This window comes from Opisthocomus hoazin, chromosome 5, assembly GCF_030867145.1.
Source record: "Opisthocomus hoazin isolate bOpiHoa1 chromosome 5, bOpiHoa1.hap1, whole genome shotgun sequence".
NCBI lineage: Eukaryota > Metazoa > Chordata > Aves > Opisthocomiformes > Opisthocomidae > Opisthocomus > Opisthocomus hoazin.
In genome coordinates, this window is record NC_134418.1 from 38,530,252 (window position 1) to 38,674,430 (window position 144,179).

The window sequence follows — 144,179 nt, forward strand, 5'->3', positions numbered from 1 at the left end:
TTTTCAACCTGCTCAGACAACTGACAGCCTGAAATCAAAACCTGGTTGTGGAGATGCTACTTTAAATCTTAGAAAGAGTGAAGACATTAAAAATATCAAATTTATAATAGGTTTCTTTATAATATAAAGTCTTTAATACAAAGCCTCTTTCATCAGTCAAGCTATTTTCCTCGGAGTCCTTAGCTGACACTATTGGTACTGAATAAGTCTAGAAACAATACATAATGTCATAAAATCTGTTTTTAAGTGCCCAGGAATCATTAATTCTGGCTTATCCTGGGCATTTTCTTGATAGGTGTCTCTGAATCGTACCTTAAACATTAGCTTAACCAAAAGGGTTTTTGCTTAATATGTGTATACAAGGCACACTGTTCACTGCACTCTTAAAGTTCATCAGTTTACTGCCAAATAAACTTTATTGTAATATTCAGCTTACTGCACTTCGTATCTAGCTTTTGAATTAAGCAGTGGTTTTATGGCTGCAACCTTTTAAAGGGGTAAATGTGCACGCCTATTCCCTTCCTCACAATTTCTGTCATTTTTCTTTCTTGCATTAAGCAGAATTGCCTTCTATAAAGAGTTTTGTTAGCATAACTTCCTTAGTGTCTGCAGGATTGCATAGCATGATAAGACCTCATTTACATAGATGAAGTAAATTCCCCTTCTTTATTTGCTTTCAAAGCCAGTGGGAGCTATGTCCATATACCTGATGACATTATTTACTTATTAGACATTAAAGCAAAGAGTTATGGGTAAAGCAACAAACACTGTGAAATGATGAGGCTTCTCAGAGAATTCACAGCAGCCATCTTCAGCAATTGAAAGATATTGGAGAGATTATTATTCAGGGATCAGTGGTGATTTACAGCTGGAGAATAAAGGGAATAGCTGAAAACCATTCTGTTCATCTAAGCCTCTGCCTAGTCAGGAATTCCCGTGTTTTCTTCAAACACCTCTGTAGTTCATCCATACCCGTTTGCTGTTCACTCTGTGCCAAAACTCACCAGAAGGAGGCAGTTTAATGGCAGTACTAACCAGCAAGATCTTGGAGTAAATATTTGCTGGCTGTGAGCTGATGACAACACTGCACACAAAGTTATCAGGGAGTTTTGGTAAATGTATTTACCAAACACATTTTGTATTTACCAAATACCTTTTAGAACTTCCTGAGATCCATGGAAATATCACAGTAAGGGTAGATTCCTCAGGCAGGTGAGGACAAAAGTATAGGGATCCCTTTTCTAGAAAGCTTAATTAAAAGCCCCTTTGTGTTACTCCTAGAGTGAAACCTTGGAGCTAACACAGGCACCATAAATACTAGACAAGAGTCACAGCCACACAATCTACTATGTCACTTAAACCTCAGTCTGTTTTTCTGTCAAGTCTGGAGAAAACACCAAGAGATGAAAAGGAGTACAGAAAGCAGATCCCTGGCTTTCAGTTTCAGAACAGGATATGCAGGGCTGAATATGAAGGAAGTACGGTGGTGTTTGACCCGCTTGGTGGGGTCTGGGTGGGCTGTGTCTCAGTCACTCTCAGCCTGCTCTCTGCAGCATTAGTTTCTCTAGAACCCATTAGGTCTTCTCCTGATCCCTCCTTCCTGATCTGCTAAAACACATGTATGAGGAACACCTGAGTTCAAAGAAATAAAACAAAGGCACTTTGTGTGATTGGGAAGCATATATTTTACTGCAATTTCTTAGTACTTTTGGCTGTTGTGTGGTACTGTCTCATGTCTTCCCCTTAATAGTCAGAAAACACAAAATCAGTGAAAACAGGGCGTAAAATTTTTTATCTTGGGACCAGTGCTGTTCTTCCTCTGCGGTTGAAATTGATTTTTAAGTCATAGGGGATGTGAATTTATGCTTTAATTGTGCATGGATTGTCTCTTACTTAGATGCAGAATACAGTAGCTGTCTTCACCACGTGCTGCACTAAGCTTGACCAATGGTCAAAGCATTGGGTTGAAGCAAACCAAAATGAGACATTCTTCCGAGAAAAGCAGTGTGTGAGTTCCAGTTTCTCACTAGAGCTGAAGGGTAATTCAGTTTTCTGTTACTCTCATACAGCATCATCAATTTAGATAGGGCATCATGGACACCATCTAATGTTTCAATCAAGTCTTGAGTGAGTTTCTCCATTCCCAGCTCACTCTTTGAGCTACTCTGCCTCTCTTTATTTGTCTGATAAAGATTTCAATACAAAATGCTGACACAAGGCATGTCTTTGGAAGAGATTAATCAGGCATGAAAAGGAGTATAGCAGCAGTTATAGATGCATTCTTCTGTAGTTAATGCTATTACACTAATTTGTCCTGGTTTCTTCTGGGATAGATTTAATTTCCCTCCCAGTAGCTGCTGTGTTTGGGATTTAGTACAAAAAGAATGTTGATAGTACTGATGTTTTTAGTTGTTGCTAAGAAATCAGGGACTTTTTCCAACCTCTCATGTTCAGCTAATGAGCAGGTGTGCAGAAGCTGGGAGGGAGCACAGCCAGGCAGCTGCCGCAAGATGGCCAGTGGAAATATTCCATACAGTAGATGTCATGCTCAGTTTATAAAAGGGGTCAGCTAAGGAGCAGAAATCTCTCTTTCTCTTTTCTGTGATCTTGAATCCTCTTTTGTCCGAGAGTTTGAACCTTTGCAGGAGTTTGGTCTGTTTGGGAAATTTTGTGAAATCTGTGAGATCCGTGAGTTCCAGGTTCTGTGATTGCTGGTCTAAGACCGGCTGCAAACGGTCTTTGGGCAGTTAAAAAATTGTATTGCATATAGTTTGTTTTGCATATTCTTTATTAGTATTAATATTAATATTAGTAGCAGTATTCGTATTTCCTTTGTTGTCTTATTAAACTGTCTTTACCTCAACCCACAAGTTTTAGCTTTTGTCCATTTCTCCTCCCTATCTCACTGGAGGCGAAGGGGAGGGGTGAGCGAGTGGCTGTCTAGTGCTTAGTTGTCAGCTGCTGGGTTAAACCACAACAAATTCTAATAGTTGTTGAGTGCCTTCAAAGATCCCATCACTAGAAAGTCTAGATCTTCATTTGTTTTTTGCTGTTTTCCAAGCAAACTGTGAAGGAAGCCTGCTGGTGTAATGGAGACTTGCTGTTCTAGCAAGGGAAGTTCTTGTAAGTTGAATGAAAAGCAGAAAAGAATAAAAGCTAAAAGACAGGTCAAAACATTCAAAGACGGGACAGAAGCGGAACCACACATAGCACAACACTTCAGAACTACAGGTAGAGTCAATCTGAGGTACAGGGATCTCTACAAAGACAACAGACAGGCAAAGTGAGAAGGAGTATTTTCTGCATGTCGCTACTTACAGAAAATGATGCATTAGAAATATAACTTCTACCATTATCTATGGTTCATCTTTCTAATATTGGGAAAGATATGTTAAAACTAGATTACAAAGGCAAAGGCTTTAGTGGAAGAATAATCACGTAGTTCTGTGAGGAAGGACTATGGGTTTGTGCCTTTTTCTTTATAGGCTTTGGTGTCTCAAGCCTGGTGATCTTCAGCTGAAATTTTTCTGTATTTTTGACACTTATATGTGCTCTGCACTGTTTGGATATTGGGTGTTTAGTAAGGTGTAATTGAAAGCTCTAACCTGAGTTGGGATCTTACAAAACCTTTCTTTTGTAGGCTGGCTGTTTTCCTGGGTTTTGTAGAAGATTAATTATCTTTAGGACTTTAACATTTACATCAAATTCTGAGACCACAAACAGATTGACATGTGCATGCACAAAAATATATTGAGAGCCTAATAGAATATAAAGTTTATTTCTGGAGGAAACAAAGATAGAATCAATCTCCTATGCTACAAATATGTCAAATATGCTACAAATCCACTAACTCCAAAACACCCTTTTAATGGTCAATTAATTAGCATGTTTAATAAATTTATTACTATTCTTATTATGGAATCTTATTAATTATTTTTTAGTGGTCTGTGATTAATATGAGTTCTACATAACAGCTTATTCTTTCTCACATAGTTTGAATTGTTTTGTGCTTTCTTTTGTGCTGCTCTCTTACTTAAATTATTGACAGATGCTTTCTGATCTACCTTCTGGTCTTCCTTCACAGCCTGAAGGTTTTAGATTATTGAGCCATACTTGGTAGTTCTGGAAACTACAATTGCTTTCACTCATGTCATGGTGCTGCTTAAACAGTCTTGTTGCTGCAAGAGACCACTTCTATTGCCTGAGGAGTCCAGTGTTTAGGTCATCATGGCTATGAAACCACATCATATAATGACTCAATAAGCAGCTCATATTTGCTCTAACTGGACTGTAATATGCAGAATACCAAAGTACATTGTTCTCCTAATGAGACTATTTATTTTGCTTCATAAAATATTAAAGAGCAAAAAGGATTCTGCCAAAAGCAATTTTTCTCTTAAGGGGTTCCCCCTGAATTTCTTATAAAGGCTGTGATCAGACTTTGATTGAACTCAGTGGGTCAGGCCCCAGTAAACACCAATACAGTAGAGGAATGAACACTTATTTTTCCTCAAGGCATCTTGGAAGAAGTATTTTTCAAGAACAAAAGACACAACTTAAATGCATAATATTTAGTGCCTTGATTATCAAAGGCTTGTGATCAGAGGAAATATGATTAAGCACGAATCGAGGAAAACACCTGAGAAAAAGCCCACAGTAAAAAACATCTATCGAAACAACACTTCATAGACATTTTCTGTGTCCATTTATGGCACTATATCAATAAAATAGTAACCTAGAAGGAGCTGTCTCCCATTTGCAAGAAATATAGAGGCAGTGTTCTAAAGACACTTGTGTGTATAATAAAAGATAATGTGTGATGGCACAGAATATATTGAACAGAAAGGCTGAAAATAAATCTTGGTACCCTTATTTTACTTTTCAGCATTCGTCTGCACATTTGTGAATATTATTAAAATGAGGTATCAAATTGTATTTATTTCTCTAAAAGCCAGCTGGAAAAATTCATGTCCGCTTCTTTTCCCAACTGTTCTTACAAATGGTGCAAGAAGGAGATGTGGCTATGTCTGAGCTACTTTGCATTGAAGTAGACCGGGCTTCAGCACTCGGACTGGGCCTCCTGGGTCTCTGGAAGGACATACACCATAACAATAGAAAAGCCCATCAGATGCCCAGGAGTAGAGTTTCTTTTCTTCTGCCTGATGATGTGGCCTACCGGTCAAAGCACTGCTGATAGAGCTGGGACTCTTCTTTACATCTCTGTTTTCAGGGCAGGATTTGTGAAGGAGGATCTGCATGCAGCTATGTTTCTCTCTTGGTTTCATTATCTTGAGGTTAGAACTCATATCTGTCATTTCCATGTTGAGTAGGAACTACTGAAATCTCCTAGTCTGTGTCGTACATCAAGAGGGACAGGCTTCCACTCGGGGGAAATCTGGAAGGCAGAATCATCTACCGCATCCTGGGGGCTCTTCTAAGTTGTCAGTGAAGCTGGTATTTTTACATTACATGCACTGTCAGGATCTCCGAAAGACTGGTTGTTTTCTAAAGCGTGAGGTCTTTTTATCTTCTAAATATTTGTCTGTGTAAACCAATTGTGTGATATAAAATAACATTGGCTTTACTAAAGTGAATATAGACTTACAAAAGCATTAATGAGCCTGGACTCTATTCTTACTTCCCATGTTAAAAAGCTTCCAGGCATCTACCTGGTACTTTTCAAGGGATGTTTTTCTGACCCTCCACGTGGCAGCAGACCTAATAAACTAAAACCAAGTAGAAACCAGGTAATTAAGAGGTACTGTGATTTCAAAAAAAACCTGCATGCTGCAGATCAGGGAGAGCCAGTACCCACTGCCATCTGTCTTATCCAGTGAGAAATTCTGCCTTTCTTTGACTTGAGTTTGCACAGTTTACTGCTTCCGACATTGGGAATTCACTGCCTCACCTGCAAAAATCATCTGGTGATGAAACACAGTTTTAAAAAATCAGCCTGTGGTATTTTTCTGACTTTACTGCAGGCTCTTCAGTCATGGAGAGCTGATCGGCTTTTTTTTCATATTTCCATTTTTACTGGAAGATCAGTATGTGTGAACCTTCTTCCAGTGCAGGAAACCTAAAATGGGCTTCCAGCAAAGCATGATATTGTTCTTACTTGGCCGTGCAGGGAGTCACTGACGGAAAACAGAAAGCTGCCCAGCCCTCTGAAGTGTCACCACTATTTGTCACAACAGCTTGGTCTGTCAACAAACTAAAAGTTGTGATACAGCTATAGAAAAACTCCACCAGTTTCTGGAGGCATAAATCAAGTGCCTAGATATGCAGATACCACCATAGCTCTAATTTCGAAGTCTTGGCTACTCTGCATCTCCATCCTCTTGAATTTAAGGGGAATGGCACAAGAAAGAGAGAACTACATTCCTCATGTCAGGCTTCCAGCTGTCTATACAAAGGAGTCAAGAGCCCTTTCTCAAAAGGGGACCAAGAGAGGAAGAATCCCATAGAGGTGGGATGATGGCTGGTTGAATACTGCATGGTGAGTCTCCAAAAAAACTAAAAATATGTTAGCCCAACCCTAAATGTGCTTCTGGAAACATTATGCTGATCTGGTTGACCTGTTATTTCCCACCCTTAACTTCTAAAAATATTATATTCAGCCCAGTTCTAAAGCCTCAGAATTCAAGCTCTTTTTTGAAATCTGATTTGAAAATGTGATCAATATTTTCTTTTTTTTTTTCCCGAGACAAACAGTAATAATAATTAATAAAACATCTCTTCAGGCAGAAAGCATGCATAGAAAATCTTTATGATAAACATTTAGAAGGTTATTAGCAGGGGAAAACAGGGGAATATGACTGAAATATTTTCAGCCCTGACATAATTCGTGCTATTGAATACATCCTACTATTGTATCTGTCTTTGTATTTCTTCAGATCCAAAGACTTATAAGACATAGCAATTCTCTAGTCATGCATATGTATATATAATATACATATATTTTGCACATTCTACATTTTAAATATTACATACTCTTCCATGAGTTAATATACTTCATTGCATATCAAAATAACTTTCTTTTTATCATACTTCTTCACAGGTGCACGATTTTAAAGTGAAGTAGGTGAAACTACTAATGTTAAAGAACCTCTTAAGAAATCTTTATCTGTTTTTACCACTGACAAAGGAAGGGATTTAAGTGTCACCCTAAACTGACACATAAACACCATTATTTACAACAACATCAAAGAGAAGTAGCAGAGAAACCTCTGTAACACCTTTCAATGGTATGTGGTATAGTTTAACAACAGAATAATAATCTGGAACTGGGGACTTCATTAGTAGACATAAAACTGTTGATTCCCTACTAAGACTGCTGTTAATGTACGTAAAGCACAACAAAAAGAGCCCTCCTGAAAAAATAAAAATAGATTCTTCAGCAGGCATTGAGAAATTAATTATAGTTACCTATATCAGCAAATACTGCTATTTCAAAATGAGAGAATTATTCTTCTACCTCTAGTAAATAATTATTTAATTTTGCACTCACAAAATTTATTTGGTCTTTCAGTCTCTGCCTGGAAAGGTGGGTTTTTTCTGTTTCTTAATGATGAAACTTTAAATCCTTTTAAATAATAGAAGTGACAAAGAAACAAGCCTATGCTGATCTTTTCTATTTCAGAGCTACAAAGCTATACTTACCAGCATTGCCACTGAAATCACCAGAAAATCTGTAGAACAGAGAGATCACAATCGATCTCTACCAGAGAAGGAAACAAAACTAGGCTTAGCAAAGAAATTTTTGGCAGTGCAGGAACACCCATATCACTGCATGTTTTTCAGTTGTCTTTATTTTTTCCTAACATATTTTTCTTTATCATCATCCATTTAACCTCCAAAGTGTTGTCTGCTGATTCTGCTGTCACTTTTGACCCTATCTTACCCAGTTCAAGTATTTTTTTACTTTCCATTCCTACAAATGTTGGTTTAGGATTGTTCGTCATATCCTCAAACCCCACTAAATCTCTCACTGAAAGATGTGGATGTACTTAACTACAACCCTCAGTGGAATCAGAAATTAATCACAGCCAGATGTAGGGGCTAAACAGCCAGGCTTCAGTCTTTCCATTGTGCAAAGCAGATACTCCTATATAAAATTCAGACCACCATGCACCTTGCAGCCTAACGAGAGGTGCAAGTCTTCAGTCATTACTGAGAATTGTACATGCAATATCTTGATTGCAAGTTTAGAAATTGTTTTTGAAAGTTTATCTTATATACACAGAAACTGCAGTGAGACAAACAGTTTATTTTGCAGGCACCAGTGTGAAAGTACAGTATTGGTAGTTATAAAAATCTTCTTTTGACTTGTGAGAAACTTGCTATGGACTTCATTGAGAGAGAATAAATGTAGTAAACCAAGATGTCATTTATATACTGTCACTTCTCTGACCATAGCCACACATTAAAAATTAGACTTCCGGATAAAGAACATCCAAGATATTACATGGAGTGAAACACCTACAAAAGATTACAAGGAAAAATTGACTTTATTAGAAAGATACGTGCTTTAATCAGTGTTAATGAACTGTATGTGAAAGGTATGGATTTCAAAGAAATGATGGAAACCACAATGATGCAGGAATGTAATAACGTGTCAGGCTTTTTCTCACACGCACTCCTCAGTAGAAAATTAATTACTTCTATGGCTGGAAACTGTTACTTTATTATTTTTGAAGTGCTATTAATTATGCCTAATAAAGTTATTTTACTGTGGACACAAGCAAACAAACTGCTTCATTCTCTTCTTTGGTATGTGAATTGCTCTCTGAGCTCTGATGCCTGCAATACAGCTACAGTACAGCATCCCCAGAGTGCCAAGTCAAATGAGTCTTCCCATAAACCCGTACCAATTGATTAATCAGTTTTCCTAATAATCACTTGCTTTCACTATGAGCAGAATGTTAGAAAACAAGCAGTCTCAGAACACTGGATTAAATTTGCCTCTCTGAGAGCACAAAAGTGATGGTTCATATTGCTGAGAAAGCATTTGCTCTGGAAAAAACGTGGATGCTAGTATTGCTCTGTACTTCTTTCTGCGTTTTCCAATAAATGGCAAAATTTAAATATATCTGCAGCTCCTTGTCAAGAAATACTGCATGTGAAAAATATTACTGCATCTGAATAAAACTACCTTCATTTTCAGTTCATGTATCATACACACCAACTAATATTTACCCCATTTTTATTCAAAACCCTTGACCCATTTCCTTTTAATTTCTTGGCCTCTTCTCCACCACTTACATGCTCTTTCTTCAGCACACCTCTCCTTAAACTGCAAGGCCATCTACAGTGTTTGTACCATCACTGACGCAATTCTGCAGGGTGCGTGTGAATCTCAGGTCTTCACATCATTGCCCTGATGGCCACCAAGCAATTTACCCATGTGCTAACTCTGACTCTGTTTTTAGCCAGTACATGGTGTTACTGACCTCCAGACGTGCCTCCGCAGTTTTGCAGAGCAGAAGCAGGAACGCCTCCAGGGGCTGATGCCCTTATTCCAGAATTCACCACCACCAGTGTGAGCAAAATAAAAAGCCTTCAGCGAATTCACCGCTAAGACGTTTCTTAACTCCTGGCAATTATTATGGCAAAAGCAAAAAGGGTATTTAACACTGAAATGCAAAGCTTAAGAAAACAGCTGTTGTGTCTGAAGACAGAGGCTGACAAATGAATTTGTGAAATATTATAGTTCTCTTCCATTTGACTTTAAGGTGTGTTTTTCACGTCTTTCAGGTAATACATTTTCTTAATTTTCATCTGTCAGGAAAGCTGAACTGATCTAACAGCACTTCCAGTAAAAGGGAAAATCCTGTTGTCCCCCTTGCTTCACTCCCTTTTTCTTCCTCCCCTGCTTTCAGCTCTATCATTCTGCCTTTTTCCCTCAAATTGGCTGGATGGCACAGCTGAGCCCCTGAGTCAGCTCACCAAACGATTAGAAAACTAACCCAGCAGAAGTGAATCGCTTCCACGTGAAGCTGGTAAGGAAAGTAAAAGACTTGCCTATATCAGTGGTAGAGATTTACTTTCATTCTTCACACTTTTACTTATTTTCATGCACATATATGTAAATATGTTAAAGCAGTTCCTCTGTCATATTTACTTGTCATTGTGTCATATTTACTTGTCATTGATCAGCCATCTCATGTTATGATTTCTCCGTTTCTTCCAGGAATAGCGTAGAGCACAAACACTTCACATTTAACAAACCTTCAGGCTCCCCTACAGAAAGCTAACAGCTGCAGGATTCAGTCGAAAGCAGCAACCAGAGGCCTAGGCTTTGTGAGCAAGCTTGAAGGTGGATAGCTTAACCATTGCGGAAGAGCCTATTGCAACAAAAAAGTTCTCTTCACGTTGTTCTTGCCTTTTGCCTTATGGAAATCTCCATAGCTATCAGATGATCCAGCTGAATTTCAGTGTCCCTGATATTAAGCATATAATATAAAAGGCCTTTAATTCATCCCGCCATTTTCAGTGAAACAGTAAGTGAAACTAAGCTGTTTCGCTGCCCCACTAGCCTGGTTTTGCAGAAATGGGCATTTCATCGTGCAGTTTTTGAATAGTGGATGGTGATAACAAAAACTAATACTGACAGACAGATGAAATAGAGGAACAGCCTTTTATATGAATAAAAACAGAAGGATGAGATCCTGCTGATCATGTTTACTGCTTGTGTGCTACTTATTTGCATAAATGATTTTCATGGCAGGCATCGAAGAGCACTGGAAATTCAGGCTCAGATTGCCAACCATTTTTTTCTGTAACATGCAGTATAATTCATACGGCTGTCGCTTTTAATTGCTTGGTGCTGGCCAATCAGACACATGGTGAGCAGTAAGGAAGAAACCCTATCAACACAATTCATCTGGAATGTTACCATGATAGAAGAGTTTATTTGTTTGTTTAATTATTGCTGTTATCAGTTAATTACAATAAGAAATATTTAGACCCTGGAACAGGTTGCTCAGAGAAGATGCGGCTGCCCCCTCCCTGTCAGTGTTCAAGGCCAGGTTGGATGGGGCTTTGAGCAACCTGTTCTAGTGGAAGGTGTCTCTGCCCGTGGCAGGGGGGTTGGAACTGAATGATCTATAAAGTCCCTTCCAATCCAAATCATTCTATGATTCTCTGATAAAGGAGAAGCAAAATCTGTTCTCATATAATGGCTGATTACTGTTACTGTACAGAAAACTCTTAAAAGAACAAGTCTTTTATCTCTGTTTTTTCTCATAAACCCTTGTGTATCAGAAAGGGGAGAAAAATGAACCAGAACACTTCATAGGGCTCAGCTAACAGAAAGATATTTAAAATACCTTAGACCACTTTTGAGTGAGGATGCCAAAATGTAACCACACATATTCCAGGCTACTTCAAGAGAATCTGTTGTTTATCATTCTGTGGGCATCCAGTCCACACCACGTCATTTATTCTGTTTTTCAGGGCTTCCAGTGGAAGACATTTGACTATTTACTCTCCATTCCCTGTACAGAAAAGGAGTACCAGAAGTGGTCAGAGCAGAGAGCTAGAACTTGTGGGACAACAGGACATGAACTGGACCATGAATGGCGCTTCCAAGCAAGAGCACCTACAACTATTGGGTAAATTGTAGAGCTGCAAAAGAATTAAAAAAAAAAAAAAAAATAAATCACTTCTCATCTGCAAATCTTTTACTACTTTGTTGCAGAAAAAAAAAGGGGTGTACTAAGGTCTCAAAGTAATCAACAACAGGTAAGAACAAAATTAGAAGTGATCATTTTATTAATGACACCTATTTTTTTTGTTTTGTCTTTTAATCTTGGCTGACCAGATTGTTGAAAAATGGTACTTTCAGGTAGGATGTGAGTAGGTTGTAAATCACTGTTTCAGCTCACTTCATTGTTGAAGGAGCAAATCTGCACTGCAAAACAGTCTGAAACACTACTTAAAAGTCCTGTAATTTATCAAAGATGATCATATTGTTATTATTTTTTAAAGGGACAGGTTACAGAGGGAGAGATACTCCTCTTCCCTTGTCTCTATTAAATCATGCTAGCAGGCATGAGTGACATGCCCTCTATCTCCTCCTCTCTCATTGCAATATAATAAGTGGATAAACCACTATGACTGTAGCAGAATGGGAAGAATTGGGAAAACCCCAGATCCTGAGGAAAATCTGAGACAAAAGAACACTCTGAAGATTTGCACTGGGATAAACGAATGCCCTAAAAGTACCATTCACAGGAAGAAGTGCAAATTGATCATTGAATAATTTCAACAAGTTTCTACACCAAAATAATACGGGAAATCATATGTTACATATTCTGTATAGGAAGAAATTCCTTCTTTATCCCTCCACTCCTAGACAGATGCATACATTGCATCTGTTGATGTTCACATCACATTACGTTGATGTTCACAATTTAGGCAACTAATCTAAGATAGTCATCTAGATTTCCTCTGCAGGCAGTGAAAGGGGAGCAGAACCTTTAGCAGTGAAGAGGAAACAGAACCTTTACTGCACAATTTATCCGCTCATAAAATGTATATCTAGCGTGGGTCAGAGGAATAACAGAGGTAAACAACAGACACTTTGAGATCGCCACAGCTTGGAAAAAGATGCCCTTATGTGGTTCTCTTACCTGGATGACTAATTACAGGTTTCAGGCTTAAACTCAGCAGTATCTTGCAAACTTTTTTGGCTTTGGTGTTTCCACCTCCCTCAGATTTATTAAGTCTTTACTTAATCCTGAAGGCAGGAAGTGCAACCGGAGGGTAAATATTTCAGTTTGGTATTTTTACTTTTGATACGGGATGCAACTAGTTTTTGATGGACTGTCACAGCAGAAAAGAACGTCTTAGTACATAAAACGGGTGGAAAGTTCTGAATGCTATCATATGCACTCCCTTTAAACCTCAGGCAAATCACCAGAGACTGATTTGTCTGCTAAGAATTAGCCATAAACCATTCAGACATGAATAGTAATTTGAATGTAATTGTCCCTTGATTGCTGGCATTCCACCCATGTTTTGATGTGTTTTCCCAATGGTTCAGAATGAGGATATTTGCATTTTCTACTTTATTTGTTTTAAAATAAAACCTGTTTCTTAACTGCATTTAGAAAACTCAAACTTTAGAAAAAGCCAGATTTAAGATTGTCTTCGCCCAACATATTTTTATCTACATACAGTTTTTCATAACCTATTGCTTTATTTTTTTCACAGCTTAACTTTTATTAGTTGCAGTTGAAGCTGTGAATATGCTGCATTTTTGCAAATGGAAACTTTGCTGTGACAAAATAAGCACTCTGAAAATGAGGAACATCTTTCCTCTCAAAAGTCTGGTTTAAGCGACTTGCTTTGAATCATAAGGTAATCTTGTGACAGATGATGATACAAAATACATTTTCTAAGCTGGCATTACATTGCCTTAACTGTAGGAATAAAGCTCATTGAAAAACAGATTGCTGTTTCAGTCTTGGTATAAAACTGAAATTATAAACTTGCATGATGAATTGCTGAGCAGTTCAGAACAAAAGATTTCAACTACATCAGATGGAAAAAGTACTCTCTGAATTTATTATCCATCTTCCATAAAGTTAACTACCTTACAAGAAATATTTTTTGTCAAATAAACAATTTTTGTGCAAAGCAATTCTACACAATAATTTTAACTAGTTTGGCCTTTTGGTTCTCTTGAGTCCCACATTTATTAATTTTATAGCTTCCAATACCTGAAAAAGTAATATGAAGGTCTTGAAGGTAATATGACGAAGTTGACATCCAGAATTATTTTCTGGGCGTCAGCCATCTTGTTCACTGTCTGAACATAGAAATGCAGGTTAAGATCATATCATTAAAGACTTTGTTATAAAGCCTACAGAAAAGAACCCTCAGTTAAGATTAAACAGACAGTTTTATTTACAGCATTTCCCAATTTTGAGTTGTGCTTTTTCAACATTAATGTCTTCATGTAGTTTTTGTTTACCGTGAAAAAGTAAAATACATAACCAACTGTTCAAAGCTTCCTTTTCTACTTAAATGTAGTCATTAACAACTTGAAATTAAGGGCCTGCTTCCTCCCTTATCCCTGAAAGTAAAGAACTGATGAGGAATTAATGAGGAATTATTAGTAATATCGTAATATGTATAATTTTGTAATACAAAGAAATGAGAGACTTTTATAATGATGCTTTTAATTTTGTACCATTGATCACAAATAATAATCAACATGTGTTGAATGAGATACATTTGATAAGCTCACTGACATACAGTAACAGCTTAAAAATATGTTAGAAGTAATGTATGGTGATTGCATTGTTTGTTATTGATACATTAATATTACTGTATCGTCACAATTGTTCCCCCAGTTCTCATTTGGATTGATAATGAGCAATGTGGCAGACAGTAAGAAATTTTAATTAGCTACACTGTGTATAGAATAAGTGACTGACTTGGACTTAGTAGCTAACACTTACCTTCAGCCACTGCTATACTACTACAAACTAGAAAGTAAGAATTACTTGGAAGACTGAAAACACTTCTGGTGCCAGCAATATATAGAAGAGCCGCTCAAGGGAAAAATTAAGTTTAAACTTGAAATAAGAGTCATTACTTGGGCAATACTATTGATCTGAACAGGAGATTTGCTTGAGTAATTTGTTTCTCATTAATATAAATAGGTCATCTCCAGTTTTATCCACAGAACTCCGTGGATCATATACAGTAAAGGATTATGTGTATAATCTGGATCACCTATATTACCAGCCTTGTTTACAGCAGATACATATTCTACTCTTACAAGAAGTACAGAGATACAGAAATAGGATAATTAATTGAGCTACAAGGACAGGTGGCTAAAGCTAACTTATTGCACAAATTATTTATTAGTAATGAAAGAATAATTTATAGGAAATACAGGAAAGTGAGTGTTGCTGCTCTGGCTTGTTTCTCAAGACTTTGAGTTGGATAACCCTAAAAGGTTTATTAATTTTATCTATGTGCAAAGGCCAGCATGCTTATTTCTATTTGCAACTTCGGTCAAATTAAGTTCCTTAAAAAAAAATCTAAAAGGAAATGTCTTACAAAGCTTCTTCGGCCTCCTGACCTACAGGAAGTATTTTAAAAGTCTAGTTACCTGCATTTCTGTAATTTTTGAACGTATGTTACCAGTTTCAGGGAAAGACATACACAGGACAAAGCCCTTTCTTTGCTGCTTTAGATACAGGGCTGCTTCAGCTGTGTATTTCCTACTCCTATGGTTCCTGAATCTTACAGTTAAGGTTTTGGTTTAAACTTCAAAATGTTACAGCTTCCGAAAGAAAAGAACTACGGCTAACAACGGACTTTAATGGGGCTTAAGTGTGTTCAAAAAGCTTTCTTGAGTAAGCTCAGGGACTTAGACTTCTTGCTGCTTGAAAGCTCAGCAGGGCTTAATTCTCCTAGACTTTCATTGTCACCTTATTTCTATTAGAAATCCCAGCACTTCAGTGTAATTAATTGTGCAAATGAATACTATCAATGTAAAGATAGCGGTATTGGGCCAAAAGCAATGACTGTATTTCATGCACTGCCCAGAAGTGACTATCCACCACCACAAGAACAAAGAGAATGAGGTCAGTGAAAATCCCTCATTTCCACTTCAAATGAGAGCTAGCTATAAAGAACAACTGTAGCCTGCAGTTTCATTTCTACTTTTAAAATTGATGAAGGAGAGTTCTGTTAAAATACTGTACAATGATATTAGCAATATTAATAGGAAATAATTATGAAGAGAAATAATACCTTTTCTTAAACAGGTCCTGGTATAAAGTACCAACACTGCTAATGTAAAAGCTTAGCCGTCTTGGTGTTCAGTGCTACATTAAAAGAATTTTTATTAACTGATTCTAGAAAGAAATATGATGAATGTCTCCTTCCAAATTCTATCCCTATCTTTCGTTACAGTAGTATCTGGTAATAGAAAGTGCTTCTAGCAATACTTATCTGCATATAATGCATAAAATTTTTATGATATAAAAAGATCTGTATGGAGGACAGCTACTTGATCCATATCAAGAATATCATAACATTTGCTGCTTCAGTTTAAAACTAAAACTAATAGTTCTTCTTTTCATTTTATAATCAGGAACTTATGATATATGGGATAAATCCTCAGCAGAGGAAATTGTCATAGCCCCATCGACTTCAACAACAATTTATACCATCTGCCAGTCTGACCCTGTATCTTTAATCCTTAATTACAGTCTCAGAAATTTGCCTCTCAGAATTGTTTTTATCACCTTTGACTTTTTTTTACAATTAAATGTAAAATAAACAATTTCATTTACTTGGCCCTATTTATGTAACTGAAACCACGAAACTTGTCGAATTCCCAAGTGTTCTTATGACTGCTTGATGAATAGGTTGTTGACACATATGTCATAAAAGCATGCTAGTAGTACAAACGTCTTTTTTCCTATTACTATTTACTTTTCAGTCCATAGAAGTTTTCTCCAGCCCCAGGCAGGATCAAAGCTCTCTTGGCCTAGGTAACAATCATATATTCCTGATCTAAACAGCATACAGTTAAAGAAATGCAATGGGTGGAATGTTGATTGTATGGATTAGGAATTGCAGCATTAGCCATCTGCAGCCTGGTAACAAATAACTCCAGAAAACAAGTCTTGGCATAGACTTAAATTTCCTATGTTAAACTGAAAATTTTGGAGCTAGACTGGGTTGAGGCAGCATCAAAGAGATGCTCTCTGATAGTTGGCTATGGCTCTGATTCAGGAACATATTTAAATGCAGAGATATGCTTAAAGGCTTTGCTACACAGGGATGAATCTAAAGCTGTGCTTAGAGCTAGACATTGGCTGAAGTGTCCTGCTAAACTGTGTATCTAAGAGCAGGACCTCTTCTGTGGTCATGTTCTTTAGGACTGCTCCAATGACAGGTGCTGGGATATCTTCTGTTTTGATTATGTCCATTATCCATCATGATGGGAAGCTCCATCAGATGGGAAATCAAAATCTTTTGATTTTGTGATACTCTGATTGAGTTACTATATTTGTTTAAGGTAGATCTTCTCTGATTCTGTCAGTAAATTAAGATAGAAATCACCCTAGACATAAGATTAGCAAGGTGATTGCTTTCTTCTTTCAAACCACCCTTTACCAGAGAAACAACTCTGCCAACTGCACCAGCTCCAGAAAATTCAAAATTGAGCTGTACATCAGCACGTCTGAAACCAGCACATTAGTATAGTATTTTACGTTCTTTATTGTGTGCTGAGAGAAATTAGGTTGGAATTACGATTACTGGTCAATATTAACAAAAATTTGAAATGGTTTCGTGTGTAGTCATTCTCTTGAACACTGATCAGTAACGATCTCGCATACCTTTGCTAACTCTTTCAGACCACTGGTCTGAGGGTATGTGAAGGTGAATATCTGCTGTTGAGGAAGTTTTCACTGAAATTCACCCATGAATTTCAACTGCACATATCAGTCAGTCTTTTCTGGTTTTCTCATCAGTTCTCTTACTGACATGCAGAAGAATCATATTTTAGAAGATTCAATTACCAAATTGCCATGATATATTTCAGTAAAATTATATTTAATTGTAAATTACAAATTATTTGAGGTGCTTTTCTCATATACTTTTGGAGTAATAATCTCATATCACCCAGAAACAGCAAAATAGTAGAATACATACAAAACCACAGGAATGTTAAAAACTAGAAATCTTCTTCTAAGAAATTTTTTGTATCTGCTTAAGTGATGTTCTTATGAATCCCCTGTCATTCAAATTGTATTTTTATATGAATGAGAGAAAAGTTATTAGAGAAGCATTTGAGAGCATATATTTGAAGAGATGGCACTTCTATGCATGCCTGAAAATCCTAGGAGTCTACATTTCAGACTCTCCCCCTAATCATGACTTGGCTGATAAACGTAATTTCATGTAAACAGGTCACTTCCATGCTTGAGTATTGCTATTATCATCAACTCTAGCAACTGATTAAAAAGTCTAAACTCTCCTTCATGATGGAAAGCAAAACTTTTGTTTCCAAACTTAGAACCTTTGAACATTGGACTGGGGCAGCCTAAAGGCATTAAATTTAAAACCCCCTCCCCTTCCACGGGTCTTGGTAAATTTAAGATGCCTGGTAGAAAAGAGTTAATTGTCAGAGCCAGAAAGATAACTGAAGCTCATCAAGCAGTCAGATCCAGATGCTTCCTATACGAGGAAGAAAAAGGGGCTTGTGAGTAGCGAAGGGAAGAAGCTGTCTTTATCTCAGGAGATGCAGCTGTCATGTAAACACTGAGTGTTTAGAGCCATCTGCTTAGTGCCTGAAGTTGCATTTGCACCACACAACAGAAGAACCTTAACTTGAGGACTGTGTTTGCTCTCTAAAAAAAGTAAATAAGGGGGAGCAGCCCTCATTCTTGTAATCTGCGTTGTATGTTGCACTATATAATTTTCAAGCTCCAAAGGAAGGGAAAAGAAAGAAAAGACAGATACATGGATTCTGTATAAAACACAGAGATTCAGAAGAACAGAGTAGTAAAGATGAAAAATGACCCAGGGGAAAAAACAGTAGTGGCAATTCCCTGTGCTCAGCAGTGGTTTCCGAAGCTGCACAGAAAATCCAGAAATAATCAGGCTGCCCATGCAGTCTGACTGCCTGAGATGAACTGAAGTTAAAGTCTGAAAGTGAAAGGCAATGTTGTGGGCTCTTCCTAATGCAAGAGCTGGATTTGAATACAGACTACCTTTGCCCTCTTGCCAAAAGTTACTTCCAGCCAGGTTCCAACTCCCATACTGGAATATTCCTAGCTGCAACCCTTATTCTGCATGCTACAGAAGAGTTTTCCTTTGTGGGAAGAACTAATGTGTCATTTCTTGGGTAAGTTATTGCAGTCAGATGTGGTGCAAATTTACAATTCACCAGCTCTTCTAAACTAGCTCTGTGTGTTTTCACTTTGCCTTAACAATGTCCGTGCAGATAGTTACAAAGAGCACTCGGTGCTCTGCAAAGCCCTACTCTAGCTGACTGTGTGCCAACTTTCTAGAGCAGAAAAGCCTGGAGAAGTGATTGTTCTTGTCAAATGCCGGAGAATTCAATATCTTTTCAGGACACACTAGACAGAATGATAAATCATCTTTGAAAAAAAAAGATTAGAAGTGAAGATGTTTACTGCTATGTATTAAGGCATAGTAACGTTTTAATGTTGTGTTGGAACCCAATTCAGAAAAATGCAGTCTCCTCATTTTGCCTCTGATATGTGAGAAAACCCCAGTATATTTATTACCTTTATATGAAAGCAAGTTTAAGAAAGATACCAAATGCTGTGTTAAATCTTTATTGATAAAAATTGTATGGTTTTGCCTCTGAAACTCACTGGGAACAATTACTAATCCCTGCATTCAAGAAATTGCATATGACAGCCCTGAAATTTAAAGCTAGGCAGTAAGTTTTGAAAGGATAATACTCTATCTTGTGCCCTAGGAAAGAATTGAGCTGAGATGGAGGGGACGGTTTTAACAGAGTTATACGAATATAGCATCCAAAAGCTGGAATAGGAACTGCCAGGAGCTATAATGTGACATTAACACATTTCTTTATTGGAAGTGGTAGTTTAGGGAGCCTTCCTAGAGAGCCATTAGGCATTCCTGCAGTACGAAAGTGCTTTTTTTTTTCTAGGAGAATAAGTGGCAGGACAGAAGTAGGTATGTACTGAAAACACACATTTACTGTAAACGTGCTGTTAAAAAGCTGTAAACACACGTAAGAAAAGTAAAAACTACTCAAAAGACATTTTTCTGTTAAGAGCAGTTCTTTAAAATTTATAGCCTGTTAGCAAACTCATGATAAATGGTGGATGTAGTTTGATCTAAAAACAAACACAGCAGCACAGCTCCAGGCTATGTTCTATTATGTTCTCTCACGCATCTTATTGAAGGTCTTTTTAATGCCCTTTTTCTGTATTATGTACCTACTTATGATTTTCTTAAGATTTCAAGGATTAGCTCTAGCTTGCTTACCTTGGTTAAGATGGAAGTGTGAAGACTGCTATTAATTGTGTGTACTCTGGCCTACGACTAGTGACTAATCGAGAAAGTTACTCCAATTTGCCTTTGTGTCCTGTAGCCCCAAGTATCACCCTCAGAATCTGATTAAAAAGGAAAATGGCAACGCTTCATCCTCCCACCTTCCTTTGTCTCTGCCTCCCAAGATATGCAGAAGTACCATGGTAAAAGATCGTCACGGTCACACCTCATTGCAACACTGCTTAGGATTTCTGAGTTTGTGAATGTTTATGACAGTGCGTGACATCGCTGTGATTAGACTAACCATATTCTTCACCCTCATTTGGTAAACCTTACACAAAGTTAGCAATTATATGGTTGTTTCAGCACACATACATACCCAGACACTCTTAAATTAGTTGGTGTAGATGCTCATTGAATTTTATTGTTACAATTGAAAAGTCCCTTATACTCAACTGAAAGGGAAAAAATATTTCATACAGAATGATATAAAATTAGGGTCATGGGTCTCCATGTTAGTTGTCTTCTGTTGTAGGCAATGACACTACATCCCTCCACAAAGCAAATGAACAAACTCCATCTTAAAGTCAGCAATGTTTTCTGCTCCTACTACTTGCAATAGAAAGGCTAGCACAGAAACTCAATGCTCTCACATTTGGAAAGTATCTAATTTTCAGCCTAAATGTACTCACAGCTAGTATATAATTGTTTGTGCATCTGCTAATGTCTTCTTTCATGCAGTTTCATTCCCATTGTGACAGCTTTGCTCCTGATATACATATAGAAAGCAACAACATTCGTTTACCTTCCAGACTATGAGGCTATGTCAAGCTTTCTCAGTCTCCTCTCATGACTTAGGACACCTATCCTTATTATAGTAGTACTCCTTCAAACATTGCATTTTCTACTTTTAAAACTGATCCAGCACTTCTCAGGAAATATCTTCCTCTTCTTTTGTGGGGTGATATTCAGCCTTCCAGTGTATCGACAGTTTCAAATCTTCAAGTTCATTTCATTGCCATTCTCCTGCTTTTCGTGCTTGATTTTCCAAAGAAAATTTTACATCAGCTTGGTTCACAAGACTGAGCCTTGAGAAACTCCACTGTTGCTCTCCTTACTGCCCAATGCTTTGCCTTTCAATATAATCTGCCATCATCCCTCGTTCTTGTGGAACCTAACTAGGTTAACAGTTCTTTTACTTCTTCCATCTCACTACTTAGACTAAGACTTAGAAGAGTTAATCACCTCCCATGTGTCATATCACAAGATCTAATGAAGCACAGATATATCTAATGCACTGGAATAGTTCTTAAGCCTAACACAGCTCATGTTGTAGTGTAAAAATCTCTCTGTTGACAGAACATTGAGACCAGCCAGATAAACAGGTCTACACTTACAGGCTATATGTGAAGGTGACTTTAATAATCAGAGCAAGAGAAGAATTTGTTGCTTTCTCAGATCTGGGTTTTTTCGTGGTTTGTTGTTTTTTTTTTCCATCCTCCTAATATATTAAAACTATCTACTTTCACAGGTAGAGGTACTTGGCTAGAAACTCTACTGTGCCCTACCTACACTTTAATGCAGTTAGCTTTCCTGGGTGGGGCCTAATTAACAAGTACCCTGGTCTGCCAGTTTGTATCTAACCTCCTAGGAAACACAGCTACCTCTTCATAGAGCTGCAAAATTCAGGTAAGTTTAAACAACAAAATGAATATGGTTGTTATAGAGAGAAGGAAGTGTGAGTGTGAGAATGAATAATGTACAGACTGCTGTGTCATATCTGTTTTGTGGCTTCTTATCTGCCCCATGTGCATGTAAATATACTTTGAGAACACTTAGCTTTCTAAAGACAGTATAATGAGAGCCGTTTGCATTTTTTCTATAGTTTATATTCCCAATGTAATTGTGTTATTCCATAACTTATGTTTGAAAGTAACTGTTGTTGTAAAGAAACTTGTGATTTTTCTCAGTTGTGGTTGGAATTTTGGTATCACTGTTTGATTTTTCATAAGGCAACCTAATGATTTTCCTTTGAAGGCTTGTGATCCCTTATTTTAAAGTAACTAGATTTATATTTTATTACAGAACTTGGTTTGTTGGCAGATTTAGTAAAATGTTCTGAGCGTACCTTTGATGGGTTGAACAGGATAAAAGAGTTTCGTAGCTGTCTTTGTAAAGGATAAAGGGCAGAGGCTCAGCTTCATTTTTATTCATAAGGTTTCAGTGATGAGAAATGAGGTTTTAATCCTGCAACTGGAGTGAGCAGAGGGAACCATTTTGCTTGTGGAGTTTCTCACCAAAATCTGTGCCCAGCTCAGAGCAATGACAAAATATGAACGCTTTTTTTTTTTCCTAGCTTCCCTACTTTCATTTTTCAGATGTCATAGGCAAAACCCTAATGCTTCCCATAATATAGTAGCTGCTGACTTTGAGGTATGAATGGAGCATTATTAAAATATAGAATAAATATTATTGAACAATAAAACCTGAAAAATCTGGAGAATGTACACAGATGTGAATGAAAGTTTTGCCTGACTTCGGCTTGTGCAGTTAGAGTCTGTATCTCAATTTTTTTCCCTAATGAAGGTTAAGCAATTGTGCATAGTTTGTGTGCTGTGTGGCCGAATTACCTCTGGAGTAAGAATTGCTCCACACTGGAAGTCTGAAAAATGGCAGCATTTGGTAGAAACAGCTTTCACCTTGTATCCTCGTTCCAGGACTTCCCACCAGAAATGGGGAAGTGGGATGATTACCTGTGTGTTTCATAGGCAGGCAGAGTACAAGTGTTGTGCATTGGTTCTGAGCTGAAAAAAATATAGCGTCAGATATATTTCATCATCTAGGAATCAGTCACTGCATTATTTTATACTCTAACTGTGACCCAGGGAAAATATACTCACAGCTGTTGAGTATTTTCCAAGCTTTTTTGAGTCTGAAGCCCTATGGATTTCCTTTTTCCCTATTTGCTAAACTTACACTGGTCTGCAGGATTTGCACCAAACTTCCATTTTTCTAGAAAAATCCTGCTAAAAATTCTGTTTTAGTAATGAACATTGGTATCTGAATTGGGTTCATGTGGCAAAGTTGGGGGGGGAAGGGGAGAGAGAGGCTGCAGGGTTGGCCTCTGAGAGGTGGGAACTGCTCAGTGCTGAACACAGCTGGTTCAGCCAATTCTAAAGTGGATCCACCTGAGGACACAGCTGGGCTTATTAGCAAAGGTGGTGCTGCCTCTGAAAATGAATTTAAGAAAGCAGAGAAAACATCAGATGGGGAAGGGTTTCATGGTGGAGAAAGTAATCTCACTCAGCTGGAAGGACTGTGGTGGTGGATGAGCTCACCCCAAGGCAGGTGTTTCCTCAAAGGAACTGCAGCATGCAGATGAGCCCACACTGGAACAGGTACTATCCTGCTTTGGAGATAGCCTGGGAAAGGGGGTGGAAAGGTGTTTTTCCAAAGTGTATAAATGTTTGTTTCTTTTTTGTTTACCACTACCCATATTAGTAACTAAATTTTTATTGTAATCTGCAATAAATTAATTTCCCCAAGTTGAGTCTGTTTAGTCGTTGACCATAATTGGTGATTTCCCTGTCCTTGTCAAACTCATGAGCTTTTTTTGCTCCTGTTTTTCCTATTTTCTACTTCCATCCTATTGAAGAAAGAAACTGAGTGACCAAATATAGTTTTGAGCTTTGCTCTAGTTGTAATTGAGGCCAGTTCAATTCTAGGTCCGGCTGGGCAAAAGTGCTTTTCACCATCCATCTCTGCTGGAGAAACAACTGAGCAGCAGTCTCTTAATACCACAGTATGTTTCCTCTAACCTCATTTGGAACACTATTTTGAGTTTCCCTGAAGCCACGCAAAAAATATAACCTAGAAATGAAAAGCTATTTCCCGTCAGTGAGAGAATCAATATACATAAGGGAAAGCATCAAAAATACTGTAAGTTTTCAGTAGCTGAGAATAATTACTTACTTTCATTTAACTTGGAAATTATTTCAAAATGAAGCCACAAACCATGACTTCTGTGATAACCAATAAAGCTGCCGTTGTGATCAGGTGACACACAATTTATACGATGTTAACTACTTAATCCAGGTTTGCCCTTGTAACAGAGGTAATGATTTACTTTGTAACACTCAGCTTTTTTTCTTTGACTCCTGATGTAGTCCCTCCACCTATTGTTGTACTTTCCCAAGGCAGCTTTGTGGTCTGTGTTTTATTACTTGATAGAACATTAATTAGAAAAGGTTAATAAATGGCAGATGAATTCAGTAATAAGTTAATGATTGAATAAACTTTTATCAAAAGCAAACCTGAGCAAGAAAAATGTCAGTGCTCTGCTCTTAACCTGGGACAGGCTTAGTATATTGCCTCTTTATGCAGTTATGAAGCATGAATGTAAGGTGGGTAGGTAAGTCCCAGAATAGAACGAAACATGGGGTTATCCTGATGCTTCCTCATCCTATGAAAACTTCTCGTCAAAAATGTGCTATTTTTGCTGTGCTTTTAAGAAGTGGAAGTAGCTTAGATGCTGAATGTTTATGGTTTTCTAGCTGCAATTTTTTTCTTTGTAATTTATGTGGTGATCAGAGAATTTTATCTACCATGCAGAACTTTCAGGACAAGCTAAAGAAACTCCAGTTGCTTAGCAATTTCAACTACTTTGTCGGTGTTAACCATCTTACTATGATACATTTTGTCTGAGATGCCAAATTCAGTCTGAGCTTATCTGAAAAAATCCTTTTCTTCTTCTCCCCCACCTCACCCAAAAAACAACCGGCAGAGCCTTAGTTTATCCATTTCTGTGCTCCCTTTTTAATACTGGGCTTTTGTGAATATATTCACATTTCATTTTTGCACTGAGTGCTCTATTTTTTGTAGTAATTTCATACTTAGTTTCCTCTGCCTGAGTTAACTGAAAGCTATTAAGCATATCAAGCACTGCACAACCAGAAGATGTCCAAAGTAATGTTGCTGGCTGGCTGCATTCTGCCTTGCTGGTAACTGTTCTTTTCATGGAAAAAGAATCGAGGAATGCCTTTAGCTCTTTCTGTTTTCTAAAGAGATCATAATGACAGGGCTTTTAATATTGGGATGCATTTTCTACTTAAGGCTTTTTTTATTTACTATATTCATGACACTATATGCTGTTCAGAAAATCGCTCAGGGGCAAGTGCCTAATAGAGAATGTTTCATTTGTTGTCTAGTCTTGACAGATAAGTGTGGTGTTACCTGATCCCTTTGTGGAGACAACCACTGCCAACCTGTTTTGGATTTTCTAGGACACTGTGCATACTTATTTAGCGCCTCTTTAAGATAAAATACTTCAACGCTTCGAAGAGTAAGGAACCTTCTCCAAAGGTGAACACCTTTGCTGCCTGACTGAATTTCTTCACAGTGGCTGTAGCAAGACGGATAAGGTATTCTTGTTGACAGTGAAAGATTTAGATCTGACTCTCCTTACCTTGAGGGGCAAATTGTCTAACACATTAATTCAGTGTTTTGGAGGCTCAGGTTCAAAGAGCCTGCTCTGTCTCCTCATCTTTAGAGAATCTGTGAGACTGACTTAAGTGTTTTGTTTTTGAGATGGAGAGAGAAAGTGAGGTGTGAGTACAAGAAAATTAGTTTCAGCACAGCATGGAAACAGCTTGCTTTCTCCCCCCTATTTTATTTTTAGCTGGCATCATTCCCTAATTGACCATTTGTCCATACTTGTTGTGTGGGACCACTTGAAAGGACGATGTAAATACAGTTATAAGCTCTTCCCATGGAAGAAATGTTTGTGGAATGACAGTATCAATGGTATGACATATGAAAATATTGGAATCTGACACTTGTGCCACAGAGAACCTAAGCACTTGATATAGGGTTGCTGAGACTAAAAGCCAAGAATAGTAATGCATCTTTTGTTCCTAAAATCTTCCTGCAGAAGTATTTAGGACAGCAAGGAACTGGATTTTTCCCCATGGTAGTTAATCCTCTGAGATACTAGATTTTATTTTTTTGGTTATGTTTTGCTTTCCTTCCCCCCCCAACCCCCGCCCCCCGATCATTTGTACTCATTTTCTTCTTATTCGAAAAGCTAAAATTTCACTTTTGTCCTGTAAGGCACTAAGTGCTGCTTGAAGAACATGATAAATGCTTCACACCGTAAAGGGTGATGATGGCACGATGAGGTTGTTAAACATACATTTGGGCACATAGTTATTAAGAATTTACAGGAGAAGGTTAATCTCACTCTAAACCAATCCTGTAAATAGAGATTAGCTAAATTCTTACTGCTGTGGTCATATGGCAGTTGCATCTGAACTGGGCACCCAAGGGAAAAAGTTTAGTCTTGCTAACTTTTTATGTGAAAGATACATGAAAGACCCTCCAACTGTGAGTTCACCTTCCCAAAAATTTTTTAAATTCTTCTGAAGTGTTTTTTCTGCAGGTGGGCCATGTTGTCATAAGTCTCCTGTTGGTTAAATAAAACTAAGGCTTCTCCAACCATAGACTGTAGTGTGAAGTTACTATTTGGGCCAAAAGCACAGGATTCCTCCAAAATACCTATTTTAAAAAAGAAAACAAAAAGTCAAATACCATGACTTGGAGAAAAAATAATTGCCTGTGCAAAATTACACTTGGAAATCAGAGTTGTTGGGAACTTGTTAGTTCTTAAGAAGGATGTGCCAATTAATTTTAAAAAGAAGAAACTTGCCCCTTCTTGGAATTAAGCAAATCCTTCCTGCAGCTTTTCTTCATCCACTAAAACCTCTCTGATTTGACCTCCTATCTTACCATAAATAACAGAGAAGAGGGTTCAGTGAGTCAGAGAATGACTTTATGAATGTGCATTTCTGTTTGATCATCCCATTTTATCAGACTGCCATTAAAAAGAAAAAAATAAAAAAGCCTGTCAGCCTGGCTGTCGCCACAGCTGTCTATATCTCTTTCCCAGCAGTGCTGGCTGTCAAGCTCATTATTCTTCCTCCGAGTTGGTTTGACCCATTCTTGTGCACTTTTGCTAGGCTGATGAAGTTTGTGGGATCTTGTCTCCTGAGAAATACATTTAGAAGTAGTAGTTAATTCTGCTTCTCTCCAATAAGCAGTTCTGCCTGACTTCCTCAGGGCCTGTATGTCTGGGTAGTCTAAATTGCTTATCCTGTAAGCAATAAGGTTTGCAACACCACAGCTGAAACCCTCCCCTTTCCCTACTTATCCTGCTTTGTACTACTGTGTTTTGTTCTGAATGGTGAGTACTTCAGCGCCTAGGAACCACTGAGAACAGCTAAATCAAGAAAAGAAGGCTAGAAGACCTATTACTGTCCTTGGGTTAAAAAAAAATTTAAAAAAAATCTATTCATACAATATATTGGTTTGAAGAGAGGGATTTACAGTCTTGCTAACACAAGTCAGTGTGGGAGTGAGATTTTAATATGTATATAATTACTAAAAATTAATATAACAAATGGAGAAGGTTAGTGCTACCTTACATGCTGTGTGATTAGGGATCAATGCTTAACACCTACAATGAAGGAATGAAGGTCAGGTTTTCAGAGCTGCTCACAGTCCAGTGCTGTTTGTTGTGGCCAAACCTACATGAATTACTGTGTTTGGGGCTTTACTTCTGATTTGTTGGCTAAACTAAACTGAGGCAGGAAATCCTTTCTTCTAGTAAATGACAGAGCAATCCATTTATAGAGCATGAGTCTCTGGTAAAGAGCATTTGTACTTTCATGTTTTTAAGAATAAGCTGTTTAATAAAGACTGATATGCTGGAAGTATCTTCTGAAAGTATATGCCCAGGAAAAATGTCAGTAAGCAAGTTTTGTTTTTTTTTTTTTTTTTACTGATTTAGGCTTGTGTCTGTAAAGTATACTCCTTGCTCAATCATTCCCGATATTACTAGTAGAATACATGGTACCTTGTAATAAATATGAAAGGTAAAATAATTTGTAACGTAGAAATTAAAAATATTCAACTTTGGGTGGAGGGAAGTGTTTGCCCATTAGCTATAAAGTTATCACTGATTAAAGACAGATGTTTTTTCCCTGTATTGGAATATGAAGTGCTCACTGACTTCAACTGTCTGATAAATTCTGATTTAGTAAGTGCTACAGCTTCTGTTTTGTAGCTGTTCCTAGGGGTTTATGTTCAGGGATATGGTTTAGCTGTTTGAGAGAATGTCCTTATTACAAACACGGAATGTCTTGATTTGTGGTCTAGTCCTAAAGTGTGTATGGTCTGTGTTTGACTAGGAAAGGGAAATCCTTCTGTGGCAAGAAAACTGAAAACTAGATGTTGTATCAATAAAAGGCTCTTACTAGTTGTACATTTTTTAAAAAATTACAATCATTCAGCCCCCGAAATAAACAAAAATAAATGTCCAATTCATTGAGCTTCAATACTTCATTAGTTTTTCCATAAACTTTTTGAAAAATCTCAGTAATATAAATCTTAAAGACATCTCTAGAAAAAAATGTAGGTTCTGTTTTCATGAGAAGTGACATGTTAATTGCCTCCAGACATCTTGTTGGACTAATGAGTAGAATAACCTAATAACTAATTGAAACTCCATTGAAATAAAGTCATTAGGAAAGTAGTATCATATCTAAGTAAATTAACTCCATTTTCTATCCTGAATTATCTAGCTGTTGTGCTTTGATCACAGGCGAATTGGATCATTAACTAATTAAAAGTGAAGCCAATTAATAATTGCAAACTCTTGTATAAAGACATTTTTTTCCTCTTTCACAAGACATTTCAATAAGGAGTCTTGGCTCTTGGAAAAATATCTTCTGCAAATGTTTAAGAATGTCTACCTTTAGTCAGGAACAGATCCTTTAGACTGCAACTACTTATGCAATTGTCCAGCAAAACAAGATGTTTGTTGTGAAATACCTTTTTTATTTCTTTTAGTTCAAAGGCCTTGCAAAATCATAGAATCACTAGTGTTGGAAAAGACCTCTAAGATCATCAAGTTCAACTGTCAAACCGTAACTCTTTCTTTAAAAAAAAAAAAAAAAATCCTAATGGCTCGCTAACCATTCTCATGTTTTGCTGGAAAATCTAGGTTTTTAAAGCTTTAGGCAGTCTTTGCAGAAGGAGGTTGGGGTCACTCAGCTCTGGTGTGTCCTCTATGGCTTGAGTTCCCTACCATGGTAATGTTGAGCTGAGCCAAGAGCTGAGGCTCACTGAACCTCCCAGGTCTCTGTCAGAGGACTGGTGATCTTGGATATCTAATAATGGGTCAGGTTTTCCAGATCCCCTGGTGTGGAACTGGGAGGTCTCACTTTGATGCTTTAATTTCTGCCTTTTAAACATTAGGTATTCAGAAGGAGTGAAGGACCTGCAAATCTTGTGGGGCAAAAAGGCGGCTTATAGGTGAGTGAGAGATGCTGTGAATTTCAAAGCCATTACACTGAAAATTACATCTCTCTGCCTTCACACACCACCACCCCTCCCTCCCCCAAGATTTCATGTGAGAGAGACATGATAATTTTTTGTCCCACAAAGGGAAGGGGGGGACATTAGAATATGGGAAATTTCTGCAGGAAAACTCCCTCCTAGTTAGTTTTAATGCATGTCGGTGTCACTGTCTTGAAGCTGGAGCTTATTCTGACGCTGTGTGGTCAAAGGACAGCAGAAGGTTGTCTTGTCATGATGGTGGAAGCACCAGTTCACTTCCTGAGATGCTCTGGGAGGTATCTTTAGTTCTGTTTCACATTGCTGTGTCGAGTACCTGAATTAAAGAGAAAAAGAGCCAGTATATTTGGTTGTTAAACGAAAAAGTTAAACAGAAAAACTGGGAATTTGTGTTTTCTGGCACAGAACATAATGTTTGTGTAAACTTTAGTGACAGATCTGCCAACTCAGTATGTCAAACTGGATTACATCCTTTATTGTTCCTCTTTTTTTTTTTTTTTAAGAATATCAGGGGAAAGGTAGCCATTAAAGATTCCACTATCTTTGGTTTTTTTCTTTTATTTAGTACTTTCAGACTGGTAAAGGTTTTTAGGTATCTAAGTAATCTTTAAGTCAGCAAATCCAAACTTTCTAAATTCAGTCTGGCTTCTAAACACTTCAGTTCTTCATGGAATACATTGGTTTTGAGGGAGTTTCAGGTGGTGATATTGTGTTTGGAGTTAGCTGCTGAAGGCTGAAATGCCCAAAAGACTGCATGCTGAGGTGGGACCTACCTTGCTCAGGCATCACCTAGGTTCAACAAAAGAAAATTATGTGAAAAAAGATACATTAGACCCTGTATTTCTAGGCTGTAGGGAGGTATGTCCTTCTACTGAAGATTCACAGATCAGATTCCTGTCTGAAAACTGTATGCCTAAATCAGTTGTTTCTCTTGATAGACAAAATCCTTTCAGTGCTCTTAGGATGTAGGATGCAGGGCATTAAGAACCTGACTTGTATCTAACCCAACTTTGTCATTTTCCCCACAAAGAAGCTGATTATTGGGTTTGGAGTACTGGAGTCTTTCTGTTGTGTGTTAAAGCAGCTGCATTTTGCATGGGCTAAATACTGTTTGGTCAGAGTACATAACTCTGTATTTGAGGTTACAGAAATTTCCATTTCAACAAATATTTCAGTGAAAAAATTACATAAATAAGTAAACTGGCAGACCAGTTCAAGATACAAGACCACTAGCTGTGTCTCATGTCTTTGTCAAATGGTAAACTAGAAAGTTCAAGTCTTACAAGTTAAGCATTTTATCTAAACTAAGATGGAACAATGGAAGACGGATGCATAGCTAGACTATTGCAGCGGGGACAAATCCTTGTCTTGTGGCTTTCTACTTTTCCTTTAGTCTTTCTAAGGCCAAAAAAACCCCCCAAAAAGCAATGGTTAAACCCCCCTATGTTTATCTATCTTGGATTGATCAAGGCTCTGTTCCCTTAGAACCAAAGCCCCATATTTTAATCAACTGGCCTGTTCATACCTCCTAAGGTACAGGAAAGGAAACTCTTAAGGAAATGAGTTTATATGAATCCCTCATGCCGCTTCCGACAGCACTGTCTTCGTCTTTCTCTTCATGAAATAAATATCTTCAGGGTGCTTAAACCTGAAGCTACCCTTGCAAAGATTTAAGCATATCTTAGATGGTCTGCAAGATTGTGGAAGCTATAATTAAAAGCTGGTTTTGCTCAAAAGTTTTATGAATTTCCAACACTTCACCTTCTCCTCCCTGACAGCATAACTTCTGTGGTAAACCAAAGAATAATTCATCTTCTGTCTCTGTCAAATCTGCTCACTATCTGCTCTCATTCCAACCCTGAAGTAAGCACCTTTCCTATTTACAGTGAGTTGGTACTGTATACAGTGGTAGATCTCTTTCCATGTTTAGTGACGTGGATTGGCCAGATTTGGAAAAACAGGTTCTGACTCTGTAGCATTAAAACTAATGCCAAAATAGGGAGCTACATGGGAAAAAAATGCATGGTGCTGAAGGATAAAATATGAATCTTCAAGTAAAATGAAAACATCTACTAAGGGTTAATTTGTGCAGTGCAAAGCATATACATCATTTAGCTACCATCCACCCTCAAAATGGGTCATAAATGGCATGTAAGTGATAGGTAAGATTTGTGCTGGCCCTCAGCCCAGAGGTAGATTTTAATTTAATTGCCAACATTGCTTAATTGGTAGATCAACAAACATGTGTCTGATTCCATTATATGTGCTGTCAAAATGTCAAAAACAGATGACTTGACAATGAGATATGGGGAAAATTAAAGAAATCCCTCCAAACAAACATTAGGCCTGTGGAATTCCTTCCTTGCAAAAAAATCTCTCTGCATGTCTTCTCAATTCCTTTGAAGAGTTCCTTTAAAATAAATAAATAAAAAATTCTGACATTATCACCTCTCTGAAAAATGCTGGTTTTAAATAGAGCTGTTATGAAGTAGGTAGGCAGTTAGGATTTAACAGATGTGAGAAGTAACCCACACTTAGCAGAAAAAATATGTGATTTAATGAGAAAACACTCTTGTATGCCCAGTAAAACTTCTTTAGTATAAAATGCTTTACAAGAACAAACTATAACTTAAGCTGGCACATATTTCTTCCATAAATAATTCTTCTTCTCCAAAATAATTTCCCAAGGCAGCAATTTATATTGCTTGCTTAAAATGCAGCATGAATGATTATGAGGTGACAAAGACTAACGAGACTTCATTGTTACTCAATTGGGACTTATAAGATTGTGCATTATGTGAAAGACTATTTAAAGGAAATACTATTCAAGAAAATTGGAAAAAAAATCAACCAGTAAAGCTCATTAATTTTAAGTCTGAATTAGCTATTAATTCACATTGTTCTGCTTTCGAAGTTGTAAGAACAAAATACTGTTATCTTGTTAATAAAACTGTTGGAATGATAAAATGTAAAGTTGTATTTATTTTGGCAAGAAATAATTATTTTTACTTCCATTTACTGCTGAGTAGCATTGTTTCCACAGCAGAGAAACTTCTTACAATTGTATATACTTATTTTGTGCCTGTCATTTCTTTCTTAACAATACTCCATGACTCTGAAAGCCCCAAAATAATTTTTCCATCCACGAATACTCTATATGATTACATTTCTGCCTTTTTTTTCAAATTATGAATTACAATTTTACAAATGCTACATAAAAATTCAGATTGTTAGCATTTTAAAAGGCTTTTTTGTGTGTTTCCCCTGGATTTACTTATTTTTTTTAAGCTTCATTCTTTCTAACTACTTTCTTGGCAATCTGACATTGCAAGCCTTTTTCTTTTTTTTTTAAAAAAACAGGAAAAAAACAAACAAAACCCTACAGATTTCCTCTTAACCAGAAAATTTTGATGGATGAATGTTGGGCTGCTCATAAGTGTAAGGATGTTGACACAAATTAAAAAACTGAACTGAATGTGTCTCCAGATAATTGTTGCCAATTTTTACTTTGTATAATGTTCTAAAATATAGATACTTTCCTCTTACTCTGTCAACAACTTCTATGAAACCATTTTAATTTACATTTGGAATCAGATCTGAGTTGAAATTCTTCTGTTACATGATGTTTCATTAGAAAAACTCAATTAAAATAGTGTTTGGGGTTTTTTTGTCCTAGTAACTCTATTGGTGATTTTAGTACAGAATGTTACTCCTGATCAAAATTAGAAGATGCAAAATAATATTATCCCTTAATAGCTAATAACCTGGTCATTCGAAAGATAAACCTCACTTGAAGTACAAATAATTAAACATTGATCAAGCGAAAATGGGGGGTGTAAAAGGAACTGTTACACTGAAAATATTACCAGCAAAAGGGAGCTCACCTCATTTCTCTGGTATTTGTTGGGCTCACCATTGTGATGCCCTTTCCCAAGGGTGATACTGCTAATCTTTCAAAGAGCAGTATCAGGATGGTGGGGTTGGAGGTGCTGGGGGTCACTCCTCAGTCTCGGTTTGCTTGGGCTTATTGGAGCGTCCCCTCCTCCCAGCATATATCCTTCTCCTTGGTGCCCAGGGGAGGTCTGCAAGTTGCCCCAACACCTCCCTGGGCACCTATGGGGCTGCTGTTGGTTCCTCAGGGGTGGGCTGGAGGGGATGTGGCCTTTTACACTCCCAGCTCTGCAGGAGCAAGTGCCTGCAGAAGCGGTGATGGTCTCTTGCCTGCTTAACAGCTATTGTCACAGCTAAACCCATCTGGGACCATGGCAAGACCATCCCAGCACTAAGATCTAGCACTGTTCATTCTGTATAATGTCCATGGTCTTTTACTAGCAATGCCAAAAACTTTATTTACTGAGCTACAGCTGATTCTGAAGTCCAGCTTGGATGGTAGTTTCATGTGATGAGAGAGACCTTTGTTCAGACTCCAGCTTTGAATCTGAGTATCCAAGCTTTGCATTCTGTTTTCTCTCTTTGTGTTTGTGTGCGCTATTGGTTCTACTCCACTGTGGGATGAGTCATGGTTTTAGGGTTTTTGTTTTAAATATCAATGGTATTTTAAGAATGACAAAAGTACATTCTGGTGTTAGTGGCATTTCACATGAATTATCTCAGTAAAAAGGTCATGATTAAAACCTAATAAAAATCACAGCTCCAAACATCTTGGTGTTGACTGTATGACTACGGGAATTAGAAAAAAAAAAAGTGGCTTTTAATGAAACATTTTCTCCAAATACAATTTTGAACAGAAATTCTAGAGAGAGGAGAGGAAAAGGGAAACTTCAACACTACAGAATGTTTCATTTTTTACATTAAGTTTTCAGAACAAGACATTTTGGCCTTATTCTAACTGCTACTCATTTTAAACGATTCTTTTTTTCCTGTTTGTGTTATGAAATGACTACACTGAAAAGATCAATTTCAGTTGTCTTCAGTGGACTCTTTTTAGAGGATATTGTGAATCATGAAAATCCTTTTCGATGTGGAAAGGCCACTTTTCTGTTTCCCAGTCCTACAGAAAACAATTTTTGTCCTTATACAGTGCTAATTATGCCCTTAACTAGAAAATATGTGGTGTAAATTTCTCAGAGAAGAAACAATACTAGAATATCATTTGAAAAAATTGTGTACAAATACAGATCTTAGAAAAACAGTTTTCAAAGCTTGCAGTATGTCTGAACAGTTCTTGAAATGTACTTGGAATCTTCTGGCAATTTGCAATCACTTTCAGTATACTACACTTGTCACATTACGCAATTTTAAATCTGAAGAGCACTGAGTGAGAAAAAAAATGTTGCTTGTTCTGCATTTAGAAATAACTTGTGTTGGTCAGATCTGAACATTGTCCGGAAACAGAATTATTTAGCTCCAACGCAGACTGGCATTGCTAATAGTGCTCAGACATACTATGTTCTGGTTAGCTCATTTTTAGAATACTTCTGTCGCTAAAAGAAGTAGCACTTAAACCAAATGAAAGGACACAAAGTACAGTGCTGTAAACACACACACACTGGTAAACCATGTCCAATGTTTTCTTCATCATATTGGTTAGAGGATTTTTCACTGATTTCTGCAAGCAAGATGATAAAAGCTATTGGCAGCATCAGCTGCCGTAGCCAATTAAGTTCACCAATGATTACTGAATACAACGATTACAAAATAACTTCCACTCTACAGGAATCAACCTTTCTGAAAACCGTGCTATACTCTGTTGTGGATCTCTCTTTTTTTTTTTTTTTCATTGTTTTTTAGTCCTTTAATTAAAAGAGAACTGCTTGAAATATAGCTCCTAGAAGTTAGCTTGTTGCCATTGGATGTCTAATCTCTTTTGTAAGTACACAGTACTCACAATTATCTTCTTGGTTATTCTCATGACCTGTCTCTGACATCTTAAATGAATCATGACCAAAGGCAGGGAAACCTTCTTGTTTGACAGACACGTTCTCTTAGGGCTCTGCCTAGCAGGTAGGTTTGAAGCAGGGTAACCCAGCGCCTGACCCCCTTTCCTGGGATAACAAAGATTGGTGAGGGAGAGCCCCAGTTTCCTGACCAAGAGTTCCTGATCTATCAATTAATTTCACTCTCCTCCTGTCCTGGAAGTTGAATCATAGTAACTTTTCAAAGTGGAGGAGAAAGCAGTGATGAGATTACTGAATTTTGTATGGGTTTTCTTCCCCCCCTTCTTAAATATGTTATCCCAGAGATGCTACCACCATTGCTGGTGGGCTTGGCCTTGGCCAGTGGTGGGTCCATCTTGGCACCGGCTGGCATTGGCTCTATTGAACATAGGGGAAGCTTCTAGCAGCTTCTCACAGAACCCACCCCTGTAGCCCTGATGCTGCCCTGCTACTGCAGCCTTGCCAGGCAAACACAATACAATGCCAAAGGAGGTAGAAAGTAGCAATTCAATTAACTTCTCAGTCTGATGAAGCAGAGATTCATGTCTCTTGTTTATCAGTAGAGTATATCAGTTGGCAACTATAGATGGGCTTTAGTAGGAGAAATCTGTCTTTTCTGGTCAACCTGCCCACGTACAGCAAATAATTATTTTATGATACAAAAAGGAGCAGATGAGACAGTATGACCTGTTAAGACAGTTACCTGTACGCAGGGAGTCCTGAGTTTCAGATGCTGTTTCAAGAAGCTTGTATTCTATTCAGTTATTGTTTAATGTAAAATACATAATTTGACTAAAAGCCTTTAAAAACACAAATCTTAATGACTTGTGTTCGGTTTCCCTCAAAAAAATTTAATTTCACTATAAACCTGTCAGTGAATGTGGCTTGGCTTTAAAAATAAATCATAGGACATGGAACTAAGTAGTGTTTCTTTATCGCACACCTAGACAAACTATTTAATAATCTGCAGAGAATGGAAAATCTACAGATGTAATTTATGCTGCACAAAGTAGGTGAGATAAGTACGCAAATGGGAGAAGGGAAGGTAATAGATATGGAATTGACCTTTCACCGCTGGTGCCAATGCCAGCAGAAAGCAGGATCCCTGTTATCTCTGTTCCATTAACAAGCTGGAATAGTAGGAAGTCACCAAGTTGCTACTCTGTATTGTGGACACTGAAGTCGAAGTCATGCACCAGTAACAACTTCTATTGTTCTCACTCCTTAGTCATTTCCAGACTCCCTGAAGTGACTTTCTATGTTTGACTGTGGAATGAAAAAACAGACATGACTCTCCTGGCATACAAGGACTGTGGGAACCTTCTGATGCATTCTTTCATCTGCCATCCTCATGCAGTTCTTACGTGGGATGCTTGTCATGTTTTAAGTGAACACTTGATCCCTTCACGGAATGGGAAGTGAGTTTTGCTGAAAGAGTATTTGTCTAAAGTCACCTTTGTTTTTATGACTTTAGCAGACTCATATATGACATCTGTCCTTTCAGAGAACTTGTCTAGAAATGGTACAGTTTTGCTGTTAGTCACTTGTTCATCTGAGTTTCAGAGACTTCAGAACGACCTTCCATTCAGCAAAGGGGAAGAGGATCCATGCTTGTTTATGTGGTGTTTTTTTAAAGGCTGTTTTTGAAGAAACTATGGAAGAGTAAAAAACTCTTTAGGTCAAGAAGAAAAACAGTTACAGTACTTGTTAGAATAGTTGTGGAAGTAAAAGCTGCGAGAAAGTAATCTTGTAAACCACAGTTCAAATATCACAGCACAGAACTAGAAAACTTTGTTCCACAAGGGCTTGCCATAAAAGGTAATGCATCATCAGGTGGCTGGTGAAGGGTGGAAATATATATTTCTTTGTCAGAGCACTTGCAGTATTTATACTGAGTAAAGCTGAAATCAAGAAACAAAAAAGACAGTAAATTAAATAGTTATTATTATAACTAGCCAGTTAGATGCAACATAATGAATGATTTTATAAAAATGATTCTTTCTCAAGATGTCCACATAGATATTTAATGTATTTAATTCTGACTGGTGTACAGATATCACAGAATCACAGAATGGTAGGGGTTGGAAGGGACCTCTGTGGGTCATCTAGTCCAACCCTCCTGTCGAAGCAGGGTCACCTACAGTAGGCTGTAGAGGACCTTGTCCAGGTGGGTCTGGAGCTGAAAGCATCTCCACGGCAGGAGGTAATCCGTCCCCACCCCAGCAAACATTGCAGTGCTGCAGTGCGTGTCAGCCATGGTGTGTAGCAGCAGCTCTTGTGGTGCTGGTTGGCTTTGCCCATCCAGCTGTAGGTCGTGGGCCAGCTGTGGCCCATGGGAGGTGTCCGTCCAACCTCCTGCTACTTGGTAGGAGACATGCTTGATAGGGAGGTGAGGCTGAATGGAGGTAACCATGGCGCTTGGCATCATGACCTGTATCCATCTTGCTGAGGGAGGGAAGCTGGTGTCTGGTCCCTGCCAGGTAGAAGGCTGCAGCCGCTCAGCTCCGAGGGCAGTACGGCAAACTGCTGACTTTGTATTGGAGAAGAGCAGTGCTGCTGAAACGAAGGAAAAAGGGGGAAGAAGTTGGCTGGGAGGTTGGGGGACTTGCAGCATCCAAGGCAGAAACACAACTCGGAGAGCTCAGACTGGGGCAGCAGGCATTTACGTTCAGACCGTTCAGCTCGCAAGAGCCGAGTCGATCCAGTAATAAAGATTTGTAATAAACTTCACAAATTTGAGGTGGTCCAGTCTACCTGAGAGGGGCTTCCTTCTTCAAAAGCACTAGCAACTGGAGTTGCTACAGGCCTTTAAACAGGACTTTTGTACTCATGATGCTTTAGAAGAGTCACAGAAAGATATGTATATATATGTCCAAAATGCTTGCTGGTAACTTTCCACTCAAACAGCAAGGATGGTATTTAAATTTACACAGTTCCAGATTAAATAGGAAACTAAATGTTTAATACTATCTGGTTTCTTGAGAAACACAGATCTCAGAAAATACAGCGTGTATATCTTTCATGTATGTATTATCCTTCTCATTCTGCTTCAACTGTTAACTCCATAGATGTGCTATGTTTAAGATTTGTTGCTAAGTTTTGTGCGTGTGTAAGCAAAACCTTTTTCATTTGGAAAATTGCAGCATTGACCGTGGTGCCTACACAGCTGCTTCATAAATGCTTCGTAAATATATTTGCTAATAAAATTACAAATTCTGCTTTAACTAAAATGTGTACTTCCCCATTGGAAAAGGCTTTTTGAAATATTCAGACTGAACAGATTCACGTAATTCCATGTTTTTTGTCCCCTAAGATGTACTGTTATTTATTAATAATATATATTTGTTTATGTACTTCTTTTTTAAGCTGTCATTTAGGGATCTGAAAATGATGACTGAATTTAATGTTTTGAGTACCTTAATAACCAAAAATTTCTAAGCAAAAAATGTATGTTCATAAACACTTTTGATTTTGGAAAAAAAATTAAAATTAAAACAAGCAAATGATTCTGTGATGTAATGATTTTTATTTTCCTGATCTGCTGATATAACATGTCTACTTAGGAGTATTTTTGTGTTACTTAAGTAACCTTTAGGTATTCTAATGTATTTTACATACCGAACTATGTTAATTCATCTTAAGAGGCTAATTAACATTACCATCAATGTCATAATTTCAAATGATTTAGACACATCATTATGTTTAGTTATTACAGAAAAAATCTTTTATCTCTGATGGATATTAAACACTAGTTTTATGAAACTGCAATCACAGTTATTTGGCATATTAGTAACACTTTATTTTAATCATTTTAATAGCACTGATTGTAATAAACTCATTTGGGATTCATGTAGAACTAACATTTATTTCCATAAAGCGTTTCACAGTAATTGAACATTAGTTCGGTTATGAATGCTGGATTGCTGCCAGAATATTTCTTTCTTTTTTCTTCTGTTTCCTCACTGTTGATTTTGTAAACCCATCTTTCTGCCCCATTACCAATGAGATCATTAAATCTAAGGCCAGATTCTTAGCTAGCATAAATTGGACCTCAATGCAACTATTCTGATTAACAGTGATAGAAGATCTGGGTGGTAATTTTTGCTGTATTTTAGTATATCATAGACTTTTTAATCCCTGAGTCTTTTGTGACTAAGGTGACTTTTTTATTTCTTTGTAGACATGCAAATAGAGCATCTTTCAACTTACAAATCAGAAAAAGAAAATAATAATGTGTTTATGTAATGTCTAGTGTATCTGTTTCAAGTTACATTTGATTTTACTGAAAATATCCTAAGTGAGAGGATCTGAAGCCATTTGTAAGACTGCTTTCACACTCAAATCACCTTTCATGATGGGTATTATTTCAATAATAGCATTACTGTTCTGCAGTAATTTATTAAACAGTTTTTGAGACCTCCTTTGTCCTTTTCCTTAGAAGAAAAATGGGTTATTCACAAGACAAGTATCAGTACATTCTAACTTTGACTATTTAAATTTACATATTACTGTTGAATCAAAGTTTGAAGTGTAGGGAACATCTGCTTATATGTTGTCTGGTAGACAAACTATTCACATTCTGCACAAGATGTTCATGACACTGGCTGATATCTCTTGCAGATAGCTTTCAGGGGACATTTTCAAGAATGTCTTATGCAATTGTGATACATAGAGACGTGCAAGAACACACAGGTTGAAAAATGTGTTCCATTTTAACAATACTAGTTATTTTGCATGCAAATAATCTACTTGCACCTATTACATACAGTGAGTGGATAGGTGATTGTTACATAGAGGACGTTAAGAAGGATATTTTTCTTCTATCAAAGCAGTTATTCACAGATGTGTCTGGGTTTTTTTTTTTTTTTCCAAAGAGACTCCTCTTATGACTCAGATATAGAATGATATACAGCTTTTGCAAACAGATTTTTACAATAACAATTTCTTTAACAATTATGTTTCTATGTCACATTTCTAAACAAGAAAAAACAGGGAGAGGGAGATTAAAATATTGGTTATCTGCATAAACCACGTGATAAATTATGAAACTACTCCAGCAGTAAAACTGAAATAGGAAAACAGTGCAGCAGTTTCTGATGTGAGCAGAGACTTGGACTTTACCACATATTGTAGTAAATTCCAAAGCTTTTCATTTTTTTCAGAAATGCATTATTTAGCAAACGTTAAGTCATCACAACTAACAAGATTGGTTGAATTGCAGGTTCACACTAGCTGTCTGAATGCAACCCACATCCATGGTTCATCAGCCACTAAACACAAAAATGTTAGACACTGTTTTAAATAGTCTTGAAGTTCATCTTGAATATTTCACAGCATACTTGAACTAACCAGTTGTGATAGACTTTCCAGACAAACCAGGGGCAGCCTTGGTTTACAACTGGAAGTTCTGGAGTTTCCCAGTTACAAAGAGCAGAAAGCTTGGCTTGGTCTTGGATATCAGTTAAATACCTCTCACAAAAATAAATTTTTCATCTCGTATAATGTTTACTTACAAAATAGCAACATTAAACATTTTACATTGTTGTTGAACTTTTTTCTTAAGCTAAAAGTTACAGATTTGAATAGTTGGATGAATCAAATCTTGGATTAAAAAAAAGCTGCAGTCCTGTCATTTTGTCAATTTGTTTTTTTCATTAGATGGCTTTACCCTGTCCTTCAGTAAACGGAGAAAGAGAAAATAACAATTTCCTACTAAAAAGTGAAAAATATAGTTTCTTCTCAAAATGTTTGCAACACACACACACACACACACACACACACACATGCATGCAGACACACACACACACGGTTTCCCCAAAATAACTGACCTAGTAAAATAAGAGGTAAGTAAAAGTTTGGACAGGTCAATGGACTTGAATGAACACTGTGTTCAAAACTCATGTAATACAGCCATTACCAAAATCAGAAAATGGCCAGCAAGAAAGGGCATTTACTAGTACTGAAAACATTTTTTTACTAACTGAACTAAAAGGAAATCATACATTGAGATCAGAAAATAAGGGTGCATTGCCTTAAGTTAAACTTCCAAAACACAAGTCCACATCAAAAAACAACTTTGTTAGTTGCCCCCTCCCTGGAAGCATTCAAGGCCAGGTTGTATGGAGCTCTGAGCAACCTGGTCTAGTGGAAGATGTCCCTGCTCATGGCAGGGGGGTTGGAACCACGTGATCTTTAAGGTCCCTTCCAACCCTTACCATTCTATGATTCTATATTCTAGTTTTAGTGCATCTATCTCTTTGCTGTGATTGTGGTGTTTACAATCTGGGAGATGTGTTTTTTTCCTTTTATTGCTATTACGTGAGTATCTGCCTGCACATTTGTTAGGACTTCAGTGTGGTGAAACAGTGTGGTTTGAAGCATTATTGCCTGCCAAGTTTTGATTTATACAGAAAATATGAACTAGCTCTTTTCTGGAGAATGTCAGACTAGCAGCTCACCTAATGCTCTCTGATCCACAATGGTAATGTGAAGGTCCAAACACATTGCTCCTTCAGACAACCTTGAACCAAGCGTGTGTTTGGGATGCTCGGTCCAGAAGAAAAGTGACACTCAAACTTTCAAAGTGAGTATGGCGATGGAAGGAGCTCAGCACCATCTGCTTTGATCTACTGATCTCTTGATTTGCTGAACTGCTAATGGCAGCATGGCCTTTGTTTAATAAAAAGGCTGAAAGCAGAATGGCAAAAGTGATTAGTGCTACTGGAGCAAAAGGCTTGTGGAGCCTCTTATTAAGACTGAATAATATGACCCCACTGAGTACTAGCAGAGGGGAGAGCCCACATTGAGGCAAATGCTGCAAAGGGAAGAAAGAAATCTTGTCAGATGTATGCACAGGCAACTAATGAAAGCAAAGGTTATTTAATATGGATATGAAGAAAACAAACTGCTTGATAATTAATTTTGCTAGTATGAGTAATAAATTTCCTAGAGTGATCCCAGCTGATTATTGTTACAACTTGTCTTGTCTAGATAGTAACAAATATGAAGCAAATCTTTACTGTCAAAGGGCAAGATTTGGGTTGTCATATTTATACGTACTCACGAGTCTGATGGTCACAAAAAGGGTTAAAAACGTATGACTAAACTGATGCATTGGGAAGACCTCATGTGTCTTCAAATTAGTTGGACTTGTTTAATCTGACCACAGTTGTAAACCCTTTAATATCAAGTTCTAGGAAAAATGATAATGTTTTAGAAGTTTAAGATCATAAAGCTCCTTTGCCATAAAGATGACAACATAAAAAGCAATTAGAAAATTGTCAAATGAATATATGTCTTCTAAAGCTTTGATGCACTTAAAAGAACTAATTACAAAGAAAACTCCAGTGCTGAATGTAATGAATTGCAATATGCAAATCATGGATAAATTCAGGCAGACGAAGGTCCACAGAGACCAGAAGTTTGCCAAATGGCTTGTAAATGTAGACCATGATGGTTTAATACAATATGAGACTGTGTTTTCCTGGAGCTAATCTAAATAGTGGTCATTATGAAAAGGGCAATGGGAATGACTAACGCTCACTGCATCAGGATGAAGGCTACCCTCTTGCTTCAGCCATTTCGTGCTCAGTAGTGTATAAGAGCCTCTCACTGGTAAGATGCCATTTCTACCAACAGTTAAATGACTCGGCTTTACAAAAATATTACAAATATTTTTTTTTAAATTTATGAACTGCCTATGGCTACAATAAAAAAATAAAAGCTGCAAAGAAATTCTCTACATCAAAAAACATGGCAGAAGTTTTCAATCTTTCTGCTGCAACTGGGCACCATTAAATGTAACTTTGGACAGTGTTATACTACACTCAAACATCTCAGAGCCAAGGTGGAACCCAAATGTTGTTCTATTTCTTTTGATAAAAAGGTAAATGCAGAATAGGATGTATTTTGGGGATGGGTAGGAACTTCAAACACCGAATTTCTATGTGAAGAGCTCTGCTGAGAAGCACTAGCTTGAGTTATCTAGACAGGAGCCAGTGATGATTCTCCGTAAACCGATGTCTACTAAACTGTTTTATACAAGGAAATAAAAGTTTATTTGTGAGTCAGTTTATGCTTGTCTGCTCCCAAAATGGCCTGCCTGCCTCCCTTCAAGCTCAGCAAGCTCTACAACCATGGAGCTATATTACACTCAAGAAACTTTACTATCTGGAAATACAGCTGAAGCCACAATGCAGACACTGGAAAAATACCTGGTGCTTTGGTTCAGTGAGTAAAGCACACCTGGTACATTTTTGTTTTAATGTAGACATTGTGTAAAAATAAGAATACTTGTTATCAACGTAAGTCTTGCTTTTGATTCTTTAAGAAAAGTGCAAAGCTAAATTACTATGATTGCAAAAGGGATAATTTATTCCCCTTTCTTGTTCCTTGAGATAAATAAGCTCAGGTCAATGGCAAGTGAATAAAGCCTGTGTGCAGAAATAACTGGCAGGTACTTTTTAGGTGATAAGCAAGTGTTCATTTTTCTGTTTTTAATATTTGAATTAGAAGAGATGTAGGACTCTGCTTTCTAATGGAAACTTTAACCAGATAAATGTAGACACTCCATTTTAGTACAGATGCTCTTAGGCATACTAGTTCCTGCACACAGTGCAGAGCATTCCTGACTTTGCTAAGAGCAGTCTTTCCAATCACCTGTAACCAGCTGACAGTTCTTCTGTAAAATTGGTACATTGTCATCTACTTCCCAGCATGTGGAAGTAGACTTGATTTTTGCCTGTTTTTGAGGCACATGTTGAAATCAAAAGTGAGACTTAATTTTTTACTATTTAAATTAGGCATGTGTTATTCTCCTTCTCTATGTTTAACTCTGCATTCGTGAAGAAGTGGTATTAAAGTTCATAAATTCTCATCAGTCATTAAAGCAAAAGATGAGAAGTATGGGTCACTCGTCATCTTAATTAACACCTACCTGGTGTTTTCTAAATGAAGTGTCAAGAAGTAAAGGGCAAATTTGTGTTCAATTAATGCATTCGCAGTATTTGTCCCATAATGCCTCTTAATCCCCTTTAGAAATTCTGTGCTCATCTGGGGAAGAAATAATTTTCCCTGATAAATATGCAGTGTGATTTTTTGCATATTGTAGTGATTTAGGGTCCTATTCTGCATCCCCTGTGAAGTCTAAACATTCTCAATATAAAATAGGTCACACTACATATGAGAAAGGGAAGCACGTCTTATTTTCTGAATAATATTTAACCTGGTCAAATATATTCTGCAAGATGAATGCTATTATTTTCCAAATCAAAATCATCATTGTTAACCAAACTGTATAACACATCTTTCTGGAGAATATTTTATGTAATTAATAGACCAAGATCCATAATTTAATGAACAAACCACAGTTCAACATAATTACTGCTCAGTGCTATTCTTTGCAAAATAAAAACAAATCATTGACATTATTATTGTTTTAATACGCTTTAGTGATTAAATGGGAGCCATTGGGTTGCTTTTTTTTGTAATGAGAGTAAAAATTACATGCTTTGCTAGCTATATACTCCTGATACAAATACAAATAATTGAGCTTCTCTATTTAGATTCTTTGACGGACTATGATCAGCAACGTGATAAAGCAGAAACACTTTTGAGGGGTATTCTGAAGGATTTTTATAGCTGTGCTGGATATAAACAAAAAATTAGCAGATGTCCTCTGCTTTTGCTCTCACAAGAACTATAGCAGCCTACAACTGGCTGCTTGGACAGTAAATCACTATAGGTAAATCTTCACTGAAAACGGTGGTCTTATCTACAGGCACATGAGATGCGTGCATGGAAATCATAACATTTTTCATCCCTTTTGCTTTCATTAGATCACAAATTCCTATTCCTGTACTTGCAACACCAATGTATTTTTTTCACGTCTTGCTTCCTCCTGTTCCCTGTCCTCGCTGATATTCCTTCAGGCCTGTAATCATGTTCTTGGCATCAGCTGTTTGACACTTAGACTTTAGATTTGAAGTATGGGCCTTAAAGTATACTTTTCCCTAAAATCTGCTATGCCTTTCTTCCCCCCCCCCCCCCCCTCCTTGTTACTGGATTTACTAATAAATTGAGTAACTGTACCTAAGTCAAACTGATCAATTTGCATTTGACATGAGTGCAAAAACTGGCAATCACACTTCCAAAGAACGGCCTTCTACTTAATAATTTTCAAAGACACTTTTCCTTCATCCTCTCAAAGGTGTAAAACCTTTCTGCCTTAGGTAAAAAGTTACCAGGGACAGCAGTGGAAATCTGGAAGTAGAGACAGGCAGACCAAGTAGGTTAACAATACAGACAAGCAAATTGCCAACTCTGGTGCAATTGAAGCAAGGCTTCTTAAACAGTTCTCTCTACAATACTGTTCAAGGGTGATTTTTAACTACCTCTGGTTGAGGACACAGGTAATATGTACAGAGTTTCCATTCTTTTCAGTAGTGAAATTCTCTTTGTGTGTGTCACAAAGGAAGACTCAGAGATCACTCGGATCTGATCTAGTAGTTTACTGAGTTCTAATCAGTAAATTTAGGTATGTAAAATATTTAATAAGTACACATGGTTTGACAGTCAATATTCTTCACTTGAAGTTCGTATGGAATACAAAGATTATTGGTTAAGCTTACCGTATGTACCTTAATGTTCATATGCATGAAAAAATGTCACAAACCCATCTATGTCTGGTGTCAGCTAAAGGATCTCTCAGTGTCGAGGGGTAACCTTAAGAGGTTTCCCTACTCCAGGGGACATCACTGCTGTTGCAGGCAGCTGGTATGGAGGGAAAGCTCAATAGGCCCTGATGGCTGCAGGTATTTAACATGAAGTAGTTGATTTGTAGTCAGATTTTCTGCTGTGTTAATGCAGTTTTGGCTGCTTATCAGCCCTGTCTCCAGCCAAACTGTGTTTTTGGGGTTTGGTATCTCTCAGCTAGGTCTTTACCAGACTTCTACCCGTATGCATCTATAGTCACCGTTAAAAGGTGTCAACCACATACTTGAGCAGAGGGGGAGGAAAAAAGGCTATACATGATTTTTATGAAGCCTGTATTCCCCAGAAGGAAATATACTACCAATTAAAAAAGTTTACTTGGGTTAGTAACAAATCACTAAACGTACGCTATTTTCAGAATTAAAACCCCAGTCTAACTGTTGTGGACCCATGCATCAACATGACTGCTACTTTTGTTGCACAACACTCTGCAGTGGAACTGTCTGGCTTGCAGTTAGACGACGCAGGAACATGGCGGCACTCCGAAGCTACCGTCTGTGAGCCGGCGTAGCCACTGGAAGGGCACCGATTGTGGGCAACCCAGCTGCACCAACAGGCTCCAGTTACTGGCTGGTTCCTCTTAAACCGCTTTGTGCTGCTTGGTTATTTCAGAGCTGTGCGGGAGCTGAGAAGAAAAGGTGTTTGCAAACATGGTGCTATGAGGAATTACAGGGGAGACGGAGGGGGGATTGCTGTTGGGGCTGACCCTTGGCTCTGCTATGCGGCCGAAGGAAGGTGCGTAACAAAGCTTTGACGGAGGGCTGGGGGGGTGAAGGGGGTGTCTCTGAGGCGAGGAGGAGCTGACACCGGGTGGTGGTGACCCCTGTGACGGCCAGTAAAGCACAGCCGACAGGGAAAGAGGGCTCAGCGGGACCCTGAGCTGGCAGCAAGCACCGCAGGAGCACAGGCCCTCTGAATTACAGAATCATCCCAGAGATGGGTCTGAATCCACCGCCAGCAAAAGCTGCCCGGCTCTGAAAGCAGAGAAACCCGGCGCTGCGGTAGAGCAGCAACCGATCAGGGCCGCAGCAACAGACCGGGCCCGCAACAGCCGCCGCCCCGGCGCCGCTCCCCCAGCGAGGGCTGCCTGGGCGTGGGGGGAGCGGGCGGCTTCCCTCCCAACGGCCGCGCCATCGCGCTCCCCGCTGCTGGCGTGCGGCAGCGAGCGGGTCCGCGCCCCCCGCTTCTCCGGGCTGCGGGAGCTCCGGGCGGGCGGGGGGGGGCAACGCTACCCCCGCCCTTTCTGCCCGTGACGCGTACTGAGCCACGGGCGGGTGAGACGCCTGTGAGGCCAGAGGGTTAGGGGCAGCAGGTAAACCCGGACGATTTAAAGTCATCCAAAGGCTACCAAGGTGGAAAAACACAACGGTAGGTGGACCAGAATAACCCGCTCAGCGTGTGCGTGTGTGATGGAGGTGACGTCTGGTGGGAGGGGTCTCTCAGCATTGTAAGGGGATATTTCGACCTGATGAAGTTTCAGCGAAAAGGGAGCCCTTCAGCGGTCGCAGCTCCCTCCTGACAGAAACAGGGGGCTTCTGTGGTGGCAGAGCCGCGCTCGCGCCTTCCGCTCCTCGTGTGTTTCCCAAATTGCTCTGGTGTTGCGGAGCGACAGCGAAGAGGACGCGGCAATACCTGGTCTGAAGTGGCACCAGATACTGCCCCAGCACAGGCCGCCACCGCGTTGGTGGAGAGTGGCGTTGAGGGTGCGGAAGAGTTGTATGTTGGGGGTTAGGTGGATAAAGCTCCCCGGGGTTTATTATGAGGGCTTTGTTACTTAGCTTCAAATCGAGACCTGGAAATTAGTGTTGATAGAGAATAAAATACTATTCTGTATGTAGTAAATAAAACAGGGCGGACTTGGGCCCTCCGTAAAGTGTTCAAAGTTTTTTTGGGAGCAGTGTTTTTGTTACTTGGAGGCGTTGCTGCTTGGAAGAGGAGGAGAAGAAATGGTTCTCATGTTTTTGAATTGCAGTGAGGAGCTAATCCCACCTAGTAAGAAGCTGGGAATGTATTTATGTAGTGTGAATTGTGTGTCCGGAATTAATGTTGTAAAAAGCATCCTTTTTGTAATGCTGATGCAGTTACATTTCATTAAATGTAAACAAATGAGACTCAGAGGAGGTGTTGATCATTCTTGTTAGTTTATACATAATGAAAATAATTTATAGTAATTAGCTTAAAAAATAAATTAGATTTTTTAATTTAAATTTGCCTGGAATAAGTGATTAAACAGTGGTTGAGCAGACTTGAAGCTTTTTAGTGATACAGTTGTTCTTCGAAGATGGTAGCAAAACCAAGCTACTTTGGGTTTTGTGGAGTTTCACCAGAGATAAGCATTTCAAGTTGTTCATCCACTGCTGCCTATTACAACAGGCCCGGGTTAACTGTTCTGCAGGAGACTGCTGTTGTTAGGAGTACTCCCTATGGCCCTAGAATGCTGAACGACTGGACTATTGCAGATTAAGGAACCGATTGCTCTTGTTCTGAATTGACATGCTGAAATATGACGTCCACCACAATATTACAGCTGGAAAACTTCTGCTGTGCGAAAATGAGTAGTAGTTTTGCTTTTGATATACTTTTAATTCTGTAATATAGTTTCCGCTCTGTTTGAGCAATGTGTGCTCAAACATTCATTTTTATTAAGTGCTTACTTAACACAGGCTAATTAAGTAACTTGGCCTCAGCTTTTCTTGGGATGCGTAAGAACCAGCTGCAGTCTTAGTGTGCTCTTGGTAAATCTCAACCGTCCCTACATCAGAGGAAAAAAGCATAGAGGAAGAATGTGGTTACACCTAGGCGTATGCATTCACAATAGTCAAGAAAAGTGATGTCATTTCCCCACTCCCTTTTATTTTTAGATTCCAGTCTGTTCATTAGTGGTCAAAGGCCAATGGAAAATACTGAATTTATCAGGCTGTTTACACAGAGCACTGCTTTGCTTCTGGTTCAAACTGATCCTTTTCCCCTATGCAATCTGAATGCGAGCGAGAAAAGCTAAAAACTGAGTTTACAGGTCTAGTCTAAGTTACTTCTAATATCCATGTTCAGGGCTGCAGTGCTCTTGGTACAGAAATTATGGTGTTGAAGATGGGCGGTATGAGATGCTGAATCTTGACCTGTTGTATGGTCAAAATAAGCTGGTGTGGTGATAGCAAGGATTTATGTTTGACCTGGTTATGTTGCAGTGTTGGAAACTCTTTTGGTAAGACTGATTATTGTCATCTGTCATGAAAGTTGACATGAGGATTCAGGAGGAGAAAGTTGTACGATACCACTGTATTGTTTCATGTAACTAGGCTAGTTGTTACATTTTTGTATTTTAAAAAGATTGCTTTTGAGAGAAGTCTTTAAGTAAATCTGTGTTCCTCCACCAATCCAATTTGTAGTTAGTTGTCCCTGACTATACTACATGTTGAGAGGCTTTCTTGGGTAGTGCAGGGGACCCATTATCTGAACTAGTAATACAATGGAATTGACTGGCTTCAGTGTCTGTCTTTCTGTAGGCTTGAATTTGAGTGCATCTAAGTAATGCATCACTGTCACTCCCTTGATTTGTTTTGATTTGCATTTGATATGTTTTGGAATATATAAAAGAATAATGAGCTGCTTCGTGGTGTTAGAGCAGTTGGGCATTCAATCCTCTAATTAAACTGACCCTTTAATTGGAATTTAACTAATGTGTCTGCTTGTAACAAGGAAGTTGGGAAACTTACTTTCTTTTCCATTCATCCTTTGCCTGCATAGCTGTGTATTGGAGTTTGTAACTAAAATTAAGCAGATCGTGTGTAAATCTGCACATAGGAAATATTTTTCAATTGTCACTTGTCCAAATGGGGTACTGAAGCATAGAATAGCTTTGGGAGAAAAAAAGTGAAATGCAAAAGGAAGGGAAAGTGCCAAAATAATCTTTTAAAGCTTTAAGTCAAAATCGGCAAATGATTATAAACAATTAGTATTGATTTTAAAATTTTGTAATTTGCAAGATAAGCTTAAAGCGTAAGGGCTTGAGATCAGGAGTTTCCTGCACTGGATCTTGGTTTTCACGTGGGGCTTACTTCTGTTTTGTGTAGTAAGCATCACCTCAATGCCATGGTCGGTATATGCACACCGTTTGCTGACTTGGAATACGCTGGTGTGAAGTTACCTAGATTACAGTGGCGTTAGGAATATGTAAGAGAGTGTGGAAAATGTCATCTTAGTATTAACAGATCGGCTGCTTGCTTGGATTTTAACCAAGGTATATGGGAGATACAAGCTGAAGAAAGAGTCCATTGTGAATTTAAAGTTTCTATCCCTGAATCAAGGAGCTTGGAAAGATTAGTGAAGGCGTAACTGCTTTTTAGCACTTCATGAATGGGACTTAGAGTATTAATCTTGCTTCTTTTTTCCATTTATATTTCAAAACAGTATCAGTAAATGAGACTATATAGTCAAAGAGGGATAAAGAAATGAGGAAGTTACTTCCAAGCTACATATTTGTATGTATGGGAACTGCGAGAGATACTTTAGTCCAGTATGAACAGAATATGGAGAAGATCAGGAAAGTGACAAATGAGGTGATGACAGGTCTAACTTGGTTCATTTGATTTTAAATAAAACAGTTTTTAAAAAGTTCTGCAGCTGTTTATTTCACCTTTTTCGTTCTTACCAAGGTGTGTATCTTTTTAGGCCAAGTGTCAGTGGGGTTTCTTTAGTAATTGCTTCTTTTTGTCATTGAAGAATAGCTTAATTACCATAGTAAATCTCTATCCTAACTGCTCTGTAAACAAATTAGACCTCTCCTTAGGCATTTTTTTTGTCTTTTAGTTTTGTCCCTTTTGACCAGATTCCTCAATTTTTGAATAATATAATTTAGTGCTATGAACAGGTCAGTCACTTTTTAATTTGACATTACCCGTTTGTGTTCTGCCGCATTTCTCCTGTGCATAATGGAATGTTTGTCACTTCTGCACAGGGGAGAGGGCTTTAATGAGTTGCACAGGGTGTACCCTAATTGACAGTAATGCATTCTGTATATTTTTTAATTAAGTCTGTAGAACTCCCTCATCTAAGGTGGATAATTGTTTCCTGAATTATGCCCTTCTATTTTTATCAGTTTGCCTAATCTTAAATTTTAAAGTCATTGTCACTTGTGTGACAATGTAAGTGTATTCTTTAATCAGCATATAATATTCAATATCATCTACTACTTCAGAGATAACTGACTGATGTAAAAAAAAAAAAAAAAAAAACAACAAAACCCACACAGGGCATAATGTAGATCCAGAAAAGATTAAAAGATTTCAGAAAAATGTCCAAATGATTGATAAAAACACAGATGCCATTTTTCATTACATTTTCAAATTGAAAAATCCATTAAAAATATATCCTTGCCCTATTTAATTTGTAATTTCAAGATAGGTTAAATTCATCACTCTACAGAGGGTCAGTAAAAGTCCAGGAATAAATTAAATCCAATTTAAGCCTTTTGGGCCTGATTCAGAGCTCTTTGAAGTCACTGGGATATTTTTCTTTGAGTTCAGCACAAATAATAGTAATTAATAGTCTCACTCTGAGTAGTTCCTGACTGTAACAAATAAAGAAATATGACTTAAAAGCTTCAACTTGGCTTGAGTGTCTGAAAGATAGAACAATACTGGCAAAAAGCTGAGGTCAGTCATTTACATTCTGTTGTGGGGGAGACCAGAACAGGAGGTTTGGTGCAGCAGTTTTAGGAAGAGTGGAGGTCTGTAGTGCACACAGAAATGACATCAAAGGCTTGTTAGCATGGTTCTTGGGAGAAGGTGAGCTGTCGGCTCTGATTTTGGCTGTTTGAAAGCCTTCTGTCACCTGTAAAAACCCTCATGGGTGTTAAAGACAAGCTTCTAAGAGCCAGTTTTTCAGTGTATGTTTCTAATCCTTGTAGTAATTAGTTATTAAAGTAGAACTAGCTAAGATACTACTGAGTGCGATTCTGGGCTGAACGAGCTATAGCATCTTATGGAAGCCAATTAATTGTGAAGTTTTAGAATTCTGAAAGACAAGGGGTAATTTACAGACAGAATTCTGTCGTGTGTGTATGTATGTGTAGACACTACACTTGCTTGTATCTACACATCTCTGTAAAAAAAAAAAAAAAAAAGGAAAAACTGATGTATTAACCTGTGAAGGAATTGGTGAAAAAATCAATTGTAAAATCTCAACCTAATCTTGCTTTAATTTATATAAAGCACTGAAAGAAAATTTATATATCCTAATGTTGATAACTTAGACCCAATACATTTCTTTTTATCAATCCAAGACAATTTATTGTAGTAAATTGATCTGGTAGTTTTAATACAGATTACTGGAATGAGGACTTTTGCAGTGAAGTGAATCTTTACATTTATAATCCTCTCACTGGAAGAGCCGTTCAATGAAACACACAATTCACTGGCAACACTAGATGGGATTAAGCATGCTTAAAACATTGGTATTTGTTTCTTTAGTATCATCCTTTAACATTTTACTACTTGCACCTCGTATTGATTCTAGCCAACGCATAAATTTTAGCTAACACCTGAATTCTTACATTTGACTATTCCACAAATTATGCATTTCAAGCTACTCAATCAAACGATAATTTTTTTATTCTATGCTAGTGGATTCAGCTCAGGTTTGCATATACAGCTGTTTCTATAGAAACTGATGCACTTCAAAGGAGGAAACAGCAGTTTAAATAATTAAAAAGAACAGAATAGGTGGCATAACAAAGTTATGGGGTAGTGTGTAACGTTATAAAATTTTATTGACAACAATTTCAGAATGCAGGGCATTTGTAAGGAATGTGTGGATGACACATGTGACTCCAGAAAATACTTGTATTATGTGAAACAGTGATCAGTTTAGAGGGAAAAAAGAGATAAATGGAACCAAATGTAAATGTGGTAGTTAGAATAGAGCTTCTCAACTTTCCCTACAGAATTACAGTTCCATAAAATCCTGTGTTTGATAGAAACTTACTAGTTTTGTTGATTTTCATGGGGAATATTTATCAGATGAGGGATGGAGTTTTTGATGAGAGAATAGACAGTTACATGTATGTACCTGGTTGGTTTAGCCACGTTTCTCAGAATAGATGATGCCTTGAGGCTAAATTACTAAGGAAACTTAAGTCTAAAGGATTGATTTATAAATTTATTTTTTGGACGTATCCATTCTAATTTTCTATTCCCATGTTCTAACCACTGACTCATTGGGTTTCCAGGGGTGGGTCTTATATTTTTATATATATTTTTTTTAATGTAAGGATTTGAAAGCTCTAATTTTCATTCCGGTATAGAAAAAAATTTGTACAAACCCAGGGTGATTTGGTGAAGCAAGATAGTAGTTTCTTGCTGGCGAGGAGACATTAAAAAAATGATTAAATTTATGCTTATAAATGAAATCCCAGAGTAAACAGCAGGTTTTATTTTGTGATGCTTTATTGAGGCTGTCACAGTTTTTTAGTCTAGGGTGTTCATGTTCCTTTGTGTGGATGCTTCTTGTGTGTGATGATGTTTTTGTAGACAGATAGCTTCTAGAATTTTCTCACATTAAATTCTTGGGGAAAATTATCGTTGAATTTAGTTACAGACTTTATAGACTGCTTTAGGGCAGCTTCCCTGGTATATCTGAGTGCTAAGCACTTCCCCTCTGAAGAATTTTTAGGAAATTGCTTTCAGTGCCTTCAAACAGGTTTCAGAGAAATCTACACAGAGAGAGTATTGTCCACTAATGGTGGAAATGTTGAAGACTGGCCTTTGACAATGAAGTTACTGTTTGTTACATCAAATAACAAAATACACTCTAATACATTAAAAAATAACATTTCTATATAAAAGTTTGGTTTTAATAACCTTAATTTTATATATGAATCATGCTGACAGTACTGAGGAAATGCTATTTATGATACATGTTAAGGGCATAACACCCTGCCCTCCACATACCTGTATGGAAAACATTATTGTGATCTGATTTAATGAATATAGCCTAAGCAGAAAGAAGGCTAGATAAATAATTCTGTTAGCTTAAATAATATTTACTACTACAGAACAAAGTATTTCAAATGTGTTACAGATTGTCTATCTCTAATTGTGCAAAATTCTGTTTAACGTTGTCAATGTTTAAAATGTTAATTGATGTGTCCACATCAAGAAAAGACATTTTCTAACAGAAAATGTCTAACAGAACAGGTAGATACTCCACTGGTGTACCTATTAAAAGTGCTGAAAAGATACAGGATAAGACCTTGTAAGATAACTTTAGTCACAAACATTTAAAAAAAACCAAATGCATGAATGAGTGAACCTTGTATAATGATCCAAGTATCTTTTTAGATTGAAACACCCATATAAGCCAGCAGTCTGAGGTTTTTTGGAGTTCTTTTCTATCAGTGTTTGCATTTCCAGAAAAAAACCCCCACAAAGCACATACTAATTTTGAAAAATGCTGGGTTGTGTGTGGTTTTTTTTATTGTTTTGGGTTTTTTTTAAAGTAAACCTACTCGATTTTTAACAGGATGTTTAAATTTTCTGTTGGATTTAATTCTAACTTGCTAGAGTGTAGCTTCCTGTATAAAGCCTCCAATGACCTTACTCTGTTTTAGGCCAGTGTTTTTGGCTTTTTCCCACAAGGTGTAGCCCTTCATAAAGCCCTTTCTCCTAGAAGAAGTAAAGAAAACTTGGAATGCTACTTTCCCACAGTAATTAAATGTTTATTTTTCAAGCATAACGTATTTGGGGATTTTAAAATGACTTAATTTCATCGGGAAACTCTCACTTTTCCTGGCACTTCTTAAAAATTTATATCAGATGTTTAGTTAGAATAGCTCTTGAAATGTATGATTTTCAAAGTACAACCTCATTCAGAAGTTTTAATTTAGTGGTTTTCCGCTGGAAATTTGTTCTGTGTAAATTGGAGTTTTCTGCCCTAGCAGTTGTGAGACTCTTCAGTGACTATGTAGCAACCTGATTACCAGCTAGATTCTTCGTACTGGAAGAGCTTCTGTCAATTTATACTAAATAATTGAGTGAAGAGTTAATATTCAAGTAATACTTTAGTTTAGTTAGAGGGGAGCCAACTCTTAGATCCTGTTACATGGTTTGATGGAAAGTAGGTGCAATTGCAGAGGCCTTAGTCATAATATCAGCCGTGCATTTATGATCTGATGCTATTGGACAAGCAATTGAATTGTGGGAACTTCATTCTTTGACTTTGTCCCAAGAGCGTTGGCACTTAGTCAACCAAATGAGATTACTGTAAACTTTGTAACTTATCCATCATATTTTACTGCTCGTAAAGAACAGCATTGTCATGAAAATCTCATGAAATTCTGTGCTCTTCACAAGGACTTACCATGCTGTGTTTTCCCGTGTTGAAACTGCTCTGTGCTTCAGTGGCCATATGGTCAGTATATCCATATTCCTTGTTACTGTTGGATAACGTACCAAATTAAGAGATTGATCTTCCCTGTTGCAATCCTGCAGGAAAACCTTACAAAGAATTTTAGGACTATGGAATTTTCAAAACTGACAAAAGTTGAAGTGCCCCACGGGGAAGATTCAGGAGGTTCAGCTGTGTCCAAGAAAACACATGTTTACATATTCAAGTCTGTTTCTGTGCAAAAACTGTTCAAATCCCAATTGCTTTTCAAACTAAGGAGACAGCATCAAACTGTGTCCATAAAGAATAGTACTACTTTGACGTATGTCAACATAAAAAAAAATTAAATTGGATTTCTTTTCTGACCTTTTCCCAGGGATATTATTGCCCTCTTATACTTTGAAGTAACCATGGCTATAATTGCTGGAAGGGATGAGTAGCAGTTTAGTAGTGGTATTCTTTCTGCTCATAAGATCTAGTCAAGATAATTTTGAAAAATAACATTTAACTTGTTTTCTTTAGTTGTAATCATTCTATTATGCTCTCTAAGCAGAACACTTACCTGAAGACACTGATATACATTTATCAGGAAATAGAAGAGAATGAAAAAGACAATGAATACCACCTGCCAGGAATGTTTAATATCCCCTCACCTGTCCTGTTTACCTCATAAATACATTGTCCAAAATCTATAAGATGCGACTTGTCGTTTATTTCTTTGGATACTCTGTCAAATGCCCATAGACCCTTTTCTATTCATGGGGTGATCTGCTCATATTGAACAGGTCCTGTGGAGAAAAAAGAAAGATTGCCAGTAATGTAGACATCATTTCTCACACTCGTCTTTGTAAGATGTTATTTTGTGAGGATGAGTAAATTTTATGTCATGAAGCTGGTGGAAGTGCCATCTTTAAAATGCTTTGTGAAATTACCTTTTTTTGGATTGAATTGCTAGTAGCTCAGGTAAACTAAATGTGTTGGTAGTGAAACTAAAGAAGGTACAATTTTTTAAGTGAATGTGACTGCTTTTTTTCAGAGTATCCTTATAAGAATCTTAAATTAAAATATACAACTCTCCAACAGTGTTCTTGTCAGGCCTCTTAATCGCAGTGATTATACATTTCCTCAGGTTGTTTTTGAACCAAGTTTATCACAACTGTATTGTTACCTCAGTGTTTATTTTCTTGACTTTTTATTTCAGCAAGCTACAAAAATAATTTATAATAAATATCTTTCACTTTAAGCTATTTCAAACTTTACCCAATCTGTTTCCATTTCTGCCTCATTAATTTTTGGCATATGTTTTAAAATCCATTGTAAAAAATATATTGGACCCTAGAGGGCTATTACCCATTTACTCTCATAAAAATTTCAGTATGAGTTTTGAATAGCTGATTGAACAATGATGTTTAGAACCAGTAGATAAATAATAGACAAATTGATCATTAATAGCACACAACTTGCCATATTAATTTTCCGTTTTTTTTAATGTTGAAAGCAGAGCTTGCCATTTTAAATTTAGCATTCATAACTTGGATCGTTTGAGTATCTTGGTTATTTCATAATAGTTGACTAATTTTGACTTTAGGGAAGACAAGTTTATGTACATCAGTAACTTGTATGCTTGCTACTCGGGCCTCATTGGAATTATATAGGATTTTATTTGAATCGAGGAAAATGTGTGTTGATAAAGAGATAATTCTGACTTAAACAGTGATGACTTCTGCAAACACACGCAGATTTTCAACTTCTTTGTAATGCTTTTTATTTTTCTATATTTGAAAAATACAACAATTTAACTTTGTCATGATTTAAAATGCTGGAAAATCATTTAACATTGGCTAAAGTATAGTTAAAAATACCTTGAGAACAGAACTTCCTCTCTACATACTCTCAGTTAAGTTAGGTCTTTCTATTTTACTTTTAATATTGGAAGAAAAATCATAGGCCAAATATCCTTGAATGCCAGAAAAAAGAAAGATTGTGTTCTCCTACTTAAGTATCTAGAACTGCAGGGAGGCAATTTGAGAGGCTTGTACAACCTGGACTAGATTGCCATAATGATGCAAAGGCTATTACAACACTGATTCCTATAGGGTAGTGCGTGCCTACCATTTCTGCTTCTTTTCCCATTGCACCCTACTTTCTTCTTCTATATCCAACAAATTAAAGATATTGTAGAGCAGCTTGACTGCAGCTGCCTATGGTGTGCCACAGGAAGAATTCTGGGATGCTCATTCAAAACAGCTTTATGCTTTTACAATACCATGCAGTGCACATTCAGAATGTAGAGAAGATCCCTATTTACACGGTAGTCTTCTAAGGTGGTTGTCTAGTAGCAGAGATGTTTGTGTTGTGCTGGCATCCTGTGGGTTCTGGATGATCGTCAAGATGCTGTATGACTTCTGCTGGATTTCTGCTGGACCTTACTGACAGATTAAACCTTTTTGTTGTTCAATTCATTTTGAACAAGTATTAGTTTAGCCACATAATTGCATGTTTGGGTTTCCCGCCCCCCCCTTAATTTCTACAACAGCAGTCCAGCATTCTGTGTTCAGAATGGTTCTGAAAGTCTCTGCCCAGTGTTTTTTGGAGAGGAAAAGAATGTAGACTAGACGAATTTTAAAAAATACGTTTGTTGAAAGGAGATATGCTTTGTTCTGGGAATAGCTGAGCAGGGGAACATTTAAAGGAGGTGCTTCTCACAAATAGAATAAAGTAGTGTAAGGCATGTTGGAGAGCTTTACTGAAGTGTTTTCATTGTGTGAGGAAGAAACTTTCAGAATGAACCATCATCTGTGTATAGGTGTGTGCGTATGTATAAATAGCTTTTGTAATGAACTATTGACTAGTTCCAATGCATTCTAGTGTGAGGGCCTACTTTTGCCTATTTCAGGCAAAGGGTGTGTACTTAGTTGTTTCAAAGCCCTGGGTGTGGCTGGGATAGGTTTAATTTTCACAAGAAGCCAGGAGGGGACTCAGCTGGGCGGCTGACCCAAACTGGCCAAACAAATGGAATATTCAGTACCGTGGGATGTCATGCTGGGTGCTGAGTAGGGGAGCTGGCCAGGGGGAGGTGAATCGCGGCTTGGGAAGAAGCTGGGCATTGGGTGGTGGGAGTTGCTCTGTGTACTCCCTTGTTCTTATCAGTATTATTGTTACTGTTTTCTTCCTTTGCTGTTTTGTTAAACTGCCCTTATCCCGACCCTGCCCTTATCCTGAGTTTTGTCTTTTTCTTCCCATTCTGCTCCACACCCCAGCAGGGGGAGGGGTGATAGAGCAGCCACGTGGTTCTTTGTTGCCGGCCTGGGCTAAACCGCGACAACATCCTTTTTGGCACCCAATGTGGGGCGCAAAGGGTTGAGATAGTGGCAGGGCTGACCAGAATGTACTGAAACATCTTTGTTATAATTTGTTATATGCATTTATTGTATTAGTTAAATAGTCTCTGGTCAAAATGTTGCTTTGTTTGATCACACGGTTGTGGTATGTAAACCCTTACTTGGTGTGTGTGTGTTCCCTGCTGTGCTGTTCATCACCTCTGGGAAAAGGATCAGGATTACCATTGTGCTGTACTGTGTAATATTGACTTATGATATGATCACATCATATGCATGAGGCACGAGGTTGGTCTTGTATTTGTATGCAGTATTGCAGTCATCTCCATACCTCAGATGCTATTTCTCAGAATTTAGTAATAATCAAACCCCCTTTATGGGGAAGACTGGAGAGGATACTTCCCCCCACTCTTTCACCCCCTTTTTCCTTCAGGCTAGTCTTTACAGCTTTTTAGTATTTGAAGTGTCTGTGGGATACGGAAGCCAGCATGCTCCTATTGCTATGTCTCCTGAATGTGTTTCAGGTCTTGTTTAGGGTTAAACAACTAGTTAAAAATACTGCCCAGAGATCTGCCCCTAGGCTGGATAGCTATGAGTGGCAGGGTGTGTGGAATAGCATGTGCAAATTCCTAGGACAGTGGGTACCCCTGGTGTTTTGGAACTTCACCCCTGAAAAAGTGCAGAATCCTGACAAGCTGGTAGAATGTTTGGAAGAAGTGTGCTGCCACCCTGGGAATTCCAGGGAGACACAAATCACTGCGATGTGCTGGGGTCTGGCCCATGCCTGCTGAGCCCTCTTGAACACTATTCAGTGCTCTAAAGGGTAAGGAGGGGAAAACAAACCGACGGGCACTGCGGCTACCCCAGACCCCCGCAGCAGGCACTACAGATACTTCAACTCCCCCAGCTGGCACCGCAGCTGCTCCAACCCCCACAACTGGCCAGAAGGGAAAGGTTTTGGAGTATCACTAGAGGAGGAGGTGACACATGCTGAAGAGGCTCCACTGTAGAATAAACTGCCAGAAAATGAGAAGCAGTATGCCCTGTTCATAGGTGGGTCCTGTTGCTTTGTGGGGAAACATCAGAGGTGGAAGGCTGCTGTATGAAGCCCTACATGACAAATTGCAGAAACTGCTGAAGGAGGTGAATTGAGCCAGTTTGCAGAGGTGAAAGCCATCCAGCTGGCTTTAGACATTGCCAGTCAAGAAAAGTGGCCAGTGCTCTACCTTTACACCATCTCCTGGATGGTGGCAAATACCCTGTGGGGGTGGCTACAGCAATGGAAGAAGAACAACTGGCAGCGCAGAGGCAAACCCATCTGGGCTGCCCCATTGTGGCATGAAATTGCTGCCCGGCTAGGGAAGCTGGTTGTAAAAGTGCATCATGTGGATGCCCACGTCCCTAGGAGTCGAGCCACTAAGGAACATCAAAACAACCAGCAGGTGGATGAGGCTGCTAAGACTGAAGTGTCTCACGTGGATTTGGACTGGCAACATAAGGGTGAACTCTTTATAGCTCGGTGGGTCCATGACACCTCAGGGCATCAAGGAAGAGACGCGACATACAGATGGGCTTGAGACCGAGGGGTGGACTTGACCGTGGACACTATCGTACAGGTTATCCATGAATGTGAAACATGCGCTGCAATCAGGCAACCCTTAGTGGTATGGAGAATGATGGCTGGACTATAAATAGGAGGCGGCTTGGTGGATTGACTGTATCGCACTGCCACAAACCCGCCAAGGCAAGTGTTATGTGCTCACAATGGTGGAAGCAGCCACCGGATGGCTGGAAACCTATCCCGTGCCCCATGCTGGAATACCGTGCTGGGCCTTGAAAAACAAGTCCTGTGGAGACATGGCACCCAAGAAAGAATTGAGTCGGACAACGGCACTCATTTCCAAAACAGCCTCATAGACACCTGTGCCAAAGAACACGATATGGAGTGGGTGTATCACATCCGCTACCATGCACCAGCCTCTGGAAAAATCAAATGGTACAATGGACTGCTTAGAACTACTCTGAGACCAATGGAGGCTGGGGGCTGGGACCTTCAAACATTGGGATACTCTTTTAGCAAAGGCCACCTAGATGGTTAACACCAGAGGATCAACCAACCAGGTTGGTCCTGGCCAATCAAAACTTCTACACTCTGTAGAAGGGGATGAAGTCCCCGTAGTACATGTGCGGAACATGTTAGGGAAGACAGTCTGGGTTAGTCCTGCCTCGGGCAAAGGGAAACCCGTCCATGGGATTGCTTTTGCTCAAGGATCTGGATGCACCTGGTGGGTGATGCAGAAGGATGAGGAAATCCTATGTGTACCTCACGGGGATTTGATTTTGTGTGAGAACAGCCAATAAATTAAGTTGTATGATGTTATTTGCTAAATAACTCCGTCACTGTCTGTCATTACTACTATAGTTGTTATATCAATGGTATTACAGTAAGAATCACCCAAACTAACGATGGATGGACTTTAACAAAAGTGAGCAAAATGCAGTGGTGATGGGACTGGACCTGGCTTCAGCAACTGGCACCCAGCAACTTCATTAGGATCGACATCGTGCAGATTGTGGGCATGGCCTGCACCAGATACACCAGCTGTGAGCTCCAGATGCGGCATGCAACCACCCAACACCATACACTGTCTCTCCTGCCCTGAAAGACTGTTATGACAGATAGAGCCCAAAGCCATGAATTAAATGAACTTAATGGACATTTTAGAGGGATGGTCCATAGACTAAGGGAATGATATCTGTGTGTGTATATAGAGAAAAACGTGGTGGTGATTAATTGGATAATGGGGGACCTGGGCATGATGTAGATGGTATAGAATAAGGGGTGGATAGTGTCCTCGGTTTGGCTGGGATAGGGTTAATTTTCACAAGAAGCTAGGAGGGGAAACAGCAGGGCCAGCTGACTCAAACTGGCCAAACAAACGGGGTATTCTGTACTGTGGGACGTCATGCTGGGTTCCGAGTGGGTGAGCTGGCCATGGGGAGGTGAATCACGGCTCGGGAGCACGCTGGGCATCGGGCGGTGAGAGAGGGCTGCTCTGTACATTCTCTTCTTTTTTTTGTAGATTCTTATCAGTATTGTTGTTACTGTTGGCTTCCTTTGTTGTTCTGTTAAGCTGTCCTCATCCCGACCCATGAATTTTGCCTTTTTCTCCTCATTCTCACCCCAACCCTAGCAGGAGGAGGGGTGACAGAGCGGCCGCGTGGTTCGTTGTTGCCAGCCTGGGCTAAACCACGACGTGTAGTAACCTGGTATATAATGGTAGTTTGTTGCTGTTACATTGTGTTCATTATCCTTTTTAGTGAGAAGTTTGAGAAAGCCTTCCATCAAGCTCAGATTTTAGGATTTTGCAGTGTTTTTTCTTGCCTATATATAGCTGAAAATATAGTAACCTTTTCTTTGAAACAAATGATGGTGTTACTGCTGGTAAATAAGGCAGACTAGTTGTTACATTTTGTTAGCAGTTATTTCTGGGTTTAGTCGTGGTTTGCGAGAGTTGCAAGAACTATTCCTAGTGTGATATGAAACAAGGGCATTACTTGTGGTTTCTGCAGCATTACAGTGCTCTGATCTTCTGAAAGAAATGGATCACTCTGGACCTCATCTTGCACTTATTGGAATAGTGCTTCTGCTATCTCTAAATGGTGTGACCCATGACCCTAGTTATAGAGTCTCACTCTTTCTTTTAAGAACTTCTTTTTATTTCAGTCATTTTTAGGTCTTCATTTCTTGTATTTCTGTGGAGGGGCACAGCTGATTGATTTGGTGTAATACATGACCTCCTGCCCTCTGGGAAGTCAGTGAATTCTTCGTTGTTGAAGCTTTTCTAAGAGATATTTCCAGGGCTCATTTTAAATCTAAATTTGATTCTGTTAGCAGTCATCTCTGTGTGACAGTTTCATTTACTTCTAATCATTTACTGCTAATCTGTCAGATAACATGGCATCTCTCGCTGCCCCCAAATTCGCAGCATTCATTTATTAGCTTTACATTGCAACAAGTGCAAAAATAGATTCACCTTAATGCTGAACCTTGCCATTACATTTCAGCCTCTGTACAACTACTGATGGTTTGGGGTGATAGTGCTCTTAAAAGAGGTCTGTAATCTCTGGAAGTAATTAGCATTTAGTGATTCAGGAACAATTTGGTTAAACGTTCTCAAATATTTAAAATTATCTGGTTTTGTGCCATGCATAATGTGATTTGCATGAAAACAACACCTGCATATCTTCGTGAGCAGTTTTTCAGAGTTTACACATCATTCTTCATATGCTGCATTGAAAACAACATTCAGTGATTTTGCAGCAGTCATGAGAATAGCAGATTTGATGTCTGCTATTCTTCAAGCACTGATTTTGGTTCTTATCAATAGATACGAAAGTATTTTACAAAGGAGTCAAATGCCAAAATTTATCAGTCTTTTCTTATTGACCTATTTTCTGTTGATGGGCAGGAGGGCATTGATGTGTGTGGGCTGTTTTGGAGGGTGTTTTGTTGTTTTTGTTTTTGGTTTTTTTTTTCTGTTGGAATGAATGATACAATTATTTTTCTTTCAGGCTGATGTAGACTTTACCCCGCCCCCCCAGTCATACAAAGAGGTACTGTTTCTACAACACAGAATAACTTTAAATGAGTTGTGCAGGTTGGTTCCCTGGTTGTTGCACATCACTCTGATATTCTGCAAGTTGAAGTGGGTGCTGTTTGGTGGAAGACGTGATACATCTCAGGAAATCATCCCCTCAAGTAGGTTGGATGGGAATATGAGTTGTTTAAACTCTGCTTCAAAGAGAAGTTGGGTGGATTGTGTAAAGATTTTCTGTTTTCAAAGACAGGAGACGAAATCACAGGAGAGGAAAATTTCCTGCTGTTATGCATCAAGGCATTAGTTGACCTAGGACAAAAGTCAAACCTCTTTAATCCCAACTGAGTGTCCTACCGACTATTTCACTGTCTCATTTTGTAGTGTCAGGCATAAGAATCATACTGTAGATTTCCATTTGGAAGACAAGTTGGCTAAATAAACAGTCGTAAACTTTAGAAAGACATGTCCTTCATTTCTCTCGGAACTTGACTAGTGGTGTGTACAAGTCATTGGAAAATGGTGGTAGAGAAGTGATTAATATTGATAACTATTTGGCTGCTAATACCAGAGACATTCAGATGCCTCTTAGCAATGAAGATGCTGGAAACTATTTTGAAATTAATATTGCTATAATCAAATTACTTTAAATTTATTGTTTATTCTTTGCCAACTTTTTGCATGGTTCCAAAGAAAACATAATATAATGATGCACTTGTAGAATTTTTTCTGTTACAAACTAGTAAAATAAGATAGTTGCACACAGTGATGCAGTGCAACTGCTTCTGCCATTATTTTCATTCTGCCAGACCTACTGAAGATTTGGCACTGTTGTTCTTGTCTTGCAGCTGTTTGTTTAAGATTGGGAAGAGTTTTGTAATTACTGGTGGCATTTGAGAGGACGATAAAAATAATTTTGAGAAAGATCTTCACAGTTGTGTCTTTACCTGTGGCATGTCATCTTCTGTTGTCACTATGAGATGTTAATATTTTAGATATTTTTGTTGTTTTTTTGCGTGTGTGTATGTGTGTGCATGGCTTAATGGTAGTTGGTCTAGAATGTATTTCTCTGCAAACTCATGCTGCTGTGAAAGCAGTTCTGGTACCCATTTTAGGCATCATGATGAACATGTTATGTGTATACATTACAGAGTCAGGCCCCCATCATGGTCTCTGATGTCTCCATCTAGTGTTAGTTCTTAATTTGCAGAGCTAAAGAGTAGAGGTGTAGGAGAGAATGCAAAAACCTAGATGATACACTATATAGTTGACTGCCAGTATATACATGCTCCTTGTTATTTACTCTTTTTCTCACTTACTAGGTTAGCACTGGAGGAAAGGTAAGACATCAGCTAATGCTATAACTGTCACACTGTGCAGGAGAGGTATTTACTGAATATTGTATTTTTACATGGGCTATGTTCCTCTTCAAATGTGTAAATTGTAAAACAACAAAGGAAGGAACTAAGGCAGGGAGCAGGGCCTTAGTCACTGATAGCAGTAGAGCAGAATCTGATAGCAGGAGGCTTTATGAAAAACAAAGTCACACAGTAGCTTTCAGAATGTGAGAAAACACTTTACGACCTGTGATACCGGACAGATACAACTAAATAGATAGCACAGACCTACCGCTCTTGTGTACTGGCAATCATCCGTATTTCTTACGGAAATGAAGATTTCCTCAGATCTGGCAGCTACAAAATACTAGATAATAGTGATGTGCAAGACCTTGTGACCCAATGAAAATTATGAGCCTCTTCACAAATAGTAGCTCTCAGTGGTAGGTGGATAAGGAGTACTAGCAGAATCTGTCCAGAAATATTTTTAAGAGCTAGCTTACAGAATATGAAGGCAACATGTTTTAGAAGTTTTTTGGGCAAATGTTTGGCTAGTCTACATGAGAAGACTACATCTGAGACTTTTTCCATCTTACATGTTGCATCTGTTTTTCATGCAAAGTAAAACTAGACCCCATTGGATAGTCCGATACTAACAAAACTAATTTTAAGAACAGAGTGAAATTTTTAAAAATGTATAGTAGTGTGCTAAAAGTGTGGAAAGATAAAATAAATCTTTCATGTATGCTGTATTTTATATAGGCGTATTACTTTCTTTTTTGTTATGCAGACTACTTTCTTATGAGTTGCAAGTAGGAGTCTTGATTTAGAATTTAGACCTGAGAACATGACCAACTTGATGCCATTCACATTTTTAATTTTGGAGTAAGTTTTACATCTGTAGTAGCAATAGCTGCCTCCATTATATGAAAAGCAGTTTCAATAGAGGAGGCTCAAGTATTTGAGTCGTCTTCACGTAGGCTGATTTGGAAACCTGATTTGCTTGAAAATTACATACCCCTTTGTATTTTTCTTTTTTGGCTACTCAGTTTTTCAGCTAGGTTTCTCTCTCTCTCTCTCAATGGAGATTTCCACAAAAGGGCTTGTATGGAGTATGAGAGGATAGGAAGACAAGAATTGTGTTGCTTTGGCTGCCAGAGCCTAACCATGCTTATAGAGGGAGATAATGTGAAATCAGTTGCCTGCAATGCTTTTAAGACACAACTGAGTGCCGACAGCTGTATTTTCCTACAGTGACAAACTGTTGAGAGGTTTTCACTTTCCATGGAGCTTCACTTCTCCACCCCTTTATTTTTGCTAAATCTAAAGCTAAAATCTAAATTCTACTATACTAGCATGATTATTATGGCATTTAAGAGCTTAGAAATGTGAACATTCCGCTCGTGCTTGCAGCCGTTAATGGAAAATGGAAATACTAAATGCTGATATAATCTGAAAATTTTGCTCTGTTGGCAGAAAGTCTCACGCTCTACCATTTTCATACTTTATACATTTAACGTGATAAAAACCTAATTTGATATAATAAAAATGCTGTAATTTAAAGTTACTATTCTTGTGTTGCCTTAAGCTACATGCATGGATATAGACATACAGGTGGAAAACGTAGTATGATCTGTTGTGCTGCATATGAGGAAGTCATTAAAGGTATGGGTAGGTAAATCACATAATTCTAGCTTCCCACTCTTTTTACATTTATCTGACTGAAGTGCCTTATTTCCCAATTCGTGTTAGGAAGCCTTGTGAATAAGCTGTAAATTAGGCCTGCTATGTATGTATGTTAGCTGAATCTGGAGTGCTTGTCACATGTTAGTCATTGCATACAGCTGTTAGCTGATCCTGATAATATGCCTGTAAGTACTCTGTGATGCCTGTAAGTGCTCTGTTAGAAAGGAAAGTTTAGAAGATGTCCAGATGTTACCGAATGTTTCAGCTGCTGAAGTAGAAACACAGTTCAGTTCATCAGCTGTCTTCTCCAGACGATGCCTTTAACAAGAACAATTGACTGGTACGCATTGTTTAACTATAGTAGAACGCGGACGTGTACTAAAGAAATGAAACATGGCACTGTGTCTCTCCTGCAACATACATTAAATATGAAATTGAAGTAAGATTAATTTCATTCTGTTTACTTAGAGAAAGCCAGGTTGTGTCTCTGTGGAAATTAATTTGGATACTAAGAGCATGTGAGCATGTATAAACATTGAATTTACTCTCAGCACCTAGTCCAAGCCCAGCTGCTCTGTCCCAGGCCTCCTAGCACTTTGGGTTACACATATCACAGAATATCACAGAATAGTAGGGGTTGGAAGGGACCTCTGTGGGTCATCTAGTCCAACCCCCCTGCCGAAGCAGGGTCACCTACAGCAGGCTGCACAGGACCGTGTCCAGGCGGGTCTTGAATATCTCCAGAGAAGGAGACTCCACAACCTCCCTGGGCAGCCTGTTCCAGTGCTCTGTCACCCTCAGAGGGAAGAAGTTCTTCCTCATGTTCAGACGGAACATCCTGTGCCTCATTTTGTGCCCATTGCCCCTTGTCCTGTCACTGGGCACCACTGAAAAGAGCTTGGCCCCATCCTCCTGACACCCACCCTTCAGATATTTGTAGGCATTTATAAGGTCCCCTCGCAGCCTTCTCTTCTTCAGGCTGAACAAGCCCAGCTCCCTCAACCTCTTCTCGTAGGGGAGATGCTCCAGTTCCCTCACCATCCTTGTAGCCCTCCGCTGGACTCTCTCCAGTAGCTCCTCATCTTTCTTGAACTGGGGAGCCCAGAACTGGACACAGTACTCCAGATGAGGCCTCACCAGGGCAGTGTAGAGGGGAAGGAGAACCTCCCTCGTCCTGCTGGCCACACTCTTCTTGATGCACCCCAGGATCCCATTGGCTTTCTTGGCAGCCAGGGCACACTGCTGGCTCATGGTTAACCTGTCGTCCACCAGGACACCCAGGTCTCTCTCCGCAGAGCTGCTCTCCAGCAGGTCCACCCCAAGCCTGTACTGGTGCATGAGGTTGTTCCTCCCCAGGTGCAGGACCCTGCACTTGCCCTTGTTGAACTTCATCAGGTTCCTCTCTGCCCAGCTTTCCAGCCTATCCAGGTCACGCTGAATGGCAGCACAGCCTTCTGGTGTATCTACCACACCTCCCAGTTTGGTGTCGTCAGCAAACTTGCTGAGGGTACATTCTAACTCTTCATCCAGGTCGTTGATGAAGAAGTTAAACAAGACTGGGCCCAGTACTGACCCCTGGGGGACACCACTTGTCACCAGCCTCCAACTAGACTCAGCGCCGCTGATGACAACCCTCTGAGTTCTGCCTTTCAGCCAGTTCTCTATCCACTTCACCGACCACTCATCCAGCCCACACTTCCTCAGCTTCCCTAGGAGGATATCATGGGAGACTGTGTCGAAAGCCTTGCTGAAGTCCAGGTAGACAACATCCACGGCTCTCCCTTCGTCTACCCAGCCAGTCATGTCATCGTAGAAAGCTATCAGATTGGTCAGGCATGATTTCCCCTTGGTGAATCCATGCTGACTACTCCTGATAACCTTCTTTTCTTCCACTTGCTTGATGATGGCCTCCAGGATAAGCTGCTCCATCACCTTTCCCGGGATGGAGGTGAGGCTGACCGGCCTGTAGTTCCCTGGGTCCTCCTTCTTGCCCTTTTTGAAGATTGGAGTGACATTGGCCTTTCTCCAGTCCTCGGGCACCTCTCCTGTCCTCCAGGACCTCTCAAAGATGATGGAGAGTGGCTCAGCCATGACATCCGCCAGCTCCCTCAGCACTCGTGGGTGCATTCCATCGGGGCCCATGGATTTGTGGACATCCAGATTGCTTAAGCGATCCCTCACACAGTCCTCCTCAACCAAGGGAAAGTCGTCCTCTTTGTAGGCGGCTTCTCTTACCTCCGGGGCCTGGGATTCCTGAGGGCCAGTCTTAGCACTGAAGACTGAAGCAAAGAAGGCATTCAGTAGCTCTGCCTTCTCCGCATCCTCCGTCAACAGGACACCCGCCTCATTCAGCAGCAGCCCCATGTTGTCCCTAGCCTTCCTTTTGCTGCTGATGTAGTTGAAGAAGCCCTTCTTGTTGTTTTTGACATCCCTTGCCAGCTTCAATTCCAGATGAGCCTTGGCCTTCCTCGTCGCATCCCTGCATGCTCTCACCACGTTTCTGTACTCTTCCCAAGTGGCCTGTCCCTCTTTCCACATTCCATGGACCTTTCTCTTCTGCCTGATCTCCGCTAGAAGCTCCTTGTTTAACCATGCAGGTCTCCTGCCTCCTTTGCTCGATTTCTTTCTCAGGGGGATGCATTGCTCCTGTGCATGGAAGAAGTGTTGTTTAAAGAGCGACCAGCACTCATGGACCCCCCTGCCTTCGAGAGCCCTGGCCCACGGGATTCCTCCCAGTAGCTCCTTGAAGAGGACAAAGTCAGCCCTCCTGAGGTCCAGGGTTTTGATCCTGCTTATCGCCCTGCTTCCTCCACGCAGGATCCTGAACTCAACCATTTCATGGTCACTGCAGCCGAGTCTACCTCCAACCTTCACATCCTCCACCAGTCCCTCCTTGTTTGTTAACACGAGGTCCAGCAGCGCGCCTTTCCTTGTTGGTTCCTCCACCACTTGCATCAGAAAGTTATCATCGATGCTCTGTAGGAACCTCCTGGATTGCGCCTGCCTAGCTGTATGGTCTTCCCAGCTGATGTCAGGGTGGTTGAAGTCCCCCATGAGAACCAGGGCCTGTGACTGTGAGGCTGCTTGCAGCTGCCTGTAGAAGGCCTCATCAACCTCCTCCTCCTGGTCAGGTGGCCTGTAGTATACACCCACCATAATGTCACCCTTATGAGCCTGTCCCTTAATTCTAACCCACAAGCTTTCAACTTGTTCCTCATTTGCCCCCAGGCCAAGCTCAATGCATTCCAGTTGCTCCCTCACATATAGAGCAACTCCCCCACCTCTCCTTGTTGGTCTGTCTTTCCTAAAGAGTCTGTAGCCATCTATGACAGCATGCCAGTCATGCGAGTTGTCCCACTCGCATATACTCCTGCTCATCTGGCTAGGTTTCTGTGTCTTTGAAGCCTTCAATAGCAAATTCTATGGACAGTAATAATGAATTTTTAGTATCTTTCTAAATGTCTCCTAGCCAGTGCACAGTATTCTTGTGTGACAAAAAACCTGCTGAATTTCCTGCTGTTTCAGTGGATTCTAGTATTATTTGCTGTGAAGGCTATGGAGTACCATTATTTTGTAGCCACTTGTTTTACTTGGCTTTGTAATTCTACCAAGCAATGAAGGAAAGCGAAGGAAGTCCCAAGTACTTTTATTTTTCCTTTTTAAATAACAAAAATTCTTGTATTCGTTTACATGGATTTCACATTATAGTAGTAGTAACTTACATTTGACTAGTTTATGATGTCCTCTTGGGAGGGTTAATACTACTAGTGAAAACTGCTTGATTTGGCAGTTCACAAATGAAGTGGCAGGAGGGGGATGCTAACTGAACATAAAGAATACTGATGTGTTCAAACTCAAAATTGCTTTTAATGTGGTATAAAAATTGGTATATGCCTGTCTCTAGAAGTGAGATAGGCCTGTCTCTTTATCGTAAGTAGCTGAATGTTGTTTAACAAAATCTGTTTGCAGTTTTGTAAGGAAGTGTTAGATCTGGTAACCTTTCCATGGATAGTTTTTTTCTCTGTCTCAGGGGGGAGATAATGAAGTCTTACTATTTAGGAAACACCTACTGCTTTTTCAGCTTCAGTTTGTTTTTAGTGAGTTTTACGTTACTTTACACCATGGATTCCAGTGGTTTGGTTTTTTGTAGTAGTAATCACTTCTAAAATCTTACCCTATGGTGTGAAAGCGCACTCTGTTTGAAGGAGGAAAATAGTTTACATAGGGCATGATTCTCTGTAGATAGCAGAATATAATGCCCTTAAACTGCACTGTCAAAACATCTTTTTTTTTTTTTTTTTTTCTTCCACCCCAAAGAGAGAAGTGATGGAATAAATGGCCAATTAAGTTTGTGTAATTTTTGACATTAGTGCTAGATTGGTACCTGCTGCTGCCAGGTAAGCACCAAGGGCACAAGATAAGGGGAGCCATAGGGGTATCCTAAGGAAGTTCTGGGAGCTTCTAACAAGCTCAGTCAGCTGCTCTTGACCGAAGAGTTCTAGCAGCATTTGTTGCAGCTGTTCCCTGATTATGGAGGGCCAAGCACCCTTCCAGCTGGTGCTAGGGAGATATCTATATAAAAGCCAGGCACAGAGCACAGCTCCTGGAGTGCAACCAACAGATGCAGCAGTTCATGCAGAAGGGTGCAGAGAACGGACCTTCGTCTGAGGTTAGACTGGTCTAAACGTTCTCAGTTATGGTGGTGATGGACCACAGGGCATGTTGAAGTGTCTGTCACTGTCAGAGCAGGGGCTTTGACCCAGGCACAGCTTCAGATAATCAATGCAGCCCCTCACATGTCCCAGGCTGCAGGAACTGCCTGGGCCCTCTCCCTGAGGCCAGGAGAGATGGTCCTCTGTCCTGCAGGTGGTGTGCTGGCTTTGGAGAGCTGTGTTGTCAAGTTGAGGAGTTGAAGAAGGAAGTCGGAAGGCTGTGTAGCATCAGAGAGGATGAGAGACAGGCAGGATCTTCTCAGAGATGCAACAGCTTCAAGAGCCCCAGAGCCCAACTGCAGTGAAGTCTGCAGAGTTGATCTTCAGAACAGTAAGTGCAAGCTCTGGGAAAAATTAAGGGTGGAAGCTGGTGACTCCAGCTCCACATGAAAGTTTACAACTATGGGACAGGCTTACCACCCTCAAAGCTGAGGATCTGGGTGTGCTTTTTAGCATCTGGACCAACTGACCCTGAGCCATGCAGGCCCATCGGTAGGAAGCAGTGAGTGATAGTAATGGGTGACTCTGCTGTGAGGAACAGACACACCCATGTTGCTATGTGACTGCAAATCTAGAGAGGGGGTCCTGGTGGACAGAAAATTGAACGTGAGCCAGCAGCGTGCCCTTGGAGCAAAGGAGTGTAGCAGGATCCTGGGCTGCCTCAGGAGAAGTGTTTCCAGCAGGTTGAGGGAGGTGATCCTTCTGCTCTATTCAGCACTGGTAAGGCCACACATGGACTACTCTGTCCAGTTTTGGACTTCCCAGTACGAGAGAGATGGAGTTACTGGGGAGAGAGTAGCAAAGGGCCACTATGATGATTAAGGGACTGGAGCACCTCTCCTATGAGGAGAGGTTGAGACCACTGGAATTCTTTAGCGTGGAGAAGGTTCGGGGGAACCTCATCAATGTATATAAATATCTCAAGAAGGGGCATAAGAAAGATGAGTGTAGAGAACTTGTTTTCATGCACATGTGAAGATGGATGAAGCGTAATAAGATTGGACAAACTTGTTTGTAAGGATATAGATGTATGAAACTTGAATATTAATGATATGTTGTTATTTACCTGCTTCAACAGCAATAAGCAGCGAAGATAAAAAGCCAGCTGCAGCTTTAGACTTCTGTATTTCTTTAGACCTGGTGATCCTGCACTGGTCCTGTGCAAACCTTTCCTTACAACTTATTCCTCAAATACAAAACAGTGTTTTGCAGTTATTTATATGCAGTCTCCTGCCTCAAGCTATGCAGAATTTCTGTGAATGTTTTTAGCTGGGTATCTGCTCATATAATATTTAGCAATCAAGTTTTAAATTATAGGAGAAAAACATACAAAATCTTTTATGGGCAGATGTTCTAAAGTGTGTAAAGAAAAGAATTCATCAGTGTTTTGCAACCTGAAAATGAGTTCTCAGGACAAGTATAGATGGTGACTAACTTGTAGTTAATACACTTCCCTAGTAACAGTATTTTTTTTTTCTCTCCCAGTAGGCTGTTCTGGTAAAATAATAGAATCCCTCAGGCGTGGTATTGTCTAACTGCTTTACACCAGATGAATGCAGGTATCTCTTACTCAAACATTACTCCTGGAGGGGTGTATCTGTTGTGGGTGTTTTGATTTTGTGTGTGATTTTTTTGTTTGCTTGTTGTTTTGTTGTTGTTGAGGCCTTGTAATTCAGTGGAGATGTATATGTGATAGGATTGAAAAGAGCTATTGAATACTGCTCACTGAATTAAGAGGAATATAGCAACAGAAAAAATAGCGGAAAGTTTGAGAAAAAGAGCTCTTTCATGAGCTGATGCAACTTGGAGTAGGCCGCCTATAAAACCTGTAGCTGGCCTGTTCTCTGCACTCTTTGTAAAACGTCTAAATTCTTTAAAACAGTCAAATTCAATTAATGTTACTAATAAAGGCAGTATGTTTGAACGCTGTAAGTTTTCAAAATTCACTGCATTTTGACAGCTTTAACTCTTTTTCTGTGTGGTTTTTTTTTTTTTTGACTCTCCACTTCTTCAGAGCACTGCCATGGATCATAAAAGATGATTGGTTTAGCATAAGGAGGCACAGGGTTTTGAAAATTTCAAAGGTGTGACAATGCTGTAGCATTCTGGGTTCTAAAAATGCATCTTGGAATGTTTTCTTTGACATCAGAGTGAGAGAATGACTCTAGTGAATGTCTGTCTCCCTTTATTTCTTCTATCTGCTACTAATAAAAGATGACTTCCTTTGAAATATTTGGTATATGATATTATTGGTAATTACATATTAGATTATCCTCATCGTATGAGGATGCCAAGCTCTCTTAAAACATTGCCTTGCCTGTTGTCATTCAGGCACCAGAATGACTTGTTGATTATTCACGAGTATGAGGAAGAGCATTTAAAGGGAATTTTTAATGTTTTTATATTAAAAATTGAATCAAAGCCCTGATGCTCTGAATTGTACGAAGGGCGAACAGCTTGGAAAATGAGTGTCAGGCAGTTTGGCGAAGAAATACTTTATTTATCTATTTAATTTTCAGTTGCAAACTTTGCACATAGGAATTAGAGATGGGTGAGCAACTGGAAGCGGATGTGTTGGGTAATGGCTGCCAGAGATTTTGGCAGATTTTTTTTAATTTTTATAACCTGTTCCATAGGTACTGTGAGTGTTGATAATAGGAACCGAGGTGAAAATCCTATATAGCAATGGAATTAGCAGTATATGAAAAGCGTGTTTCAGGATTTTACATCTCATTTCAAGTTCTCAGTACTTTGTAAGTTTTACCCCTTCCTTACAATAATTGTTTAATCCTGAGAGGTGTTACGTTGATTGCAAAAGAAGTTCACGCCTTCTTTGCTTAAGTAAAAAAGCAGCCTGGCATACAGATAGGATTCTCGTCTGCTGTGTGCCTTTAGTCACAGGGTTGTGTTCTCACTCTTCCAGAAGCTACAGAAGTCGCTGCATGGGTGTGTGGCACTAGCTATTGAAAAGTCATAGTAAATTGTTATAGTTTGGCTGTGGCCGGCAGCACAAGGGCCATGCGGCCGCTCTGCTGCCCCTCCCCCCATGGGGTGCGGAGGAGAATAGAAAGAAACAGGCAAAACCTGGTGGGTCGGAATAAGGGCAGTTTAACAGAACAGCAAACGAAGGGAACAGTAACAATAACGATACAGACAAGGAGAATACACAAAACAAAAACAGCAGAACGCAGAGAGAAACTCTCACCGCCCTCTGCTGCCGTGCGCTCCTGAGCCGTGACTCCTTCCCGCTGTCCAGCTCCCCCCAACCAGAAACCCAGCATGACGGCACATGGTATGGAATACCCTGCTCTGTTTGGCCAGGTTGGGTTAGCCCGCCTGGCTGTGTTACCTCCTGGCTTCTGGTGAAAATTAACCCTGTCCTGGCCGAACCCAGGACACAAATTAGTGGAAGTCTAGAGAAATCTTCACAAATTCAATGTTAGTATATGTAATTTTTTCCTCAGCAGGCTGCAGAACAAGCTACCTGTTGGTCACAGAAGGCATCTAGAAGTATCTGCTAGTGCTTCCAAACATTTGATACTCAAACAGAAGTATCAGCATGGGAACTGCTGTCTCAAGTGAAAGCTTCTGAGACTGGCACAGGGAAGTGGTGGTAGTGATGAATACACTTCGTATGTGGTAGCATCGTGACTCTGCTTTGCCCACAGTAAAAAAAAAAAAAAAAAAAAAAAGGCAGTGATAGTAAAGTTTATTTTTGCCTCCTAAGGCACTCAGAATAGAATTCCCAGGGATTCCCATAGTTTGCTGTGTTTACTGACTTGATGCCATACAATAGAGAGTGTTGCCACAAGATCAAGGAAGGCTATGCCAACATTACCCAGCTCTTAGAATATGGCTCCACTTGGTGTGTCTGAACTTTGGAAGCGAAATTTATTTTCCTCTCAAATTTCTCTTTTTGGATTAGTTTTTAAAGACTTTATTTTGATTCCCGTATAAGTTCTTAGGCTTCTGCGTTTATGAAAAAACTACATCTGCCACACCTGTGTGAGCAAAGGCTTTGAATTGATGGTATATTCTATCATTGTGTGTATAGGTATCTTTTTTTATTTTCTTTATGTCTAATTGTTTTTTTTTTTAAAGTCAGCTGCAACAACATCTTGTTTTTAATCTCAGCAGTTGTCACAGGTGTGGGATAACAATAAAAATACTGCATCTTACACCACTGCACTCTGCTAGGGCTCTGCTGAGACTTAATCTACATGCAACATCTCTGCAGCATGCAAGGGCTTTAATAAGAGAAAGTCAATGAGCCTCATGTACCTTTTATAAAACATGACATAAGGCAATATAATTAAAACTAAACTTATTTCCTGTGGTGAAATTAACTTACAGAAATGAAGGTGTTTATTTATTAAATAGGATCTCTGGAGTTCTCGCCTTACACTTACCCCTCCTGGGAAGGTTTTGATTGTTTGCTTCCTTTCTCTTGCCTGCTTGCTGTGTAATTTAGAACTGATACCTTCCTTTGGGAAACAAAATTTGATCGGAGAACAGCCTGCATCACTAGCTAAACAAATTACCAATGTTTTACTCACTTTTCTTTCCCTGTTCTTTCCCTCCACCTCTAACTGCAAGAGGAAGAATAAAAGAAGTGCGCAGAGGTTTTAGAAACATAGTAGAGCAGAGCAAATTGTTTTTTCAGTAACAGGGAGGGTCTTTTCTTTCAGAGTAGGTAAACACCTGTTGTTTTTGGGTTTTTTTAAGTAGCAAAAGAAGGTAACAGGTGGTGGCTTTTTTGTGTTTGTTTCCTGTGGCCAAGTTCATTGCTGGTCTCCTAGCATGTGAACTGATGGGGTGCAGCTGCTTTGTGTTATGGAACATGTAACTTATGGAAGGATTAAAGAGAGATGTGAAAGCAGTTTTGGTAGCTACTTTGCTTAAAAAGGCCAGCAGTGTCTTTACAATGATGTATTAAAATACAAGGCAATGCAGCAGAGTTTTGTTTGCTTTAAGAAAAACAAATATCAATGAGTGGCTAAAAGAATGATTATGGCCAAACTCAAGACAGGACAGTTGTTTCTGTGTGCCATGGTTTCTGCTAATGAGACTTATGCTAATAAAATTTTTCTTTTAGTGTGAAAGTGTGGGAAGATATGGGCAAAATCAAATCTTCATGCTCATAAATTTCAGTTGAATGAGTTTGAACCTGGATCGTATATGGATCTGATTTGCATGGTTTGGATTTCTGCAATAATATGGACAGAAGAATGGTTTTTCTTTTCATAATGATTTAGTAAAGTATATTTTCATAATCATTTCTGCATAGACAAAAAGTTGAATGACTTAGATCTTGTAGTCCTTACAAAGTAGTAGTAACTTGTAACTGACTTGGAAGATTTTTTTTTTTAATATTTTGCGCACCTATCTATATGGAATTATTAATTATTATATTCTTTCTTTGCAAAATCACCATAGTTTTTCTGTATGTTGTAGAACTGAGAATGGTTTAGAATATTAATTGGAAACTGTGAGCCACTAAAGTTTCATGTTCCAACAGAAAAGAAAATTTATTTTTTTTCTTAGCAATGATTATTGAAAATTGTGCTAGAAAAATCACAAAATAAAAATTAGCAACCAGCACTTCATCATGCAGTGTTTGGTGGTTTTTATAACTTTGATATTTAGAAATAGATTGATACTGCACTGTATCTTTTGGTTTGGGTGAAGAAGTCCGTTATTAGGGATATATGACAGCTTTTTGACTGTATCAGTGATTTTCTGGAAGCAATATCATCACATTTTTTACCTGCTTATCTGCATCAGTGATACCTGTGATTTAGGTTCAGTTCTAGTGGTGTGTGAAACATTTGCTAGGATATGATTTTGAGAGATGAAAATTAAAAACCCATCCAAGTTCTGATTATTTTGTTTTAGACTTCTAGATTGCTCACTCTGGTTTTTCAGACTTGGCAGTATTTTGTATACTGTTAGTATAGTCTGAATAACTCTTTGAAGAACTGGAGTTAGAGAAATAGGAAAACACTGACTTGCTCTGAGGATTTTAGTAGGTTAGAGAGGTGGTCTTGAAGATGTGTAATGCACGATCTCAGACTTACTGAAGGAGCTCACGCTTCAGATGCAAGAGGGAGTTACTGGTTTACTTCACTAAACAGGAAGAAAGTTTAGGAGAAAGCTAGATTTTCACCTTACAGAAATGGTAGGGCAAGTTCTCCATTGCTCTGTGTACTCCTTATATGTGAGGAGTAGGTAACTCTCTTAGTGAGTATAGTGAAATAGAATTCTTTGGCTTTTCTCTGTAATTTGTCTGCCTAATGTCTTGACTTCTGCCTTATAACAAGTATACAGATTAACAGTAGGTATTTGATTTCTTCAGATTATTGGTATGAAAATTGTGTTTGAATTTACCTTACTCCTATTCTCGCACTGCATATTGTAGGAACAGAACGTAAATTGAGAATTCAAAAAATTTTACCTTTTATTTTTAGATCAATTAAGCTAAAACAATAGACGACAAATGACCTGAAAGATTTGGGTTTACTAACATAAAATTTCCTGAAATTAAACAGTGTGTGATTCTGAAATACTAACATAAATACTTGTTTCCTTCCATAAGGTAGCACATCAGATGAATTACTAAACAAGAGTTTGATTGCTACCCAAAATAAATAGCTCTTTTATAAAAAGATGATTTGGTTTTGCCACGATCATGAGATGATCAAGAAGCACTTTGTCTTGACCTCTATAGGAACTATCAAGAGGAACCAAAGTGACACTAAAAGTTGTCCCAGTGGAAGTTAAAAAGCCTCCTTAACCTTTAAACAGCTTCTAAAAACCTGCACTTTTTTCCATGGCCCCAAAGGACTTTATTTTACTGCTTTGTAAGTTTTGGTGTGGTTTTTTTCTTCCTAATTTTGCAGAGTATCAAGGGAAATGAGTGTTTAAAAGGATTTTTAAACTGAGTGAAAGTCCTTCTGCAAGAGTAGTGAAGAATAAATGTATTTTTTTCACAAGAACTCTTTTTTCATACCAGTATGCCTCTAAAGCTTCTCATCTTACAGGCTTTAATATCTTGATTTCAGAATTGTTTCTCCCTTACATCCTGGAGTAATACAAGTTTTCCATGGGCTTATAACTGCCTTACTGTGCACTTTTCAACTTTCGTGGATCTTTGAATTGCTGGAGAAGTTAATTTTTCTCCTTATGGAGTGTGCCATTGATAGTTTTATAAAGTGTGTCCTCTCATTTGAAAACAATTAGTCCTAAGAAATGTAATTGAATGAAATTAAATTCATGAGGGAGGTAAACACCAGGGATGGAGAATAGCTATTTAAACTAAAGGACAATATTGGCGCAAGAACTAATGGGTGTAAGCTGGCTATGAATAAATTCAAGCTGAGAATTAAAAGAAGGTTCATAATTGTTAGAACACTGAGGTTCTGCAGTGGTTTTTCAATCAAAGCAAAATCATAAGCACTCTTAGGAAGGGGTTTGATTGCCTTATTAGAAGCATTAAATTATGCAATACTTGTCATGGCTGGGGACTGGGCTGAGATTTGGTGGTCCTTTGCTGTTCTGTGATCCTAAGATGAATATGCTTTCTGAGAGATTTGTTTATGAGTCAGAAATTTATCTTTATATGTCCTGATGGGTGCAAAAGTTTTGTTCATAAATTTTAATCACAAAATCAGTCTGCGGCACATTCAGTTTGGTCTGTTAATTCTCAGGGGTCAGCCTGGGGTCTTGGTTCAAGTTGTGGATTCTCTGTTACTTGTATGTGATAATGGGAAGTTGGATATTGAGCTAGCTAGAAGCTGGAGGTTTCTTGCATTTCAATTCTCTGAATTTACATGAAGAAAAGTTTACGATCTTTCTACCTGACAGTGTATGTGGAATTAAAAGAACTGCTTTTATTCTCATTACCACTACTCATTTTTAATACAAACCAAAACAGCCCTCTAAAAAGTACACTAGAGCAGTCTACTTGGGTTGCATAAACGTTTCTTACTGTAACCTAAACCAAAATTGAATGTGTTTTACTTCTGTATTTGGCCAGCTTTTTTCCCCTGTATCTACCTGAAGTGTTAAATAAAGGGAAATACAATAGCAGTGCAACAGAGAGGTTTTTCTCGTTAAACGTTTATGTAGCCTTACTTGTACAGTTTCCCATTCCAGTGACTTGTACTGCCTCTGGTGCTGACATGCTTTACCATTAATTCAGCTACATGATGCCCACAGACCATATTTCTGAACTATTATGCACCAGAACTTAATTTCTGTTCCCTTTTTAAAGTTTTTCATGCTGAAACCTAACCATGTTCTGAGTTGCTGTCAAGCAGTAGACTTCAAGCAGACTAAGCTGACTTGCGGATACTTGAAAACTGGCAATCTTTTTATAGTCTTCCCTGCCACCTCATGCAATCCTGCCATCTTATTTCATGTACTGGGTTTGGGTTTGGTTTTTTTTACCTTTCGTACTAACACCAAAATATCAGTTTATTTCATGAATTAGAATTAGCCAGAAAGACACTACTAGTAGGTTTTTAAGTTCTCATTCTTGCATTCTGTATAATCTTTGTACTTGTTTAGTTTGACAGTGCTGCACAAATTGATGCAATCCTTTCAGAAAGTCGTACTATGGAAACTGAATTTAAGTAAAGAGCTTAATCTCACCATCAGTAACTGTACAAAATAAACCATCTGACCACTTAGGAATGGACATTAGAAGTTTATTTGTAGCTGTTCATTGTGAATATGTTTACTAACCTGTGTCAGCGGAGCAGTTGATGTAATGAGTTTCATCAGGAGGGTTTTCTTGAAGCTTATCCATAACGTTGAGCAGCTGCTTGCACGCACTGCTGTCAGGGAATGGCAGAAGGCCTGTTACTACTTTAATATGCTCAAAAGAGCACCCTCCTTAATGAAAATGTATTTTTATTTTGTTAGTATATGTTAAGATGTGCCTGTATTAAGGGTGCACTCCATTAACCTTTCACTTGCAGAGTTGGATTAGCAGCTGGAATGGAGCATCAGAGGGCCTTTCAAGACAAAGTTCAAAGAATCCCTTGTGCAGCATATGAAAGGCTGGCCTTATGCCATCTGACAATTGCTTTGATCATATTTCTCTTCTGGGAAGGTGGTTTTTATAATACTAGATTCTTACAGGTATTTTCAATAAGCTATTATGAGTGAAGCAGATAAGCATAATAACAGTCTTTGATGTCTGTTTGATTTGTCAATGGTTATTGTGGGGGTTTCATTCTGAAGGAATTTTGTTTACCAAAAACAGTGTCTAATTAAATCAACTAAGTAAATAACATAGTCTTAAAGAGAAAAAAAAAAAAAAAAAGCCTTATTTCATTTCTGGATAAATTGAGTTTAGGGATAGGTTCCATATTCATGTTTTATTTACAATTGTAAATGCACATTTTTCATCAATATTTTCTGACAGGTTTGTACTGGATTTAGGCCCAGAAGGTTTTCTGCAGATGCAAGGTTTCCAAAAGCTATTGTTTTAGTGATTTTTCACAGTGTATTATAAATGGCTTGTTTTTTTTACTGATTTTTCTTAATTTTATTCTATCTGAAGACACGCTCTGCAGATTAATGTATTCCTACAGGGTCCAGCCCCAGTTAGTTTAGCCCTTTGTGAACTGTTCTTGTTTTTGATGTGGTTGGGGACTATGGCTGTGAGTACTTCAAGTTTGGAACTAAAGATTTATAATCTGTGCAGCTGTCATTCGCCAGTCTGGCATAAACACGCAGCATTCTTTCTCCTCTCCTAGTGATAAATAACCTTTAGGATATAGCATTCACTTTCAAGCGTGTCTTAGTAGTTTATAGTCTTTAAATGGATACACCAGAAGACGGGTTTTTGTAACTTTTGAGTGATATTTGAGTTCATTTGTGAATGAAGTGATAATGGTTTACATCATTACAAAGTAAAATAATGTTTTTATAAAATAATTTCGCCAGTAAAATAGGAATGGGGGAAACGTTTGTTTCTGTGGTGCGACTTTTTTGTGTTTTTTATGTTTTTTTTTTTTTTGGTGGGTTTTTTTTTTTTACCAGAGCAAAATTTATTAATGCCACAGATATAAAACAAATGTTACAAGCCAAACCTGAAATTAAAGAAACGGAAAGTTAGGACAAAGGGGTGGAAGGAAAGACGAAAAGAGCTTTCAGAAATGTGCATGACCTAGTTTTGTTGCTGCTGCTACTGGTGGCTAAATTCTTTATGGGAATAATAGGAACGTTACTGTGAGTGAGTGAAAGGGACAGTCAGCCTAAATGCTTTCACAAGTCGCATCTTTTATGAATGTCAGTCAGGTTCAAAGTCTCAACCTTGGGACAGGTTAGCTTCAGGAAGACAGAACATACAGTATTCATCAGTGTCTGGCTTTCTGAGATGCAGTAGATGAGAACTTCGCTATGTGTGCTTCTACAGATTGTGTTTTTTTGTCAGAGATGCACAATATTTTAATATCCATCTTAAAATGCACATAATTTTCTATTCTACCATTTGTCTACACTGTAAGCTCCTTGATGTTCTCTTACATCTTATAATGGGATCTTGATCTCATTGGAGAATTAGGAGGCTGCAATGTCACGTAAATACAAGTTACTGGGAAGTGACTTCAGCCAGGTACAGATGCCCTTATATTATAAATCCTGAGTGTAGTTTGTGTGCTGCTGTTTACTGGAATGCATTGTTTCTCATGCAAATTTAGTTTCAACTATTAAATGGAGGGCCAAACATTTTTGATATAGAAAGTTTATGCCAGAGTGTTTGTGAGGACAGTTTGCACTGTCTTCTGTCTCCCCAGAGACCATCCATTGCAGCATGTTGTGTCCATTGCTTGCACCGGCGGGTGGGGAGAGCAGGAGAGAAGACCTGGTAAAGTAGTTTACAAGGTATTCAGAAGCAACAGGAGAATAAGCGCTAAGAACAGGAAGACATTCCTAACTGATATTGCAGGAAACCATTTGTTTCTTAAATGCTATGCAGATATTTTTTCACACTGTTTTCTTCTGAAATGCTTCCAGTGCCAGTGGTAACTTTGGTTACTGGTTATGTAACAGACCAGCAGGCGTATTAGGGCTGTCTGAGGTACTGTTTAAGATTAAACTTTTGTAGGAAACTTTTTTCCGCAAAAAAATCCCAACCCCCAAGGAACTCTCTTGCTCCTTTTAATAGTTTGTAATCAGACCTCTATGTGTTGGCATGCTAACTTTGTCAGTAGTAATGTTTCTGTTTTCCTACAAAAATTATTTTGTGACTAGGGTTGATTGCTGTTGGATTGTTTTTCAATGGTTCTAAAGATAATTTGATAATGAGCATTAAAAACATTGACAGTAGAAAAGAAGTTAGAATATATAGTGGTGCGTATTGTTTCAGTATTTGAAAGTCACCATTCACATTAATTTCTTTTTAAAAAGTTTGTTAGAAAAATGTTCAGACAGAGAATTGCAATTGTAGTCTAAGTGATTCTGGCCCTGTTTTTCTCAAATTAGGTATTTTAAATATGTATGGTAATATATCATTATGGAATATGAGAGCAAATTGGATGTGGAGGGCTGTATGCAGTGCTTTTCTTTCTGAGAATAAAACCATGTATTTAGTAGACTCTTAGTCTGAATCAAAAGGTAGAATTTAATTGTTTGCTGAACAGAGAGAAAAATCAAATAATTATTAATTGACATTGGTTTTATTTAAAGGAACCTGGTTTTGTTTTAGTATAAACTGCTAAGGTGTCCTGTTTGGACTTAATTCCAATTGTGAAGAATTTCATATTGCTGTAACCCATTTTTATTAACAAAACAGTCTCTTTTAACAAAGAAGAGACAAGGCTGATAGTGAAAGTTTACTATTTTCACCGTAAGTAATGTTTGCTACATACTATTGATTTTAAATACATGGATTGAAGGCACTTCGCTTGTCTTTTACTCTGCAAATGTCTGAATAAGTCAAGTGCTAAGAATAAACTGCATCCATACAACAGACTGTTTTGTATGGAAAATGGTTCTTCCAAGCACAAAGGAGTGGCACAGATCTTCTAGGTCATTGAATGCGTTCCCGTTCTATCACAGCAACAATATTTATATAATGCTTTTGCACATTGATCAAGCTTCAAATTGTGTTTTTATTTTTGTACATGGGTCTCAGAGCCTGCCTTACTGAGAAATCTGTACTGTGTAGTCCAGTCATGTGTAATGTCATACCTGAGTGGTCTGAAAACAATTGGACAAAATGAGTATTGACAATATATTCCATAACCAAGTGATATCTTTTGCATTTTTTCTTTTTGACTGTATCCTTAATATCATTCTTCTCCCTAAGCAAAGCTCTTCCTGTCAAAATATGTTTGCTGAATAATAAAGATCCAATGTCCTATGTAAACTCAAGACCTGTTTTTTTAAAGAACTCAGGGGTCAAAGTCCTGCTTACTGCTCTATGGTCTCCTTCGAATAATGTGTCATGTGCCTCCCTCTTCTTAGGAAGAACATCTGTAGTTCATTTCAGTTACGCTGACATTTGCTGTGTTCCGTTTTGCTGAGGAATTGTTAGATGCTTTGTCCATGACACATGTTTCCATTTATCTAGTTTTGAGTGATAGGAAGGCTTTCTGTAGATAAGTTCATGTAAATAATAAAATAAATTTTGATGTTGCAAAGAAGCAGTGCGTTAATACAAAGTCAGTACTCTGGTACTGTTAAGAGCGGCTTTGTTTTAATGTCTAATGAGAAATGCGGCACTGAAATAAATTGTGACCATTTCACCAAACCCTTGAAACTACCACATTCACTCTGATGGTAGTGTGGCAGGATTTGTGTTGGGATGTTGTTGTGTTGGCTAGTTGTTGTTAAAATTCAGTCTTCCCAAATTGTTCCCCTAAATTTCTCATATTAAGTGAGTGGAAATGTGCGCCTTCTTCAGTACCAAGCATTCTAACTGTCTCTTGGATACATGAAACCACAACCAGCTCTGACGTCTATTCTAGGTGCTAAAAGCCTCAGCTGTCCATTTCTCAGCTGCCACAACTTCCAGCTTTCTTCTGACAGTTTATGTAATTATGTCTCATATACGGTGTGAAAAAAATAGGTCTGAAAACTGGTCTTTAGCGTGGAATAAAGGCCATCGTGAGTACTGGATAAGAGAAGAGGGATTGGAGGGTGGTTGTGCTGCCTAATTTTGTCTCTACCAAAGGAGGGTGAAGGTGCAGGACAGAGGGTAGCATTTTTACTATGTCATTATTTCTTTATTTTAGTTTTCCGCTCGGCTATTTAAGAAGACAGTACCATATCGCTTTGCAAAATGAAATTAGCGATTCTGATAGTGCCTGGTTTCTGCAAAAATATCTTTGCTGGTTGTCCTGTGGAGTGGCTTCAGTAGCCTGCCTTCCTAACTGTTCTTAACAGCGTGAAGCCTGATTTTACCATGTGGAAGCAGACTTTGTCACAGCAGGGACGAGGCAATGTGCATGTGTAGCTGCAAAAAAGCTGAAGGAGTCCCAAATCACTGCAGTCTCTGCAGGGTCCACCTTTATGCTTCAGTAATTTTTCTATCAGTTAAGATAACTGCATCGACATAATGGAGTTCTTATATAGTGATTTGTAAAGGGAAGTCTAAGATCAGGAGAGAAAAATGAACAGTGTGGTGAAGAAGTGAAAAGCAAGGAAATACATAAACCTGAGATCTCATCTATGTGAACTGAATGATGTATATGTTGTGATTACATACTGTTACGCAAGTTATATAGATTGTGTTATTATAGGGAACTGTGGAAAAGCAAGGGTCCACGAATTTTGCTCAGCTGCGTTCTGGATTTAGGTTAATTTAAGTCAATACCACATAATCAAAAACTGCAAGTGAAGTCTAAAAATTTTGTGAGAAGCATTTTATACCCCCATAGTTCTAATTAGCGTTTTTCTGAAAGCATTAGGTGAGAGCAACATGATGCTATTTTTTGTTTTAAAATGTGTAACCGGGTTTTATTAACAGCTCCTTACTTGCTTCCAGAGAGACTATTAATACAGCTGCTCAGTAGACAAATGCTTGCATTTAATTAAATACGAAACCAAAAAGGAAGTAGCACAAGCTACTGTATGTTCTGTCATTAACATAAACATTTTATTGGAGGTAGTAGGAGGCAACAGTAAGCAGGAATGTGTTGTTTGTTTATTTTTCTTTCTCCGTTTGCTACTTTATTAAATAGTCTCCCTGAATAGAACAGGAGGTCTGGCAGAAGAAAGGGAGTTGTAGAGGTGAATCTTTTGTGTACTAGTAGAGAAATCCATGTGTTGAAATAATGTAAAAATATCATCTCCAAGAATGAGTTGGAGCTCTATTTTTGTGGGCTATTTTGATACATGAATGTGTCTCGTCCCTATTCCTGCCCCTATTAAATGTATTTGTTCCCTAGGCAAAACCTTTCGTTAGATTTCCTGCCAAAAATTGTAGGTTTTGACTGTGGTAAGTCTGTTGAGAAGATTTTTTTTTTTTTTTTTTTTTTAGGTTTTGATTAGTATCCAGATATTTGGTGTTCATCTGTAATGCAAAGGAAACTCTTCCAAGTAGCTAAGTAAATTCAGGTAATCTGTTTTCTCCTATACAGCTACACTAAATTTATAAAATACTGGCGCAATTCTGAATGCAGTCCTCTTGAGTGCTTTAAGTTGAACAAAGCATCAGGCAGTTGTGTGTTTTCAAAGTATAATAACATCCAGAAAGTGATGATATGAGGCTTTCTGCTGGGTTCTGTGCTGAAACTGGCAATACAGTCAAACACTGGAAGTGTCACTATATATGATACTCTAGTGGCATCACAGCAAATTCATATCCTTACAGTTTATTTAAAATAAATTCACAATGCAGCAAGCAACTTTGAATATGTTTGAAAATACAGTGTTGTGAAACAAGTTGAAGTAAAACCCTGACTTGAAATGGAAAATGCTACTTAAGGGGAGTAGTATGTGTTCATACAAACAAGGCTATTGCTATAATGGGAGGAAAATGTTTTTCAAGGTCAGTGTTTGTAAGCAGTGGTGGGAGGCTCTTACATAGAGCAGAAAACCTTAGATATCGGTATTTGCTGTTGTTGGTTCTGAAACACTGCAGTAATTCTTTATCCTGAAAACAGAAAGATTCTCTTACCTACTACTGTGTGGCAATTATGGATTTTTGAATGCTTGACTTGAAGTTCTAGAGCTGTGCTGTGCAGTGAACTTGGTAGGAGTTTTAATAGTATGGACTATAGGAGTGATAAGTAATAGGCAGTAAGATTAGGATTGGGTAGAATACAGTACGGGAAAGCTATGTTCTAAATGGTTGTATTATAATATTTCAAGGAATTTACTAATTTTGTTTAAGTATGTGAATTTGTGAGAGTTATAGTAAAGGCTGGTTGTAGCTATTAACCATTGTACGGAGTAGATGGTTTGAGAGATGTTCTGTGTTCTACTAGAAGAGATCATTGAAAGCTGGAGAGGGACTTTTTACAAGGGCATGTAGTGAATAGGGCAAGTTGTAATGGAAAAAAAGTAGATTTAGATTAGATAGCAAAGAAGTTCTTCCTTATATGAGGGTGGTGAGGCACTGGAACAGGTTGCCCAGAGAAGTTGTGGATGCCCTGAAGGAAGGGGTTAAAAGGAATTTTAATAGAAGTGGCATTACCTAATAGTTGCTGTGCATTTAAAAAACTGATAGTGCTTATCTATTGTCTAAATTAACTGAAGCAGAGAGTCTTGCATCTCCATACAAAAGGGTTAGTTCCTGATAGGGGCTGGGAGTTGCCTAGAACCTGTCAAGACCGACCCTGCTGTATGGATTGGAGTCAGGAGAGAACTGAGTTTGCACAGAAACAAAGGTCAATCAGCGGACACCGTGATGAAGAGGATGAGCCTTCATCTTGGGACCCCCGACAACCACCACTAGGAGGCACTGCGCAAGTGCAACTGGGAGGAGTCTATGGAAATTACTTCTTGGAACTAATTATAATATGGAAATTATTTCTCGGAACTGATTTTGATGTGCAATGAGGATAGATGCTTATATATAGGTGTATTGGGAAATCTAATGTATATGTAATATTTGATTGTATAAATAGAAGAGAGACACGTTGCTGCTCAGTGCGCATGACTTTGGTGGGACTACCCCCCGTGCTGCCCAGCGCCGAATAAACATACCTACTTTACAATCTTACAGATTGTGGAGTCTGCTTTCCACACGTCAGCCCCCTCCCTGGAAGTGTTCAAGACCAGGTTGGATGGAGCTTTGTGCAACCTGGTCTAGTGGAAGGTGTCCCTGCCCATAGCAGGGGGTTTGGAACTCGGTCATCTTTAAGGTCCCTTCCAACCCAGACAATTCTATGATTCTGTGATTATGTTGGTTTTATTTATGTATTTATCTTTAACATCTCTGTAGGGGGCACATCCTTGTGTTTGGAATTGGTGTTGCTTTGTTGTTGAATAGGCAGGGGTGGATCTTAGTATTCTGCTTTCTCTTGTCTCTCTGCTATCTTCCCTTTTTACCTCGGGGAGCTGCAGGGTCTGAAGATCTGCCTCCTTACTTCCCCATCAGAAACAAAGCTCACATTTAAGGGTAAGTAAGTAGTCCTGGAGGGGGAAAAATTAGTGGAGAAAGGTGTTGACTGAAAAAACAAAACCCCTAACCTCAAAACTCACAGAGCTCAGAGTGATGTGGGAATATCTGACTATAGTCTTTGTATGCCATCACGTTAATATCTATATTAGAACATAGTGCTGTTATTAACCGTGGTTAGATGGACATAGGAGAGAAACTAGTAAATCTTAATGAGCTGATGTAACTGAAGTAAAAGATGGGAATCAAGTTTGGTTGTTTTTTTTGTTTTTTTTTTAAATTAAAACTGGAGCCTCAAAATCAGTGCTTAGCTGAAAACGCTCATAGTATTTATGTCAACTGATCAAATCCACGGTTCTGAAACAGAATGTACAGTTTAATATTTCATTGTAAGTCTGGGTAATGTCTTACTTCAGGTCTTACTCATTCAAAGTTCTTCAGTGAAACATTGTCCTGAACAGGCTCTGCAGAATGGTACCTTCGGTACATGTGATGGAAATCTTAAGGAGGTTAGTCTGATTAATAAAAACTACAGTTGGTGCATGCATTGCTTGTCAAAATGAAATGCATAGTGAATTATTTTCTCAACATGGAAGTGTGAAATGTATATTTCCTATTTCTCTTAGTGGAGAAATACTTTAATGGGAAGTTCTGATCTGCTTGTTTCATCAGCTAGCCCTTTTATTGACCTCGTTTACTTCTCTTTTTTTAAAAAAAAAAAAATCAAAACTTTATTTCTCATCACATGTCAGGGAACATGAGGACAATAGCGTAGAACACGTAAGCATTGTACCACTGCACCAGCAAGCATTGTACAAAAGAGCTAGTAGCTTGGTATTTCTTATTTGCTTAATGAAGGCAATGGACATTAAGAAAAACAACAGAAACACCAGGGAGAGGCAAATAGCATTTTGTAATGAAGCATAAAACACTTGATAAAATAATTGTAAGATGAATCTGAACACATCACATCTCAAAGTCTTAAAAGAAGAAATATAGGCAGTTGTGATTCTTGCTAAAGCATATGCTCTGATGAAGTGTAGACTACTTTAAGTGATCAGTTTGATTAATAATGAGTTACCGTAGGATTCTTACTAATTTTTCATAGATGGACAAGTAGTAATGACCAGGATGGCCTTAACAGTGTTTTGCTTTAATAGGCCATGTAGAGGCCTGATTCTATGCTCATTGCCCATTTCAGACGCCTCTGCAGTCTGCAATCAGCCATGCTCTGTGGATTCCCTTGAATAGTTTACTGTTTCTGGATTTAAAATAGAAGTACTGAATCTCTGCAAGGGTAACTGCAACACCACATCTGGAATGTTCTCATGTTTTGTGGGTGATTGGTTTTTGAATATTGTGTTATGTACGCATTCTACATGTTTACTTAATTAGTATGTACTGAGCACACATTATCTTAAAACAGTTTTCGATGCCATCTATCTAGCTAAATGTTATCACACTTCAAAAAGCCCCTGAAAAAATGAAAGCCTTCCTTATCTCTATTCTCTCTTGTATTCCCAGCTGAGAATCTTCTATTACCACAAGTAAGGCTGAAACTGGTATTTTATTCTGCCTTCTATTTCATTGTCTGATAACTCATGACTCTTGGTGCAGGGTATTTGACAAGATTAATGATACAACTAAACTCTTTGTGCTACTCATTACCAGTATTTATCTTAAAATCCACTTCCAAGAAGGTAGTATGGGCTCTTGAATGTGATAGCTACTGAATATCTTTTTAACCACTCAGCTGAAAGCTGAACTCAAGTAAGGGAAGGATGCAGTCTTAATTAAATACACAGCTCTGGGTGAATCTAGTAAATATTGCATATTGTGATATTCAAGAAGACTGGAAAAAAACACTGCATAATGTCAGAGTAATCTTTCTCTCTTAAGCTAATAATTCATTGATTTACCGCTTTTTATAACTGCCCTATTCTCAGTAAGGAGAATGTTCTTCACTGAAATAACACTATTTATGTGCTATAGAAAATGTAGTTAACATAATTACTATTTATACTGGTGGTTATTTAATAGTTTGTGGTTTTGCATTTGTTTTCTACTCTTTACTCCATTTTTCTTCAAAACTATACTGTTACAGTAAGTATGGATGAGTGCAGATGGGAGAGAGCTTTTACTGTCAAAATTGAACTTTGGTAAGTGACAAAGTAAATCTGGTGCTGCTGTCCAGGCTTATGCATGTCTCATGTAAACCTAAAACAGTTAGACGTGATTTTAATGTGTTCTGTGGTGGAACCATACCTTCTGGGTACTCGCCCTGTCCTAGGAGTTGAAAAGTCAGTTAATCACAATGATGGGCTATAAACGCTCTGCATAACTACTTAGCCGTAGAAATACAGAAAAAGGAGCACAAGTCAAAGAGAAAAGAGCAGTAAGTGCTCTTTCTCAGTTAGTTCCTTTGCTTTTCAGAAGCATTATTCTCTGCCAGTCTCCAGTAGCCTACTATTTTTCTTTCCATGTCAGCAAATTGTTGCATTTTTGTAGTTTAGGGCACGTTTTTCTAAATCAGGGTTGGGGAGTTTATTCGACTTTCCTGGGGCGTGGTGTTAGCTGAGATTCTCTGATAACCTTATACAGTGTTTTGAGTGGTAAATGGTATCAAAATTTCTAATAGCCAAGAAATATCAGGCCCTGATAGGAAAAGTTCTGTTTTATAGCCTATAGATCTGTGATGTTTGATGCTTTGCAAGTCATGGCAATTGTGCAGTTTAGTTAATTTCTGAATAATTATTTCCCTCGCTTATGTGGAAGCATCAGTTGCACAAGCTCTTGGGGAGGTGAAGGAGACTCATCAATCCTTTTTCTTCAAGATATGCAATGCAACAACATCTAAATGTCTTTATTGAAGTTAGCACCCCCTATCCTGGGCAATGTACATAAACAGTGGATAGAACAGTTTGTCTTGAAAACCTGAAGTTTCAAGATTAAGTTTGTTTGTTGTGAGTTACAAGTGATCTCAGTCCCTGCTGAGCTCAGGATTTAGCAGGAGCAGAGCATTGAGAGACTCCGTTTGCCTGCTGTTCCATGTCATCTTCCCACTTCAGAGCTGGTGGCTTCCTTGCAGGGAGTTCTGCCAGGCTCCCTGAATGCAACTATTTCTAACACATGAGTATACAAATACAAAGGTTTTGCTATGTTATGGATTGAAACAGAAAATGGTGATACTTTTCAATATGATTTGAGTGCTGAATGCCTGACCACGATAAACAGAGGTGAGGAAAATGTGTCTTTAGCCACGAATAAGGCATTGCGCAGCAGAAACTAAGGAAGCTGGAGGCATCTGCTTTGCTGATGTGCTGTTTTTTTAATCTGAGGAGTTTAGCTCCTGCCACGTAATGAGCAGAGCACTGAGACACGACTATAGCTGTACTGGATGTTGTGACTTTTTCCTATCCCTTTATTCCTTAAGCTCAGGGGTTAAGATAGCATGAGAATGATGTAGGAGAGCATCAGCCCTTAGGCAACGTGGGAGTAGCTTTTCGTAAGGAAGCTGCGGTATTTAGCAGTGCAGAACAATTAAATAAAACTATTGAAAGATTTTTGAGTTGTTAGGTGACTGCCAACCTTCTTTTTAAGGTAGCTGCAAATTCCATGCTTTTTGAGCTATTCTTATAGTTTGTGAGTTAGCTGATGTATGCATTATGTTAGCTCTTAGTTATCTCTAAAGAAATATTTTGTCTAATATTTGATCAGCAGTGGGTAAATTTGATCTGATGCTTTTATAGAAGATTTACCATATATGCATGATATAGCATGAAGATAGCACATTGATCCAAGTCTTGTGACACATACCAAGGTATTTAGTTTTTTAAATAATCAGGAAATCTGGAAGTGTAAGTGAAAATTATGAGAAGCAGATGATTTTGATTCCTGTTAGGTAATATCAGGCATGGGCATTGTCCCCTGGAATGAGGCAAACTACTTCATATGATAAGAAATGCGTTTATGCAGATGTGAATAAAAATCAATCAACAATCCACTGGTATCTTTTTTTCTTTCCGACAGAGACATGAGAGACTAGAAACTTACTAAAATGTGACAATGAAGCATTTTGAGCTATAATAAATAAAAACCATTAATCTTGAAAATTTTGGTTTTCTAGAGCCAGTAGCCAAGGAGCAGCCTAATATAATTACTTGGTGAAATGCTATGTGGAAAATGGATGTTTGGAATATTGAAACTGCAAGAAAATGTAAAACTACGTTTTAGCAGAAAGTAGGATATTAAAGCACAGGGGAAAGTGTATTGAGTGAACAAAGTACATTTCTGTCACAGTCAGTAAACGCCATTAAACTGCAGGGGAAAGCAAATGGGCTATTTTTATCAAATAAGAAATTAATATATTTAATATATGGAATATATACACAATTACAATAATGTTAAAAATAGGAAATCCAGAGCAGTTAAATTACTACAGATATTTCTCTGCACTCACCTATATTTGTTCGTGTTTTTCATGTAGATGCTATTTAGTGAACAAGGAGAAGGAAAAAGAATTATTATTTGGCAGATACGAAAAGCTAAAATACAACTTCCAGCCCCAATTCCAGTGGACTTGACACTGATTTTCTTTCATCCAAACCAGGTAAATTTAAGTCCTTGCATGAGTTAAACAGTACCAGACTAAGAGAAATTATTTAATTTGTAAGCATTTGTTATTGCAAGTGTCTCAAGCAGATTTTCTTCACCTGACTAATCCATTCATGGAACCACAATTAGAGGAAGTGCAATAGCTGACTCTTTTTGACTTCTGACTGACTTGAAGGTCAAAAGTGTTTTCCTTCAAAAGTTACCTCACAAACAGGACAGAAGCAGGAGTGTTACAATATTCATTTTTTTTGCAGTCTCATTAGTATGAGTGCTTGATGGACAGTTTCAACATTGCTTGATGTTTGGAGAGACTCTGTTCTTACTTGTCTTGAATGGGAATGATCAGATATTGAAACAAACAAGTGGATGATGAATGTACTTAAAACAAATGTAGTATAGTGTTTCTTATTCAAAGCTGTGATTTGAAGTAGCTTCTGAAGCAAGAGCTAAGAACCTTGCGTGCAAGCCTGCCATTGGTATGGCTTAAAATGGCTTCTCTGTAGGGAATTTAATTTGCAACCAGAGTCATTATCTCTCTGATAGATTAGGATGAGCGCACATATCTATATGTGCATACCTCAGCCAGAATCTCTTTCTTTATGCCTTCCAATCCTTAGGAGTTAATTACTGTTTTTACTATCAGTGCTATATGTTTTATGTCTGAATGATATTTGCTTACTTTGAGGGCTGATCCACTGATATCAGCGGAACTCAGTGTAACATGTTGAAGTATTGGTCTGTAATAGTTTAAATGACTCAGTATGTGTTTAAAATTATTATGGTTTAAAAAATTTCAAAATTGTTGTTTAAAGTTCCCTGCTGATCACCTAAAAAAACCCCAAACCTCACAACCAATTATTCTTTACTTGAAATAAAGAAGCTAGTCCTTAACATGGTTTTCTTTTGCTAATACCACATTAAATCTCTGATATGCTAAACTGGGTTCACAGCTTGTTGGCTGGTGACATGATGCAAAACGATTTTATGCACAAGGCATAACAGAATCCAGGCTATCACAACTGAACCTAAGTGTACCAAAAGATACCTCTTTATAATGCTGCATTATTGAGTCAAAGTGAAAGGTGAAAATGATAATAAATGTTTTGACGAATCATTCTACGCAATTCTTTTTTCGGATTTAAAATAGGGGTTAAGTAGTTTGTCTTGTATTGTTTCAGTCTCTGAATTTGGTATCAGAGAGCTGGAAATCTGTATTTTCCTGTACGGATAAAAAAAATGATGTATTAGAGCATTATCACTGAAACAGTTTATCACAGTCTGTAGAACACTTAAGAAAAAGCTTTTCACATGTATTGTATTAAGCTCTTCTACTGTCTTAAGGTGGTCAAATAATTTTTAAATTCTTTATATCTTCAGAAAAATCACTTTTTCACAAAACAGCTAGTGAAGAAGTTGAGAGGTTTATAGACCACTATATGTATATGCTGTTAACCAAGACTTGTGGTGCACTAATAGGCTGCATGTGCTCTTGATACCTTTGGAGAATTCAATTCTGTTGTCGATAATAGTTATAACTGTTCTTTGCTTGTAAGAAATATACTTCTTTCTTGAAAATTCTTTGTTTTGCTATTTGAGTAGCTAATAAATGTCACTGGATACTGCTGCAATCGGTGACAGAATGTCCTAAAAAATAATGAATGGTGTTAGAATGAAATACTGTTGCTCTTGCACGAGCAGTCATTTGTGTGGGAGCTAGGGCTTGCATGTGATTTGACTTTTAGTATGTGTTTTGTTTAGCATTCTTGTTAAAGATAGAGAAAAATAGGGAAGAGGTCTGTGTTATACCATTTGTGGAGATGCTTTCATTGAGTAACCTCTAAGATTCATTCACTCTGTTCTTGGGAATACATTTTAGGCTTTGATGTATTCTCCCTGGTCTATGCTCTGTACAGCCACCCTCTCCTATGTCATTCACACTGTGGTAGAAACTCAAATACCTCCTTTGTACAACTGAAATTATACAGTTAGTGTGGAAGTTCGGTGCCTAATTTTGCACCTTTGATTTCCTTACTGGCTCGTAATAAATTTTAACCTCAAGGTCCTACCTTCTACTGAATAGCAAAAGGAGGCAGCATGTTTTCAGTAATAAACTACCATGGTCTGAAGAGGTATTTTTTGTTTCTGAGGTAACTTCAGTTAATAATTTGATTTAGGGGAAGAAAGTAAGGCTTTTTCTGTAGTTTTCCCTCTTTCTCTTTCTTTAAATAGTGATTATCGTTGACATTATATGTGATTTAACTGGTGCAAGAGCCAAAACTTAACCTGAATTAATTGCAGTTGTATGTGGCAGATTCTTATCTTGGTGTGACTTACTGTAGTGTCTGCTCCTTGTTATATTTTTTTATATTTGTCTGTGCCTAGTTTTGGTGCCCAAATGTGAAAGAAATATTTTTTTTTTTTACCATGATACATTTTTTCCAGAAAGATAGGTAGAAAATGCTGAAAATTACGTAAAATTAATCTTCAGTGTAATGTAAATTTACTAAGTATTGAATATCTAGCTTTAAGGAGTTTGTGTGTTTGAGTATTTTCATTCTTTTTTTTTTTTAAAAAAAAAGTAGTGCAAATGTGATACTTGGCATGTTTCGCCATTTCGGCGAAGCTACTGAAGGTGAAGGGTTCTGGAGCAGAGGCTCGCGCCGAGGGACCCTTTCTCCGGTGGCAAAACCGCAGCGGCGAGGCGGCAAAAAGCGCCGAGAGAGAGAGAGGAGACCCCAGCTCCCCCCCCCCCAGCGGGAAAGCGGGAAGTGCCAACGAGCGGCAGCTCTGACTCAGCGGGGGCGGAGTCGAGTGTGACAGCAGCCAAACCCCCGCACGGGTAAGAGCAGCTCCCAGGGAGCGCGGGCGAACCGAGCCGGCAAACAGAGGCGGCGCAGCTGCCCGGGAGCGGCGCAGCAGTTTGTGCGGCAGTTCGAGCGGGGAAGGCGACTGGCAGGGTACAGCTGCCCCTCCTGGCAACTCAAGTAGTGGGCATCGCTCTTCCAGGAGATATTCTAGCCATGGTTACCACCCGTGGTAAAGCTGTTGCTCGAAGGAGTGTGGGGACCCAGACGGAGGCCCCACGCAAGAACGCAGGTGTCCAGGTCTCTGGCTGCAGGGAGTGCCTGAGCTCGTACCGGAGGACAGCAGAGACAACGGCTGTGTTCGGTGCGAGCAGGTGAATGATCTGCTCAGCCTGGTGGCAGAGCTGAAGGAGGAAGTGGAGAGGTTGAGGAGCATCCGGGAGTGTGAGAGGGAGATCGACTGGTGGAGCCGCACCCTGCCCTCCCTGAGGCAGAGGCAGCAGGAGGCAGCTCCACAGAAAGCAGAGAACCCCCTACCCTCTTGCCACCGAGCAGAAAGAGGGGGCCTAAGAGATGGGGGGGAATGGAAACGGGTCCCTGCTCGGGGTGGCAAGAGAATCCCCTCCCGGCCTCCCTCACCTGCCCAGTTGCCCTTAAGCAACAGATACGGGGCTCTGGAATGTGAGGGACCGGCCACAGAGGATGTGGGTGAAGGTGAGGCTCCATCCAAGGGGTTGCCTAGAACGAGTCAGACAGCCCCAAGAATTACGACTGCCTCAACTAAGAAAAAAAGGAGGGTCATTGTCATAGGTGATTCCCTTCTGAGGGGAACAGAGGGCCCGATCTGCCGACCGGACCCATCCCACAGGGAAGTCTGCTGCCTCCCTGGGGCCCGGGTTAGGGATGTTGCGAAGAAACTCCCTGGTCTGGTGCGGCCTTCTGATTACTACCCCCTCTTGGTAATGCAGGTTGGTGGGGACGAGATAGCAGAAAGAAGTCCCAAGGCCATCAAAAGGGACTTCAGGGCACTGGGGCGACTGGTTGAGGGATCAGGGGTGCAGGTGGTGTTTTCCTCCATCCCATCAGTGGCAGGGGACAGCACTGAAAGGGGCAGGAAAACTCACCTGGTTAACAGGTGGCTCAGGGACTGATGCCATCAGTCAAATTTTGGCTTCTTTGATCATGGGGAGGTGTACACAGCACCGGGCCTGCTGGCAACAAGTGGAACTCAGCTATCACAAAGGGGAAAAAGAATTCTTGGCCACGAGCTGGTGGGGCTCATTGAGAGGGCTTTAAACTAGGTTCGAAGGGGGAAGGGGATATTGCCCAGCTCACTAGGGATGAGCCTAGGCTTGGAGTGCCAAGGCCAGGGGTGAGATTGACAGCCCAGCTCAAGTGTGTTTACACCAATGCACGTAGCATGGGCAATAAACAGGAGGAGCTGGAAGCCATTATACAGCAGGACAGCTACGACTTGGTCGCCATCACAGAAACGTGGTGGGACAACTCGCATGACTGGCATGCTGTCATAGATGGCTACAGACTCTTTGGGAAAGACAGACCAACAAGGAGAGGTGGGGGAGTTGCTCTATATGTGAGGGAGCAACTGGAATGCATTGAGCTTGGCCTGGGGGCAAATGAGGAACAAGTTGAAAGCTTGTGGGTTAGAATTAAGGGACAGGCTCATAAGGGTGACATTACGGTGGGTGTGTACTACAGGCCACCTGACCAGGAGGAGGAGGTTGATGAGGCCTTCTACAGGCAGCTGCAAGCAGCCTCACAGTCACAGGCCCTGGTTCTCATGGGGGACTTCAACCACCCTGACATCAGCTGGGAAGACCATACAGCTAGGCAGGCGCAATCCAGGAGGTTCCTACAGAGCATCGATGATAACTTTCTGATGCAAGTGGTGGAGGAACCAACAAGGAAAGGCGCGCTGCTGGACCTCGTGTTAACAAACAAGGAGGGACTGGTGGAGGATGTGAAGGTTGGAGGTAGACTCGGCTGCAGTGACCATGAAATGGTTGAGTTCAGGATCCTGCGTGGAGGAAGCAGGGCGATAAGCAGGATCAAAACCCTGGACCTCAGGAGGGCTGACTTTGCCCTCTTCAAGGAGCTACTGGGAGGAATCCCGTGGGCCAGGGCTCTCGAAGGCAGGGGGGTCCATGAGTGCTGGTCGCTCTTTAAACATCACTTCCTCCATGCTCAGGAGCAATGCATCCCCCTGAGAAAGAAATCTAGCAAAGGAGGCAGGAGACCTGCATGGTTAAACAAGGAGCTTCTAGCGGAGATCAGGCAGAAGAGAAAGGTCCATGGAATGTGGAAAGAGGGACAGGCCACTTGGGAAGAGTACAGAAACGTGGTGAGAGCATGCAGGGATGCGACGAGGAAGGCCAAGGCTCACCTGGAATTGAAGCTGGCAAGGGATGTCAAAAACAACAAGAAGGGCTTCTTCAACTACATCAGCAGCAAAAGGAAGGCTAGGGACAACATGGGGCTGCTGCTGAATGAGGCGGGTGTCCTGTTGACGGAGGATGCGGAGAAGGCAGAGCTACTGAATGCCTTCTTTGCTTCAGTCTTCAGTGCTAAGACTGGCCCTCAGGAATCCCAGGCCCCAGAGGTAAGAGAAGAAGCCTACAAAGAGGACGACTTTCCCTTGGTCGAGGAGGACTGTGTGAGGGATCGCCTAAGTGATCTGGATGTCCACAAATCCATGGGCCCCGATGGAATGCACCCACGAGTGCTGAGGGTGCTGGCGGATGTCATTGCTGAGCCACTCTCCATCACCTTTGAGAGGTCTTGGAGGACAGGAGAGGTGCCTGAGGACTGGAGAAAGGCCAATGTCACTCCAATCTTCAAAAAGGGCAAGAAGGAGGACCCAGGGAACTACAGGCCGGTCAGCCTCACCTTCATCCCGGGAAAGGTGATGGAGCAGCTTATCCTGGAGGCCATCATGAAGCAAGTGGAAGAAAAGAAGGTTATCGGGAGTAGTCAGCATGGATTCACCAAGGGGAAATCATGCCTGACCAATCTGATAGCTTTCTACGATGACATGACTGGCTGGGTAGATGAAGGGAGAGCCGTGGATGTTGTCTACCTCGACTTCAGCAAGGCTTTCGACATAGTCTCCCATGATATCCTCCTAGGGAAGCTGAGGAAGTGTGGGCTGGATGAGTGGTCGGTGAAGTGGATAGAGAACTGGCTGAATGGCAGAACTCAGAGGGTTGTCATCAGCGGCGCTGAGTCTAGTTGGAGGCTGGTGACAAGTGGTGTCCCCCAGGGGTCAGTACTGGGCCCAGCCTTGTGCAAGTTCTTCATCAACGACCTGGATGAAGAGTTAGAATGTACCCTCAGCAAGTTTGCTGACGACACCAAACTGGGAGGTGTGGTAGATACACCAGAAGGCTGTGCTGCCATTCAGCGTGACCTGGATAGGCTGGAAAGCTGGGCAGAGAGGAACCTGATGAGGTTCAACAAAGGCAAATGCAGGGTCCTGCACCTGGGGAGGAACAAACTCATGCACCAGTACAGGCTTGGGACGGACCTGCTGGAGTGCAGCTCTGCGGAGAGGGACCTGGGAGTCGTGGTGGACGACAGGTTAACCATGAGCCAGCAGTGTGCCCTGGCTGCCAAGAAAGCCAATGGGATCCTGGGGTGCATCAAGAAGAGTGTGGCCAGCAGGACGAGGGAGGTTCTCCTTCCCCTCTACACTGCCCTGGTGAGGCCTCATCTGGAGTACTGTGTCCAGTTCTGGGCTCCCCAGTTCAAGAAAGATGAGGAGCTACTGGAGAGAGTCCAGCGGAGGGCTACGAGGATGGTGAGGGAACTGGAGCATCTCCCCTACGAGGAGAGGTTGAGGGAGCTGGGCTTGTTCAGCCTGAAGAAGAGAAGGCTGCGAGGGGACCTTATAAATGCCTACAAATATCTGAAGGGTGGGTGTCAGGAGGATGGGGCCAAGCTCTTTTCAGTGGTGCCCAGTGACAGGACAAGGGGCAATGGGCACAAACTGAAGCACAGGAAGTTCCGTCTGAACATGAGGAGGAACTTCTTCACTTTGAGGGTGACGGAGCACTGGAACAGGCTGCCCAGGGAGGTTGTGGAGTCTCCTTCTCTGGAGATATTCAAGACCCGCCTGGACAAGGTCCTGTGCAGCCTGCTGTAGGTGACCCTGCTTGGGCAGGGGGGTTGGACTAGATGACCAACAGAGGTCCCTTCCAACCCCTACTATTCTGTGATTCTATGTTTGATATTGCTGCCAGAAAGAGTGGGACCAGAATTCTATGATTGCCACCAGGTGTTAGAACTAAACCCCATATCTTTCTCTTAGAAGAAAGTTGTCTTTAATCAAAAGCACGTAACAAAGACCAACTTACTGTGAGCACCAAAATACTACATAGGACTGAAGGTACTTAGAAAGCCTGAAAGGCTACCACTGTAGGAGTTTTGGACAGGTTTCACTAACATTCATAAAATCTTACAAGACATTTGCATGCAAATATGGAATAAATACTAAAAACAAAATGCATTTAACTGTGCTTCTTCATAATTTCTGAAGATAAGCTTAGCCCATTTTTATTGGGAAAGAACTCTAATTTAGATCTTTTGTTCACGAATGCTAAGAAGCTGTGAATACATTAAGATGCAATTTACAAGTGAGTGAATAAATCAGGTTTTGGAGTATATTAATCTAATGCAGTATGGACAAATACCCAGAAATAATTAGAATGATCAACATGTTGGTATTGCATGCAACCTCCTGCAATGTGATTTTGCATAAAAAGGGCAAGTAGGGGAAAATGTCCATACATTATGAATTTAATTGGCAGTTTCTTGTTATTAGAATAGAGGGTTATTTTCGTTCCTAATGTACTTAATGTGAATTTAGTATTTGAGAAAGGACAGTAGGTGAAAGATTAGGTTAAGGGTTGACTTGTGAAAGGTTTGATACTTCTGGACTGACAGCTCAGGGAATCTGACAATAGCTATACAAAGAATCAGAACAGCACCGACAGTGCTGCTGCTGTCTTCTTATTGCTCCATACCTTACCAATGAGGCACCTACTTTTATCAAGAGTTCAGCTATAGCTCTGAGATGTATTCCTTCAAATCTTGGCTTTTTTGCAAAATTTACTTGCAAGAGAACTAAACACAAGAATGCAATGATAGCAACAGCTGTCTTCAAGATCCCAGTCTACCAAAAATCGGCTTATGAGGCCACGTGTGCTGTTATATTGCAGCCAATTGATCATTACTTTTTCTGAGACACCTTCTGGTAGAGGGCTGAAAGCCCTAAACCTTCAGCAAACTTCTTATTTTTGTCAGAAGTTGTAAAAGCTTGTTTCATATGTCAAGATGAGCATTCAAATTCAGACTCTGGTAAAGTTCTTTTCTCAGAAGTGGTAAGAAGCAATAGTCTGCTCTTGAACTGTTGATGTCCAGTATCCAATTAATTTCCCCATCTCTCATTTTGGTAGGTGTGGGTTGCCTGAAAATATCTGAGGAAGCTAACAAGCATGAGTTGGAAGCTAATTGATCAAGGCTGTACCTCTTATTCATACGCATGTTTCCTTTGCAGTGATATTTCTCAGAAAGCAAAAATAATCTTTGAACCTATTTATGATAATTTTGCTCTTAGTAACATGACCTTTACATACTATTTTCTCCGGCTTATATTCATGTTGTGTGCAAGTATAATATAGTAGCTGAAGCCTGTGGTATTTATTTCTCAGGAGAGTTAGATCTCCAGAAATAAGATGTTTCTCTTTAGTCTTATATGAACAGAAAAAATATTTAATTCTGTTTTTTCCCAATTTGGAGTGGAATACTCAAATTATAGACATTTATGTAGTTATGTAATTTTATGATTAAATTATTTTTCACTCTTCCTTTGAAGATCCCACTTTGTCACTAGCAGATGATCACAATTGTATATGAAGTTGTGAGTACACTTTAAAAGACGGGTAGAGTGAGCTTTTTAAGATTTTTGGAGATACTCAGGGCTTTTCATTACAAGTGGTGATTATTAACTTGGTGTCACAGATAATGCTAGATTTTTTTTCTCTGCTGAATTCATAATCCACCATAAAACTGTGGCTAGTGTTCTCAAGCAAGAAGGAGCATACAGATAATGGAAAGTACAGTCTCTAAAGTTCTGTCACATCTTGTTATATAGGCTTGTTATAGGCTAATAGTGCCCATTACTTTCTCTGTGACAGATTGCTATGGCTTATCGTTATAGCTGGCCATTTAATATAATAAGAAAATTTCGTATTTTCAACTATGCATATAATTTTGCCCATGAAAGGACAGCTTTGCCCAGATCGGAGAGAAGCTGCAAATATTTTCACTGTTTAAGGTCATTTTCCTCCTAAAATTTGATGATTCCCTTCACTTTACTACCTCATGTGAGTGGCAAAGTGTGGTAAACTTTAATGGTAGTGACGTATTGTGATCATGTGGGAAGGGAGCCCTACCTAGAAAGTCCTGTAGCATGTAAAAATTCTGAGTATTGTCAACAAGGTTCCTTTAAGAACTTTTGAAGATACCAGTATAAGACATGGATGACAAGCTGGGAAAACCAGGTTATATGAGGAAAACATAAGAATGTGTGCTTACAATGTACATGATCTGTGAAGCAAAGCGTGTTTCAAGAAAAAGCTAGCTTTGGAAACATGGAAGAAGGGCACAGGGTAAAGTCCTTGCACGTAAGCATTTGGGAAGTGGGCTGTACCAAAGAGGGAATTGGCTGCGGTACCAGCATGCTGAAGATTAAAGGAGGGATTGTCACAGGGGGGTTCCGTGTCATGTTCTGGTAGTTCTGCTAAGACTGCGAGTTTAAACAAATGACCTGTAAGTTCTTGCTTGGTCCCACTATCTTTGATCCACTGAATTTGACTCATTTGTTTAGTAATTCCCAAATGTTATTCAAGTAATGTACATTAACACGATATTGACTCCTCTCGAGGCAAACATCAATGTTTATTGAAAGGAGAAATAAATATTGACTGAAGTAAAGCCAAAGTCAATTTTTAACTCAGAACTGTAAAACTTAATGTTCACTGAAACGCTGAGTAAATATACAATTTTCACCATTTAAATCTTGATAATTCCGTGGAGGTATATATATAACTCTACCATCGCTGTTTACAAGTAAAGTATGACTGTTGTAATAAATATGTAAAAATAATTTGTAAATATTTAGATTGTTGACTAATGGAAGCAAAGTTATGAAAATGTGATTTCATAATTTTGCCAATTATGGTCAATTATGTAATAGTATCATGGCCTTTGACAGAAAATGTTTTATTCCATTCTAAAGTAGTGTTTTTTTTCTGTGATGAATTTTTTTCTTTATTCCCAAGAGAGTAACATCTGTAATGTACTTACTGCATGTATGAAGTTAGCCTAATTAAATTGTCATTGATTTGTAAGCCAGCTAAACATGTGTGCATGATAAACACGATTTGTATGCTTTTAAATTATCATGCCTGAAAAAATGTATTTATTGGAAGTTATTTATTTACAAGAGTATGATCAGTAAGCATGATCTAAGTAGTCATTTGTTAGAAGTAGTGTTGTGGGCAAGTTTGCTGTATTGTACTTACTCGAGAAAGTGGTTTTAAGGGTGCACTCGCATCCCGGTTAAGTGCTTGACTAGACAGAGATACCTGTCTAGAAGTAAAAATAGCAAAGGATATAAATGGAGATGCAGTTCTTCTAGCTCAGCTTTGTGAAGAAACTAACAAGTCTCTTGTTATTGAAGGCTGGTTTCAACTTCCAGGAAGTTTATGTATGGATATAACAACCTGTTTTGTTGAGTGATTCAGTCACGAATGACTCGTCGTGAATAAATGAGCAATGGCTAGTGAGGGTCAAAGTACAAATAGTCTGTGAGGAAGCCAGGTGATGATACAAGTTCCATCAAACTCTCTTGTGAGTATATGAATTGATTTTATGAACCGCTGCATCTGGTTAGAACTATTAGTACTGTCAGTTCTATTTGCAAAACACTTCATTGGACTGATGAAGTCCAAGTAGATACTGCATATCTCATCTGCACTGTTAGTTTCGTTTTAACGTTAACTGGTTTTCATTATGTCTGCTTTCCAAGTGAAGTGGAATAAGGTCTCCGTGGTCTTCATCCTTGTAGTGATGGATCTAAATGTCTTTTTACTAGTGGTCTTTTATAATTTTTTTCACACAATGCCTCCCATGTAAAGGAAGCATAATTTTAGTTGTGGTTAAGTGTTTTCATGCTCACTAAGATGATTCATGCACAGAAAAGTCACTCTGAGTAAGATCTTCCACTTTAATCAAAGTGGCAGTGACATACTGTCTTGTGATGTTATCCATGATGTCCGGCAAGGGGATACTTTGTGTATTGTTTGTACTCTCTTTTCTGGTGTGGTCTTTGCTTCTGACTGGCTGTCCACAGTGCTGAGTGCAACATACACAGTCTGTATGCAGAATTTTTAACTGTCTTTTAGCACCACAAAGCATAATCAGACATCAGACTTTGGCCCAATCTGTAAACTGAGAAGAAATGTTCTGATGCAGTAGGTGAACTTCAATTTTGAAATACTAGTGTGCGCTGTCTTCATGTATGTAACCTTCGGGTAGCAGTACCCTTTTCAGAAAAACAGTACCTGGGAATGAAGTAGTGAGCTGTTTCAGGCAAAATTAGACGCAGGAGGAGACAAAGTCAATAGGACTTTTAAAGGAGATACTGGAATGAATTTACTGAACAATCTGATATAAGCAACACTTCTGCTGGATGATAAGGTTCTTTTCAGATAAGTTGCAATTTTTATTGCAATGTGAAAGTAGTGTAATTTTTGAATTTTCAGGTCTAGTTTAAAAACTGTTGGAACAGAAAATGCAGTGCCCTCCCCTTTTATAAAGCTGAGATCAGTAATGTTACTTCTTCATAGAGAATGCTGTCATTGAATAATAGTCTGCTGCCAGGGAAATGCTGAAGCAAGCTGTCTTATAGTTTCAAAGCAGGCACTGCTGCCTTTGAAATAATCTTGTAGATGTTATATGATGGAATACTAAATAGAAGACCAATTCCAGATCTTTTGACAACGTTCTGTTCTAATGACTTTACTCCTGTTATATCAAATGATTGATGTAGATGTAATCATTGTGGTTGATGGATGTTAGTGTGGCAGGGTGACATTTGATTTCTGTTCTGTTTGAATTCTGATTAGCTTAAAGAATAAATGTGCAGTGTGGTTAGAAGAAAGTTTATTGTACCTGTGTGACTAAACTGGTGTCTAACTGACATTTATTTATTTTTATCAGCGTGGAAGGGTCAGCAATCCTTATTATTCAGACTTTAAAGTGAATTTTAATGCTTGTGAAAGGAACCAGATTGACAGCCAGAGGAAGTGAAGTCCTTTCTCCATCTGCGAAAGAGACATAGCATAGACAAGAAGAATGTTCCTGTCCTGCCTAGGGAGTCTTTATTCTTATTTATGGGGGAATGATGTTTATGGTCCTAGATCTGATGAGCGGTACCCTGTATTTTGGCCAAGTGGATTTGTATCATAACCTGCCATATGTGGCCTTGCAGGAGTTTGAGGGAAAGTAGAATTTCATGGTCTGTTTCATGTGGGAGAAAACCAGGGTTGCTGATAGAGTGGCTGTGTGTAGAGATGACAGAGATGAAAAATGTGTGGAATTTCAGCTACTTTCATCTTCCCTTCTGCACCTTCTTTCATCTCAAAGCTACTGCAGAGCAAGAGTAGTGACTGGAGTGTTACTGGGAAGGTCAAGAAAAATACTTTCTTCTGGATATATAAATAATTCCTGTTATTATTTTATTTTATAACTTTCATTACTGTTCTGGCCTATTTCTTGTTTTCAATTGAGTCTCTTGGTGAGCCCTTAGGAGCTGGAGTGCTGATTTCCAGCTTTTGTCTGCTGAAGACTAAAGGTACCTGTGTACTGGGTTCATCTGAGATGGAGTTCCTTTTCTTCATAGCAGCCTGTATGGTGCTGTGTTTCAAATCTGTGACTAGAACAGTGTTTTGGCTGTTTCAGTACTTGCACAACACCAGAGCTTTCTCTTTCTCGTGCTCTGCCCATGCACCCCGTCCACCCCCTGCAGTGGGTAGCCTGGGATGGACAAAAAGTTTGGCGAGGACACGAGCTGGGCAGCTGACCCAGATTGACCGAAGGGATATTCCATGATGTATAATGTCATGCTCAGCAGTAACCTAAGGGGAGTTTTTTTGGGGGGTGACATCCACATACCTAACATGTGACACTTTTAGCTTCTGCTGTGTTGGTTTGATAGGCTGTGTGGAATGGAAAGAGATTAAGTAATGATGTGTGAATCTGCTTTGCTCACATCAGTTCCCTTTAATGTTATAAAAAAGACTGATGGTGTAGTAGAAGTATCTCTTGTGACTCACACTCTGTTTCTTGATGTCATTGACATCTATTTTAAAATGTGTTTTAGAACAGCACTTTTAATTACAAAACGTGGAAATGCCGAGGGAGCAAGTTCTGCTCTTTTCTTTTTTATTTTCGTCTTTTCCCCCCTCCCTGTGTTGCCTAACCCCATGTGATTTCTAAATGAATTTCATGAAGGTGCGCTGACCCTTGTACTGGCATAAGCTGTTGGGCTGACTTGTTATAAAAGTACTATCTGCTCTGTGTTTTGTTTGAATGAATGTGGTTAGGTTTCAGGGAAAGCAGCTGCCCATATGTGCTGTTTTGGCTAGCACACAGAGGATTTCATAGAGTCATCTGGCAGAAGTGGGAAATGGAACATTATTTTGTTGAGAGAAACGAACATGTTCCACTAGATGCTGTTGAGAAAGCTATGGTAACACCTGTAGGGAGCTCTTAGGATGAATGCCGCTTTGTTTTGTATGCTTTGTATATATTAAGGCAAACAGGTTCAGTTTGTTCCCTCTTATTCCATAACCTGTAAGATTTCACCTAGATATGCTCACCTGGAGACCAGTGATTTGTCTGACAAAAATATATTTTAAAAATGGCATCTAGGTTTAATTTGAAACTACTGAGAGAAGGGCATGGAGAAGTCTGGATTTAATGTCAAGCCCTTTCTTAGTGCTGGGTCTTTCTCTGTTATATTTGAAGAGCACTTCAGTACCCGATGCTTTCTTCCTGTGAATGTTCTTACACACTCTAATCAAGTTACTGCTCAGTCGTCTTTTTGATAAGCTAAACAGATTGAGCTATTCCACCCTCCCACTTTAAGACGTTTTGTCCAATCACTTGAATAATTTTTTGAGTCTCCTTTTTTCTTCTTTTTTTGACACCACCTTAAATTTTTCAATTTTCTTTTTGAAATGTCAGGAGATACCATATTCCAGCATTGATCCCAGTGATAGTGTATTTAGAGCTAAGATCACCTTTCTGCTCCTTTGTTTGCACGTGAGCCTCTTTGCTACAGTACAGCCTGCATTTTTTTCCCTAGATGTATGACTTTGACTGTATTAAAACGTGTTTGATTTAGAAGGCCTGCTTTACTATGTGTACTATAAAATACAATATTTAAAGCTTAATACAAGTTACTTAAGGTTTGTTATTGTATACTTTCACGGTGAGAGGATTCTGCAACTGTATTGTGGAAAATATTCATACGAATGAAATGAGCTTCAGAACTTATTTATAATATTGCTATTATAGTTAACCTGTTTGGGATGCAGCTATATAAGTAGATGATAGTGGTTTGGATGTTAGGCAAATATTGTTTATTTGCGGACAGGTATTGCATGAGCTCTTGATATTTGATCTGCAGTCAAGTATTTGTCTATAGTCTCTGTCAATTATTAATATGAATTAAACTTCAAAAAACACTTTAAAGACATAACTGATATTATAGAAATAGCTCCTGATCTCATGGAGTAGTTTGTGGGTGGTTTTTTTGTGGTGTTTTTTTTTGGTTTTTTTTTTTATTTCTTCATATCCTGTGGCTCTTCAGCTCTCAAGTTTTAGTCTATGTATCTGTGAACTCATACTGATTTGTGAAATTTCCCAATCGGAACTAAGTAATATTTTTTTTTAGTGAATAATTCACTAAAATAAAAATTTTGAGTTAAACGAGTACTTGCTTTTCAGGTTCATATGCAAAATAATTCTTTGTTCCTCTCTCCTGAAAGTTTAAATATTCTCAGATATTTGAGATGATACATGACATTATTATTCCTCTGAAGTTTTCTTTCAAAAGATTGACTTCAAAAATGTTTAAGTCAACTTAATGTTCAAATTACTTTACTGTTGTTCAGTTCCCCGAGAAGATCAAATGAGGCTTTTGATTTGATAAAGCACCAATTTTAAGAATGAATTATTTTCACAACTTTAATCTAGATGTCACCTAACCTGTTTTCTTGTCTCTCTGTATCTGTCTGATGTGTGATGATTGGAGAAATATACATTGTTCTAAATATGTAGAAATTTTAAAGTACATGGAAATTAAAATGTGATTTGCAGGTTGGATTCATCCTATAATAAAACTTGAAGATTTATGGAACAGGATTCCTTACCAGCCTTGTTTTAAAGTAGTTTTAATTACCAGAGGTTGTCAGCTATGGTGAGTGTTATTACATGTTACCACTCTGGTGATACAACGTAGCACCATCTTAAGGTAAAGGAATGCAAGAAAGGGAGAACTAAGTACAAAAATCAATTGTTCTAAAAAAGACAGAAGGCCTAGAGTCAGCTAAACAAATAGATTTATGCTGTGTCTGTGCTGTCTACAGATGGATAAAACCTATCAGTTTAGGTCTTTGGTATTATTCCAAAAGGAATTGTTGCTGAATCTTAATTAGAAGAAATTGGTGGTTTTCTCAGAAATTGTTCTGTGTTCTCAGTCTGGTGCCATACCAATTATAGGGCATTTCAAAAGTGTTTCTGTATCAAACTGCTATATGAAACTTTGCCTATTTATAGTGTATTGAGAGGAATAGTGGAGAGGAAAAGGAAGCTGCAGTGGGATGTAATTCTTCAGCCCTTGCAGGTCTGGTGGAGGTTCCACTTTTTCTGTGGAAGGTAAATAGGGAATAGCAGATCCAGCTATTAATGGAGAAGTTGGAAGAATCTGAAACTGTCAGTGGACATACTCAGACTGAAATAAAAATTTTGCCTTTGTTTAGTCATAATCTCTCAGAAGAAAGGTAAAGGACTGAGCAACCTAGAGGTTGTTCTTGCCAATTAAAATATGACCCTGTTGGCTGAGGTGCTGGCTAAGAAGTGCTGTGACGTGGTCCAGAATTTAAAATATAAAGCATTGGTATGTTAAATTAAAAAAACCTATAGATGAAGCATGAGCTCTTAATTACAGCAAGGTAGGTCACAGCAGGCAATCTCCCTGTCCCACCCACCAGTCCTTGAAAAAGCCACCAGTGCTAAGTGGCCAGTATGTTTGGACTCTGTGAAGGGAAATCGTCTAGCCGCTCTTTTGATTGCAAAATAAATTCAACTGCATTAAGAACCCTGCTTTTGAGGTAAAAAAGTGATTACAATAATAAATTAATTGCATAGTTTAACCTTAATATACTTTGCCTGTTGCAGGAAGTGGAAAAAATGCATTGAGTGACCTTGCTGGGTAGCCTAGCCTATAGTAGAAAATGTGGTATGAAACATTCAAATAAAAACTCCCATGAAAACTTCAGTTTACCCACTTATTTATGGATAATCAACATACTGCAATATTTGGATGGGATGTTCACCAAAGGTTTATGCAAAACCCTCATTTTCTACTGAAACTGTTTTGATTAAAAAGCCTTTTGAAACGTCGACTAGTGCTTGATTTAAATTACCCATCTCCTTCTTTGCTTATCCTTTCACCTTAGTTTCTGATGGGAGAAAATGTACTTTTTTTAAGTGCAGAGGGAGTCATCATCTCTTTCCAGAATGTTCAGGAAGAGAAGCAATTTCCTGAACCGAGGGACCATGGTCTAGGACAGTGGATGCCTTGCTGTCCTGTCAGTTAGTTTAGATGCAACCTTCAAGCCTAAGATATGTATACATATGAAGTCTTACTGAGATTCTAATTCTGATGCTTTCATTGTGTTTGGTCACGAAGAGTGATAATTAGCTCTAGATGAAAACTTTAAAAACAATTTTAAAAGTAGCTTGAATCAACTTTCCACATAAGGTATGGATAGTGGGAATTTATGCTGCTTGCTTTATGGAGTTGTCAAAATATCATTGAGATGTATTCTTTTTACCACAGTGGGAAACAATCCTCCATTGCATTCCATTTTTGTAATGGTGTTCAGAGACTATGCTAGCAACTTGCACTGTGATGACAGCCAGCTGAAGCCACCATCCAGAGTATATGGAAGTCGCTAGAGATAAACTAGTTTTGAACTTTGACCTTCTCAGGGGAATTCCCTTTTGGCTCCAACTGATGGACCCTCCTTTTTGAAACATTAATCTGGAAGTGCTTTTAAATGCTGAACAGCGCAGACAGTTTGGGAAGTACAGTGTGACTGCCAATAGGTAGATTAAACAGAGAGAAAAGAGGCAATAGGGAGATGGATGACTCTGAATTGGTGGAAAGGAGAAAATGTAAAGGAAGAAAATCCAAATAAAGAAGGGGTTGGGACAACAGGGAGAAGAAAGACCCTGACATGGGAAAGAAGAATATAAAACATAGATTCTATTTCTGATAGACTGTGAGTTAGGAACATTTTCAAAGCTCCATGGTCTCCCTTAATCCTCCACATATATTGCTTTGAAAATATGCCCATTTGATCTGCTTTCTTAAAAGTTTTTTTGGAAATAAAACGTCACTTGACCTCCCTATAAAAAGATGCACTCTGACATCAGTAACAGTGACCAGCATTTCATCTTCCACAAGTTGGAACTTGTGTCTTGGCCTTCTAATCTTTTATTTTGGTGATTTCTGTGTTACATGTCTCTTTCTTGTTTCTGTTGCCAGCGTTTGCCTTGATTTTTTTAGTTGCAGGCAAATTTGTCTTAAATACTATCAATGGTGGAGGATTAATACTGCTTTCTAGAATAAGACACAGTATGGAAAGTCATTATTTATATTTCTCGGGTGCTACTGTACCAATATTCTTCAGTTCAAAACTGCAGTAGCTTATGATAGTTGTTTTTCTCTTTCAAGATGAGTTTTCTCAGAGAAATGATGCTGTGCTGTGCCAAATACTGTTGTGGTATCAGTTAGTGTCTTGTAAAAGAAAAGTCTAAGAATAGAAAGCTCATTGAAGAAAGTACTTAAAAGGGATTAGGAAGTCAATATGAAAACAGAGACCAATTTGATTCAATTCAAGATCCCCTTAATGTTGATGACAAAGTATTTAATATCTTGAATGTGTTTAAAACTAGGGAGACTTTTACCATGTATATTAAAAAGAAAAAGTAAGTATGCTTCTTGGGCTTATTTTTGGCTGTAGTTCTGTATATTACGTGCGCAGTAATTTCTAGACATTGGAGTCAATGGCAGTTTTGCAGGAGTAAAAACTGCTGGTTTGGTCCCCTATGATTCATTGATAAGGGTATTGCTTCTGACATTAGATTCAGCTAAGGGTAACAGACAATAACATGGCTGATTACTAAAGCAGAGGATGTAAATTCTTTCACATTTCTATGCATTAAAAAGGCTTAGAATTCTGGAATTTTAATATAAAATACAACGAAGTGTATCAAATAAGATTCCCCTATCTTGCTTTGCAATAATAAATTGCAGTGTGTGCATTCAAAGGGTGAAAAATGCCTGTAAAGAACCTTTGCCTCGTAAGGTTGAGAAAATACGTTACCAAAAATCTCATTAAACACTCTGAGATTTTGTGTGTGCGATTGCATGATCCTTTTTTTTCAAGTGATTATATCCAGACTTGCACGATCTTATTAAAACCAGTTGGGCACACAGACACTGACTGGGTCTACATCAGTGAAATAATGGGCATGTCTGCATATGACATTGGTTTTCAGCTACAATGAGAGCAGAAACAAATAAACATGATCATCTTAACTGGAGATCCTGGAATGCGTTTGCTACTGTGTTTCTTATTTTGGGGTAGGCTTCACTACCTTCTGTCCTTCCAGGCTTCCCCAGTAGCCCTTGTTGAGGTGTGCTGATAGTTCAGCCTTGCAGAGCTTGGAATGCATTCCATTGTGGGATTGGAGTTCAAGGAATTTAGCTTTTGTACACAGGCTTGAAATAAGTAGCAGTCAACACCCGTATGAAAAAGTTGTGGTGTGTTTTTCAAAATCTCACACCTTTTAGAATCTGTGTATGGAGGGGAGAAGGGAGTAGGTACTGGTCAAGGCTAAGAGGAGAAGTGCAGATGCAGCCAGAGCTGGTTTTCTTAGGGTGGGTAGTGGAGTCCATCCCCACCAGATCTTCATAACCTCAAGTAAAATCTTCAGAGTTGCCATTTTTCCTCTTCAACTAACCGTAGCAGTGATGGACATGCGTAGCACCAGAACATACCGCAACATGAAGTACAGTGTGCTTGAGCAGTGGCGAGTCGTAGTAGAGGAGGATCACCACCAACTGAAAAGCAGTTAGAGCCTCTGCTGTACTCAGTGTAAACTTCTTGCAGTGTATGTCACAAGGGAGAAAAGAATATAAATACTCAAATTTTGTTCCTATTGGAAATGTACCACAGCTTTTTAAAGCCAAGTTTGGAATTAAAAGTCTAATTATACTGAACGCTGCATCATGTTTTTTGTCATGTCCCAATGAATGACAATATTAAAACCAAAACAAAATCTTTTAAGTTGAAAATATTTTCCAGATGTTGTCTTTAGCAGAGATGACTGCAAGTAATGAGGCTATTTAGTTCCTAAGAAATAATGCATGATGTTTAGTCTCCTAAAATAAGATTTTAAGAACCTGTTGGTGCTAGGAAAGAAAAGAATTGGTACTTTGAGCATGTAGCTTCCATAATTTGCAAGTGTTCTGGGATCTCTGCTGCCAGCTGCTGTTCTTGTTCACTGGAAGTGCATGTGGTCTGATTTTTTAAAAAACAAAACAAGACATGAGAAACAGGCGTTGCTGTACAAATTGTCAAAGAAATAACACACCTAATTTGCTTTTTTTTGAAGCAGTTATTAGTTTAAAATAACTTACTGTTTTTTTAATCACATAATCTTTTAGCGTGAAGAACATGGAAGCTAGTATCAGGAATTCTCTGAAGTTCACAGAATTTGTAGGTGGTGATTGTTGCTCAAACACTGTAGGGTCATCGTGGAAGGATGAATTAGTTAGGAGCTCCCTAGCTAAGTAATTTGCTCGGTGAGCAGCTAATGACCGATTGAAATAACTTACGTTGATGCCTCCTTTTTATTAAATGTTTACTCTTATTTGCATATATTTGTTTGGCTGATTGCTGTGATTATTCACTTGTTCCACAATGACTTTTTTGTTGTGCCTTAGTGCTGAATGTATTTGGACATGATCACATCTGTAAGAAAAAAATATGTATTGGCTGTATGTGTGTAAATGTACATGAGTGATCTTCATTCAGGTGTTAAATGCTGTGAAACTTTCACTGTTGGTATATTATACAAATGATTCTATCCAAATTACTTAGTCCATTATGTATTTAACAGCAAAGGGAAAGGAGAGGAGAGCTGTTGTCTTGATTGATCTATAAATGCAGGAAAGTTGTTTTTAATAGAACATTCGCTTTCTGAAGCTCTGAAAGAACACCTGAAGTGTACGTTCGTTACCAATAGATGGCAGCGTAGCTCTTCAAGAGACTGCCGCAAGGTACTTAACGACTCGGTGTTAATGTAAATTATTTTAGCAGAAAATTATTATCTGAGTAAATGTTGTTCTGCTGCATTTTTCAAAGTTCTCTACCAATTTTTGCTTTAAAATAGAAAGGAAGAAGCTGTGGATGGGGTAGAAGTTATAACTGTGTCTTATGGCTAAATATATACTAGAACAAAAAATGGTTTTAAAAGAAAAGTGCATTTTGTATACACAGGCATATTTCTCAATCCCAGTATATTAATTTCAGCTGAAAATCTTAAATATCTAGTTTGATGGAACCTACATTCTGTTCATAGAACATCAAGAACAAACATCAAGAGTAGCACTTTGTTTGTGAGGGTAACAGAAAACTGTGTACTGTATTGTTTGTTTCTTAATTTTAGTCTGAGAAGTAAGGCTCTGATAGCATAGGATTCTGTGTGGTCTTGTTGAAAATCAAGTTATTTTGAAATTCCAAGATTCAGGCGCCCACAAATAAATGTATGCTTGCTCAACACTGTGATTAACTTTGGCAAACAGGGTGGGGAGGAGCAGGGTGATGGGGGACAGGAACAAAAACCACAGAGCTTTTTGTAGTGCCATTCCTGGGCTTGAGCTTTTCATAGTCACCACTCACAGTGAGGAAGCACATGTGAGAAAGAAATCTGGAAGGGAAAGGAAAGAAGGATTCACAAAGGGCACTTGAGGTTGGCAGTAGCTGGAAGCTCTCTGCTGAGATGCAGACTTTGTTAGACAAGAAGGCAATAGGATCAGGGGGAAGCACAGCTTGTAGAGAGCAAACAAGTTCTTCCAGTCTCAATTTTCAATGCTTGGGGGTGTGTGTGTGTATATATATATATGTATATATATATATATATATATAAAAAAGTTGGAAAAGAATATCTGCTTCTCAAAATACTGTTCTATCTTCTGGCTTAGTCCACAATGCACTAATTTCCACCATACATACAATCCTTGTTTTCTGTTTGAGGCAGATTTTGGTTTTATTAATGTTTTTTCATTTGAGGAGGGACAAGTTGTTTAACTATTATTTGAATTATCTTGATAGAGTAGAGCAAATCTCTTTACTCCAGATGTCACCACTCCTCTGCCCCCCTTTTTTATTTGCTATATAAGGAATCTGTTTACTCTGCAACACCAATGAATTTTCTTTACTACTCTTAATTGACGTACTTGAATATTATTTCACGACCGGACATTTCAAGTGAAAAAAATACTGCCTAGCTGTAAACTTCCTGCAAAGGCTGATACATAGACTAGTAAATTAGATATTAAATCTCTCTCAGCCTTACAGCATCTGGATTTGTCAGTCTTTCCATTCAGGAAGGAAGCATGCATACTCTGCCCCTCTCCTGTTGCCTTTGACTAGAAATTCATCTGGACTGCAAAGTAAATTTTTCTTGGTGGAAGTTTTGTTGGTGTCAGTGTATCCATGAGTGGCTTGCCTTGACTGAGCATCATTTCTAAATGGGATTTTTTTCCCTGTATCAGAAAAAGATCAGACTCGCAATACGTAGTCCTTTATTTTTTTTTTTTTTTAAAAGGAAGGCTTGGATTATCCTTTTTCCTTTCTTGTAGTTTATCAGATTACATATTTTTTCCTTTATATTAAGGTTATTTATTCAAAAAGATTATATATTTTAATATTAAAATGTATTCTGCAGTAACTGTGGGAAGCTCTAGAGCCAGTGCCTGTGCCATGTTTTGCACTTTTTAGTGTAACAGTCTAATAAAAGAAGGTTCTTCCATTAATACAGTTGATATTTCTGAGGGGGAAGATTTATATTTCTGAGAGATACTGAAAGAGAGGGATTAAAAGAGTAGGAAGATAATATTTTTGTATTTCACTTATGCCTGTATTATCTGTCATTTGTGCATCAGTTTATAAGATCATTTATTGTTTCTTTTAATTCATACTAAAGGAGCAAGTGTATGCAACGTATTTTGCAAGTAGGAATTTTTTTGTTGTTTTGATTGCATGGTGGTTTTAGTTTAGTAGCATGTGCTAGACAGGGCAGTGAGATGTGCCTTACATTTGAAACAGTGACTCATGGTACTTAAAATGTTTGTGATCAGTCCATTTGATGATTGCCTCGGGATGCTAAAAGTCACCAGAAAGTACTGTTCCTTGTAGTCGTTCAGAAATGAGAGCGCTAGTGATGAAAATACAGTTTCCCATCAATATTTGCATGTTAGGGGGCCAGCCAAGAAAGAGCTCAACGCTTTCTGATGAACACCTCAGCTATCATCACCACTCAGGTAAGACATATCTTGTGCCTCATAGGCATAGTATCAAATAGCATCAGATTCTATCAGCAGGTATTGAAGGATGACGATGGGTTTACTCAGTTTTACCTGACATCGGGCCAAGAGTTTGTACCAGTTCCTTGTGATTCTCCACAGCAAGTCAAATAAGATTTTAAAGTCTTGGAACTACCTTGGAAACACTTCTAGTGTATGACTTATCCTCTGCTAAGGATTTTCTAATTGAAAGCAAGGAGGAATGGCATGTCCTCTATGGGAGACCTCCTTCTTTTTGTTAGTTATATGGATCAAAATTTTAACTTATGTTGCATACTACTCCTAGGTGTTTAAAGTTAACTGAGATGGATCACAACCTTATGTTCTTACACAGGCAGTAGAAACTCATTATTAAAAAATATCTTCCAATTTGCATTGCTTGAGGTTGACAGATGTGATCCAGTGAAAACCAAACCTGTGCTTAGTGTCTTAATTTCTGGTATGTTACAGTTGCTTTTGTTTTCTGCCACCTGCATCTGAACATTTGCTCCTCTTCAAGTAATGTAGGGTCTTAGAGATTTGGTTAACCAATGAGGCCAGCTAGGACATCATGTTGTTGGTCTAATATAGAACATCATGTGTTAATGATTCAGTATAACTTTATTTTTCATTTGCTGAAATGCCGTTCATGTGTAGGCAAGGGATTTTTTTTGGTTTGGAAATCTACAAATCTTTAAGGGTCACATGAGAATTATATTTGTTCTTGTTTTGTGCACTTATGGGAAGATATCTGTTCACTGGCGTGAGAGGGTGGCATGTTCTGTAATGTTCTTCGCAGCTAGGTTATAGAAATCTCAGTGTGCTTAGCTTTGGTGGTCCAGGCTTCTGAAAATCGTAAGGAAACAAATTTGAGAATGAGTTACAAGACTGATATTTCACCCTTCTCAATAAGGTATCAGTGGAGCCCTGCTGTTTTTGGTGATCTATAAGTTAGTATAGAACTGGCAAAGAAGCCTGAAAGCTTTTTTTTTTTAATTTTTTTTTTTTTTTTTTAATTCTGGTAGTTGTTGTTTTTTTGTGGTGAGCTGAAAACACCGTTGTGCACTTCCGTTCTCTGTGGTTTGGGATGTACTCAGTATCGTGAGAAGTAACATGATGCTGGGCCTTAGTGATAAGGGCAAGCGGTTCATTGCTAAGGAGGCTATATACAGTTTGGCAGGAAAATCCTGAACTGATCAGCATTGAATGTAGTTCATGCTGCTTCTGACATTCTCTGTAACTTTTATTTGGTTGAGACCTCTGTGCTGTGTTTGTGGGTTGAATTGATTTAAGCTTTTAATAGTAGTTAACTGTGTTGCATGGGTAGCGATGGATGAATGGTTGTTTTATGTTACCAGACATGCTGTGAAATGTCCTTTTTATAATACAACCGTACCTTTCTTAGTAAAACCTATTTTAGAGGACAAGATATTTTTTTTTTTTTAAAAAAGCCTGTGTAGATATTTTTTCTAGTATTTTGCATTTAAAGAGTGTCTTCCCAAAAATGCTATTAATGGCTGTTGTTCCAAACAAAAATTGCAAGGAAATGTCAGTTCAAATTGAGTTTATGACAGGAATTCAAAGTGTCTCTGTATCTATCTCACACATTTAGTTATTGTTATATATTTTTGAATCTGGAAGTCCCTGAAAAGTCATAGTCATATCCATGAAATACCACAGATGGCCTTCTAGGCTAATTTATCTGAATTTTCCACCTTCTAAATGTAAGTTTAAAAGTAGCTTTCAGAATGTGAAAAATTCTCAGACTGTTTCTCCCTGCCCTCACCCATAGCTTTGTAAAGTGATTTCTGATGGATAATAATCACAGGGAGTAAGGAGAGTCATGCAACTGAAAGAATACAATCAGAATATATATCAGAACATATACTGTGATAGCTTAGAACTGCCTTATAATGTGATGAAGAAAACCTTTGCAATGGTGTCATATGTTAGCCTGAAAGATTCCTATAGGGGAAGTGCTTGGAAAGTGAACAGTTGCTATACCTAGGATTGAGGCTAGACAAAATGCAAATAAATAATGCACTGAGGGGAACTTGTCTTTAATGGGTGCTGATTTAATTAATAGGTACTTTATGTGAGACTTTTTCTTCCCCAGAGTGTTTCCATTCTAAATGTAGCCAGTTAGACAAACAGTGATCATAAGTTACCTTATTCAAGTTTGTAGTTTAACTGGTTTTATGAGGGCCTGCAAGAACTGTATGCACTTAAAACTAGATTTATGCACTATTTAATGTCATATTAATTTCAGCTATCTTAAACTGTGTTCTTCACAATACTTCGGGTGAAATAAAAACAAAACTAAACTTCAAACTAAAAAAGGAATGCTCTGAAACTGTGTTCCAAGGCGTATTCTTTCCTCTCCCACGCACCTTTCCAAAAACAGCTTCAGCACACCCATAGCCTTAACCTATAGTAGGTCTTAGATGGATTTTGATTTCACAAGTAAATAGCTTGAACAAAACTGATCATAAACAGTACAATCCTGTGCTCTGTGATAATTTTCCCAGTGTGTTATGTTTTCCTTTGCACTAGCATGCATTTTCTAGAGAGTAATGATCTACTTTTTCTTTTTTAGTATAAAAACTGTATTATTTTATTTAGGTGCCTAAAAATAGACTTGTGCTTTGAAGCCACTTAGGTGCTTTTCAAAATCTTGACCTTCAGAGCCTAGTATTAGATATCCAATTTGGAAACTGTTGACTATAACAATCAGTATAAAATATAATACATTTTGACAGCAGATCATTAACTGATACTAAAACAATTCTGTTCTGTCGGTTGTATCCAAATCCAACCTAGATGGTTAGCTGCAACTGTTAGAAGTCAGCAGAACTTAAAGCCTAAAAGAGAGGAACAAGCTTAATGGTTCTTGAGTGAACGTGAACTGTCAATTCTGTCATAGTTTGGGTTCATGGAATGATGGTAATACTGCCTAGATCAACTTATTCTCATCCCGAAAAACGCCTTGGCTAGACCAGGACAGAACCATATCCAAAGCTAAGTAAAGGTGACAAAGTCCTGAGTGCAGGAGTTGCATTTTTGTTACTGCTCTTCTCATGTGCTCCATCAAGCTGATTTTGTCTGGTGGAAAATATGTCTGTCTGTCTGAGAGTTCTGGGAATTAAAACCAAATCCAAACCCAAAATGCAGTCTGGTTCTAGACTGGTAACCCAGATGCTATAGTAATGTAAAAAGCCAACAAGAAATAAAATTTTGTAGTAGCTTTGTAGATCTGCAGAGGATGAATCCTAGGGGTTCTTTTATAGTTATGTAACTAATGGATCATCCTCTTTTGAGTTACTGGAATTGTGATTAAGTTTACTTACAGCTGTTCTTAGATGGTACAAATACATTATTCAGAAGCTGCAGAAGTCTTGACGTTGGTATTAAGTGCTTTTATCTTGGTTGCTGAAACTAATTGAATTTTTTTATTTTTTTAAAAAGAAGATGGTCAGCTTGACAAATACATGACTTGTGGATCTCGTGATATCAGATAGCAGGGTGCTGCTGAACTTGAACAAGAAATTAAGCTCCAGGTTTGGTCTTCTCTGAGACTATTGACTCTCATTGTCTCTTGTACTATTTAAGACTTTTTTTCTCGGATATTTAGAGAGGAGAGATGTTTTCTAAAGAAGTTTTTTAATATGTGTTTTCACCTGCTGTATGACAGGTTTTCTTTTGAGCATTTCATAGCAAATACTTATAAAAAGTAAGGCAGAGTTTTCTCCTACTTTTACTTCCTCATGCCTATATGTACAATCACAGATAAGTATAGAGAGAAAATTGGTGGTTATGTTCTGTCACGTGTCTGTCATATGTTGCTGGAATAGGGAAGGCAAAATCCTTGCTATCTTCCTCGCATATGCATCTGTGAAGCCCTTGTGGACCATTAATTTAATGATATTCATAGGTTTTAAAGACAGAGATCCTTTGGTTAATTTAATTTGATCTCATGCATAACAGAGATCAGGGATCTTGTCCAGATATATCTGCATCCAAATTTACTGGGGAATCTTACCAGTTCACGTCGTCATTGGCATTTGACATTTTTCTTTTACTCCATGTTCAGTTCATGTCTTGTTCCTCTTACAGCAAATTGTGCTTTCAGCAGTAAAATTACTTTTTTTATTGTTGTTTTTTTTTTTTTTAAATGGTGCTTGTTTTACCTGTTGAAGTGGAAATGATACTATTGTGTCCAAAAAAAGTGGCTGACACCACATGGTTTTGGAAGATGAAAGATTCCTTGCACTTATGAAATAAACACAAATTAAGTTGCTGTTGTAATTCTGGATTCCTTCATTATTTATACGCATTTGCATTAGTATTTTTAATCCTTTTAAGCTGTTGGCCTCAGTTATACCTTGTGAAAAAGATTTTCAACAACTGATTGCGTTCATGTTGATAAGCACTTTCTTTTAATATTATTCTATTCCGGTTTCACTGGATGTACCCTTCTGGTGTTCTGAGGTTTTGAATAGGTTGGTTTAGAGCAGTTTGCTAATTTGTTGTCTTTCGCATGTTGTCTCCCATAAATGAGCAACTACATAGATCCTATCTCTTACAGTGTGGTTGTTTTCCTGCCTGGTTAATTCTAATATTGCTCAGAATTCTTTAAGAATACGTTTTACTTTTGCTATGTCCAGTTAGTTATGATCTGTTTAGTTTTTCCATCCTAAATGTTCCCAGGCAGTCACACTTATGACGTTTCTTGAAACAGTGTTTTTTCAAAATTGTGCTCTGCTCCATTCTTTGTTCTGAAAAAAATTTCTGGGTACTAAAGGGCATTGCACAAAAGTCACCATTCATTCCTCTGTAGTGATGAGAAGATACCAGGGTTATTTAAATGGAGTAAAATAATGAAATGTTTAAAGTGGGTCTTTTCAGTGCATATGTATTCTTTAATGACATCTTTTAAATATATCATTCTCTTTCTTTGTAGTATTTCCAAATACCGTGCTATAAAAATTGAAATACTTTCTGATAGTAAATTTTGCAGTAGGCTTTTAAGTGTTGTGTGTATCTCATCATGAAGAAAATGCTACATTTGCAAGTAACCCAAATCAAATTCAAGATATATGTGATTTGATTTTTAGAGTACTGGATGTTATATGTTACATATATATGATAAGTGTGTTTGCTGCTCTTCTTTTTTTACAGGCAAAGTTCTAGCATGTGAGATACCAACTCTTTAAAAAAAAATTTTTTTTTAATTTTTTGTCAAACCTGCAGTCAGATTTGAACCACAGATGATCAGTTGTGTAGACAGTAAAGCTCTGTGCTGGCTAGGCTGCTTCTGTTGTCTTTGTTTTGTGTATGCATGTCTTTAAGCTAGTATAGTTCTTAGATGATTTTTATTCCCTATCAAACTTGTGATCATTTTTAGTATTTTTTAGAAATGCTTGGCGTATTGAAGTGCACAATTAACTAACCAGTCTAATTTGGAAAATTAGTCTACCATTCTAGGCTCTGAGAACTACCATTATACTTTAGTATGTAGAGTCTACTAATTTTCATTCCTTTCAAATTTTCTTTCCTCTTGATCATTTTCTACTTTTAGCAGGATATTATTTTTCTGAAGACATCTACAATGAACGTTATTCAGGGTCATGGCAAACCTTCAATTAACAGACTTTGATGCAGCGTGTATCATTATCCCATTATCAAGTCATCCTTCATTGTTTTTTCCAAGTTGTTTATTTATTGTTGAGAAATGTTCTGTTCTCAACTGGTCTTCTTTAAGGTGTCTTTTCAGTGTCTCCAGTTAAACAATACCATCCTGCACAGTGACTGTCGTATTTCAGAAGTGTATGAGGTTCTGTTAAATAAAACCCAAAAGTGTTTAAACCAAGAAACCCTTTTATTCTCTTTATAAAATTTTTGTACGGAGAGATCACTTTAAAATACAAAATGAATTGTGACAACACAATTAGGTGCTGACAGTGTTGTACAGATGTTATAAAGAGGATACTTGTTCTTATTTTAAAAAGTTAAGTACTTATATTTAATAGTAAAATACATTTATTTAAAAGAGACATAGCATTTTGTAGTCTGCTTTGCCATCTCTTCCAAGTAGGCAGCCCATCTTTCTTTGTAGACAAGCTTCACCTTTAAAAATAATGTCCTTTTCTTTATAACAACTGTCCCAGAGAGCTTGCAGTTGTCTTTGAAGGTGGATTACAGTGAATGCATTAAAGACTGGTGAATCCAGGGAAGAGTAACAGGCAGATTTTATGAGTGGATATTTGCCCATACCATGAAGTGAGGATTATGAAGTTAGCTTGTCACAGCTTAATCCATCTGTTTTCAGCATTGCTAATTAGCAAGTCATGACATGTATCAGTTGTCAGAAATTAGCTTTGTACAATTGAGTTTTTTGACTCTAAAATGTCTTCCTCAAAATTTTCTTATCTGTTCCCATATCCATGTGATGCAACTGTTTGCTGAAATGGCTGTTACGCATATTTACCCTGGGGGTTTTTGTTTGTTTTTTTTTTTTCCCCTCCTCCCACATAAAAATAATGACGTCACTTAAGAAGTCCAAACAATCCATGACAAAATTATTTTGAAGGAGGAAGATGCTGGCAAAGACTACAGTAGTATTAATCCCTGTGCCCTAGTGATTTAGTATTGTGTTTCTATTTGGTCCAGTAAACTTATGGGGCAGATAATTCTTCTTTTCTCAAAATGATGTCATGCTTTTCTTCCGTATGTTTCCTGTAGAATGGATTCTTTCCACTTGAGTTGTTGGCAGTGGAGACATGATTGGAGTTAAAAGGAGAGGAAGTGTGTGGGATAGGTCCATATACATATAGAAAGTAACCCTGCATTATAATACTTCTTATTTGTTAAGAATGTAATTTAACTGTTAAAACTGAGTGCCAATTTTCAGGCAGTTTTGCTGTTGTTCCTTTCTCTCCTCCCAGGAAAAGCCAAGTGGGAAATCAAAATACTTGACAAGATTTTTAAAGTGCATGCTCACATAATAGTGCCTCCTCTCAGTCTAATAGTTCGCTTTTTCTTAATAGCCTGCTCTGTAAGTTACTAGAGGTTAAGTGAAATAGCAATGAAGAACCTAGCAGAATGTCACTTATGCTTAAAAATATCAACAATAATTTCTTTGAATTTTGCATCTACTTACGAAGACATAACGTGATTTAAATTGCAGAGCCCTGGAAGTTCCTTAACCTTTGCAGTATAATAATAAAATTTGTTCAGTTTTAAGAAAGCAGGTTATAAACAGCAGCAGTATCTGCAAGTGGAAATTTCAATAAAAAACAGCAGAGACATCTTTACAAAATGAAGTACTTTTGTGTATTATTTTTATTGTGGGCTATAGGCACTTTCTTCCTCACTAATTGGTCTCTCAATTAAAACAATTACAGAATCAAATATATTAATATTAATATATCATTTAAATTGGTATTTTATTATACACAAGTAAAGAAATTCACAGTTAATTTTTCCTACTACAACCTTATCTTCATCCCCCCAAGTGTATGCACTGCAGTGAAGGACTGTATTTTCCAGTTACACCAGATGAATACATAAATATTTGGAGGTGGGAGAAACGATTAAAAAAAAGTTATATTTAAAAGATTAATTACAGAGCAACTCTGCTGGTTGCCCTAAGTACAGGAATCACAGTAGTACAAGTAAACCAAAAATTTAACTATTAAACACCTGATAGAGTATGAATTTTTCTGTGTCAATAGGATTCTGAGTTTCCTTTACCTATTGTAGTCACTATGATATTGGAGAGAAAAGTCTGTCTTTGTGCAGAGAAGTATGCATGGTAACAGATATTCCTGTTCGGGAGTCCATGAACCAGTGGACTTCATGCAAAGAATGGAGGAGTTGCATTGTAGTGATGTTTAGGAATCATGGATATTACCACATATGTATAATTAGAAGCTATTAATATTATCCTTGTATGGTAAGTAAGTAGATTATATTGCCATTTTAACTTACCTGTAAGTGGGTTGGTTGAAGTCATGAAGTGAAGCTGCATAAAATTCTTGCGACTGGAAGCTGAGAATTCATTACTTCTAGTGATTGATTTGCATTGATATATAATCTCTAAAAAGACATTAAAATAAAAATTGTGAGGATAACGTATGGTAAACTTTTCTAACTAGTATGATTCTTTCTGAAGTTTGGGAGAAATTCCCAGATTATCTCCAATTTTCATTGTTATTGACTTCATCAGGTTTATCAGTTGTGCAATGTTACAGTGATGGGGACGTGTTGAAACTGTTTTCCATTTCATCTGCTTAACTACTTGAGTGTAGGTTACTACAGGATTGGTGGTGTACATACAGAAGTCAGTGGCAGAGCTGCCATAGATTTCACCCGTACATGATTCCTATGAGAGGAATTGGTACTTGTGTGCTGCATCCGACAAAACTGAGGCAGCTCTGACCCTATCCAAGCACTCAGGATTAGGCCAAGTGAGAATCCTTAGATGAGAAAAGTGATGTGTTTGTATCCTCAGTATTCAGTAGTGCCGATCACTCTCAAGAATATTCCAGCTCTGTTCACCTGCTTGCTCTGGGCAGCTCTGTGCTGAATGTGGATTTGGGATTTGGGAAAGTCTCAGAAGGCTAATGAGCCAGACAAGAGCAGAGTAAGGAAAAAGTGCAATGTCAAATTATATACCATTTAAAAGCAGAAGGCACTTTCCAGTTTTGAAATTAGAAGTCTGAATTCTGCTTAGTGAAGCACAGTAGGATTAACAATGAGGGCAGAATGTGTCCCACAATGATTTTTACATTATCTAGGCTTAAAAAAATCTGGGAATATTAGTTTTAAGAATAAAAGCTGTATGTGCAACCTACTGCTTTCTTTTTCTTTTCCCTTTTTACCCTTCTGTCCCTCCAAATACTCCCTTTTCTTTCAAAGAAACAGAAATCTTAGATGCAGACATCTGCAGTGAGATCAAGCATAAGAAGTTTCAGCCCAAAGTGTTATTTTCAGACAATGTGGCAACAAGAATGGAAGCACCATCTCAGCCCTAACTTGAATGTGGCCACAGATGCGACACTGTAATTACCAGTTTTTAAACTTATTTTTGTCTGGGGGAACAGTTTCTAAACTGCAGCATGGTATGCTTAAAGCTTCCAAAGGAGGCAGAGGGTTTCTTCATGTCTGGCTTGCTGAGGGCCACTTGCAGTTCTGGTAACTCAGTAGCTACAGAAGTCCAGAGGAAAAAGTCGTCTTTGCATCAAGAAATGTGTGTATGTATGTTAGTTATGTATATGTATGTTTGACCATTTGAAATCACTAGCTTGTCTTATTTGGTGGAGCACTATTGAAACTTTCCATGCATTCCAAATGAATACACTTGACGATGACCGAATTATAACCCTGATTTTAAACAGGATATTAAAAAGTTTTTGTCTGTCAAATGCCTTGATAGGTGTTCAGTTACATAATAATACCTATCTTAGGCCCATTTCATGCACTTTTAAAAAAATTTTATTCTTCTGAGTCCCACTTTAAATAATTCCTTTTAGTTATAATTGTATGATATCAGGTTCGAGCTAAGCTAAATTACTGCTCTTCCATTTGGAGATGTACTACAGTGAAAACAGAACATTGTGGCAGTATAAACTGTTGCCCATGAGACGAAGTCTTATATAGTTTCATGCGTCCATGCACTTCTAAATTTAAAATTAGTTAATTTAATGCATGCTTAGGGCTTTAGGTCTTGCCCTCCAGTCCCTGCTGTAATGTGTGTCTGTGTGCAAAGGGGGATGAGGTTAAAAGGGGTAGAAAAAGAGCCTGCAAGAAGGCTCTTCTGAATGCGAGAGCTGAAGGACATCAGCTGCTGTAAATTTAGTTAGTCAAACTGCTGGTGTTTAAGGTGGGAAGCATGCACGTGCTCCTTTCCTGCAAAATAGTCACATGCATACTTCCAGGAAGGTACAGTCTTTACTGTGATTTATGCAAAAACTAAATAGGCGTTTGACAATCTCTCATTGTTTCACTGCATTGACACCATTTAGTTTTGAAACATGGGATAATGAACTCTGTGTGGGGTATTGCACGAGGACAGAAATGTACTCAGTTGGGAAGTGCTGTGTTTTTGGGGTGAAAGTATACAAACATCGATGATCAGTAGTGTTCCTTACCAATTCTTAGGACAATGGAAATGTTTAGTTTCTATTTCTGTTTTCGTATTTTCTTTCTATAAAGAGAAGTGTCAAGATAAAGAGGAAGTCTTTATGTAATTGTCCCCCTGGACTACTTTATGCAGAAAGGCTGCTGAATTATAAGGAAGGTTTTGTTTTAAATGCAAATGATTTGTCAACAGTAAGGATTCAGTGCTTTCTTCAAGGCTACTGTATGAAGGCCTTAGAGAGAGCGGATGCAACCAACCCGGTTTTTTTTTTTTTTTTTTTTGTCACTTGAGAGTTGAGCTGCTCACTCTTCTGTGTGTTGGGGTTTTTTTTGTGTTTTTTTGTGGTTTTTTTTGTAGGTTTGTTTTTATGGGGGGGAGGTATTTTATTTTTTGATCCCTGTGCTTCTGGTGGTTGGAGGCTTGAAAAGCTGGTCTTACTGGATCAGCACTAGAAAAACCAATAAAGTTTGTTAAGTCAGCAAATTCCTATCTATCTGCAACAGGTATTTTTAGAGTTCTGCATTTTAAAAAACTGCGTGGCTTAAAACATAAAATTTAGTGATTAAAGAAAGATTTTTTTTTTTTAGTGAGGCAAGAAATATGAAATGTGCAGTGGCGTGCAGACCACAGTCCCTTTATGCAACTTCGACAGCACAGAGATGTTCTGAGATTGCAGCTGAGGTTTCCCTGCATAGATCTATGTTGGTCGTCTTTTTTTTTTTTTTCTCTTTTTTTTTTTTTTTTGTTTTAATGACATGGTCGTGCCCTGAAAGATGAAACCCAGGCACTGTGGTTAGTAATATCTAACAAATATTGAGATTAACCTACTCCCTGGACTGGTTAATGGCTGGGGATTGTGGGGTAGAATATTTCACCTAGGCTGTGAAAATGGCCTGGTTAAGAGGCAAACATGAAGTAGACAGTGTGCTCACCTCCTTTCCATCAAGGAGTCTGATGTGGAGCATAGTCTGAAAGATTATAGTGTCATATACATGAATAGAGATGAAGCATGCTCAAAATATACCGAGCCTTGTCACAGGTACTGAACTGTATGTACACTAGTATGTTATTTAAGAAATCTTTTTCATGTTAACGGCAGTAGCATGATATCAGACGCCAGCTGCTGTGTAGTTGTATCCAGCCTTTGTCTTTTTAGCTTTTTGTCAGGATGTTTCCATGAAAGAGTTGTAATTGCTTTTAATACCTGTTACTAAGTGCTGCACTTTTTTGTGTTTGTTTGTTTTTTATATCCAAGGTGTTGGTGCAGCTAAGTGGTGCTTGCATTCTCTTGTATTTAGGTCGCCATAGCAGGCAGTTTAAAAGTATCCCTTTTAGCTTCCAACTGTGCTAAATTCACCTTTGCTTTTTTCATTTCTGTGTTGATTCAAGAAAAAAGAGTTATCTTCTTTCCCCCCAAATCCACTGCTCCATTTCTTTCCTTTTTTTTTTTTTTTTCTTCCTTCCCCAAAGGGCTCTGTGAGATACTGAGTTGTCTGTAGGCGATCTCCCTCAGCAATACGGACATCAGCACCAGTTGAATTAGATGACTGCAAATTAGATTCCTCTGACTGCATATGTGGTATGGAATTACATTCATATAGCCAAAGCGCCTGTGTTTCGAAGACGGCAGACCCGAATCAATTAATGTCATCTGAGTTTGTCATCTAACATCTAAGCCTGCTTTTTATTTTTTAACTTCAATCAATGCTATGTGTCCTTCCCTTCTCAAAGCTCAGTTCTGCATTTGCCTTACAAGCTGTAGAACCTGCTGTTCTTTATTACTCTGTACTTGTGTCTTATGACTGTAAATAGCTATTATGTTCTTGAGGAATGAAGTGATTCTTCCCCTGCCCCTTCCCCCCCATTTGTTAGTCTCTTGTGGGATATGCATGTGCTAATAAAATTATATACTTGGGTGTTTAGGCAACATAAAAACTGATAGTAAATTATTAAGCTTTGTACATGCCATTAATAATGCATTTCCATTTTAAATGCAATATTGTCATAGTCATAGAAATTAGAATTTGAAAAATATGTATTATGCTATTCAGTTCCATCTCATCCACTGCAAGATTGCCTTGGTATATTTAGAATGTATATTTCCCGGTGTTTTGTTTTAACTAATCAAGTGATGAGGCTTACAGCATTTATCTTGGGAAACTAATCCGGAGCACAGTGGGTCCCACTATTAAGACATTTTTATTTTGTGCCAAAAATTTCTCTCTCTCTCTCTCTCCATTGTTTCCTTTAAGTTTCCTTGAAGCAGCATTTCCAGCATGCTCTTAAAATCCATACACTGTATAGTGTTACATCTAACATTTTTTTTTAATTGTGCTTTGGATTTGTTGGTAATAAGATGGTGGAAATATCGTCACACTTGGGGAATGGATGGATAAAGATTGCTCAGGAGTTTCCAATGCAGCCTACTCATTTACATGCCTTGCTAGCTTGACCTGAAGTTCGATTTGGTCTTACATTTTTTCTATCCGTTTGTATTTTGTATTTTTTTTATGCAGCCTTTCTAAAGTGGCTTGATTTTTATATTTTCTCTAGAAATAAACCCTTAATGAAGATTATTGATAGATTTCTGATTCCTACATTAGAATAATTTTTATCCCTTAATTATTTGACATTTTTCACACCGATAGTATTAAATACATGAATGAATAGACCGTTGCTGCTTTTATATTTCCCTAAATACTCAGTTCTGCATTCAGATATAATTATCTCTACCTATCCTAAAAAAGGCTGTGATGTAGTAGAAATTATGCACGTATTTTGGAGGTCCTGTCACAAATGTGGGGGAAAAAAAGAGTCATTTAATTGTGCCCCATAAATAACACTTGCTCGAGATGCGTTGTTCATAGGCATAAAATGTAAACATAAGATACTAATTCAATAAACAACAGATTTTTGTGAAAATACTTTGGTTGATCGTAGGGAAGTCTTTGCAATAAATATTTCCAAACACTCTTCTGACTCTTTTACAGTACATTCAGTTGCAACAACCAGCGTGCTCCTTCTGTAGCTTTCTGGGAGCAAATGCACCTGTTTTTGTTCATTCTAATCCACTTTATTTAATTCCTGCTCATGGGATCCGGTAAAGATTATACCTCTAAAAGGATTTTGCTGCCAAGAAACCAAAGGTGGCATCTGTTCTGGATTAACATAACTTAATGTTTTCCATTCCTCAGAATATTCAGGGTATGAATTTACTGAAAGATGGACAAACACTGTCCAAAGTAGGCTGCATATTCTTCTGTAGGTTGGTCCCAGGTTTCCAGTACGATCCTCTTTTCTGAATGTTGCAAAGCAGCAATGTAAAATTCAAAATGGTGGTGTTATTACTTTATTGTTGAGAAATCACTTGTCAGAGTCCACTGCTAGTTAAGTTGTTACGTGACAGAAAAGGAGGGCAGGTAACAGATGAAGAAGAATAAAGAACTGCTCCAGACGTCTTTGGCAGCCAGCTCTTTACCTGGGCTGAGGCTTGGCACCAGCCTTGCCCTCGTTTGACAGGATTCTAAACTGTATAAAACTGTTCCTGTAGTGCTGGCAATAGGCAGTGACTATCTGTATGCTTTGCAGGCACTAGTTAGTCTCAAAAATGTACACGAAAATCCTAGACCTACTTCGAAACTCATGAAAGAAGTTTTTATTATAAAATATGAGGATGAAAGACTACCTTGTTAGAATTGTACTTATGAGACGAAAGAAACTGTCTAATAATAAATTATCATATATAACTATTTTACTGAAAAAAATTATTAAAACAGAGTGATCATGAAGAAACATTTGAGTTTCTTTTGTTCCTTTCTTTTTTCTTGTCCTGTTGCTCTTCTGCTTAAAATTCTTTATGCAACAATTTAGACTTGATTACAGCAGAGTAGATTATGATTTTCTGTTTGAAAGGATATTTATGTTCATTATGCAGAGATCTTTGTATGCCTCTGATTGTCTCCAGTGGTTAGGCATTTGAACCTCCGGGATAGATGCTAGTATAATCCAGCTCTAATAAAAATGTAGTTTATGCATGTCTCAGGAAGGTTTAAGGCAGCTGTGAGCTATTCATATTCTCTCCTCAGGAGAGGTCTAAAATTTTCTGTTTTAAATAAAGTGCCTTCTTCCAGTTACATGTAACAGGGGAAAAAAAAAATTTAAAATTCCCAACATCTGTACACTTCCCCCCCCCTCCCCCGCTCCCCACAGCCGTTTAATTGACTCTGGACCAGTGACAAGACCATCTCTGCTTTAGTACAGTAATCCAGTTCCCCTTTTGTTGGGCAGATACTCAGAATGGGAGGGATTTTGGTGACAAGAGCCTGTGGGATATAGTCAGTCTCTTGCTTTGGTTCTGTTCCAAAGTTAGGGAGCTATGCTGAATGGAGTTTTTTTGTTTCTTGGTTACTGTTCATTGTATACTTTTTAATACGCACATATAAATCTACTGACATAGCCATTTGTGCCTTTTTATATAATTGAATTTAAAAAAGAAGGGTGTCACAGATGCATGTTGGTAGGGTTCGTGGGTGGCTGTGAAGTCCAGTGTTCAAATGCAGCCTTCAGGGGTCGAAGGTCAGGAATGACAGACTACTGGAAGCTGGGAGCATTTAGCAAAGGAAGTGTCACTCTGTATTTGTGTGACTTGTACTCTTTCCTGTCATTGGACATTGCTCGCTGTTGGAGCTGTGGTAGTGAACTTGGTGGACTTCATCCAGTCCATTCTTACACAAGCAAGCAGATACCTGAACAACCCAGTTGTAGGTAATGGTTAGGAGAAATACTTTTTTATTTTTTTCTTTCATGTGTATTTAGGATAAGAAAACACATTTTAGTTATTCAAGGAAAGGTGATATTACTGTTTGTATTAGGTGAATTAAGTGCTGAGGATGACAGCACCAGAGCTCCAGGCTGCCGTCTGGGGTGAGTGAAGCATATCCAAAGGCAGCTCTCCTCCCAGCTCTCTCCCCCCAAATAAGGACAGCCCTCCCCGCAGTCACGCCTGCAAGGTGCGTGCACTTTCTAGAGAAATACACATCCTTAAGGTTCAGATTAAGTCTTGAAGAAGTACACCTTTGTTAGGGAGGTGCTATGCCTGAGTTAATAAATCCAGCTTGATGTATTTGTAGTTGTGTACCACTTCTAGAATCAAGCTGGCAACTTTGCATGTCACAGGACTGCACTGCATCGTGTGGGCCTGGTAACAGGAGTGTTTACTGCTTCGGGGATCTCTGCGCCTGAAAAGCATTCCCTTACTTTCCATTTCTGCACTCAGCCTTTTTTCCCTCCAAGACTGACAACAGAGGTGCTAGCTGTGATTGTCTTCTATTGTAAAAGCTAACTGATGTTGAGCTCGACAACTCACATCATGTGTCCTCATGAAGCAGGCATCAGATAAAACTGACTCGGGGCCATTGTAGGCATGATTTAGTATTGAAACTACAGCCTGTAAACAACAGGCTCTCTAACCGTTAACAATCCCTTGAGCTATTCAGTGTCTTTAAAGCTAAGCAAGATAATCTAGCACATTCAAAGGTTTGTCTTGCTTAGATATCACAATACTTGAAAATTCAAACTAGAGACCTGTGAGGGAGGAAGTGGGTTATGCATCTCGTTGTGTAAATTGTGGGGGGAGAGGGAGGAAAGGGGGATGAGAGAGGAGAGGAGACCAGAGAACTGTCAGCTTTTTAAGGAAATACTGCTGCTGTCTCTGGTAGAGAGAATGGGGGAGGAAGGGCATTGAAACAGTGATCGCAGCAAATGGGGAAGCAAGAAAGGTAGGAGTCATGGTGGCAAAAGGTGTGATATTTTTGATAAGCTGCTTGATGTTGAGATTATTATCTGAAATTAAGTTCTGAAGGTTCTCTGATCACTGTTATAAATCCAGCAAGACTTAAAGGGATGCAAGTACACTGTGGAGAAGCTTCAGTAATGCCTCTATAGCTATGTAGGAAGGGGTATGAGTCACTTTGCCAATATATATTTTTCCAGCCAAGAATTTGCAGCTTCCCACCTCATGTGTGCATCAGTTGGTACCTTGTGCAGAGATCTGTCTGGCACCCCTTTGCTTTTTTTCTTAGTTCAGCTTTCCAAAGAGAATTGTGAAATCTTTCAAAGCTTGTTACATGTTTTTGTTTTAGGTAAAAAGAAGCAGAAAACCGCTCTTGCCTGCAGGTACACAGAGATGATGGAAAGATCAGATTTGCAGTCTTTCTGCATAATCTAAAATCTAAATAGAAGAAGGGTCAAAATTTTGTATAGGAACTACAAAACGAGGACTCATTTGCTGTTTATTTCAGGCTTTATGTTTTTACAGTCTTAGTCTTTGACTCTCTGAGAAACTAACCGATTTATTTTGATGGCTTTTATTTTTGTAGAGAAATGTGTTTATAAGCTGTATGTCTTGAAGTAAATAAACTCACAGATATCTGAATCTATGTTTTCTTCTAGACTGGATAGAAATTCTGTATGCGTATGTGAGATGTGTCTGTGCATCCTGCATACATCCCAGATAATTAGTGGCAGCGTGACACTAGTACATCAGAAACCAACTTGTAAGGGGAACTCTGCCATGTTAAGAACGATGCATAGCACACACATTTCCTAAATTTTTGCAAACCAGTGTTTTAATGCCATTTTGCAGTCAAGGAATGGAAAGGCACGTTTATGATCTGCTTAGCATAAAGCTTTGTATCAAAAATGGAAATTGCACACCACCATTTTTTGCAGACTTTACCTGGAAATCGGTGAAAATAGGCTGTGTTAAGAAAGCATATCTGGATAAATTCAAGCAGATCCCAAGACTGAGCAGGAAGTCCTCATCTCCCATCCTCCACTGAAAACATACTGATGTTTCTGTGATGCCCCCACCCCCTTCTGCAGAAGATTGGCAGCATCAGCCTTAGGACCCAGGAGAGCATCATGAGGTGAACCAGAGAAACCCTATAGAAAACTAGGTAGATAACAGTAAGTGTTTCTCTACACAGCTTTTTTAACTGAATTACTCCTGAGGCTTTTCTGCATTTAGCAGTTGAGCTGGGTTCTGAGTGTATGTGTTATGGTAGCAGAACTAGTAATAGCTATTTTTTGTTGTATTTTTATTAGATTACTTAGACTATTTAGAGCAATAAATTATTTGCTCCATATATATGGTATGTTCCCTTTTGATATTAGTGATTTTTTTCAGTGTAAAAAACTAACACCACCCTCCTCCCCCCCCCCCCCCCCCCCCCCCCCCCCCGGAAAAACTCCTCTATTACTAGAAAGTGTAAGAAACATTAAATTGAAACCACAGATAAATTGTAAGTTATTTTCTTTGGGTACAGAGTGCCCAGTATTTTTGCCTTGTCTTAGAGGTGAATACAACACAGAAGGAGGAAAAAACCAAGCCAAGGCTGCTAATACTTTCAATATCAGTACCAGTAATTGACATTAGCTTAATCTGAGGTCTGTGTGAACCCAGATGGAATGTAGTTACTGAATTCGTGGTTTGGAACTTGAGAACAGCCAGAAGAGAAGTAGTGTGTGTCCTGGTTGTTGTGTCACATGGCGAGTGAAGGTGCCTGTGCTTTGCTGAGAGCAATAATCATACTGGCTGAGACACAAGGTCTTCCTAACTCAGGGTGTTGTTTCACGCGGTGGTCAGAAGGGATGACTAGGAAAATAATAGAGAAGGAAGGCAAGGATGGAAAGATCTTTCCTCTAAAATAGTCGCAGCTTTCTATAATCAGCAGTGCAGAGAGCTGTCAACTCTTTTATGCAAAACATTGTATTTAAATAAAGGTTTTTCGTAGCTCTTTATTCCATTAATTTTTGAACTTTTTGAACTTTTAAAAGCTAATTCCAGTAGGAATACTGTGCCAGTGCTTCTGCAAACAATTGTGGAGTATGGGAAAATAATACTCACAGTTTCCTAACTTAGGCCCATTTCATCAAGGGCGAGCTAATTCTTGTGTTACGATGAGAGATTTGTAAATCTTTTAAACGTTTTCTGCAGTTATTCTTTTGCTGGATCTGCAGTCATTCTTGGCTGTACATCATTCCCAGTTCACAACCCATTTCTCATACCTCTCTCTCTGAATTGGTGTGTATGCAGAGAGAAGGCTCCCTGAGATAATAGAGATTGCAGTGGCAAGAAGTTCACTGAATAGCTACTCTAATTAGGGTGTGACATCAATTAGGCTACAAAGATATTTCTGTGTAGGTCAGAGAAAGAACAGCAACACAGTGAAGTAAAATATTTCCAAGGGGAAGATACAGGTGACAGCAAGAAAAAATGTCTTCATTTTTTCTTATTTTGAGTGCTTTTAAGTTGAACTTGCTAATGAATTGGAAACTTTTAAGTTTTTTTTAATGTTGTGATACTTTGTGATACTATGCTTTGCAGTGAAACTTCATAGTAACAGACAGTTTTGCTTAGAAAATAACTTTAAAAGGATAGTCATGTTTACTGTTACTTTTTGTGTTAAATGTGCTTAAATTATGGGTCAGTCCTGAGTTTTTTGGTCGACATCAGTCTAGGAATGCCAAGAAGTTCTTCGGCTTTGAGTTTCAATAACACTAGGGTTTCCTAAATTCTAAGTTACATGACAGGCCAGTGACATAGAATCGAAAACCCAGCTCAGCATTTCTGCCACATTTGTATTGGATTTTAAGTTGTGTGTTAATTTGATAGAATTTACAAGATTTGCAGACACTACTTCAACTCATACTGAAATAAATGAGGATTTTTCCTTTGTGTTTCTGTGGTCTGTGGAGAACATAGAATTCTAGCACAAAAGAAGCATATTTACAGTGAAATGTCCGCTTATAACAGCGTTTTAAGATGTGGTTCTTGAGTGGATACCAAAATCATCACATACTGTATTCGTTCTTTTGACTAAAACTGCTGAGGCAGGGAGTGTAAATGGTGCAGCAGCGGCTTTTAGAAGTGTGAAAAAATATTCCAAACTGTTGACGGGAATTTCCTCAGCAGTATGCCTAGTAGTAGTATTAGATTTTTGGGCGTAGTGACACTGCAGATTAAAGTCCTTTTGCTGTCGTTACTACCTTGATTGTATAGCATTTTAGTGGTGTAGAGCTTATCTGACTTTCCCTTTAGCTTTTTAGACGTGTATGTGTGGGAATCCAGTCTGTGATTTATTTGTAATTCTCACAGAGAGGCTGGGGGAGAAGAATTTGCTAGCAAAGGCTTCTCTAGAGTGTTGGAGTGGTCAAGAGCTTTGTCAGTCAGTCCTTCAGTTGCAGTCAGGAAATGCTCTCACAATACCATTTGCTGTAATGTTGAGGATTTAATTGTATACAAGGTTACAGTTTTGTTGTTTAACTTAAAATTCAGACTATGAATGATTCGTAGAAGCCTACTCACTGAATCATTATATAAACAGTAATTTACCTATTTTTTTCTTTAATCCAGAAATAATTTTGATGTGTAAACCTGCTCACATGAAAATGTTCAGGTAAAGTGTCAAAACAGCAAGAGTGGTAAATGACAAAATATGACACCTTCCCTTCCCTTTTACGTGTTATAGAAGTATCTTTTATTGTCCTAAATAGATTCTAGTTTTCTTCACCATATTTTCTCTAATCATTTCCTTCTGAAAAATTTTAGAATTCCTCATATCATGGTAAAGAGTCTTTAGCTTTGTGTGAGGATAGACATGGTTTCCCTTTCATAAAGGGAAACAATACTGTTCCTGAAGAAGGTTTTTAAGGTTCGAATGTGATTCTTAGCTGGGTAGGAAGTTTGTTTGTTGTTGGTTTCAGTGTGTATGGAGAGGTACGGACAGCACTGTGAAGCTTTCTGCACCTACTCTCTAAGAATTCAAATTCTGGTTGACATAGGAAAGAATGATGGAAAAGACCATGGTCTCTTACTACTTGGATGGTCAAAAACGATGACAAGATTCTCAGCCATCCTTTCTGCATTAATATTGTGAAATCTTTCATTTAAAAAAAAAAAAAAATCATAAAATCTTCAGTTCCAAAGGAATTTTGCTTGGGCGAGTCTTTTTTTGAGCTTATCTATGTCTAACATAAGCATTTATTTAATCTTTTAGTAGAGCCATATTTTAGCACTAATGGCAATAACAATCCATTGAAATTATGAAGCTGAGATAAAATTAAAATCTTCTGGACGTATTCTACCCTGAATAAAATCCTGGGCAGAAGGTCTGGAAGCACAGCAAATATTTGTGGACCATTTCTTATTCTTGCAGTTTAAGCTGGACTGTAATTTAACTGTGAGGAGAGCATGCTGTCTGTATGTTGGGAGGCTGTAAACTCTGTTTAGTTCTAAGGATCCCTTACTGGCAAAAGTATTTATATGTAACTGTCTTCTATGTTCTAGGATAGTTAAATGCGAGGGTCTTCTGTGTGTGGTGTGTTGTGGTTTTTTTTTGTTTGTTTGGTACATTGGTTTCTTACTCGCAAAAATATGCATGTGTTTTGCAGCTTTGGGAATTGGCAGAAGCATAATACGGCTCCATGTTTCTATTTTTGGTGACAAAATATAATAAATCTGTTTAAAACTCCATGTTCTTTGAGGACGCTATGCTTTGCTAGCATAGCTTTTTCCGTGCTCTGGAACACCACTGAACTTGGTGTCAGTTCTGCATACACAGCGGCTACAGAATTGTACCCTCAGTAAAAGTGACAAGGTAGTATTAGCTGCTAACCAAGGACTCCCTAGAAAGCTTCAGGAAAGCAGATATACAAGGGCTGGTTTTGCTAGGAAGAGCAGAATGACAAAAGAGGAGATGGATGCCTCTTAAGAAGCCAGATTTCAACTTATTTTAAAGGAGCATAAGGAAATAAAACAAGCTAATAGACTTTGTAGTCAAATGGAAATGAGAGCAGCTTTATCGCAGTTAAAAAAAACCAAACATCTACCACAAAGCTTTCCACATATGTATGAGACAGAGGATGGAATTGAGCGCATAGAACGTGAGACACTTTTTTCTTTTATGCATATTATCGACAGAAGGTCTCCTATCTGTAGATAATGTTGGTGATATGAGCAGTTTGGCAAAAATGTGGGCACGCTGGACAGCTTAAAAACTGGGAAAAATGAAACTCCCAGGGTATGTCATGAAAATGTCACTGAAATTGAAAGTCTAGTTTTTCCACAAATGCTTGCAATGAAGCCTTGTCTTGTGTGTATATGTGTAATTTTTTAAAAAATATTTTTCTGATTCAGTGACATTTTATTGAAGATGTAAAAATAACCTATTTTTCATTGACAAAACATATAAAATGCAGTTGGATTGTAGAGTTTCCCTTCTGGTTTAGAGGTTTGACTACTGAACCAACAAGCAGACCCTCAATCTTGCCTATGCCTTCCTAAGTGATAACATACCTGTGTGTTTTCTTAGAACGTTTCATATTGCTTTTAAACTCTTTGGGCTGCCCTTGGTATTTAAAGCACTTAAAATGCCTTTTTGAAGCTCAAAAATGCACATATCTCCATTTAGATGTCTAAAAGTAGATATCAGTATCTCAGAGTATATAGCATCAGGAGGGATGACTAGGAAAATCGCTCCAATCTTTGAACATGCAAAAAGAATAATTGCAATATATACTACTTGCATATATATGAAAGGTGTTTTTTTATAATGGAGATAGGTGTTCTTAACCCCATTTGATACATAGAAATCACACCTGTGCTTCACCGAATGATGATCAAATATATTCAGGTGAAACAATTTCACCGTGTTGCGCAGACAACATTTAGCCTTGAGTGAGTATTCACACTTCTGTCAAATGTAATGTAATTCTTCCAGAGGTAACCTACAAACAAATTAGTTTTGTTTTTCTAGGTGTACTTGAGAAGGTTGCAGGAGAGAGTGGGAGATCAGAGAGCATATGTTATTGTTCAGTAAGCCATGCAGCAGATATCAGAAATTAATGAGGCAAAGAAAGCAAAGGTGGGAGAAAATGCAATCAGCAGCAACTAAATTTGAGAAAAGCTCGAGTGTTCTGGGAGACAGGAACATTAAATGTTCTCTCCCTTTGCTATATGACAAACCTGAAAATGTGGAGACTTGAATAAAAGTGTTGATGTAATTATGCACGGAGGTAGCCATCAAACTTCAAAACAAAGCTGTAAGTCACTAGTTCTATGTACCAAGATTAAAATGAGCAAATGAAGAAATGCAAGACAAATGGATCTGTAAATAGTATAGTTTCATAAAACAGGTTTTCTGGATGGGATAAATAACCTAATGTTTCCTTGAGAATCATCAGAATATCCATCGATGATGGGATGCTGTCTTCATTCTGAAATTGTAAGCAGTTTTTAAGAGCTGTCTTCTCTGCCTTGCTACAGAAATATTTGTGTCTTCTGCCAAATGGGAGTGCATTTTAATTATTTTTAGGAGGCTGTGAGATAGAATGAATTTATTGATACTTCATCATAGGGAATAGAAAGATACCTTCAGGCCTGTTTCATGGGTGGAGCAAGAGGCAATCTCTCTGCTTGTTGGGTGGCACGCTGGGTGTCGATACTGAAAAGCCTGACAGTAATGAATGTTAAGATCCTAATATACACAGCGTGCATGGATGTAAATAGGCATAGGCATTTTGAATTTTTTTTGTTCTCTGAATTTTCTGGGTAAAAAAAAAACCTTTAACAGCTAGCGTTACACAAAAATCTGCACTGTTTTTGTGAAAACAATGATAGATTTACTGAAGCGGTTTGAGTTCTGTCTCTATAAATACAAGGTAAACTAAATCAGGTTTATGGCTTTATTGGTATTTAAGTGGGCTTTATGACACAGGAGTAATGTGAAGTTCCTCAACTTGGGTAGTGAAACCATTCTACCACTTTGTGCTTTTCATATTTATAGCTTCCAAGTGAGTCAGTTTCAGGTACAGCTCTATGTACCTTGAAGAATTTTTCAGTTACGTGTAACAGCTTTGGACATCTGTATGTCTTTGCAGAATCATTTGATTAATTTGAGAAAAGGTCTAACAAACTACTTGCCTTTAACTGCTTGGTAGATCCCAGCGCTACATGGTGGTTGACAAAATTCTAAGCTTCATTACTGTGTAATAAAACAGCTCAGCTTTAAATTCAGTCAGTTTATTGATTCTTAGTGGCAAGGGATTTGAATGTGTTCGCCTTGTAGGCTGTTATTTTCCTGCATTCAGAAACCAATCTGCTGTTGAGTAGTGAATTAAGCATGCAGATATTATGATAATGGGAGAAAATGGAATCTTCACACTAGGGATGTATCTCTGAAAATTTGTGTGGAATATCTTTTCTGAAGTCTTTATCACTGAAGAAAGATTTTAGCTTGGATTATACTGCAACTTTTCTCATCTTTTCCATGTTCAACTTTTGGAAACATTATGAGGAAAATGTAAATGTTTTAATTAATGTTTTGTTTATTTTTCATGTGTGTGGCATTTATAAAGAGCCAAGTTATCTATGCCATCATTCCATTACCATTCCACCCTCTCCTGTTTCTTTTCCTGCTAAAAATCTTGGGATATGTTCTATTTTTATTAAATGCAAATACGTTAATTTTGTGCTGTCACTAGGTCAGGCTATGGTACTGGCTAGGTTGTGCCTGAGAACTAAAAGGGGTAGGAAAATTTCTTCTTTGCATGCCCACATCATTTGAATACTACGTAATATCCCAGTCAGGGCCATGAAGCAGCATAAAAGCAGTGAATCAGTTTTGTTTGGAGACAGTTGACTGTTGCCTTCCTCATGGAGGAGTTTTGTTTTAATTTGTTGAAGATAAGGGACTTAGGAAACACCAAACCAAACTTACTGCGAGACACAGCTCAGTCCCTGCTGTGCTCTGGCCCCCATGCCACTCTGTGCTACCCGGCAAATACACAAACAGAAAAAAACCCCACTGAGTCCCATACACAGTGAAACTGAACTATTTAGATAATTGCTTTTCTCAGAATGGTTTTATTCTGATTATCTAGAACTTTTGTATGTTTAATTTTGTTGTGGGTGCTGGCTTTGGAGATAATTTTCCATAAAATTAAATTATGTTAGTTGAAATGAAATCTCATTAGACTATCTAGCCTAAACAAAGACTACTTTGAAATCATTGTGCAGCATTAAGGGATGCATTCATTAAAGGCTGCATCTGATTTTTTGCATTTAGATGTTCTCTGTATTTGCATACTGTTTCAAGCCTTCAGAATTGTGCAGTAAATGTGACTAAATAGTTTTCATTGATACTGTCTACTTAGAATCCATAGCATAATGCTGTGAGTACTGATTTTTGAAGATACAAGTTTTGAAGTAAGGTGTTTATCATTTAAATTGATGTGTGTCCGACTGGGTGCAGTCTTGGGGTTTGATGTCTACCTGTACCTGTAAAAGATAAGCGTAAAGGAATAGAATAAACGTACAGAGTAAAATCCAGACCTCTCAATCAAAATGCTTAAGAAATATGTTTCTTAATTTTCCCTTGAAAGAGAAAGGTCAAGGAAGGTATAGGCAAGCTGCAAAATGGGAAAGGAAACCAAGTATTTGGTGGCAGATATCTTTGTTTCATTGGTCACAGTAAATGTGGACTATAGCTATGTAACTGACATAAATGCTTTTACAAACTTTTAATAATTTCTTCTGGTATCCATTTAATGTGGGGATTAATAAGGATTTAAGAAACAGCCAACATGGATTTTCAAGAAGAAACCATGTCAAATTGATGTCATTTTTTCATGGACTGTTGGGCAGGTGGGAAGCAGCAGCTGTGACACGTTTTGACTTCAGAGAGGTTTCTTACGCTGACCACTATGCATTGTAGAAGCAGATAACCAAGATGTAAATGCACAAGGCACTGAGATGAAAATGTCTTTGTCCTTCATTGTGAAGTTGGAAGGACATTCGTTATGGGTTGAGTCTTAGTTCGGTTTCTGTTAGCACCCTCTGTGATAGAGAAGATATTTATTAAAACTTAAGGGGGTGTTACACTGCAAGAGGTGGCAAGTGCTTGGAATCCAGGTTGGAAATTCAAAATGATCTTGGTGAAATAAAGTTTTGTGATGAATGAGATCAACGAAGACAAGTGCAAGTGAGAAGATGAGGAATAATTTGCTATGCAACAGTGCCAATTTCTATGGAAGCGTAATATCCACCTCCTGCAAAATAACCTCTCTTATACGGCTCAAGCACTTTTGCTTCATCACACAGGGGGCATAGTGTCTTGGTAATTAAAGTCAACGCTGGCTGAATACAGTTGTCTCCTCAGTGGCCTAGATGAATGTCTTGCTAGTTGCAGTGTTCTGCTCAGAAAACAAAGCACCATCCTGAGAATGGTAACAGCGCACCACAGTCCAAGTCAGCAATATGTTGCTGTTCCAGAAAAGCCAGAAGTCATTCTGAACTGTATTAACAGAATTATGGAATAGGAGTTATGCTTATTATTTCTCTCTATTTGGTGCTGGTCAGGCCTCAGCTCTAGAATTAGAAGAGCTGAGATACCTGTAATACGATGATTTTGATGATGATTTTGAAAAGAGACAATAACAAAAAATATTGGAATAATTTTCACTAAATAAACAATTAAAATCTGAGGGGGGAAGCTGGGATATCAGCCTTGCAATAATAATTCTTAGAAAGAAGTGCTCATTGGCTCTTTTAGGGTTTTTGTCTGTTTGGTTGGGTTTTTTTGGTTTCTTTTTTTTGCTAAGAGAAATAGAAGGGAACTTTTTTTTTTAATCCAAGCTGTTTTACAAAAAGCTTTCCACCTGGAAAGTTAAGCCCTGGAGCAACTCCTACAGGAGACTCCATGGGAAGTTTTTAAAAAACCAAACCAACCAATCAACCCAAACAAACCCCGAAAAACTAATATGACAGATTTGGGGATCTCACCTGGAATATGGGACACCCAAATGAATTTACTATATCATGTCATAGAGATTCCATATATTGTAAGTAGACTATTAATTATTTTGTAATGGAAATCAGATTTTCTGCATTTAATCAAAAATATTTTCCTTACTACAAATGAAATTGAAGTGGTTTTTTTAATAAATTTTATGTTAAAGCAAATCTGTGTTTTGCATTGGAAAAAAATATATAGCTGCAAATTCTTCACAAAAACAAGAAATCCAGGATTTGTATACACAAAAAAGTATACAACTGATTAAATTCCAGTTTGAAAATGAGCTCTGTGTATGTCTTTAAACAAAATGTAATTCCAGCGATGCACCGCTAACTCATACAAATGACCCTGAAGGTTTGGGTCTTTTAATCAGTCAACTCTAACTTCTATAGCCTTGTATTTTTTATGCCAAGAGAAGTTTTGCCAACCCTGTTATGAGTTCTGGTACTGAATAACTGAGGGGAAACAGGGAGAACTTCTGTTGCTTAAGGAACCATTATTGTTTATATATGTTTATAAAATGTATATATAAAAATTATAATGTATAATTTATATATACAATTTATAATGTTATAATGTTATAATTTATATAAATACATATGTAGTTATTTCAGAAAAATACTCTGCCAAAGGACAGACTAATTCTATACTGTCGCAGCTATTAAATAAATTGGAGGATGACAGTCAGGCCTTATAAGTTGATTACTTGTTCGTAGTATAAGGTGCCTGTCGTGCTTCAGTATGGCTAAACTCAACTCCTCTTCAGCAGAGCAGCACAAAAAATTTATAATAGTATATCGAAACATAATATTTAGAAATAATATTTATATAGTTTAGGATTTAAAACATAACCAAGTTTACTATCTCTAGAGCATAGGTTGTTACATGTAAATGCAGGTACATGTTTGCTTACGGATATAACAGTATGTATATGCTTGCAACACAAATGTTTTAAAGTATGTTGTCTCATGACCAAATGGCATTAATCACAGTTAAAGAGAAGACTTATTGCCTTTTATGTGCAGTGGCTGACCTTGCAAAGTCTTGTGAAATTGCCTCAAGGGAACAGGAAAAAATAATCTATTTCTTTGGCTTCTTATTTATATTCACCCAGAATAATATGTAAAATAAAATTTGGGAAAATGTGTCTGAAATCTAAAGAAAACAGTAGCTATTATGATGAAACTGGCTGTGGCCTTTTATAGCTTTTTTGTTTGTTTTTTTTTTTTTTAATCTTTATGACTGCTCTGTTCCCTGCAGCGTATCTGTGAAGTGCAGAAAAAGTTCACAGCAGATGATTGTACTAAGGTACCAAAGCTAGTGAAGTGTGAGATAATCTTTTGAGCTGAGAATTAGTGTCTCAGGCAACCAAGCGAGAAACCAAAGGGGAGTTATTTCTTCAGTAGAGTTTAACATCGAAGACGACACCTGAAGCTGTATCTCTTTATTACTGTTCAAATCAATACCTTTGACCATCTGTTTACATTTTAATAAAGATTTTTTGAGGGGAGAAGGTTGTTTTGACAGGAGACAGCGGGTTTGGTCCAAAACCTTATTTTGGTTTTGAAATCCAAATTTCTAATTTCAAATACAATAGAATTTTCTAGTACAGGCAATATAACATTTACAGATTTGTTTTATACGCTATCCGAATATGTGTATACAATGTATACATTCCCATATTTTCCTTGTAAAAAGTTTCAGAAAAAAGGCAGGAGGAAATGTGAGTACTTCAGTGGATTCTGGTTTTTGTTCCTAGGTTACTTTTTTTTTTTTCCTATTGAATCCCAGAAGAGTTAAAAGAGCAAATTTTGGGAAGAACTGCTTGACTTCTTATCAAAGTCTTAGTAGTCAAGACTGGACGTGGCACCTTTAGTGTCTAGTGGAACTACCTGAAATCGTAGATTAGCGAGTAGATATTGACGGTTTCTAAGTTACACAGCACCCCTTATTTATTATCGTAATGAAGGAAGGGGTTAAAAGGGATTTTAGTAGAAGTAGCATTATCTAATAGTTGCGGTGCTTTTAAAGAGAACTGATAGTGCTTATCTATTGTCTAAATTAATTGAAGCAGAGAGTCTTGCATCTCCATACAAAAGGGTTAGTTCCTGATAGGGTATGGGAGTCGCCTAGAACCGGTCAAGACCGACCCTGCTGTATGGATGGGAACCAGAAGAGAACTGAGTTTGCACAGAAACAAAGGTCAATCAGTGAACACCGTGATGAAGAGGATGAGCCTTCATCTTGGGACCCCCGACGACCACCACCAGGAGGCACTGCGCAAGCGCAGCTGGGAGGAGTCTATGGAAATTACTTCTTGGAACTGATTTTAATATGGAAATTACTTCTTGGAACTGATTTTGATATGAAATGGGGATAGGTTATGCATATTTATAGGCGTATTGGGAAATCTAATGTATATGTAATATTTGATTGTATAAGTTGAAGAGACAAGTTGCTGCTCGGCGCACACGACTTTGGTGCCCGGCGCCGAACATACCTACTTTACAATCTTACAGATTGTGGAGTCTGCTTTCCGCGTGTCAGTAAGGCTGCAATGACATAAGCAAACCTTGGTTTAGTAGAATCTATAAAAACCTGTTATGAAGTAAGGTAGTATTGGTATCTAGATTATGCTCATTTACTGGTTTTATGAACCAAGAATCAGTCTCGTCCAGTGCAAGTTTCATATTTCTCGATTCAGTGACATGAGACTAAGGAGTTGAGAGTAGGGCAGTTTAGGGGATATATCAAACACATGTAGCAGGGGCTTGAAAAACTCTGTAAAAAGCAGGGGACAAAAAGAGTTTCTAACACCAATGTCTTTTCAGAATGTTATTGCTTTTGCTCATGGTATTTGTCACCTGTATTTGCCAAAACATAAAAATTGGTAATAAAAGTTCCTCTACCTACATTTTAAATTTCCCTGAGCTTTTATTTTAAAATATTTGGTAATTAATTTGTCTATTTTTTTAATCCTCTTTCAGCCTATCTCTTTGGTATTTGAAATTAACA